The sequence below is a fragment of the Sciurus vulgaris genome, assembly GCF_902686455.1.
Source record: "Sciurus vulgaris genome assembly, chromosome: X".
In the NCBI taxonomy this organism is placed as follows: Eukaryota; Metazoa; Chordata; class Mammalia; order Rodentia; family Sciuridae; genus Sciurus; species Sciurus vulgaris.
In genome coordinates, this window is record NC_136471.1 from 78,815,672 (window position 1) to 78,936,018 (window position 120,347).

The following is a 120,347-nucleotide window of genomic DNA, read 5'->3' on the forward strand; positions in this document are numbered from 1 at the left end:
CATATGACAACCATTAATCTGCTTTCTATGAATTAACCTGTTATGGACTTGATACAAATGGAATTGCACAATATATGATCTTTATGTCCGTCTTTTCACATAGCACAATGTTTTTGAGGTTCATCCATGTTGTCGAATGAATCAGTACTTCACAACATTTTATGATGGAAATCATACTCTACTGTGTGAATATACCACATTTTAAAAAAATCTATTCAGCCGGGCACAGTGGCACATGCCTATAATCCCAGCAGCTCAGGAGAATGTGGCAGGAGGGTTGCAAGTTCAAAATCAGCCTCAGCAACTTAGCGAGGCCCTAAGCAACTCAGTGAGACCCTGTCTCTAAATAAAATACAAAAAAGGGCTGGAGATGTGGCTCCATGGTTAAGTGCCCCTGAGTTCAATACCTGGTACCAAAAATAAGTCTATTCAATAATTGATGTTCATTTGGGTGTTTTTACCTTTCGACTATTGGGAATAGTGGTGCTAAAAATATCTGTAATACAAGTTTTGGGTTGAATACTTGTTTTCAATTATTTTGGGTATAAATCCAAGAGTGGAGCTGCTGGATCATATAGCAATTCTATTTTTAAAAAACTTTTTGAGGAACAGCCAAATTGCTTTCTAGAGTGGTTGCATCATTTTAGACTCCTACCAGCAATGCATGAGGGTTATAATTTCTCCACATCCTCACCAGCATATCCTCACCTCACCTTGGCAGTTGTGAAGTTGATTTATATTTCTCTAATGACCAATGATGTGATTTTTTGGTTTGGTTTTTTAAGATGGGGTCTCAATACAATGCCCAGGCTGGCCTTGAATCCTGGGCCTCAGCAATGCTCCTACCTTAGTCTCCCATGTAGCTGAAATCACAGGTGTATGCCATGTCTGGCTCAGTGTTTTCATGTGCTTGTTGGTCATTTGTATGGACAAATATTTAGTTTAATCCTTTGCCAATTTATTTTAGTAGATTTAATTTTCTGAGTACAGTTTTAGATTTGCATAATAATTGAGCCAATATTACACAGAGTTCAATATATCCCCACCTACCCTCTTCACTCCCCATATACAGTTTCTTCTATAATTAATATCTTGCAATATTGTGGTACATTTCTCATCATTAATCAGTGTTAATACATTGTTAATAGTTTACATTAGGGTTCATTCTTTGTATTGCACATTTTATAGGCTTTGACAAATGTTCAATAACACCTATCCACCATCACAGTATAATACAGACTAGTTCAACTGCCCTAAAAATTCCCTGTGCTCCATCTATTCAGCCTTTCTTCCTACCCCCCAAAACCTCTAGCAACCACTGAACATTTTTACTTTCCCCACAGGTTAACTTTATTCTTAGAACAGTTTTATATTTACAGGAAGAGTGATTAAGATAGTACAGAAAGTCCCCATATACTCCACATTAAATTTCTGTGATTATTAAAATCTTTTATACATACCTACATGATTTTTTTAATGGTACCAGGGATTGAACCCAGGGTGCTTAACCACTGACCCATATCCCCAGCCCTTTTTTAAATATTTTATTTAGAGATAGGGTCTTACTAAGTTGCTTAGGGACTCCCTAAGTTGCTGAGGCTGTCTCTGAACTCCTGAGCCACTGGGATTATAAGCAAGTGCCACTATATCCAGTGGTATGATATATTTGTTATAATAAAGAATTGATGTTTAATTAATCAGTCTATACTTTATTCAGATCTTCTTAGATTTTTACCTAATGTCTTTTTTATGTACCAGGATCCCATCCAGAACATATTACATTTAATTATCATTTCTCCTTAGGCTCTTCTTGCCTGTAAACAGTTTTTCAGACTTTCCTTGTTGTTAATGACCTTCTGGGTAGTTCTAAGGAGTGCTGTTCAGGCATATTGTGGAATATCCCTCAATTGGGATTTTTCTTTTTTATTCTTTTTTTTTCTTGTTACAAGGAATTGAACCCAGGGATACTTTACCACTGAGCTATATCCCAGCCTTTTTATTTTTTTATTTTGAAACAGGGTCTTGCTAAGTTGTTTAGGGCCTCACTAAGTTGCTGAGACTGGCTTAGAACTTGCAATCCTCCTCTCTCAGCCTCCTGAGTTGCTGGGATTACAGGTATGCACCATTGCACCCAGCTACAATTGGGATTTTTCTGACGTTTTTCTCATGATTAGACTGGAATTATGGGTTTGGGAGAGGAATATCATAGAGACAATGTGCTATTTTTATCACATCATAACTAGGATACATACTATCAACATGACTTTTCACCGTTGATATTGACTTTGATCATATGGCTAAGGTAAGGTAAGGTAGTATTAGGTTTTTTCACTGAAAAGTTATTCTTTATTTCCCCTTCCAATACTGTACTCTCTGGAAGAAAGTCACTATGTGGAACCTATGCTTAAGGAAGAAAGAGTAGTATTCCACTTCCTTGAGGGCAGAGCATAATAATAAATTATCTGGAATTCTTCTGCACCAGAGAGTTGTCTCTTTTCCCTCATTTACCAATTTATTCAACCACTTATTTATATTAGATATTTATACCTTGGCCACCTCATTTTTATGCTTTATCATTAAAAAGAATTTTTTTAAGGTGGCAATAAGCCTTGATTTTTTTTTTAATTTATGTGGTGCTGAAAATCGAACCTAGTGCCTTGCACATATTAGGCAAGAGCTCTGCCACTGAGCCACAAACCCAGCCCTATGCTTGATCATTTTTTTACTTTCTTTTTTATGCAATTAACAGCATTCTGGCATCAACTACCCAATAATAGGGTGGTTCCATTGACAACCCTAGCACATTGTTCCTGACATTGGGAAACCCTACCTGGAATATACAAAATGTTTTCCTCTTGTCATATGCAATGACAACTACAGCTCTCTGTAAATACTCAATGAAATAGGTGAACAGATAAAGGAATGCAAAGTTTTGAAGAGTGCTTCCCTGTGCTTGTCTTATCAATGAAATGAGTTCTAAGTCTGAATGGAAAAGTAGTTTGAAGGATCTATCAGCCAAGGTTCAACCAGAGAAGTAGAATCAGTAGAAGATATATATCAGATTCATTGCAAGAAGTGGGCTTACACAGTTTTGGGGTGGGGGTGGCTAGACAAGTTCAAATTCCACAGGGCAGTCCATCAAGAAGCACAGGTATTGAGAAGGGCAGGTTGGAACTCACAGGAGTAAGATAAAGTTGCTGTTCACAGGGAGAATTTCTTTTTCATTAAGAAAACCTCAACTCTACTCTGAAATCCTTTCAACAGATTGAATCAGACCCACCTAGATTATACAGGATAACCTTCCTCACTTAAAGTCAACTGGCTAGGGACTTTAATTACATCTGAAAATATACCTCTAGGGTTGGGGGTATAACTCAGTGGGAGATCACTTGCCTAATATGCAAAAAGCTCTGGGATTAAAACAACAACAACTTTGCTAGGCACAGTGGCACACATCTGTAATCCCAGCAACTGGGGAGACTGAAGCAGGAGATCACAAGTTTGAGGCCAGCCTGTGCAACTTACTGAGACCCTCAGCAAATTAGCAAGACCAAAACAAAAAATAAGAAGGACTGAGGATATAGCTCAGTGGTAAAGCACTACTAGATCCAATCCCTACTACTAAAACAACAACAACAACAAAAACACCTTCACACCAACACCTAGATTAGTTTGATCAAATAACTGGGGACTATAGCCTAGCCAAACTTGTGAGAGTCCTATCACAAAGGAGAAGGAGGGGAGGGAGAGCAAGGAGGAGGAGACAGAGAAAAGGAAGGTAAATGAAGAGGAAGGAGAGGAAAAACAAAAGGGAGGAGAAGGTGAAAGAGATGAAGAAAAAAATGGAAAAGAAGAAGATGTCAGTAAATTGGCAAAGGGCTTCCATAACCAGGGTCATGACAAGTACAAGAATGTGAAAAGAGTAAAAAAAAAAAAGTTGAACCAGCCACATTATATAACTTACAAATCTCTGCGAAGGATTTATACAGACCACTAGACAAAATGTTTTGTCATACATTCCACAGGAAAGGGAGGATTCTGTGGACACAGAAAGTGGAAACAATTACCCTTGACAGTAGTAGCAGAGACTGTGGAAGTGGATGGCTCACTGCTACAGTGTTCAAGAGATCACTGGATAGAGCCATTCTCATGGCCAATCAAAAGGGATAATGCCATATTCTTTAATCTAGAAATTCTGCTTCAAGAAATGTAGTTAGTTAAGCCAGGCACCGTGGTGCATGCCTGTAATCCCAGTGACTGTGGAGGCTGAGGCAGGAGGATTGCAAGTTCAAAGCCAGCCTCAGCAAAAGCAAGGCTCTAAGCAACTCAGTGAGATCCTGTCTCTAAATAAAATACAAAATAGGGCTGAGGATGTGGTTCAGTGGTCAAGTGCCCCTGAGCTCTATCCCTAGTACCCCCCCAAAATGTAGTCAACATTTATTTTGATTTTTTCTATAAATTTATTCTGTCTAATTTATAAATAAGTGTTTGAAATGATACTCATATAAATATATTCACTAAAACACTACAAGAGCAAAACATTGGAAGTAACCTTAAAGTCCACCAGTAGGAAGTTGATTAAATAAAATAAACTATGGTGCAGCTAGCAGGGTAATACTATGCAATTACAAAAACAATGAGCGGTTCTCTATGTAGGCTGACTTCAAAAGATCTCCAGAATATACTCAAAAGTAAGGAAAGGGAGGTGTACATATAATTCTACAACTTATGTTTTCTTAAAAAAGGAATGTATATACATAAATATATATATATATATCATCTCTGGAAGGATATTTGTATATCCTTATATATACTTATGAAACTCATAATTATAGTTGGCCCTAAGAAGGGGAAGTGAACTGAGGGTGGAAAAGAAAGGGAAACTTACTCTTTACTATATACCTTCATGTAGATTTTAATTCTTTTTTTTGTAGTGCTAGGGATCAGATCAGACCCAGTGCTGGGCAAGCAGCGTATCATTGCCCTACATCTTCAGCCCTAGATTTTAATTTTTAATAACATAAATTATGCATAAAAATTAAATACCAGGTGTGGTAGCACACACCTGTAATCCCAGCAACTCTGGAGGCTGAGGCAAGAGGATGGCAAGTTTAAAGCCAGCCTCAGCAACTCCGTGAGATCCTGTCTCAAAATAAAAAATAAAAAAGAGCTGGGGGTTAGCTCAGTGGTAGAGCAACCCTGGGTTCAATCCCCAGTACCACACACAAAAAATTAAATACTGTATGTAAAGTAATATTGAAAGGCGATGAGATGCTGCTTTCCCAAAATGAATCTGAAGTAGGTCACAGAATCTATTGAACTTTCTGACTTCTATTTGCTCCCAATGCCTTACATAGGGTTGAATAGCAGTTCCACAAGTAACTTGCAAAACATTTTTTTTTTTTTAGATGGAGGTTTGGGCAAAAATTGATGACCTTGGGAGCACAAGGGGGCTTTTTCACTTCTTCCCTGAAAACAGGAATTCTGGAAGAGCAGGGGAGATACAGCAATGGTGAATGCAAGCTGTCAGAGAAAATAGTTTTGACCTTTTGGAACATGACTTAAGACAAGGTTTTAGCTAGAGAGAGAGCACATTTCATAAAGGCCATTTACTTGAAGATATTCCAATCTGATCATGTGGATTTTAAATAGAAAGCATGTTCAAGTGAAACTAAAAATGGTTATAAAGGAGCACATTAAGAATGCCATCAAAGAAAGAATGACAAAAGAGGAGGTGCTGGCATTTGCACAAGACCGGAAAAGAGGTCAGAACTAAGATTAGAGCCTTCAAGGCTTTGAATCCTCCACACACATCTGAACCTGTTTTTCCTACTGTTCACTTTTCTCAGAATCCTTTCCACTACACCCTCTGGAATCCTTGTTCTCTGAGAAGCCAACTCCACTAATCCTAGCATTCTTCATGGAACTTTCCCTTCCAGCCCCTATCTGAACTACACTGGAGCTCTAGCCTGGGCTCCTGCTTCCCCACAGCCCTCTTCTGAAGGAGATTGCTGCTTCTCTCACCCTCTGCCTACTACAGAGACAGGCAGTTGAGGGGGTAAGGGAGGCTTTCTCTTAGCTCCCCATTGCCAAATCCACCACTTCTAGGCTTAAAAAAACCAAACTACTCCTTTGAGTCTTATGACATTTGGCTTTATAACCTTCTACACGACCCTAAAACTAGCACTCCAGCCTCCTTACTCAGTAAGAATTTTGTGTGTGCATGTGAATTTGGGAATGGAACCCAGATGCATTTTGCTATATCCCCAGTCCTTTTTATTTCTTATTTTGAGGCAAGGTCTTGCTAATATGCCAAGGCTGGCCTCAAACTTATGATCCTCTCGTCTTAGTCTCCTGAGTTGCTGGGATGACAGGCATGCACCACCACACCTGTCTCAATAAAAATTTTTGGATCAAGTTTTCAGTTTTCCTTTCTACCTACCCCATGTTCTGTCATCAGCTAGAAAGTTCCAGAATTAATTTGGTTGACAAACTGACTCCCTGACCAACAGTTTTTTGACTTTCTCAATTGTCTTTTAAGTAAATATCCAAATTCCTTCCTTTAACAGATGATTCTTCAAATATAGTCACCTATTTCATTTCCTGACAAGTTTGTTCTGTTTTGTGCTGCTAAAACGGAATACCTGAGACTGGGTTTAAAATGAACAGAAATTTATTTCTCATAGTTCTGAAGGCTGGTAAGTCTAAGATCAAGGTGTCGGCAGGTTTGGTTGTTTGGTGAGGGCTTCAGTCTCCTGAGGGGAAGAATACTGGGTCCTCACATGGCTGAAGGTGGAAAAGCAAACAAACCAAATGCTGCAGGAAGCCCCTTTTATAAGGGCCTAAATCCTGTTCACAAGGGAGGGCCTTGTTATGGCCTAATCTCCTCATAAAGTCCTCACCTTTTAATACCATCACTTTGGCCACCGTCTGAATTCTGTGGGTTTGTTCTGCAGTGCTGGGGATCAAATCCAGGGCCTCACACATGCTAGGCAAGCACTCTACTACTGAGCCACAACCCCAACCCAACCACTGCTTATTTATTCCTCCAGGCCCTTTGCCCATCTTCATACCTTTGTCTGCAATGCCAGTTCCATTCCCACTAACTGTACCTATTAAGCATTCACATAAATGACTCTTTTAACAATTTAGCCTTGTATTCTTATTCTGCCTAACACCAGAAACTTTGTTTTCCATTCCATTTTAATCCCCATTCTCACACTCTGCGCTTCTTTATTGCCCAGAATCACCCAACCTCTGAAATCTTAAATCCCAGTCTCACAAAATGGCAGAGCTACTTCTATTTCTGGGTAAGATTTGGTAATTTACCCTACTACCTAAAACAGCAAACAAAAAGGAATAAGCTATATGAAACAATGGGCTTTGGATATTAGACATTCAGAAGCATATGACAATGATCACACAAAGAGGAAAAACAAACAAGATGAGTCTAATGACGGTCCAGCATACTACCTGGAGAAGATTGTTAGGCCACAGTGTAGAAAGGAGGAATACAGGCAGAGCCCAGCAGTCTCTCCAAGTTGGGACAAAGTTAAGACAAAGTTGGGAGTCTAGGGAGGCCATGGTAGCTCAAATTCAAAGTACAGAGTACTAAAGAAAAGCAAGTTACAGAGAGAAATCTATGGAAATTTGCAGGGGATTTGCACTGATAACGGGTCAGTGCATACACATAAAGGAACTGCCTAGGACTAGGGGTGTGACTCAGATGTTAGCATGGAGGAAGCGCTGGGTTTCATCCCCAGCATTGAAAAAAAAAAAAGAAAAATATAAAACCATTTCAAAGTAACTTAACAATTTCCCAGGACAAAGCTTAAACATATTTATAGTAAGTGTTTTTGTTTTGTTTTGTTTTTGTAGTACAGGGGATCAAAACCAGGACCTCACACATGCTAGGCAAGTGCTCTATCACTGAGTTACATCCCCAGCCCTTTTTATTTTTTATTTGGAGACAGGATCTCTCTAAATTGCCAAGGTTGGCTTTGAATTTGTGATCCTCTTGCCTCAGCCCTCTGAGTAGCTGGGATTACAGATGTGTACCACTACACTCAGTTGCATACTTACAATAGTAAAAAATATATCTATCACCCAATAATGTAAAATTAAAAATGTCTGGTATTCAAAAAAATCAACAAGCAGACAAAGAAGCAAGAAAATATGATCTAAAATGAGGAGAAAAATCAATCAATAGAAACAGATCCAGAAATAATACAAGTGATAAAATTAATAGTCAGGAATAGTAAAACAGTTATTATATAACTGTATTCCATATGGTCGAGACAGTAGAGGAAAACTGAGCATATTAAGTACAGACACATTTTAAAAATATCAAACTTCTAGAGATAAAAAGGCAATGTCTACATTTATAAAATTACAGTAAATTGAGCTGGGTGTGGTGGCATATGCCTATAATCCCCATGATTTGGATGGTTGAGGCAGGAGGATTGCTAGTTCAAGACCAGCCTCAGCAACATTGTGAAGCCCTAAGCAACTTAGTGAGACCCTGTCTCAAAATTTTTTAAAAAAGGGCTGGGATTGTAGTTCAGTGGTAAAGTACCCCTAGGTTCAATATCCAGAATCAAAGAAAGAAAGAAAAAAGAACACACACACACACACACACACACACACACACACACACTCACACAATAGGATTAACAGCAGATTAGATACTACAGAAAAAATTATTAATGAACTTGAAGGCAAACGAGACTGAAAAAATGAACAGATCATCAACGAGATATAGGGCAACCCCAAGCAACCTTCTATACGTGTAATTGGAGTCCCTGAAAAAGGGGGAATAAATAGAAACAATAATGGCCAAACTTTCCCCAAATCTAATGAATAATATAAACAGAGAATTAAAATAAATGACAAGAATCAAAATAAATGACAAGCTTAAGAAACATGAAGAGAACTATACCATGAAGAGCAAGCTAGCCAGGGGTGATAGTGCATGCCTATAATTCCAGCTATTCAGGAGGCTGAGGCAGGAGGATCACAAGTTTAAGGCCAGTCTAGGCAACATAGCATGGTCCCACCTCAAAATAAAACCAGAGTGCTTACTTGAGCAGCAGATACACTAAAACTGGAATGATACAGAGAAGATTAGCATGGCCCCTGTGCAAGGATGACATACAAATTCATGAAGCATTCCATATTTTTTTAAAAAGGGCTGGGGTTGTGGCTCAGCTGGCGATGTGGGGTTAGGTGCCCTTGGGTTCAAGCCCCAGTACCAAATAAATAAACAGAAAAGGGATGGTGTGTAGCTTAGTGGTAGAGTGTATACCTGGGTTCAATCCCCGATATCAAAAAATGTGCTAATAAATGAATTAATCAAAGTTGTAATATACAAAATCAATATATAAAAACTTTCCTTTTCCCACGTACCAGCAGTGAAAATTCAGAAAGGAAATTAAGAAAACAATTCGATTCACAATGACATTGAAAAAACAAAATACTTTGGATCAGGGCTGGGGTTGCGGCTCAGTGGTAGAGTGCTTGCCTAGCATGTGTGAGGCATTAGGTTCTATTCTCAGCACCACATATAAATAAATAAAATAAAGGTCCATCAACAACTAAAAAAATATATATAAAAATACTTTGGAACAAATTTAATTAAGAAGGTGCAAAACTTATATACTGAAAACTACAAAATATTGCTGAAAGAAATTATAAAAGAACTAAATAAATGGAAAGATAACGTTCATGGATTGGAGGAATTGTTAACATGACAATACTCAAGCTAGGCATGGTGCTGCATGCCTGTAATCTCAGTTACTTGGAAGTCTAAACCAGGAGGACTGCAAGTTCAAGGCCAGCCTGGACAACTCAGTGAGAGAGAGTCTTTTTAAAGAAAAAAGGGCTGGAAATGTAACTCAGTGCCTCACACGTGTAAGGCCCTGGGTTCAATCCACAGCAAATGAAAAAATGACAATACTCCCTGTGCTAGACAGCATTCTATTACTAAGTAAAATATCTGAAATAATCCACTTAGAGAAAATGTTTTAGCTCAGAGTTTTGGAGTTTCCAGCCCATGATCAATTGGTCCTATTGCTCTTGCCCGTGGCAAAGCAGAAAATCTTGGTGGGAGTGGTTTTTTTTATCTTTTTAAATTTTGTTCTAATTAATTATACATGACAGTAGAATGCATTTTGACACACTGTTCACAAATGGAGCACAACTTCTCATTCCTCTGGCTGTACATGGTGCAGAGTCACACTGGTAATGTAATTATACATGTATATAAGATAATAATGTCTGTCTCATTCCACCACACTTCCCATTCCTACACCCCCTACCCTCCCCTCATTCCCCTCTGCCCAATTCAAAGTTCCTCCACTCTTCCCTACCCCTCCCATTATGGATCAGCATTCACTTATCAGAGAAAACATTCAGCCTTTGGTTTGGGGGGTTTGGCTTATTTCACTTAGTATGATATTCTCCAGCTCCATCCATTTACCTGAAAATGCCATAATTACATTCTTCTTTAAGGCTGAGTAATATTCCATTGTGTATACATACCACATTTTCTTTATCCATTCGTCTGTTGAAGGGCAACTAGGTTGGTTCCATAGTTTATTGTGAATTGAGCAGCTATGAACACTGATGTGGCTCTATCACTGTAGTATGCTGATTTTAAGTCCTTTGGGTATATACCAAGGAGTGGGATAGCTTGGTGAAATGTTGGGTCCATTCCAAGTTTTCTGAGAAATTTCCATACTGCTTTCCAGAGTGGTTGCACCTGTTTTCAGTCATAGTAGGAGTGTTTGGTGGAGCAAAACCACTTGCCTCATGGCCAAAAAGCAAAAGAGAGGAACAAGAGAGGGTCAGAGTCCCAATGGCACACTCCCAAATGACCTAAGGAATTCCTAACAAAGTCCCACTTCTCTAAGGTTTGACCTCCTCCCAATAGTGCAACCCTGGGGAATAAGTCTATTTAGCACATGGACCTTTGGGTCAAGTTTCAAACTATAGCACTCTACAAAGCAATCTATAGATTTAATACAATCTCTATCAAAATAGCACAGTCATTTTCTTTTTGCAGAAATAAAAAAGCCCATCCTAAAACTCACATGGAATTTCATGGAACCTTGAAGAGCCAAGCAATCTTGAAAAAGAAAAATGAAAAACCAGGTGTGGTGGCACATACCTGTAGGCCCAGCTACTCAATAGTCTGAGGTAGAAAGATCTCTTGAGTTTGAAAGTTTGAGACTAGCAGCCTGGGCACCATAGTAATCAATACCCCATCTTAAAATAACAACAAGAAAAAAAAGAAGAAAAATTGAGTAGGAGGGCTTCCACTTTCTGATTTTAAAACTTACCACAAAGTTATAGTAATCAAAACAGTGTGGTACTGGGATAATGACAGATATACGAACTGTGTCAGTCAGCTTTTTGTCACTGTGACAAAATACTTGAGAAAAGCAACTTAAAGGAGAACAGATTTATTCTGGCTCACGGTATCAGAGATTTCAGCCAACACTGGCCCCAAGGTAGAAACATCATGGTGAAAGCGCCTGGTGGAAGAAGGCTGCTCATTTCATAGCAGTAAGAAAGGAGAGAGAGAGGGAGAGAGGGAGAGAGGGAGAGACAGAGAGAGGGAGAGAGAGAGAGAGAGAGAGAGAGAGAGAGAGAGAGAGAGAGACCAGAGACAAGAAAGACAAGAAGTATCCTTCCATGGCATGCCCCCTGGAGACCTATATCCTTCAACTAGGGCTCACCTCCTAAAATTTCCACCACCTCCCAATAATGCCATCAGTGATGAATTCATCAATGGGTTAATCCATTGATGAGGTCAGAGTCCTTATGATATAATCACTTCTCAAGAGCCTTCCGCCCCATCCTATTGAACATTGCTTCATTGAGAACAAAGCTTTTAACACAGGAGTTTTTGGGTGACATTCCATATCTAAACCATAACATAGACTAATGGAATAGAATTGAAATCCCAGAAATAAATCTTCACATATGCAGTCAAATGATTTTTTAAAGAATGCCAAGACCAATTGAATGGGAAGACAGTCTCTTCAACGAATGGTGCTGGGGAACTTGGACATCCACATACAAAAGAATATATATAGTTAGACTCTTACAACATATACAAAAATTAACCCAAAGTGGATTAAAGACCTATTGATAAGATTAAAAATATAAAATTCTTAGAAGAAAGCATAGGGAAAAATCTTCATGACATTAGATTTATCAATAATTTCTTGGCTATGACATCAAAAGCAGAGGCAATGATAGAAAAACAAGTTAGAATTCATCAAAATTCACAACATTTATGCATCAAAGAACAGTATTAACAGAGTAAAAATACAACCCATTGAATGGAAAAAAAATTGGAGATCATATACCTAATAAGGGACTAATGGGCAGACTCTCTAAAGAACTCAACAATTGTACAACAACAAAACCTAATTTAAAAATGGGCAAAAGAGCTGGAAGTGGTAGTGCACATTTGTAATCCCAGCCACTCAGGAGGCTGAGGCAGGAGGATTACAGTTTCAAAGCCAGCCTCAGTAATTTAGTAAGATCCTAAGCAGTTTAGTGAGATCCTATCTCAAAATAAAAAATTAAAAGGACTGAGGATGTGGCTCAGTGGTTAAGCACCTCTGAGTTCAATCCCCAGTACCCACCAAAAAAAATGGGTAAAAGACTTGGATAGACATTTTTCCTCAGAAGACACACAGATAGCCAGCCAATAAGAACATCAAATTGTAATGTAGCTGCTCCCCCGCCCACCAGGTACAGCCATTTGGCCCGCCTCCCAACCACTTGTCAATCTGTGAACATCCTGGCTAGCTATTGGTTCATCAGTCAGCTTGCAAGTGTCCTTCTCGGATATTGGGTCCCCTGTTAGCCCCGCGGAATTCAACTGTTTTACTGTAGCTTCCCCGCCATCTTTTTCCTTTCTTCTGTCTGTCCTACACACTTTTCTCTATCCTCCTGGCTTTCCACTCTCTCTAGCACACGCCCTTTCTTTTCCTTTCTCTTTTCCTCTCATTTTCTCCCTTACCCTGCCGGGAGACACTGTTTGCTTAATAAATTCCTTTATGTGATTTCCCGTGTCCGGTGTGGTTTTCGTGGGATTTCTTACACAAATGATGTTGAACATCATTAGTCATGAGAAAAATATAGATCTAAATCACATTGGTATATCATTGTACATCCATTAGGAAGGTTATTACTATGCTGTGTTTTTTTTTGTTATTATTTATTTATTTATTTTGGTACTGGGGATTGAACCCAGGAGCACTTGATCACTGAATTACCTCTCTAGTCTTTTTATCATTTTATCTTGAGACAACATCCTTCTAAGTTGCTGAGGGTCTCACTAAACTGCTGAGGCTGGCCTCAAATTTGCAATCATCCTGCCTTAGCCTCTCCAGTCATCGGGATTACAGGCATGTGCTACCACGCCCAGCTGTATGCTATTTTTTTTTTTTAAATACAGAAATAACAAGTGTTAATGAGACTGTGGAGAAATACAAACACTTGTGCATTGTTGTTAGGAATATAAAAAGTACAGCTGCTGTGAAAACATTTTGGAAATTCCTCAAAAAGTTAAACCTAGGGCTGGGATGTGGCTCAGTGGTAAAGCATTTGCCTAGCATGCATGAGGCCCTGTGCTCAGTCCCCATTGCAAAAAACAGAAAAAAAAGTTAATCCGAGAATTACTACATGATCCAGCAATTCCCTTCCTACACATAGACTGAAATGAATTGAAAAAAGGGACTGAAACAGATTCTTGTATAGGAAAATCATTTCAGTATGATTCACACAGCCAAAAGGTAGAACGGAGTGTCCCTCAACAGAGGAATAGATGAACAGTATATGGTATACACTTAAAATGGAATATTTTTCATCCATAAAAAGGAATATCATCTTATACATGCTACAAGATGAATGAACTTTGAAAACATCATGTTAAGTAAAATAAGCCAAACACTAAAGGACAAATATTGTGATTCCATTTATATGAGAGAACTGCAATAGGCAAATTCATAGAGATAAAAAACCTATTCACCAGGGACTGGGGAATGTGGCTCAGTGGTAGAGCGCTTGCCTAGCATGCATGAGGCCCAGGGTTCCATCCCCAGCACCATAAATACACACACACACATGCATTTCTCAGGTGCCGGGAGTAAGGGGGTATGGAGGTTATAGCTTAGAAGGTACAAAGTTTCTGTTTGGAATGATAAAGGGTATTAGTGTGAGCCACCTGTAATTAGTAGTGCACACCTGTAATCCCGGCTACTTTGGAGGCTGAGACAGAATGATTGAAAGTTTGAGGTCAACCTGGGCAATTTAGTGAGGCTCTGTCTGAAAATAAAAAAATAGAAAGGGCTAGTGATGTAGTTCAGTGGTAGGAGCACCCCTGGGTTCAAATCCCAGTACAGAGAGAGAGAAAATTATGCAACTTAAATATTTAAAATGGAAAATTTTGTTATATATATATATATATATATATATATTACTACAATTGAATCTCTCCTTCCTTTGATTGATTGATTGATTGACTGATTGAAGTACTAGGGGCCTCAAGTATGCTAGGCAAGTCCTCTATTACTGAGCAATATCCCTAGCATTATTTACTACAATTAAAATGCACACAGAAACAGGGTGCAGTGGCATGTGCTTGTAATCCTAGCTATCTGGGAGGCTATGTTCGAGACCAGCCTGGGCAACATAGCAAGACACACACACATACCACACAGCACATCATAATCATGTTTCTCAACAGCAGTGGTAATCTTACAAGCAGCCAAAGGAAAAAAAGACATGCTAAGTACAGAAGAAAAAAGGTAAAAAAGAAAGCAGATTTCTCATCAGAAATAATGCAAACCCAAAGACAGTGGAGCAACAACTTTAAGTGAGGAGAAAAAAACCCCTGCCATTCTAGAACTGCTCAACATCTTTACTATGGTGGTTGCACTAGTCTATATGTGATAAAATTGCATAGATCTTCACACATACACACACACACAAGTGCACATAAAGTTGGTGAAATCTGAATAAGCTCTGTGGCTTGTATCTGTGTGAATTTCCTTGTTGCATATTATAGTATAGTTATGCAAAATGTTATCATTGAGGGGAACTGGGTGAAAAAAAATGTTAGGATCTCTATACAAGTTCTTTTCAGTACCGGGGGTACTAGACCACTGAACTACATCTTTGGCCCTTTTTTTTTTTTTTTTTTTGGTGCTGGGGATCAAACACCAGGGTCTTGTGCTTGCAAGGCAAGCACTCTACCAACTGAGCTATCTCCCCAGCCCCTCCTTCTTCTGTTTTATTTTGAGACAATGTCTTGCTAAGTTGCCCAGGCTGGCCAGAAACTTGTGATTCTCCTGCCTCAGGCTCTTAAATTGCTGGGATTATGGGTGTGCACCACTGTGATCAGCTTTCTAAATATTTTTGAACTAATAAATGAATGTATGATTTACAGCTCTTAGTGGGCAACTACATAACTAAATAGATACATCTCTGTATCCCAGAGCTCAGCACAATACCAGGTACATAGTTGGTATTGAATAAACAATTGTCGAATGAAGCCTGTAAACATGGTCATATATTGCAAGTTTTTAAAAATCCTACTGGTGATTCCATTTCTCCCTCCAGCTATTACTATTATTCTCCTTTCCTTGATAGCCTAGCTTCTTTCTCACCTTCTAATCACTACTTTCTCAGCTTAGAAACTTTGATGAAATATATCATAAATATAAAAGAATATGCACACACACACACACAGAATAGGCAGACATGCTCCCAATCAGTACACTGTGTTGCTAAAATATGATGTTCTGTAGGTTAGGCATATTACATGCAATTTTTTTTTTGAGATGGGATCTCACTGTTGCCCAGGCTGGCCTCTAATTCCTGGGCTCAAGTTATCCTCTTGCCTCAGCCTCTCCAACTAACTGGGACTACAGGTGTGTACCATTTTTGACTTAAAATACTTTCAAATTAAGATAAATTTATCAGAACATAACCCCATCTTAAGTCAAGGGACATCTATATGTAAATATTTTATACATATATAATTTAAAGAATTATAAAATGAACACGCATGTACTCACCAATCAGTTTAAGGAACAGAATGTCGGCTGAGGATATAGTAGAGTTCTTGCCTACTATGCATGAAGCTCTGGGTTTGATCCCTAGCACCTCCAAAAATGAAAACAAAACCCTAAAACATTACCAGAGCCTCTGAAGTCCTCCGTTTTTGTTTTTAGTACTGGGGTTTGAATTCAGGGGCACTTTACCAATGAGCTACATCCCCAGTCCTTTTTATTTTGAGGCAAGATCTCATTAAGTTGCTGAAGGTCTCACTAAATTGCTGAATCTAGCTTGGAATGTGATCCTCCTGCCTCAGCCTCCAGAATGGCTGTGATTACAGGTATGTGCCACAGCACATGACAAAAGCCCTCTGTAAACCCTTCTAAAATGCATTCCTTTCCTTCTCCACAAGATAAAAGTAGTATCAGGAATTGTGCTTTGCTTTATAGCGTTCCCACCTGTTTTGAACTTTATATACACAATCATACTGTATGACTTTTCTGAACTTGCTTTCCCTCTGTATTGTGTTTACGGTATTCATCCATGTTGATATTCATAGTGGTAGGAATTCATTTTCACCAATGTAATTTTCCATTTTATGATTGTATTACAATTTGTTAAACCATTCTCCATTGAAGGATATCTAAGCTGTTTCCAGATTCCTGCTATTAAGATCAGTGCTGGGGCTGGAGTTGAGGCTCAGTGGTAGAGCACTCACCTGCAATATGTGGGGCACTGGGATTGATCCTCAGTACCACATAAAAATAAAATAAAGGTATTGTGTCCACCTACAACTAAAAATATATATTTTAAAAAATCAGTGCTGCTCTTAACACTCACGAATTATTGTAGTACAAGTCTTCTGGTATATTTGTGCGAGAATTTTTTCTATTTTGTATAGCTAAGGGTAGAATTACTGAGTCATAGGGTATAACCATGTTCAGATTTATTAAATATCAAATTCACCCAAAGTGGGCTGGGGAGATAGCTCAGCTGGTAGAGTGCTTGCCTCGCAACTACCAGGCCCTGAGTTCGATCACCAGTACCGCAAAAAAAAAAATTCACCCAAAGTGATTGTACTAATTTATATATTTTCTAGCTATATATTTCAATAGCTTAATATTTCTAACACTCATACTATCAGACTTTTTAATATTTTTCTGTCTGATGGTATAAAATACATCTCATTGTGGTCACTATTTACATTTCCTTGATTACTGATATGGTAGCTCATCTTATGTTTATTGGCCAGTCCTGTTTCCTCTTCTGCGACATGCTAGTTCATGTCTCTTTTCTGTTATTGATATATAGTAGCTCAAAAATGATATATAGCTAAATATTCATGATAGTTGTCTTGATCAGCTCATATAAATTGCAAATATCTTCTGACTGCCCATGTGGCCTTTTATTTTTTTTATTTTTTGGGTACTGGGGATGAACTCAGGGGCCCTTGACCACTGAGCCACATCCCCAGCCCTAATTTGTATTTTATTTAGAGACAGGGTCTCACTGAGTTGCCTAGCACCTGTCTAAATTGCTGAGGCTGACTTTGAACTCGTGATCCTCCTGCTTCAGCCTCCCAAGCTGCGGCCACTGCATCCCACCCTTGTGGCCTTTTAAAATAACACCTTTTGATTAACAAAATTTTATTTTAAAAATATGGTCAAATGTATCCAACTTTTATTGTATGGTTTGTGCTTTATATTTTTGTCTAAAATTCTTCCCTATGCCAAGATTAGAGTAATACTCTCATGTTTTCTTCTTCTTTTTTTTTTTAGATTATCATCAGTTTATTATAAAAGAGACATGGAAATTATTTACATGATGAAAGATTTCAGAACTTCAGTTGAATAGGCAGCTTCACATGATGCCACTTCAATAGTGATTTGTTTCCGTCTGTATACTTTCCAAGAATGCCACCATCTCTAAATAAGAAATAATCCTTGTCATCTAGAACTACTTTAGTGCCTCCATACTCTGGGAGAAAAACTTTACCTCCAACTTTCATGCTAACTGGCTGAATCTCTCCACCCTTCCCTTTAAAGCCTGATCCCACAGCTACTACTGTTGCTTGCAGTACTTTTCCTTGAGATTTTTTGGGAAGCATAATGCCTCCTTTGGTTACAGTTTCGGCTGCACTTCTTTCAACCAATACTCCGTCAAAGAGTGGAAAAAACTTTCTAAATGCTTGTCTGGCCTTAGTTTATTCCAAGGTCAAATATCTTCCGTCCTCAGGTTTTTCTGGATATTTTCAGTAAATGATAAAGGTCAATCTTTTTGCTTGAGGCCATGCTCTTTCTCCAAGACACCCACGAATGCCCTGCAGAAGCAGGCGGGCAGCCACGCGCCTACTCTCAGGTTTTCTACTAAAAAGTTTTAAATATATGCTTTGCATATCTAAGTTTTTAATTCATCCAAAATTGGTTTTTGTGTGAGGTATGAGATAAGGATTTCATTTCCTTTTTTCCTATATGGATAACTAATTTCCCCAATACCATTTACTGAATAGTCCATCCTTTGCCCACTGATCCATAATTCCACTTCTATATTTTGCCAAGTGTCCAAATATGTTTAGATTTGCTTCTAGGCTATTATGTCCCACTGTTCCATTCTCCTATTCTTGTGTCAATTCTAAATTCTCTTAATTACTGCTTTATAATAAATCTTGATTTCTGAAAGAGGGAGTTCCAGTTCCCTCACTGTATTTGCCTCTTTGGTTGATTTTAATCAGTTCCTCTTCCACTCCACCCATAATTCAGAATCATTTTTGTCAAATGGTATGAAAATCCTATTGGAATTTTGATGGAAATACATTGGAATCCATAGATCAATATAGGACATCTTAGCAATATTGAGTCTTGCCATTCATCAATCTAGAATGTCTTTCCATTTATTAAGGTCTTTAATATTTTTCAGTAGAACTTCATCATTTTCTTCATAAAGGTCTTAAAAACCTTTTATTTAATTTATTCCCAGGTATCTTATTATTTTTATTTCAAAATTTATATAGTGTGTGTGTCTGTGTGCAGTGCTGGGGTTCAAACCTAGGGCCTCTTGCATGCTAGGCAAGTACTGTACCACTGAGCTACATTCCCAGCCCACCATTTTATAAGTTACATTTTTCTGTTTGTCCAATTGTTCAAGTCAGTTCAAATGTATTTCTACTCCTACTACTCCACTGACCTCCAAATTGCCAAATTCAATGGATACATTTCAGTTCTTAGCTTACTTGACCTCTGTTGAATTTTAAATACTAATCATTCCTCATTCCTCACATTCTTTTCTCCCTCTAGTTTCTCAATTACATACTATCTGTGCTATTTTTCAATTACTTTGTTGGTTCACCTACCTTTGCCTAGACATTAAATATTGGGTCTTTTCCCGAGTTCTGACCTTGACCCTGATCTCATCTTTGTATCTTTGACTGTTGTCCATGAGCTAATGACAAAACCACCCAACCTCTCTCCTGAGCTCTGCTATTTCCAACTACTATATCTCCTCTTGGATATCTCAGACATCTCACTAAATTTGACATTACCTTCCCTAACCTAAAGCCTACACTTTCTCTTAGGTTCTTCCACTATTATTCCCCACCGGCTACCTAGGTTCCCAGGACAAAAACTTGAAAGAATTTCTCTCTTTCCTTTGCTCATTACACTCCCAGAAACTCCAGCACCATTTCAGATAGATACACCAACCTCCTTCTTACCTCAGAGACTTTCTTCTTGCTCTTCTTTATGCCTAGAATTAGCTTCTCCTGGCCCATTGCAAGGCTGGCTCTTTTTCATCTTCAAGTCTTGGCTAAAATGTCATCTCCTTAGTAGAGGCTTTCCCTATCTACTCTATCTAAAGTAGGATTCCCTGTACCCCAAACCCAATCACTATTACTAATATATCATCCATCTTTTATTTCTAACATAGTCTGTGTTCACTTGTTAAATGTTTTCCAACAGAATGTAAACTCCATATGAATAAGGAATTATATTCATGTTTTTCACTGCTTTATCACCAGAGGCTAGAATAGTGACAGGCATACTACGAATGTTTATTGACTGGATGACTGAATTCTATATACCTGCTTATTCCTTGCCACCCAATAATAATTAATCATCAAAGGTGGTTGAGTCTACTTCATAAACATCTCCCCAATCTATCCCACATTCTCTAACCCAAATATGATTATTTGAGTTGAATCCTCGTCACCTCATCTGAAATAATGCAAGAATCTTCCAATAGGTGCTTGTTCCTAAAGCCTGACCCCTTCTTTGTACCCTTCGGGACCTGTTGCATGATCTGCTCTGCCTTCCCTACCTTTTCCCTATCTCACCTTCCCTCCCCATATACCCAATGTTCCAATTCCTCTGGATACCTGCACTCCTATAAACATTCCATGCTGGTTCATGGCTGTGGCTTTTGGATATGCACTATCCAGAATATCCTTACTCACCCCAACCCACTTGCCAAGCCCCATTATCCATCCAGGTTTAGCTCAAAAGATTTTTAAAAATATTTTTTAGATGTTGATAGACCTTTATTTATTCAATTACTTATATGTGGTGCTGAGCATCAAACCCAGTGCCTCACACAGGCTGGGCAAGTGCTCTACCACTGAGCCATAACCCCAGCCCCTCAAAAGATATTTTGTATTGTAAAACTTTTCCTTACCCTCACCTGTCCTACCCATACCTTGCAAAGTTGATTACTTCTCAACTCTCTTGCTTCATTTCACATACTTCCATTGCATTGACCAAACTGTACTCTCAGGTTTTCATTTCTTGTGACACTCTGGCTACCTGTGACACCTGGGGTAGAGGCTTGTCTCATTCTTCTTTGTACCCTCAATTGTCACGTATACTAAGTGCTGGAATGTTTATTGGACAAATGAAAATGAGCAAAAAAAAAACCCTTTTAAGTACCATCTGAAGTTGTCAAATTTGTAGAGAAATTAATGCATTGACATATGACCACTGACAAGATAAACAGATACAAAATTTGGAAAACAATTTGACAATATATATCAAAACCCATAAATATCTTCATACCAGATGAAAGTGGTTGCTCCTGGGGAAAGTGAAGGGATGAAACAGAGGACTGGAGGCAATTGTTATTCATTATGAGTTGTTCAGATTTTTAAACTGTGTATTACACAGGTAACAATTTTAAATAATATTTTTTGACCTCTGGCTTAATAATTCTATACTCAAGAACTGATGTTAGAGAAACCATTGTTAATTCTTTCTTGCTGAGCACACACTACCACTGAACTACATCCTCTGTTCTAGAGAAACAATTTTTCTTTTTGTGTGTATGTGGTGCTAGGGATTGAACCCAGAGCCTTGCACAGGTAGGTAAGTGCTGTACTACTGAGTTACATCCCAAGGCCTCTATAGAGAAAATTTGACAGAAGTAAAAGCTATATTTATGAAATGTTGATTACTATATTATCTAAAATTGAAAATCTTGGAAACATAAGGTACACTGTAGTTCTGGAAATGACCTTGAAACAGTAGTGATGGCTTTAGTCTTTCCTTCAGCATACATATTCTGGCATCCTCGGCAGTAGCACTTTTGGGTCCACCTGGAGCCTGGCTTGTATTCACATGGTTTCAGGACATCTGCAACATCTTCTTTTAGCATCCCAAGACTTTATCTCAAGTTCAATTTCCAGCTTGAGCATAAAATTTGATAATATGCCTTTTTTATGTCAACTTTTATTATATGATGTTTATATTTGGAATAGTAAAAAATAACTAGAAGTTATTACATATAAATATTATAATGGATAGTTCATAATGCTTTGCTATATACAGATAAATAATACATAATTTTCCTTATCATGTATTTTTTATAAAACATTGTTTAGTTGTCAATGGACTTTTATTTTTATTTATTTATCTATATGTGGTGATGAGATTCAAGCCCAGCACCTCACATGTTAGGCAAGTGCTCTACCACTCAGCCACAACCCCAGCCCCTTTATCATGTATTTAAAATGTAGGAGAGTATGTGAAAAATTGTTACTTAAAAATAAAAACAGTATGATTAGCAAAAAAAAGAAAAGAAAATTTTGGAAACAATCTAATAACAATAATAAGGAAGTGGTTACAATGTATTAACATACTATAAAATGTTATGTGCAAGTATGATCTAATTTTGAAAAAAATTGTATACTTTATGTGGACAGAAGTTTCTAAGAACCAGCCTGAAAGTTAGGTATACAACAAAATGAGTTAACAGTGATTTTCTCCAGATGGTAGGATTGTATATCACCTTTTTGTTTATATTGTTCAATTTTTATAATGACTAATAATTCTGAAGCAATAATAATTTCTAAAAGTTTAAAGTTAAAAAAAAAATGCCTTGTATATCATGACTCCTATTGGTAAAATTATGCAATTGTGGGAATAGAGACTGGGAGGTGATATGATAAAAGTTAATTGTATTACAGAAATAGGATTATAAGTGACTTCATTATCAAAATTTCCTTTTGACATTTTTATAAAAGTAATACACATTTGTGATAGAAAATTTTTTTATACTGGCCAGGCATGGTGGCACACATCTATAGTCTCAGTGATTCAGTAGGCTGAGGCAGGAGGATTCCAAGTTCAAGGTCAGCAACTTAGTGAGACCCTCAGCAACTTTTAAAATAAAAAATTTTAAGGACCTGCGAGGTGGCTCAGTGGTAAAGTGCCCCTGGGTTCAATCCCCAGTACCAAAAAAATTTTCCTTATTGGCATATTTAAAAGCTAAAACCCACTCTCAGATATAATCACCATTATCATTTTCCAGACTATTTCTAAATTTATTTTTTCTTTAACAAAAAAATGTGGTCATACTTAATTTTGTATACTGCTTGTCTCAATTAATGTTACATATTATGAGCACTTTCTGACATCCCATGTTCATCTTGTGGCCATGCCTTAATTTAATCCCTTAATACTGAAACCTTGTTTCTAATTTTTTTGGGAGAAGGGTACTAAGGATTGATCCCAAAGGTACGCTAACTCTGTGCTACATCCTCAGTCCTTTTAATATTGTTTCAGATAGCGTCTTGCTAAATTGCCCAAGCTGACAACAAACTTGGAATCCACCTGCCTCACATTCCTGAGTCTCTAGGATTACAGGAATGTACCACTGCACCCAGCTCCAAATTGTAATATTAAACTACTTTGGCAAGGCCCTAGGTTCAATTCCCAGCACCACAAATAATGATAATAAAATTATTATTTTATTATTTTATATTTAGATCAACACATTTTACATAAAATCTTCATGCTCATTTCCATTTATTTAATTGGTAAATTTTCAGAAATGACATTACTAGATAAATGCAAAGTATGTTAGTCACCTTTCCCCTACTATATTAAATATCTGAGATAATAAACTTAAGAAAAGGAAAATTTTATTTTGGTTCACGGTTTCAGAAGTTGCAATTCACAGGTAGCCCATTGCTTTGGGGTCTGTTGGCAGGACCATGTGACAGAGGAAGCTGCTCACCTCATTGCAGCCAGGAAGAGAAAGAGGAGGGGCCAGGTACCAATATCTACCTCAAGGGCATACCTCCTATGGCCTAATTATTATTCCCTTCCTAGACCCCATCTCCTAAAGATTCTACCACTTCCTAGTAGTGTCACAGACTGGAGACCAAGTCTTTAACACAGAGACTTTTGGGAGACAATCAAGATCCAAACTATAGCACAGGAGTATAAAAATTCTTAAGGATCTTGATGCACAGTATCATATAAATTTCACTGAAGTATTAAATTATACTTCCAAGCACAGTGTTTCAGTACCTGCTTTACCACATCCTCAACATGACATGTCCTTTTTTTGTTTTATTTATTTATTTTTAAAATTTTTTAGTTGTAGATGGACACAATACCTTTGTTTTATTTATTTTTATGTGGTGCTGAGGATTGAACCCAGTGCCTCATACATGCCAGGCAAGTGCTCTACCACTGAGCCACAATCATAGCCCCTTTTTGTTTTATTTTTAATTGACAAATAATAATTGTACATATTCATGACATAAAACATGAAGTTCCATTACACGTATACACTGTGAGATAATCAAATCAGTCTAATTAACATATCCATTGTCTCAAATACTTATCATTTCTTTGTGGTGAGAACATTTAAAATCGTTTTTTATCTATTGTGAAATATACTTTAACCATACTCAATACGCTGTATAACAAAATAATCTATTCCCTCTGTGTAACTGTAGTTTCGCCTTAATTGTTTTCAGTAAGGTATACACTAGATTCCAAAAATTATCAACATGACATTTTCTTCAAAGGTATTTTGTTTTAAAACATGGGTTTTGGAAACAGACTTGTATTCAAATCCAGGCTCTATCATTTATAAATATGCTACTTTAGGAATGTCACTTAATCTTTCCAATGTTCAGTTTTCTCATCTGTAAAACTGGCATAGTACCACCTAACTCCAAAGCAATTGTGAGGATTAAAGGAGATGATGTATTAGGTTGAACATATTAAATTGCCAACGTTAGTTTTGACCTACAAAAATGTTCATATGGATCAACTGGCATGTTATATGATCAACAAATGATAGCTGCTGAAATTATGATGGAAGTGGAACAATAAAGATAATTGATGGCATCCTTACTCAAGTCCCCAAAACTTAGAAGAAATAAGATAGACTCCTAAAGAAAAACTTCTGGGAGCTAGGAGCACATCTCCTAGGTGAACACTTGCCTAGCATGTACAAGACTCTGGGTTCAATTCCCAGTACACACACACAGACACATACACACACACACACACACACACACACACACACACACACACAGAAAAACTCTAGCCTTTTTTGAAAAGTAGTAGAGATCTCAAGAAAAAAAAAGAAGAAAAGGGAAAGTAGAAACCAAAACTATGGCAAGAGTTGGACACTACCTGGCCTTCCTCATCTGGAAATACCCATTGTAGTTTACATTAAAATGTCCTGACTTTGTGGAAGATGGGAAAGTACAAATTTCCTAAATTTAAAAACAGAAAATAAGAGAACCATAAACTATATAAATCAGGACACTATAAAACAAACTACAAAGTAGTAAGTTTTGTGCTCATGTTGGCTACTGGAAAAGGAGAAGAGGGAAGTGTTATAAACCAATGTTTCTCAAACTTGGTCTAGTAATAAGAATACCTTGGGATGGTGGGGAAGGAGAACTGAAAATGCTTTTAAATCCAGTTTCCAAGCTCATCCCCCAGACAGGCTGAATCAGCTTCTAGGAGACCAGTTGGGAAATCTCTAATTAAACAAGTACCCCGAATGACTATGATAATCAAACATGTTTGAGAAACTGCTGTGCAAATACCTTGTGGCTTTCAAGAAGGAAAAGAAATTCATAATAAGATCATGGATGAAGAAATATGAAGTGATTATAGCACAGGTAACATGTCTAGTGATAATAAAATTAGGAAGAATCAAAATATAAGGAGGCAGGACTGGAGCTGTAGTTCAATGATAAGAGTGCTTGCCTAGCATGCACAAGGATCTGAGTTTAATCCCCACCACTATAAAAAATGTTAAGGAGTCCATCAAACATTTATTAATTATGTTGGGTGTGGTGAAGTATGCCTGTAATCCCAGAAACTCAAGAAGCTGAGGCAGGAAGATCACAAGTTCAAGTCCAGCCTGGGCACTCAGCGACACCCTCTCAAAATAAAAAATAGAAAGGCTTGGGGGCTGGGGTTGTAGCTCAGTGGTAGAGTGCTTGCCTTGCATGCGTTGAGGCCCTGAGTTTGATCCTCAGTGCTACATAAATAAATGAATAATAAAGGTATTGTGTCCATATACAACTAAAAATAAATAAAAAAAGAAAGGCTTGGCAATGTAATTACTGTGGCAACTTTAATGTATGTCCACAACTTCTTGGATATGGCTCTCTCTAGAAGATGGAACTTAATTTTCCCTCAAGTGTGAGCTGGATTTAGTGACTTGCTTCTAAAGAAGAGTAAAGAAAAGGGAAAAAATTGTATTGCAGAAATCTAGCAAGCAGCTCCTTAACCTACTGATCAAGGTTAATAACACCAGTAATAAATTGTCGATGCAATGAGATGCCATAAGAAAGGCACTTCAAGGTGGGCATGGTGGTGCATATCTGTGATTCCAGCACAAGAGGCTGAAGCAGGAGGATTGCAAGTTCGAGGCCAGCCTCAGCAAAAGTGAGGTGCTAAGCAACTCAGTGAGACCTGTTTCTAAATAAAATACAAAATAGGGCTGGGGATGTAGCTCAGTGGTAGAGCACCCTAAATTCAATCCCCAGTACTATCAAAATCAAAGGGGGGGCACTTCAGCTCTATATTCTTTCCAAAATATTGAGGTTATAAAAAACAAGGAAATAGTAGGAAAATTTCAGGGATTGGAGGAGACTAAAGAGACATAATGACTAAATGTAACATGGTATCCTGGATTAGATCCTGAAATAGAAAAATACATTAGTAGAAAAACTAGTACAATTTGAATTAAGTTGGTCAATAGTTTAGCTAAAATAATTGTAGCAATACTAACTTCTAACTTTTTAGTTTTAATAAATGTACCATAGTAAGATGTCAACATTAGGGTAAGAGGTAAGGAGTGTACAGGAACTTTCTACTGTCTTCACAATTCTTCTGTAAATCTGAAATTATGTAAAAATAAAACTACTGAAGAGAATTGTAATTTCTCAAGCCAGGTGGTAGGTGCACATTTTATGGTTTTATTATTCTTTTTTGGAGAGGAGTACCAGGGATTGAACTCAGGTGCACTCAACCACTGAACCACATCCCCAGCCCTATTTTGTATTTTATTTAGAGACAGGGTCTCGCTGAGTTGCTTAGCACCTTGGTTTTGCTGAGGCTGCCTCTGAACTCACAATCCTACTGCCTCAGCCTCCTGAGCTGCTGGGATTACAGGCGTGCACCACCACGTACAGCTCACTCTTTATTTTCTAAGCTCAGTGGAAGAACATGTGTTTAGCATGCATGAGGCCCTGGGTTCAATCACAGAACCAAAAAAAATAATAGAATTATACAAATTTTACTTCCACTAGCACTGTATGAGAGAACCTACTGGGGCTAGGGGTATAGCTTATTGACAGAACAAATGTTTAGCATGCAAAGGCCTTGGGTTCGATACCCAGTGCCAGACATAAATTCTAAACACTTCACAATGTATTATTTCATTCAATTTTTTTTGGCAGTACTGGGAATTGAACCCAGGGGTGCTCTACCACTGAGCTATATCACCAGCCCTTTTTTAAAAAAATATTTTGCCAGGTGTGGTGGCACACAACTGTAGTGACTTGGGAGGCTGAGACACGAGGATCACAAGTTCAAGACCAACCTTAGCAATTTAGTGAGGTCCTAAGCGATTTAGTGACACCTTGTAGTTCAGTGGTAAAGTGCCCTGGGTTCAATCAAAATAAATAAATAGACTAATTAATTAAAATAATTTTGAAAAATTATTTTGAGAGAGAGAGTGCCTAGGCTAGCCTCAAACTTGCAATTCTTCTGACCCAGCCTCACAAATGACTTGCATTGGAGGTCTGTACTACCACACCCAAATTTCTTTTTTACATCCCGTTTTTTTTTTTTTTTTTTTTAAACTCCCATATTGCCCAATCTGGCCTCAGACTCCTGGGCACAAGCAATCCAACCTCAGCCTTCCTAGTAACTGTGACTACAAACAAATGTGTACCACCACACCTGGCCATTCATTTAATCTTTACAATGAACCTATTATTCTAAATTCAGAGATCAGAAACCCATGGGATTTGCCAAAAATATTCAGAGTCTGAGCACAGGAATTTAACTTTAAAGCCATGTTCTTAAATACTAATATTATCTTTATTCTTTGTTTTTATGCAGTGCTGAGGACCAAACCCAGTGCCTCACACGTTAGGCAAGCGCTCTACCACTGAGCTACAGAGAACAGTGGCAGCTGCCATCTAATTTATTTTGTAAATCATGCACAGTAGCATCTTTGAACAGTTTTAAGCTCTAAAGCAATAAATTACTAATGGGCCAAACAAATAAGTTCCTGAATAAATACAGGATAGCATATGCTGGAAGAAAGAAGAGATAATTAAAATTCAGAAACAGAGCACAGGAGAGCATAGCCTGTTTTTATCTATATATTGAGAGACTAACTCTTGATTTATAATCTGTGGTAATATTTGACACTAAGGGATAGCTCCAGGCAATCTCCAACTGACATTAAAAGCAGTCCAATTGCCTGATGCTTGAGTAATTAGAGGTCTGCACAGAAAAACCTAGAATGTATTTATGTATGTATTATATATATATTTTATATATAATATGTAAAATATATATAAAAATGAATTTTTTTGGTACTGGGGATTGAATTCAGGGGCCCTTAACCCCTGAGCTACATCCCCAGCCGCCCACTTTTTTTTGGTTCTTACATTTTTTTAAGTCATTCGTGAACCTTAATTTTATTTATTTATTTATATGTGGTGCTCAGGATTGAACCCAGGGCCTCACACATGCCAGGCAAGCACTCTACCACTGAGCCACAACCCCAGCACACCCAGCCCTTTTAATTTTTTTTTTATTTTGAGACAGGTTCTTGCTAAGTTGCTGCAGGTCTCACTACATTGCTGAGGCTGGCTTTGAATTTGTAATCCTTCTGCTTAATCCTCTCAAGTCTCTGAGATTACAGGTGTGCAACACCACGTCTGGCCAAAATGGGTTGATTTCTTGAACTCAGAAGTCAATTGATACACTGGGATATAAAAATTTACATTAATTAAATGGATACATTTATTGTGAAAGAGCTTACTTATAAATATTAATAAAAAAGTCATGCAGCTGGGTGAGGTGGTGCAAAACATATTCTCAGCTACCGAGGAGGCTGAGGCAGGAGGATCACAAGTTTAAGGCCAGCCTGGGCAAATTAGCAAGACCCTGTCTCAAAAAAAAAAAAAAAAAAAAAAAAAAAAATATATATATATATATATATATATATATATAAATTTATATATAAAGCCGAGAACAGTGACACACACCTGAAATCCCAGTGACTCAGGAGGTTGACGCAGGAGGATCATAAGTTTATGACCAGACTTGGCAATTTAGTGAGGTCAAAATAAAAAATCATGCTGGGATTGAGTTAAAGGGAATACCTTCTGGTTTAATTATAAGAAGTTTCTTCATCTTACCTTTAAACAATTATATTACATTTTCTGATAAATTCTGTACATTCTGACATTCGTTGCTCAAAGTTAGGAGAAATCATACTTAACTTGGTGATATGTTAAATCCATTAGCTCACAATTTGACTCTAAAGTTGAAAGAAAAAAGGAAATAAGAGAAAATGAAATAAGAAGCAAACCATTAAAAACCTTCAGTCTTTATTTTTGAATTACAAGTTACTGGTAAACAAATTCCTATGCCTTTTTCATATCTGCAAGTACTTCACTATATTATAGTACTTGGAACTGTCTAGAGCCTTTGAGTATTTGTGTTTTGCTTTATTTATATCATAAAGAATTTATTTCAAATAGAGGAGAGTATATTGAAAAGTTGTTTTCAACACTTGCCAGAATCAGAGAGTCAGTAAGTGGTTCTGACGTTTTCCCCCTACTTTTATACACTTTCATCTGAAACAGGGGCTCACCAAGGCACTGATAATACAACTCTGGGTCATGGTGGAAGCAAATCTAAATAGGGGAAGATTATTAGGCGAGCGGGAGTTTGAAAGGTCTCAGAAAATTTTTAAAAACTTCTCTTTTCAGGATTTCTACTTAGTCTGCAATACAAGAAGACTCACTGGTGTATGGAAATTAATATTAAGATTTTATGTTAAGGATAGTTAAAATAATTCCAATTGGTCTAAATGTATGAACTATTGCTTATTCAGAAACGTAATAAAAAAAAAAGTAGCTAACATACACTGGGTGTTTACTATGTGCCAGTATATTAGTCTACATTCTGTTGCTATCACAAAATACATGAGGCTGAGTACTTAAAGAAAACAGGTTTATTTAGCTCACAATTTTGGAAGATTATAGTCCAAGATTGGGTCCAAGTCCTCTGGTGAGGGCCTCCTTGGCTGTGCCACATCATGGTGGATGGCATCATGATGAGCTCGTGAGAGGAAGAGATCACATGGCGAGACAGGAAGCCAGAGAACAGGGACCAATCACACTTGCTCTTTTGTAACAATTCCCCCTCTAATGAACTAATGGGAGCCCTGGATAGTATGTAAATGCACTCCTTCCAAGAGTAGCACTCCTAATGACCTAACTGCTTTACACTAAGCTCCACCTCTTAAACGCACTACCATTTCCCAACGTTGCCACACTGAGAACCAAGCTTCCAACACATGAACCACCCTTGAGGGACACACTCAAACCATACCCAAACCATAATAGAAAGGCACTGTGCTAAGCATGTTATATGTACAATATCACTATAACTCTGTCGTATAATTGAAGGAATGGAATCTTGGCAAATTGTTCAAGGTCACATAAGTGAAAGACACTTAAGGATGACACTAAAGCCTGTATTTCAAACTACCACATTGTGATTTTTCTTTGGTACATGGATTGGAAATGTGGAATTTTTTTTAAATGCTTTTCTTCTTGTCCAGAAAGAGATTCTACTGGAATCTGGAGTTCTACCTGGCATTTATAAGGCTGAAGCGGGTGGAATGATTTGTAAACTTGCCTCAAGAGAACAAAATGTGTTCCTCTAACCTTTCCTTCTATTACAAATTGTCAATCCAGCTTGAAATTTATGATTCTTTTTGGGGGGTAACGTACTGAGGATTGAATTTAAGAGTAAAATACATCCATGGCCCTATTTTTTTTTAAATTTTGAGACAGAGTCTTCCTAAGTTGCCCAGGGTGGCCCTGAACTTGTGCTCCTATTGCCTCACCCTTCCAAGTAGTTAGAATTACAGTCATGCACCACCATGCCTGGCTGCCTGATTCTTAATTTTAAAATACAAGATTATTTAAATTGTGTCCCATTGTTTTGAGACTTAAGACTCCTTTGAAGAGAAAATCACTTTGAACCTAAGACTACACCTCTTTTTAACTTAGGTTCTTAAACCAGGTATTGCAAATGCCTGATATGTACAAAACCTTATGTGCAATGTGTATTTTTTCTGGAGGAAGGATCCATAGCTTTTATATTTTATTGTAGCTTTTATATTTTATTATAGCTTTCAAGTTGTCCAAACTTTCCAAAGAGATTAAGATACCTTATTTTAAACCATTGTTTGATAGAGCAGAACAAAAGTAAAAGACTGAGAATTCCTTATTGATAAGCAATCACTTGGCTTTTTTTTGTACCAGGGATTGAACCCAGGGACACTCTGTCACTGAGCCACATCCCCATTTTATTTTGAGATAGAGTCTCACTAAGTTGATAAGGGCCTCGCTAAGTTGCTGAGGCTGGCTTTGAATTCGTGATCCTCCTACCTCAGCCTCCCGAGCTGCTGGAATTACAGGTGTGCGCCACCCCACCTGGCCTGATTGTGAATTTGTGTTAAAATTTAAGACATTTTGCAATACTGGATAAATTTCGTTTTCTGAAGCAGGGATTGGGGTTGAGGGGGAATCTTTCCCTGTCACTTGAAGGTTTTTTTTTTTTTTTAAAATCATCCTCTCACATTCTGATGAGTTCCCCACACCACTAATCTACAAGGTACTCCCCGACACTTTGGGAATCCAGAACCTTTGTTTCCCGTGAAAGTTTACCTTAAACCCCCAGGTGTGTTGGGGGAAAAGAAACAAAAAGTCTAGTTTAGGGCTAGCCCAGTGGTAGAGCATATACTTGGCATGAAAGAGGACCTGAGTTCAATGCTGAATATTACAGGGGTGGAGGGGGGGGGGGATTCTGGATTAAACACTATTGCACACATGGTCATATTATGTGCCCAGTACTATGCTAATGTCATTTTAAAAGACAGGCAAAATGAAAAAACTAGGATTAAAGAATTCAGGAAATGCTTGGTCTAAAATAAGCAGCTTCTGATAAACAGTACTGATATACTTTATAGTTAAAGCAACTGAAGCAAAGTATCTCTGGCACCCCAGCTATCTGTATTTATTTAAAGATTCTTTTTCCTTCCTAAGTATTTAATGATTTCTCTAGTTTTGACCATTTATTTGCTTCCAATTTTATAGTATAGCCTTTTCCTTCCCTTAAGGTAGTCCTGATTTCATAGGAAGAGAGAGTAATTTTGTGATTACTGATATAACATGCCCTCTACCTATTAAAATGTAATTTAATTCTGCCTATTCTGCTGTTTTAAAAGTATTTTTAGTTGTAGATGGACACAATACTTATTTTTATGTGGTGCTGTGCATTGAACCCAGTGCCTCACACGTGCTAGGCAATCATGCTGCCACTGAGCTACAACCCCAGCTCCTTATTCTGCTATTTGAACACTTCTTACATATACATTATAGGGTAACTGAATCAAATTTATTTTGTGGTGCTTAGGATTGAACCCAGGGCTTCACACGTGGTTTTTTTTTTTTTTTTTTTTTGTACTGGGGATTGAACTCAGGGGCACTTAAACACTGAGCCACATCTCAAGCTCTGTTTTGTATTTTATTTAGAGACAGGATCTCACTGAATTGCTTAGAGCTTCACTTTTGCTGAGGCTGGCTTTGAACTCATGGTCCTCCTGCCTCAGCTCCTGAGCCACTGGGATTATAGCCATGTGCCACCATGCCCGGCTATCCCAGCCCTTTTTAAATTTTATTTTGAGACATGGTCTCACTAAGTTGCCATGAACTTGTAATTCTCCTGCTTTGGCCTCCTGAGTAGCTGGGATTACAGGCTTGCACCACTGTGTCTAGCCTAAATCAAATTTTTTATGGAAGATATTTATTTTTATTATATAAGTGATAGAGTCACAAACACAGATATATGCACACACTTTTATTTTAATGTGAATCAAGATGAGTGGATATTTAAATAAGTTGAAAAGCCGTAATATGGAGTTGACTGAAAACACTGGATTCCGAGTCCCCAAAATGTGGAAAATCCAAACCTATCAAGCAAAATTTAAAAGAGATGAACCAACTTGCAGAATTTATAATTTATATGTAATTCTAATAGTTTATACATGACATTTATAAACAAATGAAATATAAAATATTAAGAACAATTCATTATTTAAAATAAAGTTGACTATTATTATGAACCAAAAGGGCTAAATCTGCAATATTACATTACCCAATAAAGTAAAAATTATGGCTCTATATTTCTTCTAAAGTACTTATGCTTACCAAAGATTTATTATTTAATATGTTGCCGTTATTATTATTATTTTTTATTTTGTGTACTACCTGCATCAGAATTACAAGTGGCATATTATAAATGTATATTTCAAGCCCAGGAATTGAGATTTACATTAAGTAATCCATTCCTATCCCATTCTGATGTGCACTAGTTTAAAAACAGCTGATACAAAGAGTAATATTAATTTGGGAAGATTGCTAAATCACTTTCCCAAACTTCTCAGATAAAAATTACTAGGAAGGGTAGGAATGTAGTTCAGTAGTGGAGTGCCTGCCCAGTATGAACAATGCCCTGAGTTCAATCCCAAGAACTGCAAAAGAAAAAAGAAAAAAGAAAAAGGTAGTGGGGAGAATCACTTCGGCTTCTGTAAAATATACATACAACTACTCTTCTCCCCTTATATTTCAACTGAAGAAGGCTTAACTGGGGCCTGGAAATCAGTGTTTTTGAATAAGCACCAATTATTTAACTTTGTGGGGGAAGGGGGAAAATTAGAATTTTGTATTTAGCAATTTTTTTTTTTTATGTTGTTTGTTTCAGATGGAGCCTTGCTATTTAGACTAGGCTGGTCTTGAACTCCTGCCTCATTCTCCTGAGTAGTGGGGACTACAGGTGTACCAGGCTTTTTATTTAGCAAATATTGTACTTCAAGTCCTAAAATCATGAAACTGGCACCAGGGGTGGGGCAGGGAGCCTCAACTAACAGAAAAAAGAATACTTGGTTATTTTCACATTGATTTGCAAATATCAACCTGAGATCACCTTTCCAGGCAAGCACTCTATTACTGAGATACATCCCCAGCACTCTAATAACTCATCTCTCTGACTTTAATAGTAGTCCTTCTCCAGTCCAAGGCTAATACCTCTCCTGGTGTGAATTTCCCCATTTGTAAAATGGAAATAATAAAACCTATCTCATAGATGGTTTAGGGTTAGATGAGGTCAGTTAAGTAGAGCTCTCTGCAGAGACACTGGTACAGTGAATGATAGCAATTATTTTATCAAATCATGCTCCCAGAAACTTTCTACTCCCTCACATTCAATTCTCCAACCCACTTGCCATCTGGTTTCTGCACCCACCATTCTAAAGAAACTGCTTTCACTAGGTTAACCAATTGTCAAATGACAAACTTCAGGCCTTATATGATTGCCCTTTCTTTAAGTTCTAGACACTGGTGACCATCGTGTTCTTTTAAATTCTTGTCCTTTGGTTTTCCTCAACAGTGTAACTCAGTTTCCCCCTACTTCTGAGGTCAGATTTTTAAAGTGTCTTTTATGGTTCTTTCACTGCTTATGTTTTCAAATTTTAAAAAAGTATCTTAATTTTACCAAAGCAATATTTATATGGTAATGGCAGGTAACCAGCAATGGTCCTTTTCTGACCATTAAATTAGAACCCTCATCCCACACACTTTCACATCACTTTTATTTTCGTATTACTTCTCTCATTCTTATTTTTTCTACCTCTCCTAAATTCTAAACTATTTGAGAGATGGGACTATGTTTTACAAAATCACTGCTGCATTTAGCACATCTGGAATGATGTTTGGCCCTTACTAGATTTAATGAATATTTAACTGACTGATGGGAACATCCCATCCCACATCTAATCAGTTATAAAGTCTTGTAGAGTCTACCTCCTAAATTCTCTCAAATCTCTGTCCACTCTTCTTGCCTTAAAACCAACTCATACCTTGCCTAAATGACTGTCACAACCATTTCCAGTCCTATTCTCATAAAATTCACATTCTGAATTGCTGCTAAAGTAATTCAAGTCCATGAATAGGTCCATACTGCTTCTAGGATCAAGTCTAAATTCCTTAGAAAACTATACAAAGCTTTCCAGGGTCTGCACCCTGACCAATTCTAATTTTGGTTTTTACCAGTTTCTTCCATGTGCACCATACTGTAACCATCCCTACTTTTACTGTCAAAATGCTCTGCACACCCTATTTTCTCTGCATGAAATGATATCCATTCCCATCCCCAATGCCGCCTTTGTCTGGCTAACTCTTACTAGTTATCTCTGGAAGATCTCCCTTCGTCCAGGGTTAGTGTTAGATGTCCCCCTCTGTACCTTCGAAGTACACAGCGTATATTTTATCATTTGTCACACTCTTGCATGAACTTGTCCAACACTAAATGGGTACAAAATAGTCAAGAAAAGGTAATTGAAATGAAATCTACCAGTCTCTCTCTCATAACCAGGTCTTCAACTCAGACAATTTTGCTTTTTCTACTTCTATATCCTGATATTTTTGTTGCTAATTAACCCTGGAGAAAAAAAGTCACACAATAATTGGTACCATTTAAAATTAACAGTACCTCACTTGTGCATTAAACACCCAGTAATCCTTTGATGGCTCTCTAGTCAGCTCCAGCTCCCATTTTCCTCAGTGACCATCAAACAAACAAACAAAAAACAAAAACAAACAAACAAAAACGCTTGAATAGAAAGGTTTTAGAGTAAAGTAAGCCCCCCCATTCCACCTCACCCCTAGAGGTGTCAAGTTTGAAGTGCATCTTGCCCAATCTTTTTGTATATTCTGTTAATATGCAAACATAGACTTAATATTTGTCCCCTAAATGAAATCAAACCCCACCTATTCTATAACTTATTTTTTCAAGAACATTTTTCCATGGGCTGGGGTTGTGGCTCAGTGGTAGAGCGCTTGCCTAGCACACGAGACCCTGGGTTCAATCCCCAGTACCATATAAAAAAAACCAAATAAACAAAATAAAGGTGTTGTGTCCATCTACAAATAAAGAAAGAATATCTTTCCATGCCAGCACATATAGACACTCATTAACAGCTACATATTTTTTCACTGAATTGACAAACTACCATGTAATCCCCTCTGCTGCTGACATTCTGCTTGTTTCCACCTTTTGCTATCTCCCCTCAGTAATTCAATACATTATTCAAGGCCCCATCCCAGTTTCACTTTTGTCACAAAGATGATCTTATGTATTTCACAGAGGAAACTGAAGCTATGGAGCGTGAACTCCTCCAACCTCCTGTCTTATCTACACACTGAACTATGACAGCATCCATTCTCTTCTCGATTGATCGCAGGGGAAGAGATCTCTCTCATAAGGTAAATTTCTCTACCTACGTTACATAACATCCCTTCCTGATTTCACAGATCCTTCCAACAATTATTCTCTTGATTCTTCTAATTCCTCCTACATTGCTCTCCTCCCATCAGCCTATGTAAACATAGGCCTATTTTATCTTCCATCTTAAGATTCCCTTTTATTCTTCAAAGTCTGGCTTCCTAAAAGAGTAGTCTATGATTTCTCTCGTCACCATTTCCTCACCTCCCATCTGTTCCTCACCCTGCCTCTGGCTGCATTTCAATCTCACTACTCTGCTCAACTGCTTTTGTTAGCTCCGGTCACCAGGGACCTTCTCATTGCCAAGTACAAAGACTCTCTCAGGACTGATTTTACTTTACATCTCCGATATGTATGTTGTCTTTTTTTCTTTACTAAAACTCCTTCCTTGATTTGAGAAATACTACTCTTCAGTTTTTCTATTTCTGATGGCCCATTAAATATTGGTCTTCACCAAGGTTCAGTCCTCCATGCTTTCTGGGTGATCTCACCTACTCCCAAGGTTGCACAAATCCTAAGCTTTATAGCTGGCCATAATTCAAATTCATACTTCCAATCAAACACAGCAATTTCCCCTACCTTCCAAAGGCCCTCAACTTTTTCAGGGAATGACATCACCATTTACTGTTACCTAAAATCAGAAACCTAGGTTAGGTTCCACTATCTTAGTTTTCATTATCTAGTCTCTAAGACATACTTCTCATTCCATCCCTACTGTCATTGCCTCAGTTACAGTTTAGGTCTCTATCACCTCTCATCTTTCATCACTCCTCTCTACTCTATCCACATTCATACTGCTGCCAGAGTGATTGCTCTAAAATAAGCATTTGATTCCAAGGCTTGGAATCACTATATTATACGTGTTCCATACATTCCAGCTATCCAGAGCTACCTGTAGTTCCATGGATATATTTCATACTTACTCCTAAACATTCTGTTCCCTCTGTCTAGATTAAACTCACACCCCAACCTCTTAAAACTGTCTGATAAACTCCCTATTCTTCCTGATCTATCACTTGAGGGTCTCCTTACTGCACAAGCGGGGTTCAGAACTCATTCTTCTTACCAAGAAATCTTGTAAATAACCATATACTGCAATGATCACTTTTTATTATCTACTTACATCTCATTCTAGACCTTAAGTTCCTTGCTATGTCTTACTTCTGCATTAGCATGTAGTGAACTGCTTGATAAAAACAGATGGTTTGATGGATGTTGAATGAATATCATGTACCCATCCAATTTCCCAAACCAAAATTCTAGATGCCACTTTCCATTCTTCCTTCTTCATCCCCAAAAGCCAATAGGTCACTAAGTCTTGTTGATTCTACCCCTTCTAAAGACTACTCAAATCCATTCCCCCTCCTCCCAACCCCAATGCCATGGCTCCATTCCCCCTTACTTGAACTAGATTTGCTCCCATCCAAACCATTCTCCACACTATTGCTGGAATTTTTAAAATTTTTATTATGAAAATAATACATAACTGTAAAAAAAATTCAAACAATACAGAAATAAAAACACAATACCCACCCAGTATACATACAGCCACATAAATTCCCTCCCCTCCATTCCCATTCGGCAGAGGTTACCACCGTGAACAATTTAGCATATATCCTTTCAGACCTTTTCCTTTGCATATACAAGTACATATAAACACATATAAATATACACACATGGTTTTGTCTTTTACAAAAATGGGATCATACATGTCTGTTACATATGATTCTTCAATTTCTTTCTTCATTCGGTATACAGAATATTTCCAAAACATAAATCTGATTATATCACTCCTCTAGCTTTCAGTTTCCATAATATAAAATTCATTAATTAGTATCAAATGCAAAGCTCTTGATATGCTTCCTGCCCATCTTTCAGTCTCATCACTAGCCATTCCAGCACTGAAAAGACTGGAACATAAATTACCTAAATCCTTTCTGAAACAAGGCAGGTACAAACAAACAAACAAACAAACTAGGAACACACTCTGCCATTTCTAGATTTTGGCCTTTTCACTTCATGTTATACTCTGCCTGGACTTTTCCATCTGGCAAGCTCCTACTAATTTGTTCTTCAATAATCAGCTTAAAAATTACCTCCAGGAAGACTTCCCTGACTTTTTTCAAACATGATCATTCCTCTATTTTTCCCTATACTTTATAGCTAGCTTCTTAATTGCACTTGTCTCACAGTACTATAATGATTTATTAACATGTTTTGAATTCCCCTCCCCCTCCCCCAGCTTTATCCCTTTGAGTAAAAGGGATGTGCCTTATTTATCTTTGCATCCCAAGGATCTGATAGAGTGCCTATCATAGAGCAGACACTCAGTAACACATCTGTTGAGGATTCAGTGATTCTAGGAACATTACTGAGCACCTACTTTGCACAGAACCATATCCTAAGCATGAAAAGAAACAGAAGACACAGTCTTTGCCCTAAGAAACTTACCATTTGCCTACCATTTCCCCTGGGAGGTGGGGGGAGGAACAGAACACATTTACATGGCAACATATCATTTCTGACATACAGGCTGTTTCAAAGGACTTAAGTCATTTGCCTCAAATCCTTTAGGAACAAGGCTTAGTATAATCAAATAAATAATAAATTAATGGACAGTACGTCCAATAGGTTTGCTTTTAAAATGTGGTACAGAGCCCGCCAGAACCCAATTCTCTCTTCCAGCAGGGGTGTTCTCATCTATGCCAGCCTGCAAATTAGAAAATTGAAATAATACCATGCTTGGAAAATTCTAATATACCAAGAGGACATAAAGTTATTAGTCCTTTCATAATTTCTCCTCCTTCCCCAGGGAAAAAGTATACCAACAGCAATAAATGGAGTTAAATGAGGGCACTAGAAGAGTGAGCTTGCTCTCTCCTTTTGGTAGTGGTAGGGGAGGAAGCAGGGTGCTTTGTTTCAAATCAAAGGGTGACATTGCCCCAAAATCAGGAGCAGTGATTTAGTATCATTTACCTATTATTAAAGGCTAAGGTTTTAGTTAATCTGGTGATTTCAGGATCAGACACTGTACAAATATAAACAAATTGGGCAAAGGTGAACCACCTAGGCTGGAGAACAGGGAAAGCTGACCAAAGAGGCCCAAAGGAAGCCTCATTCATCAGAGTCCAAGTCACTGTCCCCAGCAATGGAGTGGAAATCCTCACTGTCCTCCTCGTCCTCTGACAGGTGGACCTGGCTTAGTACACTCGGCCCAGAGCGCTGCTCTTCCTCCTCATCTTCTTCCTCCTCTGATACCTCATACCCACCGATGCTGCTGAAGCTTGTGTCTTGGGTGTTCGACTTGGGATCAGGCTCCTCATAGCTCCCATAACTGAGAAGAGAAACATGTCATCTCTCAAGCTCGGGCATTGTCCTCTAGCTGACCATTCATTCCCATTCTCAGTGCCACCAAGGGATCAGCCCGTCTCATCTCCCTTGGACACTAAAGTGACTAGTTCTCTACTGTTCCACATGCCCCTGAGAGAAAAATGATCCTGTTCAAAAACCAACTTGCCAACTTCATATACACAAGAACAAAACTCCCCTACACCTGAACAACACACACTGCCAACTAACATGACCACAAATGCTCTGACAACCTCAAGATTCCATCTGCCACTTATAGTTTGGCTCACCTATGTATCCAAATTTAGTCAATAGTCTTAAAGATTCTCTCTTTAGGTCTCTATTCCTCTTTCACATCCCTACACTGCTTGCCTTGGCTCAGTCCTTTGTTATCTCTGGCCTGTACTACTGAAATAAGTCTTCATTCCTCTAGCCTTGCTCTCCTCCAATTAAATCTTCATACTTCTGCCAGAGTGCTCTTTATTTTTTGTTTGTTTGTTTATTCTGAATTTTACTTTTAAAAAAAAAAAATCACACAAGCAATGCACGTTCACTGTTTTTAAAAAAAATTAGAACATACACCAGAAAAAAGGAAAAAAAATCACCAATAACTTCACCATCCAGAAATAATCTTTTGGTATATGACCTTCCAACTTTTTTCTATGCACTTTAGATGCTTAAACATTTGTTTAAAATTTACAAGTGAGATACTCTACATGTTCTGCAGGAATCTGCTTTTTTTCCCCCACTAATTATAATGAACATCTTTCTGTGTCAATAAACATGTCTGTAGCATAATTTTAATAGCTGCATGGTATTCTGCTGTATAAGGCTGTAACATGATTTATTTAATACTCACTAGGACATTTAAGCTGTCTCCAATTTTGTCACTATTAGAAACAATACTGTGATAAACATCCTTGTACAAACATCTTAATGAAGGTGTTTTATTATTCCAACAGAATAATTTCCTAGATATGGAATTTTGGGGCCAAAAAGGAATGCACATTATAAAAATTATTTATAGTGATAAATTGTTATACTTCTCTCCCATTCACTATATTTTATCAATTTACATTATCACCAGGAGTTTGAGAATGTCTTTTTCCTCATACTCTTTCCAACACTGGGCATTATCATTCATTTTAATCTTCACCACTATGATACGTAAAAAACTGCAATTCAATTGTTTTACTGCATTTCTTTGATTATTAGGTAAGTCATTTTTTTTCATTTATTTATTGGTCATTGGCATTTCTTTTGTGATTTATTAATTCATGTCTTTTGCCCATTTTCTTTTGGAGAACAAAGGAATCTTTCTAAACTGTAAACCAAATCATACTATTCATATTCAATGCCTAACCAAAACTTTTTAGGTTCTGTAAAATTTGGTCCTTATCTAGCTCTAACTCATTTTAAGATATGTATTTATTTAGCATTGCTGGAGATCAAACCCAGTATACCTCATACATGCTAGACAAGTACTCTACCACTTAGTTACATCACTAGCCCATTAAATCATTTCTATTACATGGATCATGGATCTTACATGCATCAATCAAAAGCTCCAGCCACACTTAACTATTTATATTCTCTAAAAGTATTTTATGCTCTGGGTCCTCACAAATTTCCTGGTCTTTGGAATGCTCTATGCTTTCTCCTTCATGTAGCCAGTTAATAGTCATATTTGGCTCAGTTCACTTCTCTAACCAGTTCTCTTCCCCAAATCCCAGAAAAACTCCATAATTGCCTACCACAGCACTTTTTTACATTACACTGTGATTGCCTGTTTACCTGTGTTAAATTTCCTGTAAACTAAACTTGTTAAAGGAAGGAACTACATCTCAGTTGTTTTTGTATTTATGATAATTACTTGCTAAATGAATAAATATGACTCCTAACTGCTTGCTGGCCAGATATATCATATGTACATTAAAACCAACATGCCCAAGGCCAAATTCCTTTTTCCTTCCTTCCTTACCTCACCTTATACCCATTCTTCCTTTTTCCTATCTTGGTAAAATTCCCATTTGTTATTTACCTGACCTCCATACCTCCTAAACCCACTTATCTACCTTTTAACTAACTCTTAAATAAATATGCCCATTCATTTTCCTTTCCTTCTAATAGAACTCTGTTGATACCCATCATCTACCCTACATTTCCCTATGAGTTATTTAACATATAAACCTGATGCTAATTCCTTTTCCTTAAAGTGATGATTCCTAATACCCATAGAACCAATCCCAAATATTTTAGCATGTTTAAGGTCCTCCACTAACCTCATGTTACTTCTGGAACTACTCCCCAACAACCTCCCTTTGCTTTGGAACATATTTTATATTTTTTTGCCTTTGAATATATTGTTTTGTTTGCATAAAGACCTACCCACCTACAGACACAAAATCTGCTTAGTAGACTCCTATTCATTCCTTAAGACCCAGTTCAAATGCTCCCTTGTCTGTGAAACTCTCCCTGATAACTCCAGGCAGAATGAGATGTTCCTTACTCAATAGTGCCTTGACACTTTGTACCTACTTATGCTTTAGCACTTATTACATTGTATTTGTAATGATCTGTTTGTGTCAGTCTCTTCTAGAAGAGCTCCTCAATGACAGGATATATCTTGCTCCTCTGGGTATACCCAGGGCCTAGCACAGTGCCTGGCCTTAGTAGGTACTCAGGAAATGTTTGCTGGATGAAAGCAATCTGATGCTAGACCCTCTGACATCCTAGCTGGGCACTGATGCCACAGCCCTGTAGCATATTACTGCCCATTACCTGATGTTGCTATCCTCCAAACCATGGGAAGCCTCCCCACCGTCTCCCTCATAGGACATCATGCTTTCTTCATTTTCCATGCCCATCCTTGTGTTCTCCTGAAGCAGGCGGGGCTGTTTGGGTCTTATACCACCAGATGCCACATCAGAGTCACTTCCACTTTCACTCAACTGAATAGCTGTAAAAAGAGACAGATTCTGGCTCATTAAAAGATAAACTTGACTGGATATAGTGGCACATGCCTGTAATCCCAGCAGCTCAGGAGGCTGAGGCCACAGAACTCCAAGTTCAAGCCCAGACTCAGTAATTTATCGAGGCTCTAAGGAACTTAAAGAGACCCTGTCTCAAAATAAAACATAAAAAGAGCTAAGGATGTTACTCAGTGGTAAAGCACCCCTGGACTCAATCACACGTATTTAAAAAAAAAAAAAAAAAGATAAGCTTGGCAGAATTAACACCTTTAGTTGGTCTTCCAATATCAGTTCCTTTCATATATCTACATAGATATCTTATCTGTATTCTTTACCTCAGAGGCCGCTCTTGCCAAAATGCCTAGGGTCAACAGTGGCAAGATCTAGTTGAAATCAAAATAGTAACTTCCTTTCTTCATTTCAGTCTGACCTGTTTCCTATCATCCCCTCCAATACTTTCCCCCTACCACTGACATTAATCCAGAACACATGCCCAAACAGGATCTTTTTTCTTAATTTTCCTTCCTGTTGCCACATTTAACACTTCATTCTCATCTTCAGCAAATATCCAAATTCAAGTTGCCACTCAGGCATTGTTTTTTCCACTGTTGTCTACCATAACTCCTGTGTTGTGTTTCTCAGTTCCTCCAAGGCTAATGGACATGATCATCTTGTGAATGAGTACTCAGTACCTCTTATGTTTATTAACAGAACTTCAATAAAAAAGGCAGCTTCTGGATAATAACAAATGTGGCCAGGAGCTTATAGGAGTAGATGCAAAGGATCATGACTTACCAGAGAAAGGATTATCTCCTTCTTCATCACTCCCAGCATCTTCTTCATCATCTTCTCCTTCAGACATAAGCAAATCCTCATATAGGACACTGGCTTGAGGCTGTTGCACAGTTCCTTCCTCTTCATCTGCAAGATCACCATCTCCATCTTCACCTTCCTGAATGAGACCAGGGAGGGTCAAAGCCCCATCAACTGACCAAGTAAGAGATCAGAAGCCACCTCTAGTCCCATACCACCCCCGCTTGCTGCCTCACAAGAAGTTAAACAATTTTGGTGGATAGACTTATTTAGCTGGTTCCAAGGATTAAAGTTGGATTGGGACTCACTATGGAGACCCTCTGATTATCACCTTGGGATTTGGCCTGCCCTGTACTGTTGGGGCTCCTATCGTGTAAGGGTATAAAGTAACCATAAGCTTTCTGTAAGTATACTCACTGGGGCTGGAGTCTTAGGTTTCCCATCCTCCTCCTCATCATCATACCCTTCAATATCTACATCAGAGTCTTCCTCGCCCAGCCTACCTCGGCCCTGGCGCATCTGAGTAAGGAACACAAATAGCACACCATTGAGGGACGTGCGTGTAGGGGGAGTTAACCCAGGGCTCTTCACCTAGGACAGATGCTCCTCCCTGATATCCCAGCCAAGCCCACTGCTAGTGGGGGCTGTTTACACACCTCAAGGCATGTGCATTTTCCCCAATCATTCTATGGAAATCACAGCCAGGGTAAGAAAACCAAAGAACAGGAAAGTCCTTGGTCTATTCTTACTGTATCATCACAAAGAGATGTTTCCTTTCTAACCCAAGGTTTTGTTAGAGCTTGTGTTAGACTACTAGAAAAACCCTTGTGGAATTCATACTCTCCAGTGGAACCCTGACTGAGAATAGCTATAGGATTTCTGGCTTCACACTAGGAGTATCTTCTGATACTTCTTGAAAAGGTCAATTTTAAAAATTTAATTTTATAAATAGTCTTAATTTGGATTATAACATACATAAAGTAGCAGGCCAATTATTTTGAACTCTTGTTTCCATCACCTGTTAGGTTGCTCTGACACCTCGTAAACTTTTATACACTTGGACATTCCCTGAAATTCTGCTGTGCTTTGACTCTGCCCGTGAGAACAGACAGAAGACAATGCCAGTCATGTGACCTGCTCCCTAACCCCACCCATCCCCCAAATCACATTTCTAAGCCTTCATTCACAGGGCCAAGGGGCCCAGTCATTCATGATGTATGTCACATCCCTTCCACACTCCTCCACCCCTCACCCTCCAGGCATACTACCAACCTCACAAAGAGAATAAACAGAAACAAAAACACCCTACCTGTGTTACCTGCTTTTCCGGAGTAGCAGTGGGAATATCCAGAACAGACATATTGCTCTCATCTTGAAATACAGATGCATCTCGAGACATACTGAGGGACGTGTTGGTATCATACAAATCAGGAGGCTGCAGCACAAAACATATAATTTAGCTTCTACCAAGGGAAGGGAAAGGAAGTACAGAGAATTTCCCTTTAGAGCATTCACTGCAGAAAAAGGTCATGCAAAGCAATACAGTTAAAGAGAAAACATAGTTTGGCATTACTTTATGGACAAATTTTTTGTAACCTTAAAAACGTTGTCTTTGCTAGCAGATAGACATCAGATGTATATGATCAGAAATATATCAAAGCTAAGGGACAATTTTATGTTCTGATAGCTTCTCTACTCAATACCTACTTTTTTCTAAGTCTCCCTGTATTGCTTTTAGGCCTAGGGCTTCATACCAGTGCTATTTTGATTGTTTGATTTAGAGAAATCTAAGAGGAAACAGAATAAAGAATTTCAATTCTAATAAGAGCATGGAATGGTTTGACAGTTTATGAGCTTGACAGAGGAAGCCACAAAACAAAACAGTGTGGTGAAAAACCATGGGCTTTGGAGTAAACTGCCCTGGGTTTGAGTCTTGGCTCCACCACTTGCAAGCTAAGTAACTTTAACAAATTATTGATTCTCTCTAACCCTTGGTCTCCTCAACTGTAAAAAATGGATGATAATGTCTACCTCATAGAGTTGCTGTGAGAATTAAGAGATATAGGTACCCAATGGTGGTACTCAGTAAATTATAGATCCTTTCCCTCTTTTCTCCCCTAAAAAGAACAGGGATTTAACAAATAGACTATTCAATGTCAGCAGGGACTAGATAAAAATGTTCATAATATAACGTAAAGTGATAAAAATAGAACACAAAGCTATATTGATCAATTTCATTTTAAAAGTGTCTATGAACACACATGCACATCACAGATATGCAAAAAACATACTCCAATATGTTAAATGGTGGATGCTCCTTCTGAGTGGTGGAAATGATATCCGGCAACTTATTTCTCGTATTTTCCAATTTTCCCAGCAAATATGTTACTTTTATTAACAGAAATCCACATATGTGTTACTTTGTGTTTTGAAAAGAAAGTAAGCAAGACTGATTAAAAAGAGAGTTTGGGAGGAAAAGAAGCAAAAGAGTTTAAAGCATAAAGCAGATAAAACCATGATGGAACAGAAGAAGTGAAAATGAGGAAAAGAAACTTCAGCAAAACCTTAAAGCCCGTTGGGGAAAGTAAGAAGGATCGTGTAGGAAAATGCAAAGCAAATAGTTTTAAAGTAGAAAATTGAATGTATGATGTAATGCAAACTAGGTGGAAAGAATGGAGTAAAAATACATTGACTATAACCATTTAGATGTTGAAAAGAAGATGTGATTAGTGCCATGTTTCTATACAACCAAAATTGTACTATGACAGGTTAAGTTTACACAAAAACTTTCTAATTACATTTGGGTTTGAGAGTAGTAATGGGTAAGAGAAGTCACTCATGTGCATCTTCCACAGGTTAAGAGGCAATGTATTGAGCTGACTACCTTAAATGTATATATATGAGTGAAAGGAATGATGAGAGGGCAAATTAAACAGTATTATTTATACCCTACTTCTCATAGGAAACTCTCCAGCTATACCAAATAATAGATAATGCTCAAGAAAAAGAGAATAGTTAACATGTTTTCTTCAGTCATTTGAGGTAGTGTGGAGGGGTAGGGAAAAAAGAAAAATGACTTTTGGGATTGAGGCTTTGATTCACTAAAGGATTAAGTTTAGACTATCCTACCTCTGAGCAAACCATACGTGCTGCTCAGTGGCTGGACTCCTCTGTAGAACAGTGGCTAATACCCAGGCTTTAACTTACCAGAAAATACCTTGTGGAAGGTGTGGGCCTATTAGCAAATAGGGCCTTCCTGGGCAACATCACTCACCCAAGCCCCCTTGACCCAATCTGCCCACACACTCCAAGAGCCTTGCCTTGTCTTGGGCCTTGAAGAAGTATTTGAGGGTTCTTTATACCTGGACCCTCAGTAACCTAGGTTTTGGGATGAGAGAGAGAGTAAAAGAGATAGGGAGAGTGCACGAATGAGACACAGACACAGCAATAATCTAACAGAAGTGACACAGGTTGTATTATAAGTTCAGAGTGAAACTTGGGCAGAATGAAAAAGTTTCTTGTGGGAGTTGGGAAAATTCTGCATTAAAATATTTGGTTAAAGGTGAAATAGCCTCTGAGGACCATGACACGCTTTCATACAGAGAAGGAAACAAATATTTACTAAATGTCCACTATGTGTGAGGCAAAGTGACTCATTTGATTTTTACAATGATTCTGAAAAGTAGATTTTAGAGAAAAGGAAACTGAGAAAGGTAGCTTCCCAAGATCACAAAGCTAGACAGTAGCAGAGCTAAGACTCAAGCCCAGAACTGTTTTATGTCAAACCTCATGTTTCCCATTCTACCAGTGTCTCCAAAACAGAAACCAAGCACCAGTTACATCCTGTTATTTTCTATTCTTCAACTATGACAAACCTCTTAGAGTATATTCAATGATTTAGTCAGACCAGAAAGACTGTCTTATTCACCCTACTCTCTAATTTTTTGATATATAAATTTAAGACATTATAAGTATCACCTATCTTTATTTACTAGGAGAGAGAGTCAGGAAAATGGAAAATGAGTGACATCTCAGCTATACTGAGGTATCTCTAAGGGAACAAGTAATTAGGCATCTATCCATGAGGCACATAAACAATGTGGCCCATGTCCATAACTGAGCAGCCTGTATTCTAGGGGATGTCCTAGGACCCTAAAATTTATGGACAAAAGAACTAGAGTTACTCAGAAAGGACCTTGTATTCCCAAATGCTGTCTAAACAATTAAGACCCCATCCATTCATTCATCCCACAGCTGCCTCTTCTGGATTTAACAAGGCCACCAAGACCCATGGCCCTCACTCACCTTAGCCTTTGAGAAGACAAGAAAGCACACGAAAGGCATATGAAGAGGAAGGACAGAGAAGAACGGTATCTCAGTAATACATCTATTAACATGCTCCCAATTTCCCAAACCAATAAGAAAATTATTAGAGAAAGTCACCAGTTCTCAGACTCACCTGAGGTGTGTAGGGCCCTGGGGTCATTGGGTCTAGGCTTTCTAATTCCGCTTCCTCCAAAGCTGCTTCTTTAGCTGTACAAATATCCTTCTCAAGTTGAGTCAAATGCTCATCATACTGAGAAATAAAGACAATTAATGAATTTGTTCAACATGTTTTAGGCACTAGGAATAAAAAAGTAACTAGAATAAGATAAAAATACCCCAGTCTTTATGGAACTTTTATTCTAGTGGCAGAAAATAAATGATTTTAAAAAATGCAAGAAAGGAAATAGGGGATGTGCAATAAGAGTAGAGGGTGGGATGTTGCATTTTAAAATAGGATGGTTAGGGAAGGCTCCTCACTCAAGTAAACAAAAGACTTTAGGGAGCTAGATCAAATGGATACTCCTTCTTACCACCTACCTCAGTCAAAGTCTGGTAACAGACATTCACAATCTCCTGAGCAGTCTTAGTATACTGACTCTCAGGCCCTATAAATGAAATAAGAAAATGTCATTAATTTTGCAAACTTTAGTTTCAGAGTTTTATATTCTGTCATCAGCAGTGTGTCCAGGTATCCTAGACTCAGTAAAAAATTATGTTTTATCTTTAACTTGAACTTTGGCTCTACTAATGAAGAATTTCAAACATACAAAAATAGACTAATACGGCTAGGGGTGGTGGTGCACACCTATAATCCCAGAGGCTTGGGAGGCTAAGGCAGGGGGAATCACAAGTTCAAAACCAACTTCAGCTACTTAGTGAGACCCTGTCTCAAAATAAAAAAATAAAAAGAGCTGGGGATGTGGCTCAGTGGTTAAGTGGCCCTGGGTTCAATCCCTGGTACCAAAAAAAAAAAAAAAATCTAATATAACATACCTATTAACCAGCTTTGACAATTATTAACACATGGCCGATCTTCTTTCACTTATAATTCAACTTTCCAGACTCCTCCCCAAATTATTTTGAAGCAAATTTCAGCTTCATATCATTACATACACTAATTATTCAGTATGTGTCACTAAGGTACTTTAAATATGCCACATTATAATGATGGATACAGGTCACGATTCATTTGCCAAAAAACATAGAATATACAACACTAAGAACTGTGAACTTTGTATGATAACGATGTGTCGACACAGGCTCTTCAATTCATGGGACTAATATACCACTAGATCTAGTGTGAGATGTTGGCAGTGGGGGAGACTGTGTCTATGTGGGGGCAGGAAAGTATTGAAACTCTGTAACTTCCACCTGATTTTGCCACAAACCTAAAACTGCTCTAAAAATAAGTCTATATGAAAAAGACAATAGAACCTATCTTAAAAACCCAACTGAAGCCAGGGCAGGTGCACACATGCCTATAACCCCAACAACTTGAGGCAGGAAGATTTCAAGTTTGAAGCCAGCTTGAGCAATGGAGACCCTGTCTCAAAATAAAAATCAAAAGGGGCAAGGGATATAGTTCATGACAGTCCCTAGGTTCAACCCCCAGTACAACACCCCCAACCAAAACGCAACTATATCAAATCTAAAATAATTTAAAATTCCTTTTTTTTTTTTTTTTTTTTTTAAATACCGGGGATTAAACTCAGGGACACTCGACCACTGAGTCACATTCTCGGCCCTTTTCATATTTCATTTAGAGACAGGGTCTCACTGAATTGCTTAGCACCTTGCTAAGTTGCTGAGGCTGACTTTGAACTCAGGAATCCCATCTCAGCCTCCTGGGATTACAGGCGTGTGCCACAGTGCCTAGCTAAAATTTTTTAATATTATCATGCAGTCAGTCCAGATTCAAATTTACCAAATTATTTCAAATATTTCACTTCTTTTGTATTTGTTATCTTTGAATCACAACCCAAACAATGTCCAAACATTGCATTTTGCTAATGTTATCTCCTCAGAGGCACTTTACCTATAAGTTCTTTTTTTAAAAAATATTTTTAGTTGTAGATGGATATAATACCTTTATTTATTTTTATGTCATGCTGAAGATCGAAGCCAGTGTTTCACATGTACTAGGCAAGTGCTCCACCATTGAGCCACAACCCTATCCCAAGTTAATTCTTAACTAAACCATACAGTTCTCCGATAACCTTAGCTTACAAGTCAACCCAGTCCATTTGGCCCATATAAAAAATTAATTCAGTTTGTAAATATGGATTGAGTTGTATACCTATAATATATATATGTTTCTATATGTAAGTTATAGCTCAATGAAAAGCTTTAAAAATTACTTGGGTAACAACTGGGAGATTTCACATAAAACCCCAGGTGTCTTTTTACAAATGATGTGCCAACATATAGAGAAAACATTTGACAAAATATAGCACCCATTCATGTCTAAAACACTAGAAAAACCAGATAGAAGAAACATAGCATAGTAAAAGCTATATACAACAAACCCAAGGGCAATATCATTCTAAATGGAGAAAAACTGGAAGCATTCCCTCTAAAAACTGGAATAATATGGGGATGTCCTCTTTTGCCACTTCTGTTCAACATGGTCTTTGAAACTCTAGCCAGAGCAATTAGGGAAAAGAAAGATATTGAAGGGATACAAACAGTAAAAGAAAAGATCGAACTATCTCTGCTTGCCAATGACACTGATTCTATATTTAGAAGGCCCCAAAAAACTCCACCAGAAAACTTCTAGAACTCAAATGAATTCAATGAAGTAGCATGATACAAAATTAACACCTGTCAATCAATTGTGTTCCTATACACCAATGATGAATCAGCTGAAAGAAATTAGGGAAACTATCCCATTCACAGTAGCCTCAAAACAAACAAACAAACAAACCAAACAAACTTGGGAATCAGTCTAACAAAAGAGGTTGAAAGACCTCTACAACGAAAACTATAGATTACTAAGGAAAGAAACTGAAGAAACCTTAGAAGATGGAAAGATCTCCCATGTTCTTGGATAGACAGAATTAATATTGTCAAAATGGTCATACTTACCAAAAGTGCTATTCAGATTTAATGCAATTCCTATTCATAGAAATAGAAAGAGCAGTCATGAAATTCATTTGGAAAAATAAGAGGCCCAGAATAGAGAAAGCAATCCTTAGTGAGAAAAGCAGAACAGGAGGCATCACAATATCAGACCTTAAATTATACTACAGAACTACAATAACAAAAACAGCATGGTACTGGCCCCCAAACAGGTGAGAAGACTGATGGAATAGAACAGAATGCACAGAGGCAAACCCACATAAATACAGTTACCTCAAAGGCACCATAAACATACACTGGAGAAAAGATAGCCTCTTCAACAAATGGTGCTAGGAAAACTGGAAATCCATATGTAGTAAAATAAAATTTATTCCCTATCTCTTACCCAACACAAAACTAAACTCAAAGTAGATCCAAGACTTAAGTATTAGACCAGAAACCCTGCACCTAATTTGAAGAAAATGTAGGACCAACAGTCTAACATGTCAGCTCAGGAACTGACTTCCTTAACAAGATTCCTAAAGCACAAGAAGTAAGACTCAAAATCAATAAATGGGATGGTTTCAAACTAAAAGGCTTCTTCACAGCAAAGGAAACAATTAAGAATGTGAAGAGAGAGTCTATGGAAGGGTAGAAAATCTTTGCCAACTCTGCCTGAGATAAGGTGTTAACTTCTAAGATATACAAAGAACTCAAAAAGCTTAACACCAAATAAGAACAACAACAAAAAACAACCCCCAAACCAAAAACCTAATGAATAAATGGGCAAAGGAAATAAACAGAAGGAATGGGATCCTAATTAGTTATACTCCATGTATGTATGATATTTCAAAATACAATCTACTGTCATGTATACCTAAAAAGAGCAAATATAAAATCAAATTTTATATACTTTGTCTACTAAAAAACTTCTAACCAACTTAGTCTGTTCTTGTGTGAGATAACAGTTTACTTCTCTAACATTAAAAAAAGGAAATCGGTCAACAAATATATGAAAAAATGTTCAACATCTCTCACAATTAGAGAAATGCAAATTAAAACTACACTGAGATTTCACCTCACTCCAAACAGAATAGCATTAATCAAGAATACAAGTGCCAGGTGCAATGGCACATGCCTATAATCCCAGTGGCTCGGGAAGCTGAAGCATGAGGATTGTGAGTTCAAAGCCAGTCTCAGCAACTTAGGGAGTCCCTAAGCAACACAGTGAGACCCTGTTGCCATATAAAATATTTTTAAAAAGGGTTTGGGTTGTGGCTTAGTGGTTAAGCGCCTCTGGGTTCAATCCCCGGTACCAAAAATAAACAAAAGAATACAAGTAACAATAAATATTGGTGAGGGTGTGGGGAAAAGGGTATGTTCATACACTGTTGGTAGGACAGCAAATTAGTGCAATCATCCTGGAATGCAGTATGGAGAGTCCTCAAAAAACTAGGAATGGAACCACCATTTGACTCAGTTATCCCACTCCTCAGTATATATCCAGAGGAGTTAAAAATCAGCATACTACAATGACAGAGCTACATCAATGTTTATAGCAGCATAATTCACAACAGTTAAGCTATGGAACCAACCTAGATGCCCATCAACGGATGAATGGATAAAGAAAATACCCCCACACACACATATTACTAAACCATAAAGAACAACTTTATGACATTCACCTGTAAATGGATGAAGTTGGAGACTATCATGCTATGTGAAATAAGTCAATCCCCAAAAAACAAAGGTTGAATGTTTTCTCTGATGTGTGGATGTTCACCCACAACAATGGCAGGGAGGGAAAGGATAGAAATTTGGTGGATTAGACAAAGGAAAAAGAAGGTAAAGGAGGGGGATAGGAATAGGAAAGACAGTGGAATGAACCTGAAATAACGTTCCCATGCACATACATGAATACACCACAGGGAATCTCCACCGTATATATCCACAAGATTGGAATCTTAAATTAGAATAAAATATATTCCATGCTTGTATAAATATATCAAAATAGATTCTACTGTCATATATAACTCAAAAGAACAAATGAAAAAAAAAAAAAGCTGTGCCCACACAGGATCAGCATTCCCATAAAGTACCACTAATGCAGCTGAGTAGCAGCTGTTCCCTTGATAAGGCATGTGTTCTCCAGGTTACCAGTCCCCTAGGTCTGCTTAACCCATTCATGCCTGGACCCTAAAGGCATAAGTTTTCAATCCATGCCTTAATTGCTCTACAATATTCTTTAATATATTATTCATTCACTTTTTTATAAGAAAAATTCTCAGTGTCTTCTATGTGCCAGGCATTGCCAATTACAAAACCAAGTAAGATACAGGTCATATTCTCATGAAGTTTATAGTTTAACTACAGTGAGATATACTATAAATAAACAGAGCCAGATAACAGGAAAAAATACAGAAGCAAAAAGGGGAAAGTGGTCAATTTGGGGAGGTAAGAGGGAAAGAATTAGGAAAGGCTCCACAAGGGAGGTGATCCTTGAATTAAACCTCTGTTTATCAGGATATAAAGCAAAAAATAGACCATATATACATGTGAAGCTTTCAGGCCATACCTACTATGATTAGTACAAGCTATTATATGAACACAAAAGTCCCTTTCAAGTAAAATCTCTCGCAAATATAGACTGTATATCCTTGATAAGACATAAGATAAACCTGTGTCCGAACTCCAGTTGCCTATGCAAGATGCACACGTACGTACTCATACACAAACCAGAAATAAATCTACCTTGATCATCCAGATATTTAGGACACATAAAAAGACAGCCAGAGATAGCTCAGAATTTAAAAAACAAAACAAAACAAAACAAAACAAAAAACTTGAATGGTAAGATGACGCCAGCTCAGGTTTCTAGAGTTTTCATTACCTGGGGCCAACAGTAGGTTGGTCCTCAAAACACTGAGACACGAGATTGCAAAAGTCATTGAACAAGCTTTCAAGCTGATGGTTATGCATGATGCCAGAGAAAACAGAAAGACTACATACGGGTTACAGGCTTCCTTAACTGACCAGTACAGTATCAGTTTCTGTACACTGACTCTTCTACCTACAATGGACCTACATCATGGCTAAATGACAACCTATACATTAGGAAATTCAGCCATTATTGTACTTCAGTTTTGAAGCCTAAGCATAAATTTACCTCTCAACCTCTCAATTCCCTTGTTTTATAATACAATGAAAAATTAGTTTTGTACACTTGCTTAGTTTCTCTTACTTTAAACCATTTTGAAGATAGGATCTCTTTCTTCCCCATTTTCTTTGTGACACGCAATTAAAATACTACCCACTAATAATACCTTTAGAGTATTAAAAAAATGTATTCACATAGCTGATACTTTGTCTATGCATTTTGATTACTATTAAAACTGTAACCAGTTTTAAACAGACCATGGTCTCAATAACAAAAACAGTTTCAGCTATTAACTAAATTATACTATTAAATGCAAAGTAGCACTGAAGACTTTTTCATGAAACATAGTGTTAAGAGTTAGTAAACCAAAGTTAACACAGTGGATAGAAATATCCAGATGTTTTCTTCTTCCTATCTATACCAGGAGTTCTTAAATGAAGTGGTAATGAAACAAGAAATTTATAAAACCCCACCCCAAAATTATAAACAAAATTCTGTATATGAAGTAATTTTTCTGGATAGAAGATCCACATTTTTAAAATCAGACTCTCAAAAGGGTCCATAACCACCTCCATAAGGCTAAAAATGCTGCTCTATATTCTTTAGCAATCAGTAGCTTACTAAAATTAGGGTGATCAGTTTTAGGCTTTACAGCTTAGGAAGAAATGAGAAGTCTGGTGAAGAAACATACAAAAGTAAATGGGCCACTATAGGAATAATAAAGGTGCTAGGGCTATTATGGGGGCAAAAAGATAAAACAGAAACTAAGTTCCAGTTTTCCAGTACCTAAGGGGTTGCTGTACAGCAAGTCAGAATTAAGTTATATAAAAAAAAAGCTTCCAGAATGGAATCAAAGTGACTATGAAAGATAGGGTATAAATTATCAGCATACCCAAGAGATTACCTACTGACAAAAAGAAATGTTTTTCTCCTGGAATGGAACCACCACTTGACCCAATTATCTCACTGCTTGATTTATACCTAAAGGAATTAAAATCAGCATACTACAGTGATGCAGCCACATTAATGGTATAGCAGCTCAATAAACAGTAGCTAAGCTATGGAACCAACCTAGGTGCCCTTCAACAGATGAATAAAGAAAATGTGGTATATGTACACAATGGAATATTAATCAGTCATAAAGAATGAAATCATTACATTTGCCAGTAAACGGATGCAACTGTAGACTATCATGCTAAGTGAAATATGCCAATCCCCCAAATCCAAAGGCAGAATGTTCTCTCTGGTATGTGGATGCTAACACATAACAAGGGAGATGGAAGGAAGAATATTAGACAAAGGAGAATGAAGGAAAGGGATGGGAGGATGGGAATAGGAAAGAGAGTAGAATGAATCAAACGTAACTTTTCTATGTTTATGTGTGAATACACAACCAGTGAAACTTCACATCACATACAACCACAAGTATGGGATCCTAATTAGAATAAATTATACTCCATGTATATATAACGTCAAAAAATACTGTCATGTGTATCTAAAAAGAACAAAATAAAGATTTTTAAAAAGGAATGTTTTTTTGAGTATATTTCACCTTCTTCTTATTAAAATCATGGCTAAAGCAACTGCAAATGTCTTATTGAAGAAATATATTTATTTAGACTTTGCCTCAGAACAAAGATTAGCAGAGTCTACATAATCACTGGGATTACAATAGTTTTTCCTTAAATAGTAGTAATTCCAGTGACAAATTTGAGAAGTTAGTATATCACCCAAAACAAGAAAATTCCTCGTTTTCTATTCCCCTTGGTACTGGAGATTGAACCCAGAGGTGCTTAAATGCTGAGCCACGTGCCCAGCACCCCTTTTTAAATTTTGAGGCACGGAAGGGTCTTGCTAAGTTACTGAGACTGGCTTTGAACTTGCGATCCTCCTGCCTCAACTCATGAGTCGCTGGGACTACAGGCATGCACCACCAGGCCTGGCTCCTTTTCTTGTTCTGAAGTTAATTTCCCTTTTTATACTGATGTGAGAAGAAAGGAAAGTTACAAGCTTTATAATCCTAGTTGGAGGGGGAAAGTAAGCATTATTGCTGCTAGCAATTTGGAAGTTTCAGAGAAAAACACCAGTTGAGTAGATGAGCAGTTGTCAGCAAGCAAGGAGACAAGGAGGTTTGTGATTACTCCAAGACTAACATTCCCATTGAGAGCTCTTCTACAATAGTAAAAATAAATCCCTCCTAAAAAAAACAACTACTGAGCCAAAACAAGCATAAATTGTTATCTTGACAGTGAATGGTGTGGGGATATGCAGTTGTTCCAATGTAAATCATTAAAATTAAAAAATAAGATAAAATCTTAGTAGCAGTATAAACATTTTAAAAAACTCAGTACCAGGTTTAAAGAAAAAAGAATAAACAATCAGCATAGCTAATTCCTAATAAAATTAGAATTACAAAACTCTATTGTATCTAGCCCACCTAGCTCAAAAAGATGAGCACTGTTTTCCCAATTCTTATCTCACATAAATCCAGAACAGACAAAAGTAAACAGAAGTGAGCCTCATCTTTCAAACTGTAGCTAGATTCTTTATGTAGAATGAAGATCAAATACCATTTAAGATCCTTAGGGTCCAAGATAAGAGGTTCAGTCTCTTAAACCCAAGCATCAGAACCTCATTTGAAATCTGGACTGGAAATTCTAGAAGGTAGAAATTACTTAGAGGGGAACTGGAGTAATAAATTTTACTAGTTAAAAGTAGGATTTACATTTAGGGTCTTTCTGATGAAAAGTCCCAAAGAAATTTAAAAATGCCTCCTTTTTCTTAAATGAACCATCTTATCACTTCAAATAGAAAAATACTACTACAGATACCTTTAACAGCTTTTATTATAGAATAAAATTTAAAATACGACTTGACTCTTCCTTCTGTATGTGTGTGTGTGTGTGTATGCGTGCGTGCGCACATGCATGCAGGGTACTGGGGAGGGATTAAACCCAGGGGACCTCTACCACTGAGCTACACCCCAACCCTTTTTAGTTTTTGCTTTGAAACAGGTCTCTAGGAAAACTGCTGAAGCTGGTATCAAACTTGCAATCCTCCTGCTTCAGCCTCCTGCATCACTGGGATTACAGGAGTATGCCACTGCACCCAGAATTTTTTTTTTTTGAGATAAGTTCTCACTATGTTGCCCAGGATGGCCCCCATTTCTTGGGCCCAAGTGATCCTCCTGCCTCAGCCTCCTCATGAATAATAACAGGCTCTGGTGATTAAAAAAGTGAGATGAGACTCAGGTCCTCAACCGTGGTAACATTGAAGGCATCATGGAAAATACATACTTATAAACTCAATTTCAATAAAGTTGAAAGTAGTAAGGAACGGTAGGGAAAGAGCAACTATCAGAATAAGTCAATGTTATAGATTAATGAAATTGTTTTTGCCCAGTCAAAAATGATATATTAACTGCCAACTTCCAGTGAACATTTTCCAGACTTGACCTTAGTAGCAGCTTCTGTTACATATGAAACTGATACACTTTCTAGGTAACTATTTCAATGACTTCTACAGTACCTCTCTCCTACTGTTGTTCCTTGTACTGTACCTTTATATCTTTGGCCTTCTATCATTCAACAGGTATTTGCTACTATGTGTTACATATTATCATAAGAAACCATGGTATATATGACAGTCCTGGTCCCTGCCTTCATGCAGATTACAGCTATTAAGCTCTTACTAGATTTAATCCATTAAATCTACCTATGCCCATCTTTTCTACACTGCCCAACTCCATATACCAACTATAATAACTTAACACAATATGAACATAAATAACATTGTCTTATATCCCTCATGGAAAAGTTGTTTTACAGCTCCTGGTACCAGAGTTGACTTGAAAACACATTATAGAAACTTCAGCACTGACACGAAATCTGTTTTCCTCAGTGTCTTTTTCCTATAACAAATATCATCTTTATTTTTCCAAACTGGTGTTTTTTAAAAAGATGAACTTTGGCAAAGACTTAGTATGTTCTTGTGCATATTTTGCACTGATATAGTATACTATCTCATTACAAGCATAGGACATTAGAGAGATGCTGCCTTATAACAGATAGCTGTATCACTATTAACACAGAGCATAAGAGAGCTAGTGAGTTATGGATATTCTATGTCTATTCCCAAATTTAAGCAGAAATTGAAATTATGAGCAAAGCAATATTTTCATAGAAATGAAATGCAAAATGACAGCTACCCTGGGCAACTGCCCTTTATTTCAGCTATAATTATTGTAAGACACAGTGGAAATTCAATTTTTTTTCAGAAATATTCATAATGACATCCTTTGCCATTTTGAGTCCTATATGATGAATCTGAACAGGCATGTACTATTTTTCTAACAAATAAATTTTAAACAAATCACACATGTACATGAATGAAGAATTATCCATACCATATTGTCTAATGAAAAATGCAAATTGTAAAACAGAATGTAAATACAGGATTTAATGCATCAAAAAAAAAGAATGAGCAACCAGTATGCATAGAACAAGTTCAGAATACTTCATATTAAACCTAATGCTGGCTACTATAGAGAATGGGATGGGAGAATATTAAACCTAATGCTGGCTACTATAGAGAATGGGATGGGAGAAGAGGAAGGACCTAGGTGTTGTTTTTTTTTTCCTGTTCATTTTATGCGAATCTACAGTTTCTTTCTCTCTTTTTGGTCAATGAACACATACATACATTTTGTGATGAAAAATTGCTTTAAATTACATACTTGCATTTTATATACTTCTATTTTTCAGAATATCATTTCATTATTTTAAAGATTTTATAGCAGTGATAAATCTCATTGTTAGGTTTTAAGGAAAGAGGCATTCTTAACTACTTTTTTCATAATACACAGGTACAACCTTTTGGGAACACAATTTCAGAATATTTATCAGATTTTCCTACAGATATTTTCTCACATCTACACATTATCAATGAATATAAAAAGTGAAAAACTGAAATCTGTCATTACAGAAATACTATAAACGCCTATCAAGTAAATAAATTACAATCCATATAAACCATGAAATATGTTAAAAAGAACATATACACATACTAACATGGAAAGATGATCAGTGAAGATATCAATTCTCCTCAAATTGAACTATGAGTTTAATTCAATGCTTATCAAAAGCCCAGTAAGACTTTTGTACATACAATCTCCTAAAAATTTATGTGGAAAAGCAAAATAACTAGACTATATATAGAACAGTTTTAAAAAAGAGAAAAATCACTCTACCTGATGACAAGTCTTCCTATATAGCTATAGTAATCAAGGCAGCAAGCAGAGAGACACACAGATCAATGGATCAACATACTCAACAGATTTTTTAAAAAGTACTACAAAGCAATTCAACAGAGAAAGGCTAGACCTTTCAATGAATGCTGGGACTGGACATCCACAGGGAAAAGTACTTCAACCTGAACTTCATACCATATATAAAAATTAATATTCAGAACAGATCATGGATTTAAATGTAAAATGCTTAAACTGTCAGCTTCTAGAAGAAAACACAAGAAAAATCCTTTGTGACCTTAGATGAGGCAATGAGTTCTTAAGAGATGCAACACCAAAATCACAATCCATAAAAGAAAAAATTAATTAGATTTTAACAAAATTAAACATTTCTACTCTCTGAAAGATTAGGAATGTGAAAGGGCAAAGTATAGACTCATATCTTTGCAAATCATGTACCTAATAAAAGTCTTATACCTAGAATAAAGAACCCTCGAAACTCAATAATAAAACTGAACCAAAAAAAAAACACTGAGCCAAATATACTTCACAAAAGAAACTATATAAATGGAAAATAGGCACCTGAAAAGATAGTCAACATTATAAGCCATTAGGGAAATGTAAAGCTACAATGATAGAACTAAAATTTTAAAAGTAGTATTGCTAACAAATGCTACAGAGAAAATGGATCACTGATACACTGCTAGTGAGGTATGTAAAATGGTGATGCCATCACAATGAACATAGCATCTTCTTACTAAACTAAACATGCTATTCTTTGGTATTTATCCAGAGAAATGAAAATATATTCACACAAAGCCCTGTACATGAATGTTCACAGCAGGTTTATTCTTGGTAACAAAATACTAGAAACTTGAACATCCTTCAATGAGTGAATGATTGAACAAACCCTGACCTAACACATCCATACAGTAGACTACTACTCCAAAAAATTTTAAAAGCGAACTATTGCTACATGTAAAAATTTGGATATCAAGGAATTATGCTTTGTGATAAAAATCAAATAGTTACACATATTATTTCATTTATATAACACACTCAAATACCAAAACTATAGAGATGGAGAATAGATAAGTAGGAAAGGGATAGTGGGTGCATATGTGTGGGGTGCAAATACAAAGAACAGGGAGTTCTTTTGTACAGTTCTAAATCTTGACTGTGGTGGTGGTTACAAGAACCTATAAATGGCATAAAATTGCACAGAAGTATATACACACATATGCACAAATGAATGCAGAGTTTTAAAAAGGCAAAAACTGAATTTTAGGTCTGTAATCTAGTTAACATTAATGCATGAATATTAATTTCCTGGTTTTGATTAGAGAAAGTTGAGTGAAGGGTGCACAGGACACTTTGTACTGGTTTTTATAATTTCCTAAATCTACAATTAACTCAAAATTAAAAGTTAAAAGAAAGAGAAATCAGAGTGTTGAGTATGATAGTGTAAAACCTATAATCCTGATGATCTGGGAGGCTGAGACAGGAGAATAGAAAGTTCAAGGTCAGCCTCAGCAACTCAGCAGGAACCTTTGTCAAAATAAAAAGGGCTGGGGGCAGTAGAGTGACTCTGGGTTCAATCACCATACTAAAAAAATACAGAATAATAATGTATAAAATGGCAATAGCAATTTTTATAAAATAAAATTTCTAAAAAATATGCATACCTATTAAACGTGTTTTATACAAGCACAGAAAATGTATATTAAGGATAGATACCAAACTGTTATATCTTGGGAATGAAATTATGGGAGCCAGGAGTGGTAGTTAGAGGTTTCTTGAACTTCAAATTTTATATATTTCTCGACTGTTTGAGATTTTAATAAGAAGCACAATTTTTTTAAAGGGTCTGAGTAACATGGGTGATAGATTAAAACCAAGTAAGTCTAAACCCTAGGACATTTGCCAGGTGACTTAATTTTAATTTATAAGTTGACTTATTTTAATAGCTGAGGCTTAATAGTCTAGGCAAAATATGAGCGCTTTAGTGATAGTTCAGATTCTGGGGACTTATTTTAGGACAAGAATTAATAATAACTCTGAGGCTTCTGGATATACCTTGTGACTAATATTAATGCTCCATTAAACCCAGACTGGAAATAGCAAACAAGTGAGTCAAGTAAGGGAGAGAGGGAGAAAGTTGGAAAAGAGAAAGATAAAAGGAAGATGAGATAATACATTCAGTTTGAGGTATGCTTGAGGTTCCATTGGAAAATCCATGAGGTTTAGAAGGTGAACGGGCATATAGATCTTTGCCTAGCATAGGGTTGAGACTCATTAAGAAAGAGTTGGTAGTTGAAGTTAGTGGAACAGGCAAAACACTCAGCAAAGGAGACTGGAAAGAAATGGTTTAAGAAGTAAGAATAAAATAGGAATTGAATGTCGTTGCATAAGCCAATCACAATAGGGCTTCAAGAAAGGAATGCTCAGGTTGGGAGATAGTTCAGTTGGTAGAGTGCTTGCCTTGCAAGCCAAGGCCCTGGGTTCAATCCCCAGCACTGCAAAAAAAAAAAAAAAAAAAAGGAAGGAAGGAATGGTCAATGATGTGAAATAGCAGAGTAAGGTCAAGATAAGGATCAAGTAGGTACTACCTACTATATCTGGCAATTTTGTGATCCTGTTTACCTGGTAGACTTGGCAGGATAGAAGCCTGATTAAAGCTAAGTAAAGCATGAATGGTGAACAGAGGAAGATGTTACATACTCATAAAACCTGGCTATTAGAAAAAGAGAATGAAATTTCGATACATTCCATAGTACCAATGAACCTTGAAAACATTACATGAAATAAGCCAGACACAATGACCAAATATCACATGTACTGTGATACCTAGAATAGGTAAAATCACAGAGACCAAAGGGAGAAGTTACCAGAAGCTGGGGGACTGGGTAAATGAAGAATTATTGATTAATGGGTACAGAGTTCCTGTTTGAATAAAAATTCTGGAGGTGAAGAGTGGTAACGGTTGCACAACATTGTGAATGTACATAATGATAAAGATTTTGGTTAAAATGACAAATTTTTATGTATATCTTAACCAGAATAGAAACAAAAGAAGTCTGGCTGTAATGAGAAAGATAAAAAATTGCACCAAGGCTAAAGCAGGACTGGAGGAGTTTTATTCTCTTTAATGATGTGAAAGACTTTACCTTTATATGGTAACATTTGTATCTTAGCCCAGATTGACAGAAAAAAAGAGCCTTATTATTTATTAGTGGCCAAACTGACAGAGTAGTGGCCTCATAGCTGACTTAGAAACTTGTTTTATGGAAATACTTAATTTAAGCATTATATTGACCTATGAACAATATTGAATCACCTATCATCTTCTTTAAACTTACTGAAATACTTTGACTTAATAACCAGTTGGGGGGTGGGGGGAAGGAGAACAAGTAAATTAGCAGTAAAACTTTTCAATTACCTAACAATAAACTCAACAACAATACAAATGTTCAGTAGGAAAAAAAACATAAAACATATAGGAATAAATTAAACAAAAGATGTCTAGGAACTGTAAGAAGAAAATTAGAAGTCTTTATTGAGGGATGTAAAATAAAATGTGAATAAATGAAGGAAACTTAATTTCCCAGATGGTAAAATTCAATATCCAATATTATAAAGACATACGTGCTCTACAAATTAATACATAAATTAAATGAGCTTATAATACTATTTATTTAAAGACAAGTTAGAATCGAACAAATAAGCCTAGAGTTTACTTAATCAGGTGGAGACCGTTAATAAATTTAAAATTATGAAGTTTTAGTGATAAAAAGTAGTATCATCTATTGATAATAGCATCAGACTAGACAAATAGATGAATGAAGCAAATAGAGAGCCTCCAAATAAGTTAAAGAACACAACAATTTACACATAAAAGTAGTTTTTTAATGAGTAGGATAGACTGTTCCATAAGTAAGACTTAAACACTTTGACTAGTCATTTGGGAAAGAAAACTGAGATATTTACCTTATATTTTAGATATTTTAAAAAATGGTCATTTAAAATACCCAGGAATAAATCTAACCAAAGAAATGAAATACATCTACAATGAAAACTAGAGAGCACTGAAGAAATTGAAGACTACACTAGAAAACAAAGACCTCTCATGATCATGCACAGGCAGAATTAATATTGCCAAAATGATCATATTACCAAAAGTAAGATACAAATTCAATGCGATCTCCATCAAAATATCATTGACATGGGGCTGGAATTACAGCTCAGTGGTAGAGAACTTGCCTAGGATGCATGAGGCACTGGATTTGATTCTCAGCACCACATACAAATAAATAAATAAAGGTTCATCAACAACTAATAAAAATACTTTAAAAACTATCATTTACATTCTTCACAGAAGTAGGAAAAACAGGGGTGGGGGGAAGGGAAAAAAATAACAGAATGAATCAAACAACATTACTGTATGTAAATTTATGATTACACAAATGGTATGCCTTTACGCCATGTACAAACAGAGAAACAACATAAAAAAAATTAAAAAAAAGAAGTAGGAAAAACAATAGTAAAGTTCATTTGGAAGAATAAAAGAATAAAAGGCCCAGGACAGAAAGTAATATCTGACTTCAAATTATATTACAGAGCTATAGTAACAAAAACTGCATGGCACAGGCATACAGTTCATAGACCAAATGGAACAGAAGACCCAGAGACAAACACACACAAATACAGTCATCTGGTTCCTTGACAATGACACCAAAAACATACAGTGGAGAAAAGACAGCCTTTTATAAATTTTTTTACACCTTTATTTTTTATTTACTTATTTTTATGTGGTGCTAAGGATTGAACCCAGTGCCTCAAACATGCTAGGCAAGTGCACTACCACTGAGCTACAACCCCAGCCCAAGACAGCCTTTTTAACAAATGGTATTGGGAAAACTGGTCATCCTTATGTAGAAGAATGAAACTAGATCCCTCTTAACCTGCACAAAAATCTACTCAAAATGGACCAAAAACCTAGTAATTATACCAGAAACTTCGCAACTCCTAGGAGAAAATATAGGGCCAACATTCCCAACGTACTTGGATAGGCAACAACTTGCTCAATAGGACTCTTAAAGCTCTCAAAATAATATCAATAATTAAGAAATGGGATGACATATTAAAATGCTTCAATACAGCAAAAGAAACAATTAAGAATGTGAAGAAAGAACCTGTAGAATGGGACAAAATCTTTGCTACTCTTCTAACAGAAGATTAATATCCAAAATATAAAAAAACCTCAAATAACACCAAAAACCAAATAACTCAATTAATAAATGGGCAAATGAACTAAACAGACACTTCTCAAAAGAAATATAAATGACCAACAAGTATATGAAAAAAATACTGCACATCTTTAGCAATTTGAGAAATGCAAATAAAAGCTACACTGAGAATTCATCGCACTCCAGTTAGAATGGCAACCATCAAGAATAAAAGCAATAATAAACTTTCAAGTGGAGGTGGGAAAAGGACCACTTTCACACTGTTAAGATTGCAAACTAACAGAACCACTGTGGAAATTGGTATGGAGGTTCCACAAGACTAGGAATTGAACCATCACATGACCCAGCTATACTATGCCTTAGAATTAACCCTAAGGAATTGGTCAACATACTATAGCAATATACACATACACCTATGTTTACAGCAGCACAATTCATAACAGCCAAATTATAGTACCTGTCTAGGTGTCCCATCAGTGGATGAATGAAGAAAATGTGGTATATACACAGAATGACGTTTTGCTCATCCACAAAGAATGGAACTATGTCATTTTCAGGAAAATGGAAAATGAGAGCACTGAATTAAGCAAAATAAGTCACACTCGAAAAGACAAGAGTTGTATGTTTTCTCTCATATGTGGAAGCTAGAGAGGAAAAAGGAAAAGAAAAGGGTTATCCCATGAAAACAGAAGGGAGACCAGTAGAGCAGAGGAAAGGGATCAAGCGAAGGGAAGGAAAGGGAAAATACTGGGGAATGATACTGGCCAAATTATATTGTCATACTGTGTACATGTAGAAATTTAACCAACAAATCTCACTATTATGTATAATCATAATATACCAAGAAAATATGAAAGAATGAAAAGGAAAAGAGTATAAAATTAAAATGGATCAGTATTTTTTTTTAGTTGTGGATAAACCTTTATTTACTTAATATGCAGTGCTGAGAATGGAACCCAGTGCCTCATGCAGGCTAGGCAAGTGCTCTTATTACTGAGCTACAACCCCAGCCCTGGATGAATATTTTAACAGTTAAAAATTACATTCATTAGAAAAAATACAGGCACTTTTAGGGTTGGGAAAGTCTTTTGAACAATCATACCAAAGACAAAAATACCATAAATAAAATTAAGACCTATGCATGACAAAGTAACTACTAAGATTAGTCTTACCACTGTAATCAGAAACCTGGGGTGAGGTGATGGGGGGGAACACAAATAAAACAAGTATTTTCAGAAAATTTAGTGCAAGTGATCCCTGAGAGAAGAGAAATTCCTGAAAGCCCCTGGCTTTCTACTGTGGGTTTCCGCTCAACCTGGGCCAAGTAGAGACAGATATTAAAGAGTATGAGGCGGTTAACATAACGAAGACAGCTTGAAAATGCAGGGCAGACTGGTGAGGAGGGACCTCCACAGAAAAATAACTTAAAATCCTCAGAGGCTACATAGACACAGTCATCTAATATGCAACAAAGGAGCCAAAAGCATGTCAGAGAAAAAAAGATGTCCTTTTTAACAAATGATGCTGAGAAAACTGGATATCCGTATGTGCAAGAATGAAACTAGATCCCTTTCATTCTGCACAAAAGTCAACTCAAAGTGGATCAAATACCTAGGAATTAGACCAGAAACTTTACAATTTGCTAAAAGCACAAGCTCAACACTCCATCATACTGATGCAGATATTGACTTTATCAACTTCCTTAAGGACTCTTAAAGCTCAAGAAACAAAACCAAGAATCAACAAGTAGGATGGCATCAAATTAAGCAGCTTTTGAATAGCAACGGGAAAAAAAGAATGTGAAAAGAAAGCCTACAGAATGGAAGATCTGTGCCAGCTGCTTCACTGACAGGGGATTAATATCCAGGATATATGAAAACTCAGAAAACTTAACACCCAAAACACAAAAACCCCCCAAAGGGCAAAAGAGCTACACAGACACTTCTTGAGAAGAAACACAAAATGGCTAGCAAAAATGTGAAAACAACATTCAACATTGATTTGTAATCAGGGAAATGCAAATCAAAAATACGTTGAGATTTCAGCTCACTCCAGTTAGAATAGCAATCATCATGAATAAAAATAATAAAAAATGCTGGTGAGGAAGTGGGGGAAAAGGTACACTTATACACTGTTGGTGGAACTGCAAATTAGTACGACGACTTTGGAAAGCTGTATTGGAGATTCCTCAAAGACTAAGAATGGAACAGCTATAAGACCCAGTGATCCCACTCCTGGTATTTATCCAAAAGAACTAAAATTGGCATACTCCAGTGATATGAGCACATTAATGTTTATACTGATGCAATTCACAACAGACAAGTTATGGAACCAGCCCAGGTACCTGTCAACAGATGGATAAAGAAAATGTGGCATGTATGCACAATGGAGTTTGACTGGGGCAAAAAGAATGAAAACTGTGGTGTTTACTTGTAAATGGATGGAACTGGAGAATATCATGCTATCTGGATTAAGACAAACTCAGTCAAGGGTTGAATGGTTTCAAAATCAGTAAGTCAGAGCAAAATAAAACAGGAATGTGTGTGTGTGTGGGGGGGATTCCATGAAAATAGAAGGGAGACCAATAAAGAAAGGGGATACAGAGGAGGAGGGAGAAAGGATGGAAAAAGGGAAGAACTATATAATTGACCAAATTATGCTATGTACATTTATGAATATACCACAGTGAATTTCATCTTTATGGATAGCTATAAAGTGCCAATTAAAAAAAAGAAAAACTATAAATAAATAGAAGACCAGCAGGGTAGAGGAAGGGGAACAGGGGTAAGGAAGTGGAGCAAATTACATTCCATACATATATGATTACATAAAAATGAACCCCAATATTATGGAGGTTCTCTTTAGTCTTTGGCTGAATGGTAAGGTGCACATATGTAGGATAAGACTCCACAAAGTCAGACAAAGGATCCTATAAACTTAACAAGTATCAGAATCCACAGAATGTTTGGAATTATTCAAAAGTGGGAAAAATACCCTCTCAGAGCTGGGCATGGTGGCACATGCCTGTATTCCATGACTCAGAGGCCAAGGCAGGAGGATTTCAAGGGCCAGGCCAGTCTCATTAACTTAGCAAGACCCTTTCTCAAAATCAAAAATTAAAAAGAGCTTGGGATATGGCTCAGTGGAACACCCATGGGTTCAATCCCCAATATTTGCTGCTACCCCCACCCTGCAAAAACAGGAAAAAAAAAAAAAACCTCTAAGGTCAGGAGTTTCTTACTTTGTGCAAATTCATTTTCTATCTAGATTAGGGGGTCCTACTGAGCATTCTAAAATATCTAACTCAGGTTTTATGGCACATGCCCCACCTATCTGAGGGTCCATCCTGAAGATAGATGACTTCTTAATTGAAGTTTAGTTTTAAGAGCACTGGAGAAGGGCTGAGGATGTATCTCAAGAGGTAGAGCTCTTATCATGCCTAGGACCCTGGGTTCAATCCCCTGTAAGGTAAAAGAATAACCACAATGGAAGAGGACCTTGCCCTGAAATCTTTGGGAAAAGAGATCTCACCATTACTAGCTTAGAATCACCTATTGGTACAGACTATGCAGCTTATTCCAATTTAATCAAACATTAAATAGTGAGGCCTCTACCAAACGTTTTTTATGGCTTTGCTGAATCTGGCAAAAAAGAAAATAAATTGATGTTTTCCAGAAGGGATTTATGTGTATAAATCTTTCCTTTAACCAACATGGAATATTTTGTCCTTTTCTGGACTATAGTAAGCAACTCTACCCACTTAACATTTTGGGTTTCTCTGAATATGTTCTTTTCAAATGCTATTTGAACATGAACAAAGGTTCTGATACTGATCTAATACCTATGTGGTAGCTGGAAAGCATAAGGGCTTGAATTCTACAGTGTTCAGTCTGTTATCGCTAAATACAAGACTGAGTCCTGGTATAAGTTCTGCATACTTCCAGTTGCTGTTAAAAGTACAATTGCTTACCTTCCATTTTTTTCTAATGAACCCTAATTTTAGCATTAAGCATTCTGGCTATATACATTATAGCTCATAGTCTAAATATGTTGACTAGTGAAGGATAAGTCAATGTAAAGTACTATGGAAACATGCTTCTATGCAATATTATATGGAAGGATTTGAATGTAAAGTCAAAATAAGAGCCAGGCATGATTATGGGTGCCTGTAGTACCAGCTACTCAGGAAGCTGAGGCAGAATAGCTGGAACCTAGAATTTCAGACTAGCCTTGGAAAATAGTGAGACTTGCCAATCTCAATATATAAATACATACTAAAAATATGGGCTGGATATGTAGCATAGTAGTATAGTGCATGACTAGCATGGGAGAGGCCCTGGAATTGATCCCCAATACTGAAAGAAAATAAAAACCTTGCAGATCTTCATGGCATAATGGTTTGTTACCTCCACTCCAGCCAAACATATTCTAGACTATATCCAGAATGTTATCTATACTGAAAACTGCTTCACCTCTGAAAGTTTCAACTCCAACATACTTTATCACAGCCTTGTATCTGGTTCAGTTATGAAGGTATCAATTTCTACCTCCATAAGATCTCCACAATCTGTCTCCCTCTTTCTATTCTTATTGCCACTTACCTTACTTCAGGACCTTAGTATTTTTAACTTGGACTGTTATCAATAGTTTATCGGTCTCCATATCTCATCCATCTCCAATTCATTCTTTTAATAGCTTCTGGAATTATCTCAGTATAACACTTAATATGTCCCCCTCTCCTCCTAATGACTTAGTGTGATGTAATAGGCCTTTCGTGATTTGGCCATTGGCTACCTTTAATATCACATCTCTTAACTACCAAACCCAGCTACCTCCAACTCTGCACTCTAGCCAAACTTAACTATTTGCACTTCCATCTACTTTTGCATCTGTGTTGTCTCTCTCTGGAACTTCTTCCCTATTCTCCTCCACTTGACTATTTGCTTGACACAGTAGTTGCTCAATAATGAGCTATTATGATCATCATCCTTCAACATTCAGCTCAGAAGTTACTTCCTCTAGGAGAATCTTCCTGACTCCTATACTAATACAAAATACACAGAAGATAAAATTAAAAAAAAAAAAAAAAAAAACCTAGGGGCTGGGGATATAGCTCAGTTGGTAGAGTGCTTACCTCACATGCACAAGGCCCTGGGTTCAATCGCCAGCACCAAAAATCCCAAACAAACAAACAAAAAACCCTTTATTTCAGAAATAACCACTATTATTACTTTGGTGTATTTCCCCCAAACTTTTTTTCTCTATACGTACATCTATATTTTTAAAACATGTAACTGAAATAAAGAGCTTTGTGTGAAATAAGAGCTTAAGTAAGCTCTTCTTATTTAACATTGTGAGAATTTTTTGGTTATTTTAAAAACGAGCTTTCAATTAAATACCTAACACTATAATCATTCCTTTACATTAACCATTTAGGTTCTGAATGACCATTAATAGGTCACTAAAGTTTGTATTTATTTTCTACTGAGAATACGTGAATGCTTAACCATCATCTTAATTTTTATTTCGATACATGCTTACGTGCCTATAAAGTCTGTTGGCTTAACCATTTCTAAGTCTCAGCTACCAAATAGCTTTCCAAATGTCTCACCATTTTATACTGCCAACATCAATAATGTGAGAGCGTCAGTCTTACCAGTATTGAGTACTTCCATTAAATATTGAGCTTGTTCAACAGGTGAATAAATGTTTATAGTCCACTAAAAAGTTTGTAATTTCTTTTCCACCAAGAAGCACATGAATGCTTAGCATCTTTCTTTCTTTACCTTCTATCCATGTATGTTTACCTGACTATAAAGTTTGTTGGCTTAACTATTTTTAAGTCCCTTGGCTACCAAATTGCTTTCCAAATGTCTCACAATTTTATACTTCCAACACCAACATGTGAGAACACCAGCCTTACCATTATTGAGTACTTCCATTAAATACTGAGCTTATCCAATAGGTGAAAAGTGGTATCTCTTCGTTTCAATTTGCATTTTTTGATTACTTGTGCAATGGAATGTTTATTCATATTGACTAGTTATTATTTTTGTCTTCTGTGATTCATCCATCCACCCTCTGAGGCTTCTACTATTAGCATCTTCTGGGTTTTTTCTTATTGCTTTATTCCTCAAAAGTCTGCCCTATGTCTTAAGTCAGGCATCACTAAGTCAACCAGACTTTCTGTAACATTTTTATTTATCATTTGCTTTATTGTCTTTTCGTTAAGACATCTGTGAAGCCACCAACATTTCCATCACCAGATTTTTAGATGATAAGCTTTAGGTGTTTTCAGGAAATAACAACAGAGAAATCACTGACCTGACAAGAGGCATTTTCACCCTCTAATTTCTAATAAGAAGAGTACAAGGGAGAAAGCAGATTCTTTCAACCCAACCCAGAAGGAACAAAAATGGAAGACTCATCTCCTACCACTTCCTTTAATGAAATAAATATGATATAGTCAAGTATTTCCCTGAACTTGCCCTGTTCTTTTATTCTTCCATGGAACTGAATATTATGATCTCTACCCAGAATGTGCCATTTCCTTGATCCTCTCCTTTTCCTCCTCCCTTCAATTCTCTGTCCCTTCTATTTGTCAGAATTAGAGCCACCATAGGTAAACTACTAAATATTATAGGGGAAAGTCATAAAATGATGTGGATTCTTAATTGAGACTTCAGAACGTTAAGCAATTCTCTCAAAACCCTAGCTCCCTCTTCAATTTTGCTTAACGAATTATGTGGGATTGTTTCCCACATAATTAATTCCTTCAATGTTTTCCAATTTAGGATAAAGTAAAATTATTTAGTATGCACAATGCCTTCTGATTAAACTCCTGTCTCTCTCTAAACACATAACTTGTTAGTGAGATACTAACATGTTCTTTTTTCTTTGATGGTAACTAGAGACTGAACCCAGGGATGCTCTACCACCAGGTCATACCCCCAGCACTTTTTTTCTATTTTTTTTTTTTTAATTTTGAGGTGGGGTCTTGCTAAGTTGCCAAGGCTAGCTTCAAACTTGTGACCCTTCGGCCTCAGCCTCCCAAATTGCTGAGATGACAGACATGCACTACCACACCCAGCCAATATGTACATTTAATTGCATCCACAATTTGTTTCTTAAACCTATTATGCAATTTCAGGTCTCTGTGTCTACATATAGCTATTCTTACCATCTAGAACATTTTCTCCTCCACAGTCTCTGCCTAGCAAACTATACAGATCCTTTAGAACTCAGCTCAAGAAAAACTCCCTCCCAGAAAGCTGCTTCTACATCGTACTCTCATTTAGACTGTACTTGATACTTTGTGCATGCTTCTAACATAATATTTAAGTATTATAACTTTTCTTTTGTTTCTCCCACTAAGCCATAACCAATTTTGGGGAAGGAACTATATCTAATTTGATTTTGTATTTGCAATATCTATTAGTGCTAGCACACATAAGGTATTCAGTTCAATGTTTGCTTAACAAGTGAGTTACTTAAAACTGAACTTCGTTAACTTGTTTATGAAGCCCTCTACTCCTTTCTCTCCTCTCTCCTCCTTACTTTCCTCTATAGCACTTTGTACATCCTTCCATTATACCCTTATCGAGTTGCATTTTAACTCCATCAACTGAATTGTGAATTATTTGAGAACAGTGACCATCTTCACTATCAGCAGATTAAGTAGTGAGCACAGAGCCTAGCATGTATAATTTAAATAGTTCATTTACTAAACACAATTCCATGCACCAAGGAAGCTCACCATGTTCTAAAAGTCACACATTTCCCTAAGCTCCATCTAAGGGCCTCGGGCACAGATAAGTTTTCATATCTTGTGGAAACGCAGTGATGACTCAAAGCCCAAAGTAATATCCATTTGATTTTTATTCACACCTCATTTTTCTGTGCTTTACAGGAATTTCAAAAGTAAGCATCAACTACTTTTTCACCATTATAAGTTTAATAGCAAATTTACAGAACACTAACATGTGTGCCTGTTTTTTTTTTTTGTTGTTTGTTTTTTTACAACAAAGCAGACTAAATCACTTGACTGATTCAGCTGACTATCACTTCCAAGGCTGCTGCATATACTTTGACTAATGTTAGATGGATGGAGGATGGATAGATTGATGGAAAGAGAAAAAAAGAGAAATACCCACCATTGTACTTAACACTGTTGGCCAGAATAAGGTTTACATCATCTAGAAAGCTCTCCCGACTCTGGTACTTGTGCTTGGAGATATTCTACAATAAAAAGAATCAAGAACTTAGATACAAGTATAAAAAGATATCAATTACAAAAAAAGCATTTTAAATCGTCACTCACCTTACGTATAGTCTCTAAGTCCATTGGATTAACAATCACTTTGTAATAATCTGGAACGAATTTCTTATTAACAGGGTGATGAAATGGCCAGGACTAGTGAAAACAAAGAAAGCAGGGGAAAGTAAATGCTTTTTTAGATTTTCTTGCAGTACTGGGGATTAAATCTAGGGCACTCCCACTAATGTACATCCTAGACCTTTTTCAAAATTTATTTGAGAGAGGATCTTTCTAAGCTGCACAGGCTGGCCTCTTAACTTGCAATCTCCCTGCCTTGGTTTCCCAAGTCATATGACAGAGAGTACAAAGTGTGTGTCACCATGCCTAGCTGGAAACCATTCTTTATACCAGAGATTCTCAGTATTTGTTGGGTCACAAATATTTCCCCAGAAAAACACAAAATCATACAAACCTTTGGGTATTATTTAAGGAGTCCAGGGACCCCTTTGATAAGAGTTTCTATGCCCATTAATAATTAAAATTCCTTAAAGTTCAATTCCTAGCACCACACACATGAAAAAATAATAAATTTCCTAGGTCCCATCCAGAAATTTTGTAGTATTACACATCTAGAACATATGCCTACAATGCATAAGAAAACTCAGTTCAGAATTTCTGGGAAGACTCTTCACAACAAAATAGTATATATCATCAATAAAATGGATTCAAGGATAGCCCTGCCAAAAAATTGCAAATGGCAAACCCCACCTCCCCCCAAAAGACAAGAAACACAGGGTAATCATCACAGTATTTATAGAGAAGACCTCTAAATCAACAGCTATTTATTAGCTGGCATCCTTTCTCTACAGAGCTATTCAGGAGCACTCAAATACTGAATATGAAACAAAAGGAAATCATGGGGTCTTTTTGGGGGAGGTGGGGGGAGTTACTGGGGATTGAACTCAGGGGAACTTAACAACTGAGTCACATCCCCAGTCCTCTTTATTTTTTATTTTGAGACAACGTCTTATTATTCAGGGCACTGCTAAGTTGCTGAGGCTAGCCTCAACTTGCAATCTTCCTGCCTCAGCCTCCAGAGTTGCTGGGATTATAGGTGTGTTCCACTTGCTCCTGGCTTTGGCCTCTTTGATTTTAATGATGGTGAATTCATACAGCAAAAATGTGACATTTAAAATTACAAACCAGTTTCTATAATCTGACATACACAATTGTTAAGAATCTAACAGACATATGCATATGCTGTATCTTTTTCCTTTCCCCTCACAATATTTAGCATGAGACCACACTTACATCTGGAACTGCCATCATTTTTTGGGTGACAATGTTGTCTAGAATGAAGGAAAATGCCACTTGATCATCATCATCAAGCAACGGATTGATAGCTTTCTCTAAACGAGCCAATTTATCTTCTTTCTGAAATAAAACAAAGCCTCGATAGAAGTTTCCAAGATGTTTCCCTGAGATGCAATCTCCACAGAAAAATTAAGGAAAATTTAAGGTTCAGCAAGCTTTTTTATGACCCTTGCCCCAAACAAGTTGAACGCTGAAATATCAACTGTTCAGTTCTAGGTGAAAAGTGTAGATATATACCCTAGAACACAAGGGTCAAAAAAGGATGTTTCAACAACTTCCTTAGATATTTGACACTAGAACACTAAAAATACACATCTCTGCACATCAATAGCTTGCTTTTACTAATAATGTTAGGATTTTTTTCCTGCAGAACTACTACTAAACATACTGAACACCAATTAACCACCATTGATTAGCAATTTTATGTAAGGGACCTTAACCCAAAAAAATTCATTTCAGCCTCTGTACTACTAACGTGTTCCCACTGTTCCACATTCACCTCAATAGTTTTGTCAGTTGTTTTTTTAAATTTTAGCCTTTCTATTCATCACGTTGGCTTAGGACCAAACTTCCTTAACAAGACCCTATAGCGCAAGAAATAAAAGCAAGAATCAACAAAAAAAATCAACTAAAAAGCTTTTTTCTCAACAAAGGAAACATTCAATAATGTGAAAAGAGAACCTACAGAGTGGGAGAAAATCTTTTCCACACACACATCAGACAGAGCACTAATCTCCAAAATTTATCAAGAATTTATAAAACTTTACATCAAAAATACAAAGAACCCAATCAATAAATGGGCTAAGGAACTGGGTAGATACTTCACAGAAGATATACAGGTGATCAACAAATATATGAAAAAGTGCTCATCATCCCTAGTAATTAGAGGAATACAAATTAAAACCACCCTAAGATTTTATCTAACTCCAATTAGAATGGCTATTAACAAGAACACAAGCAATAATAAGTGTTGTCATGGATGTGGGGGAAAAGGCACACTCATACATCGCTGATGGAGTTTTTTTTTTTTTTTTTGGCAGTGCTGGGGATTGAACCCAGGGCCTTGTGCTTGCGAGGCAAGTACTTTACCAACTGAGCTATATCCCCAGCCCTCGCTGATGGGAGTTGCAAATCAGTGCAGCCATTATGGAAAGCAGTATAGAGATTCATCAGAAAACTTGGAATGGACCCACCTATATACCACTCCTCGGTTTATACCCAAAGGACTTAAAATCAGCATAGTACAGTGATGCAGCCACATCAATGTTCACAGCTGTTCGATTCACAATAGCTAGATGGTGGAACCAACCTAGATGCCTTTCAACTGATGAATGGATAAAGAAACTGTGGTATATATACACAATGGAATATTACTCAGCCATAAAGAATATAATTATGGCATTTTCTGGTAAATGGATGAAGTTGAAAAATTATCATGTTAAGTGAAACAGACCAAGCCCAAAAAACCAAAGCCCGAATGTTTTCTCTGATAAGTGGATGACGATATATAACGGGGTGGGAGAGAGAAAAGAATGAAGGAACTTTGGATGGTGTAGAGGGGTGGGTGTGGGTGGGGAATGGAAATAGTAGAATAAAACAGACAGTATTACCCAGTATTACCCTATGTATATATATATGAATGGTGTGAATCTACATTGTGTACAACCATAGAAATGAAGAGTTGTACCCCATTTGTGTACAATGAATCAAAATGCAGTCTGCAAAAATAAAAAATAAAAAAATTAGCCTTTCTAATAGGTACACAGTAGTACCCTGTGGCTTAAATATGCATCTCTCCAATGCTTGATCAAGTTAAGAATCTGTTTATGTTTATTGTCCATTTAATTATCCTCTGATAAAATCTCTACTTCAATAATAACATTATCATCACACTTGTGTTTTTGTAAGCTTGTAGTGCCACTATTATATTTGGTAAGATGGTATATAGACAGATTATATTTGAAAAATTAAAATTCTTCTCTGTGAAAACATTAACTAGTTTCTTAGTGACAGGGAACTTCCTACGAAGTCACTTTCCTTCCTCCTTTCTAAGGAGTTAAATAAGATTCCATATCTTAATGTTAACTTTACTATTTAATAACCATGATGCCCAAAACAAGTTAATTTTCCCCCTATGGATTTAGTTTTCCCATCTACAAAAAGGATTGGTCTATAAAATTTCTAGGCTCACATGTATTAAAGCTTTACCACTCTTTCTCCTATTAAATTTATATACTCTTTCTCCTGTTAAATTCTGTACTTCCTAAATTCCGTTAATCCCCATCTTTATATCCCACTGCCTCTTACCTCTTTGAGTTTTTCATCACAGAGATCCAGCATGGATTGAGAGATCTGGGTCAGTGAATGCTTTGGACCTACAGAAGGAACAGTAAGAGATGGAACCACTAAATGTTTCCAATGCCTTTAAAAAAAAATACATGTGTGTGTGTGTGTGTGTGTGTGTGTGTGTGTATATATTTGTGTGTGTGTGTGTATATATATATATATACGTATATATACACATATACATAAATACACGTATTTTTTTTTTTACTTGTAGGTGGACACAATACCTTTATTTTATTTTTATATGGTGCTGAGGATTGAAACCAGGGCCTCACGCATGCTAGGCGAGTGCTCCACTGAGTCACAACACCAGCCTCTCCAATGCATTTTAACATATTAAGTTAAGAATCTAATATCCCTGGTACTTGCTTTGGCAGCACATATACTAAAAATTGAAATGATGCAGAGACAATTCGCAGGTTGCTGTGCAAGGAAAACTTCATGAAGCATTCCATATTAAAAATAATAATAGCTGGGCACAGTGGTGCTTGCCTGTAATCCAGTAGCTCATGAGGCAGGAAGAAGCGCTGCAAGTTCAAATCCAGCCTCAGCAACTCAGTGAGGCCCTAAGCAACTCAGTGATATCCTGTCTCTAAATATTATACAAAAAGGGCTGAGGAATGTGGCTCAGTGGTTGAGTTCCCCTGCGTTCAATCCCCGGTACCAAAAAATAAAGAAAATAAAAATAAAAAAACAATAGGTGATTGAGGCAAGTGGATCTTTTTTTTTAAGGTTTTAATTATTTTAGTTGCAGATGGACATAATACCTTTATTTTATTTATTTATTTTTATGTGGTGATGAGGATCGAACCAAGTATGCCATATGATATGCACTAGGCAAGCACTCCACCACTGAGCCACAACCCTAGCCCGAGTCAAGTGGATCATAAGTTCAAGGCCAGCCTCAGCAACTTAGTGAGACACTGTTGCAAAATAAAAAGGACTGGAGATGTAGCTCAGTGGTACAAGTACATGAGCTCAATCCCCGATACCAAAACAATAAATTGATTAAAAGGGCTGGGGTGTAGTTCAGTAGTAGAGCACTTGCCTAACATGCAAGGCCTTGAGTTCAATTCCCAGCACTGCAAAAATAGAGAAGAAAGATGACAATTGGGAAAATAATGAACTATAGATGTAGATCAGTGGTAAAGTACCCCTGGGCTCAATCCCCAGTACTGTGCACATGCACACACACACAAAGGCATAGAAGTATACAAATCATGGTAATTAAGAGCCCAGGCTGTAGAATTAGATATACCTAGATGAATATCTATCGTCTGAAAAAAAAAATCTGTATTTAGTCACATTTTAGCTCTATGATTGTCTTGGTCAAGTTTTTTAAATGCTACTGGCCTGTATGTTTATCTGGAAAATGAAAAATAGTACCCATTTCAAAGTTTCCTTACAACAGAAGAAAAAATGCAAGTAAAGCACTTGGTGCTACTGGTGGTATTAATACTATTATCATCATCATTTGGTATGAAGAAAAACAAAGAGTGATCTAGAGGGGGATATTAGGCTGTGAGAATTGTAATTGTGTGTGTGTGTGTATGTATGTGTGTGTGTGTGTGTGTGTGGTGCTAGGGACTGAATCCAGGGACACTCTACTTATGAGCTACATCCTGAAGCCCTTTAAATTTTTTATTTGGAGACAGGGTCTCACTAATGTGCTGAAACTGACCCCACACTTGTGATTCTCCTGCCTCAGCCTCCCCAATTACTGAGATTATAACTGTACATTACTGCACCCAGCTGAGAAATCACCAATTTTTTAAACTAACATCTTCACTTCAGTGACCCATAGGCATCTCAAATTCTAGATTCTCAGTCAACTTTTACCTTTCTGTCCCTCTTAAAAACTGATTTTTAAGTTTTTATCCTTGCAATGTAAATGACAACTGAACCTAACAAATTTATTCTTCCCTTGTAAATGACTGCATGGCCCTGAGAATATAAACATAGTTTCCACTGTAAGTCACAAAGTGTTCAGATATATAAATAATTATGATATACTAAGGCTAGGAAAGTTGATTTAATTGTGCTAGGGGCACAAAAAATAGAAAAAATGAGTCTTTTGAGTAATTTGAGTAAGTCATTTTAAAGAAAGAATATGAGTTGTTCTGGAAATATAAATGGAAATTCACCACTGAAGGGAAGAAAAGGCATGTCAGAGGGTAGACTATAAAGGCATGAAGAGAACAGAAAGGAATATTTAGTGAAATATAAGGGGTGTCACAGGAGTCTATATAGTAGATATGGAAGCTGATCATGAGCGATGAGAGTAGGTTGGGTTGGCTTGTGAAAGGTTCTAAAATCTAGATACTACTATTATTCCATGCATACAGATGAGAAAACGGAGGAAGCTACAAGAGGTTAAATAACCTATCTACAGTAACTCAATTAGTAAACAATAAGGCCATGATTTATATTCTGTCTATACTTTGAATCAGTGCTCAATGATTCAACTGAAAACCAGAATATATTATCCTTTATATGCAGAAGCTGTATCATTCCTTCCTTTTAAGTATCAGAAACACATTTCTTCCTCCTTGCCTTTTCCATTTTGTGAGCAAAGTGGACACATAACAGCCCCTATAACAAATTTACAGACCAAGGCAAAGATTCACACACAGCAAATATGGTCACAAATCCATACTTCACACAAATTCCATCCTCACTAAATGCCTCACTCTACTACTTACCTAGGACTACTTCTTCTTCCCACCACTCCCCAAGCAACTGTTTCATTTCAACAGAGACTCCAAATTCTCCAGAGATTACATTAAGATTAAATAGTGGAAAAGGAAAGGGGGGGTAGGAATAGGAAAAACAGTAGAATGAATCTGACATAACATTCCTATGTTCAGATATGAATATACCACCAGAGAACCTCTATATGTTACACCACGAGAATGGGATCCTAATTAGAGTAAGTTATACTCTATTTTTGTATAATATGTTAAAAATACACTCTACTGTCATGTGTACCTAAAAAGAACAAATAAAAAAGATTGACAATAAAAAAGATTAAATAGTGAGAATAAAAAGTAATATTTATTAAGTGACAGAAAATATTCACTGCCTGATTTTCATACCTGCAAATGCATTAATACACTGTAGCTCTTTCAATTGTTCCAGTCTAGTCTGATTTTAGGCCCAATAAGTGATAACAACAATCTGAACAGTGACCTAGGCAGTCAAAGAACATGTGATTCTTACCATTATAGGTTGCACTATTTTTTACGATTAGCTCCAAATGTTCTCTGAACTCTTCCCGAGATGGATAGAGGCGCTTGCGCACATTTTCACGGAGTGTTTGTAGGTCCATTGGTCGAGTGATGATTTTGTAGTAGTCCTTTACAACTTTTGCATTAACTGGAGTGTGGAAAGGGTACGTCTGTGGAAACGACAGCCCACATCATTCTTGAGCACAGCCAACACCATTCCTAACAAAGAACACTTGCCAGAACCAATACCTGAAGGCGCCCACATCTTACCTGTCTCCCTGTCCATCGACTCTTAAAGGAATGTTTCTAAATGAAGTAGGTCTATTTAATAAACTATTAAAAAAATACATAAAAACTACATCCTAAACAATTAGGAGATCCAGGAACTATGTCTACACGCTACTGCCCTCTATCTGAAATCACAGATAAAACAAAGGGCCTTGTTATTCCTACTTTAGAAATCCAATGTAATGAACTCACGTTTGGAAGATCTCTCATGTCATTGATGATAGACTCCAAGATAGATGACAGGGTCACCATAGGGTCTGTCCGGCGCCGGTGGATGGACTTATGAGGTCTCTTAAGGAGAAACAATAAGTCAGAATGCTTTATACAAAAAAAAAAAAAAAAAACTTTCTCAGTAGATACAGTTTAGAAATCATGTAATGAACAGCATAAATAATCCTCAGGGAAAGACCAGAGAGAGAATCTAAAGCTATCAAAGCCAGGTTGCAGACTAGGAAATCAATGAGAACCCATCTGATAAAAGCAGGCAATATAGATACTCACATTCAAATAGTCACAGTGAACAGTGGTTCCAACTCGTCGTTTCTTTTTGGGAGGAAGTTGCTGTTTAGGGAACTTGAGAACCAGAGATTTTCTGCGAACCTCATCTGCACTGCAATCAATAAAACTTTTATAGCATGCAGACCCCTATATCTAGTTCCCCCCAAAATAAAGTAACTACAACAAAAAGTCCAAAGTACCTAAGCATGAGCCTGGGGAAGAAAAAGCCAAACTAAAGGCCAGACATCCACCTTCTAAGGCTCAGATCAAGGCAAGGCTTCACAATATCTCCAAGTTAGTAAAGAAAGAAAGTCACAACTTCATCTCAGTTTCTATTTGGAAGATAAGGGAACTAGGCTAAAGGAATTTTAAGAATCCTCTAGTTCTAACCTTCTGTTCTGGAGTTAAAAAGGTTAGAAAAGTTGACTCAGTAAGAACAGAAAAAATGAAGAAATTAAATAAGAACTTGAAAAAAAGAAAAAACTACTTAGGGTTTCCCTTAATCATTAAAGTCTATCCACCTTCTTCCTTTCATTGTAAGCGATCAAGATATCACATTTTCCTTTTCTAATGTGCTTTAAAACACAACAACCTATTATAGATATTGGTAAATTAATAAGGATGGAAGAAAGAACCTAAAACAATATAAATATCAAAACTGATTTTAAAATTTACACACAAAAATAAATTAAAACATATTTTGAAGATAATACCCTTGATTGTATTACTTCAGCAGCACACAGTTCAAGGATTAACTCCAAAACACATCTCGAATAGATTTTATAGCTTTGTTTAAGTAATAGTAAGTAATAGTATTGATATAGTAATTCTGAAACTATTTTATACTTATAAGAGCAAATGAATTAATATATTAGTACTGGTAATCAGGGAAAAGATACAAATAAACAGAGGAGGGGACTGGAGCTGTACAGCTCAGTGGTAGAGAGCTTGCCTAGCACGTCTGAGGCACTGGATTCAATCCTCAGCACCACATAAAAATAAATTAAAGGTACTGTGTCCATCTAAGACCAAAAAGAAAAAAAAAAAACAGTAGGATGAGGAAGAAGAATCCGTCTATAGGTACAATTTGAATTGAAAGTATCAGTTATGAAGTAGTGATTTAAAATACATGTACATTTCCCACTTTTGTTCACTAAAAATGCCTAGAAACAAAGATATCTCAAAGATAATAAACATATCTAACATCCAGATCTTGCTTTCTAAAATACCATTCCCCAATAAATGGAACCTGGGCTCCTTGGAGTAATGGTCAAGTCTAGGTGTGGGATAAGGAGAATTCAAAGAGGGCCTATAACATCTTATGCTAGAAAGCAAAAAAGTTCTCAGAAAAAAAGTACAGGGTCATTTCAAGAGATGGCAGAATGTGGCTTAAGGAAGTAAAATTTAGGCCATTTAGCACTGAATTTAATGATGTCAATTATAATACATTGAATTTTAAAAGGAGAGGAGAAAACTTTTTTTTCTTAATACCAGGGATTGAACACAGGGCCGCTTATCCACTGAGCAATGTCCCCATTTCTTTTTAAAAAAAAAAAAAAAAAAAAATTTTGTTTTAGTTGTAGGTGAACACAATACCTTTATTTGATTTTTTATGTGGTGCTGAGGATCGAACCCAGGGCCTCAAACATGCTAGGTGAGTATTCTACCACTGAGTCACAAACCCAGCCTCCCAGCTCATTTTTTGAGACAGGGTCTCATGAAATTGAGGAGGCAGGCTCTGAACTTGCCATCATCCTGCCTCAGCCTCCTGTGCAACTGAGATTACAGGCATGCGTCATTGCATCCAGCAAGAGAACACTATAGAAAAATTCCAACTATTGTAGAGGGATGTTAGAATTAGAAAAATCACCCTTTTGTAACCTACAATGAAGTAACTGAGCCAGGCGATGATAATCAATGAGTGCTAAAACCAGTGAGATTATTAGGGAACAGGTTATTCACCCACATTAATTATAAAGAGAAAAAAATTATTTACCTTCATTAAAATATCAGGGAATCACTACATTAACAAAATGACCAAACTAGCAATGACCAAATTACAGGCTTTCTGATATGGTAAAGTATAGAATACCACCCCTATGTAATGACATTAAATGACTGGCAAAAAACATTTAATCTGAATCTAATCAATTACAAAACAATCAGATAAATCCAGAAAGTGGGATATTTTATGAGGCAACTGGTCTGGACTCTAAAAACTTCGATGTCACAAAAAAAACATAAAAGGTAGGGAAGAGAGTTCTAGATTAAAACGAGACCCAAAATTTATTCAATGCCTGAACTGGGATTGGATCCAGAATGGGGGTCAATAAAGGACACTGGGACAATGGTGAAATTGAAATAAGGTCCAAATAGTACATATTACTGAATTAATATTAACTTCATGAGATGTGACAATAGTACCATGTTATTATATACCTATTCTTAGATGTGTGAAGAATTTAGGAATAAATGTTATGGTTCCTGTAACTTACTACCAAGTGGTTCAGAAAAAAAGTTTTAGGTATACAAGGATAAAGCAAATGAAGCAAAATGTGAACAATTCAGGGCTGGGGTTGTGGCTCAGTGGTAGAGTGCATGCCTAGCATGTGTGAGTCACTGGGTTTAATCCTCAGCATCACATAAAAATAAACAAAATAAAGGTCTATCAACAAGTAAAAAATGTGAACAACTGCTGAATTAAGATGAGTAAATTGAAATTTTTCAACTTTGTTTATATAACTTGGGTTTGAACCCATGGGCATTTTAACATTGAGCTATATCCGTAGCCCTTTTTACTTTTAAGACAGATCTCACTAAGCTGCCAAGGCTGGCCATGAACTTGTCATCCTCCTGCCTCAGTCTTCTAAGTAGATGGAATATAGGCATGTGCTTCGTACAGCTGAATTCTTTGAACTTTTCTATAGGTTTTGAAGTTTCAAACTAACAAATTGGAAAAAACAATTTCAGAACAACATTTTATTATCTACTAAACTCTCTGAGGACCAGAGACAAACAAAAGCATAGTTCATGTCTCCTCAAAGTCTTTGGATCATCTATTATCAAAACACCATTGATTAAAAAAAACACACACACACACACACCATTGAGATCATGGACCTTACAAATATAAGTGCCTACTACTTCCACCTGTTATAATACACCAGGTACCATACATACTATATGCTTTACAGTCACTCATTTTAATTTTTTTTTCCTGCTTCTAGGTATTGAACTCAGAGAGGCTCTACCCTTGAGCTATGTCTCCAGTCCTTTTTTATATTTTTAATTTTTAAACAAGGTCTCATTTAGTTGCCCTGGCCTCTTAAATTGCTGGGATTATAGGCTTATCCTCTTAACTACCTGTTAAGGTGGTTTTATTTTGCAAAATGAAACTAAGAAAAGTTAGGAAGCAGCTGGGCATGCAGTGGCGCATGCCTGTGACCTACAGATTAAGGAAGCAGGAGAATGACACGTTTGAGGCTAGCCTCAAACTCAGGGAGACCCTCACAACTTTGTGAGACCCTGTGTCAAAAAAAAATGGTAATTTAACTCAGTGGTAAAGCACTCCTGGGTTCAATAACAATACAAAAAAAAAAAAAAGGGAAGAAAGAAAAGAATGCCCAAGGGCAAGAACCGAAGAATAATATATGCAATAATTTTCATGACTGGCAACAATTTCTGAGGAAAATCCATTAAAGTTCCTATACCCTTAATTCCACTTTAGAGAACACCAATGCATCTACCACCCCTGCCACCCACCAAGACCATCAATTTCCAGCAGGTCTCTCATGCATCACTCCCTGTCAGGTATCACTTACCTTTCAATTAATTGTTTCCCCAAGACAATCTTGGTACCTTCCACTTTGATAAGTTCTTCATTATCATTATGAATGACTGTCTTTTCCAACTCCTCTTCCTGCTCCTCTGTCATGGCAACAGGGTTGGAAGGTGGAGCATTTGTTTGATAATAAAGGGGGCAGAATTTATTTGTCCTCATGTGCCCAATGGCACCACATGCTCCACATTTCAGCTGCAAAAGAAAAATATCAACATGTTAGAGTTAAACACTTAATAATCAGAGGTAAACAAGTAAGAAACATATATAAGGTAGGAAAGAAACAAGGACCATTTCAGAACTTTTACTTGAATAGAACTATTATGTACCTATCAACAGCAGCCACTGGAAAAAAGTGCATGTATACAAGTAACGCATGAAAAATAAAGTGAAATCTGGAGGCTGAGCATTTCTTTTAAAAAAAAATTAAGGCAGACATCAATGTTTATTGCAGCTCAATTCACAACAGCTAAGCTATGGAACCAACCTAGGTACCCTTCAACAGATGAATAGAAAGAAATTGTGGTATATATACACAATGGAATATTACTCAGCCTTAAAGAAGAAGGATTTCATGACATTTCCTGGTAAACGGATGGATCTCGAGACTATCATACTAAGTAAAATAAGCCAATCCCCCCAAAATAAAATGCCAAATGTACTCTGATATGTGGAGGTTAATACACAATAAAGGGGAAAGAGAAGAAGTTCAGTGGATTAGACAAAGGGGTGTGAAGGGAAGGGAAGGGGGAAAGGAATAGGAAAAAGAGCAGAATGAATTGGTCATAACTGTCCTAAGTTCATATATGAATATACCACCAGTGAAAACCCACATCATGTACAACTGCAAGAATGGGATCCTAATTATAATGTTATATTTTATGTACATATGTCAAAATACACTCTACTGTCATGCATATCTAAAAACAGCCAATTTTTTAAAATGTAAAAAAAAAATCAAGGTAGGACAAAGACTGTTGGAAGCTCAAGTACAGTACACTAGCTGGGTAAACACCTGGGCCCAGGTCAAAATAAGAAAAGTGCCAATAGTATCAGGCATCCATCTCAGTTTTGCAACTGAGTGTGGCTCTGGGACCCTAGACTTCATTTTCATCTGTAAAATGGGACCAGCACTATGTCCCACTTATCTAATATCCTGTATAAGAAGACTATTAAATATTTAATGACTTCAAGCAGTTACTAACAGAACTTTACAGTTACCCAATATTTTGCATCCCATAATTTGCATCACTTAATACAACACTGTGAGAGTTACCATTTTATAGAAGAGAAAATTGGTTTGGAGAAGTTAAGATCACAGAGCTATTAAATGGCAGAACCAGAATTTGAATCCAGATCTTCTGTTTCCAAGATCATAGCTCTATCCACTGTACCACAGTTACCTCATCTTATGGTGCACATTACAGTCACACTGGACAGTAGTACCTGGCATCCTACCTAGGATACGCAAAACAACCTGTATGATATGTATGCTTTATCTTTGTTACTTTTAAAAATATGCCCAATATTTTTGGTAGGGGGTTATCAGGGATTTAATCCAGGGGTGTTTTGTCACTAAGCTACAATCCCAGCCCTTTTTATTTTTTAATTTGACACAGGGTCTAAGTTGCTAAAGGCCTTGCTAAATTGCTGATACTGGCCTTGGATTCGTAATACTTCTGTCTCAGCCTCCCAAGCTGCTGGGATTACAGGTGTGTGCCACCATACTCAGGTGTATATACATAACTGATTGACTGGTACCAGGAATTGAACTCAGGGGCACTCAGTCACCAAGCCACATCCCCAGTTCTATTTTGTATTTTATTTAGAGACAGGGTCTCACTGAGTTGTTTAGTGCCTCACTATTGATGATGGTGACTTTATAAACTTGTGATTCTCCTGCCTCAGCCTCCCAAGCTGCTGGCATTACAGGTATGTGCCACAACGCCCAGCTAATATCCACAATTTTAAAAACAGAATAGGGGTAGGGATGTAGTTCAGTGGTAGAGTGCTTGCCTTTACATGCACAAGGCAGTAAGTTGGATGCCCAACACTAAAGGAAAAAAAATAAAAGTATGCATCTGTGTACACATACACACATATATATTTACATATATGTGCATTCAAGTTCATATCAAACAATCCAGCAAATGTATACCAACTCCTAGAAATATTTCAAGTGAAGTATAAATGATACCCAAAGACAACAATAGCATCAGATTTGGTCTGGTGTCACATTATTACTGATAACACCCAAATAACCAAATCAATTCCAACTATCTTTCCACAATACTACTCTCATTCCCAGCAAGGGAGAACAACAAAATTTAAGTGAAAAGGGATGCTTTCTTCCTTTGCTTCATTAGTTTTGATCACATCACACTACACTTACTTTTAGGTCAGGACGCTCCTTCATCTTTTTGGGCTTCTTCTCAGGAGGTCCCTTAAGCTTCTCCTTTTCTTGGTTCCGCTTAAGCCTTCTCAGTTGCTCTTGAATTCTCCGCCGTTCTTTTCGCATCTCTTCTCGATGCTGTTCATCAAAAAGGGCAAATTTTCGACTGAACAACAGGGGGGAGAAATCATAGGACCATAAGCACACCCAAACCAAGAAGATTGCCCTGATAGCTAATATCTCAGAACAAAAATAATCCATCTGGACCAAGATAAAAGGGGAAACACGCCATTCCTTTTTCCCTTGCCAGTCCTCCATCTGCAGATAAGCACCTTACTCAGAGAATAATCCCTGAATAATCCCCAAGATTTTTGTAAACCAATCAATCAAAATGCAAAGAACCCTGGTAGAACCTGACATGCCTTTATTTTACAGCAGAAATAGAATGTTCTCAATGATTTGGCTCTGTTCAAACTCGAATATCTAAAGGAAAGATGGTTCTCAATTCAGCTGGCTTTCAGGGACAACTGTGCCAAAACCCTTCACTAAAATTCAAGCATCTACCTTATCCCCACCATTTTTCTCCCTATCACACTTGAAAGTGATAAATCAAACTCACATGAATTCCTCATCTTTTGTGGTCCGTATGCGCACATAGGCATCAATGACAGCTGGTTTTCGGACTGTCTCACAGCGAACATACTCTTTCCCCTCTTCATCTCGAAATGTGCGATAAATCTTGAGACAGCGGCCAGTGGCAGAAGAGTTAAGACTAGTCACAGAAGCAGTGTCATCATCTCTGTGATTGTTTCCTGATGCTGCTGAGCCTGCTGCTGTAAGGTAGAAAAAGATTTCCAAACATTCCCCCTACCACCCAAATGGCCATTTTCTTGGGGCTGAATGGAGACATGGTACTTCAACATGCCATAAAGCTATGCTTCTACAGAAAGCATCGACATCACCACCAGCTCCAAGAGTACACTGATTTGTCCTTTCCTGGCTTTATTTTACCACTGCCAATTTTGGTTTTTACAAGTACAAAAGGTTCTGAAAAGACCTCAAAGAACAATGTGTTAGCTATAGGAGACGGAGAAGTAACTACATTCTGATTGTCTGAATAACAGGGCAATAGAAAAGTACAAGCAGGCAGTAGTTGATGAAAACACCCAAGCAAGCACTCAGGAGGAAAAATGACACCAAAGAAATAAGCCCAGAGTCTTAAGGCCTAGTGTATACTTCTCAAACTTTAATAAAAATAGGAATCACGTGGGGATCTTATAAAAACGTAGATTATAATTCAGTCAGTCTAGAGAAAGGCCTGAGACTCCACCAACTTTCCAACAAATTTCCATTTGCTATAGGTACTGTGGTTCAGGACCACACTAGCAAAGACCTAGAAGACCACATTGGTGGAAGGGCTATATCACATCTTTACAAAGCCAGAACAATGAAATTACATAAAATTTTTTACAGGGTGGGGGGAACAAAGGGAAGACTAGTATAAATCTTCATTTTTAGCTTTTATCATTTAAGTACTACATCCAAGTTTTCATTTGGTTTCGTTTGTGGTACTGGGGATTGAACCCAAGGCTTCATGTATGCTAGGCAAGTACCCAAGTTTTCAACTACTTGCTTGACGTCTAACACTCGGAAGTAACATGGGAACCTCAAACTCCACACATTACACATTCTCTTCCAATGCCTGCTTCTTTCTCTGAAATCAATGGTACAAACATCTTTCTAGTAAGTAAGAATGAAATCTTTAAGGTGGCCTTAATTTTTTCCCTCTTCATTCCCACTGCCCATATCCCAAACCCACTTCTGGTAATTATCATCATCCTCACCCTCTGCAAATGGCTGGTTATTTTTTTAACTCTTTTTAGCATCTAAGACTCCTCTGATAATCTTCTGAAAGCCATGACTCTTCTCAGAAAATGCACATTTGCAAAGAATTTTACATATAATTTCAGAGGGTTCAAGGACAGCCCCCCAAATCCATCCAAAGGTTTTGTATTAGTAACTGTTACCCTCTAGGATAAATGCCCAGAAATCTCACTTTAAGTACAGAACTGATAACCCCGGCTTGGCCAGGTACTTGATACAGAGGCAACAGTGGATTGGCCGCATCTCTTCAATTTGTCCCCCAATGACAAACCTAGAATCCAGTTTGCAGAAAACTTTCTACCTCATCTACAGGCTTTTTCACACTTATCCCCTACTTCTTATGCCTCCAGCTTTGCCTCAGTTATATAGTCTGCAGTTATTTATACTCCTCTTTTGATCCTTTTCTTTCTTGTCTGTCTGTGAAGCCACTACCCTCACCCAGTAGCATCCGCTGTAGTTCCTTCCGCTCCTGCTCCTCCCGCTCACGTGACAGTTGAGAGCTGGTTTTCTTGTTCTGTAACATGTTCTCTATATTCTTTCCCATTTCTTCAAAGTCACTGTCTTCAGCTGAGCTACTGTCTGTGTCAGTTGATAAGATTTCAGTTGATGACAAAACCCTAAAAAAAAGAGAAGAAAAAAACACATTAAGACCAGGGAAATATGAAAGTACACAAAGAGCTAAAGAGACAGGGATGTAGACAAGAATAGAAAATTGGGAATTCAACTTTCAAAGAACATACTCAAATTCACTAAAACATGAGCCCCTTAATAAAACAACTTTACAATTTTCCTAGACATAGAAAAGCTGAGGAACAAAGCAACACTTGCGTATTTTATTTTTCCAATACTGGGGACTGAAGCCAGGAGCCCTCTATTCCTAAGCTACATCCCTAGCACCCCTGCTTTTTAAAAAAAATTTTGCAATAGGGAGGTGTGGTGATGCATGCCTGTAATCCCAGCAACTCAGGAGACTGAGGCAGGAGTATCACAATTTCAAAGCCAGTCTCAGCAACTGAGTGAGACCCTAGCTAACTTAGCAAGACTGTCTTTCAAAAATAAAAGGGCTAGGGATGTGGCTCAGGGGTAAGCAGCCCTGATTCACCAGGCCAAAAAGAAAAAAGTTTTTGAGATAGGGTCTCACTAAGTCGCTCAGAGTGGCCTCAAACCCACGATTCTCCTGCCTCAGGAGTAGCTGGGATTATAGGTGTGCTCCACCACACCTTGCACTTGGGTCACTTTTAATAGCACACTACCATTCTCTCACAATTAAGCCTTCAGAGAAAACCCTTGTATAACCACCAGGATCAAGTAGGCCTTCAGAGCTGCCATGGAACCTACAGCAAAAACCTAGCACTGCCTGACATTCAAAACCTTTAACAAATTGAAGAGAGCAGGTATTATTACAACCAGATATTATGTTAATATCTCAGATATCTGACCACATAGGTTAAGTAACCTCTTTTTCATTATAAGAATGTCTGGGGGCTGGGGATGTAGTTCAATAGTAAAACACTTGCCTACATGGTGAGGTCCTTGGTTTAATCCCTAGCACCTCAAAAAAACAAAACAAAACAGAGACAATCCCTCCCCTTCTTCCAGCTTGAGTTTTCTGCAGCAATGAAACAGCATACTTGTTCTGTAGGTCAAAGATGCGCTGACATTCCTCTTTGTAACGTTCTTGATGCTCAGCCACAGAAAACCTTGATCCACGGGCAAATTTACTCATGGGCCCCTCTCCAGAGCGGGCCTGTTCTGTTGACATTGTGCGTACCACGTCGATCACTTCCCAGCGGGATAACTTCTTAATCTACAAAACGGATGCACAAATACACACAGATTTCAAAGGACAAACCAAAGCACATTAATTATAGAGACAGACCCTCCCCCCCAAAAAATCATTCCAAAGCAGATTAAACAGAATGCTCTTGGAAAGCTAACTTCTGAAAAAGTACAGAAGACCTACTATAACCTACACTACAAAGTTCCTCAACAATTCTTCCTATCTGCTTCCTACCTTTTCTCTGTGTACAAAGTCTCTAGGAGTCACCAAGTTTTAGTTTTCCTCTTTTATACACTCACCTCTTCTTCAGGCACACCAAATTTACGTAGAAGTTGCTTGGCATTTTTCAGAGAAAGGCGACGAAGGTCTGCATCTGTTCCTGTCACTGTCTTCTTCACTGGCTGAGGCTCCTTATCATCCTACCTCAAACAAAAACAAGTGAGAATCCTAAGATGAACTCTTTATAATACGTATGTAAGTCATTCTGCCAAGTGAACTACTCTTCAAGCCCTCTACTCCATTCATCTCTACTCCATAATCCTTGTTTCTTCCTCCTCTGATTTTTTCCTCCTATAAATCCTATCTCACCTTCTGCTGTGTTGGTTTGTTTGGAATCTTCACGTAAGAGAATCCTTCACCACAACCTGTGGGATCAGCCACCCCAGTCACCTCCAGGAGACATTTGCCCTTCATGGCAGCAATGAATGCTCTTGTGGTATTCCAAGGAGCAGTGCGAACCTAAGGTAAAGAAAAAGATTCTCAGAGCTGTGGGAAACATTTGCTCTATGTCCAGCCCTTACCTAGAAAGGCAGAATAATTATAATGAGCTTTCTTAAATAGTCCACAAAGATCAATAGGCAAATAAGACTGCCTAATATTCAGCTCTCTACATTCTTATGGCATTTAAATCATATTAAAGAGGTCAAAAATATTCACTATGATAAAGAATACAAGAAACAGTGGTATCCTTCTGACCATCACTGAGCATTCTCAAAGACAGTGTTAACCCCACCTTGTGATACATTTCACTGTCCAATTGCTCAAACAGCTTCTTTAAGAATGTCCTAAATTATAATAAATCACATCGTTATGTACAACTATAATGCATCAATAAAAAACGTGGAAAAATGACCTATATTATGCTGGGCCTGGTAGTACATACCCATAATCACAGTTACTCAGGAAATTGAGGCAGGGGGATGGCAAATTCAAGGCCAATCTCTGCAACTTTTTGAGATGCTATCTCAAAATAATAAATAAAAAGGGCCGGGAATTAACTCAGTAGAAAAGCAACGCTGGCTTCAATCCCTACTACTGAAAAAAAAAAAAAAAGAATGACCTGTATTATGAAAACAGGACGTTATGTTTGCTTTAAAGCAGTGGCTACAACCATAGTAGCACTAAACCAAAGTCCATTCAGTCCCTGCTAGTGGTTTGATCAAAAAGCATCTACTGAGCCCATAAAATAGAGAATTAAGACAAGCAGTAAGTGTGCTTACCCACAAAGACCAGAAAAGAGTATATAAAACCAGATAGAAAATGGCTAATTCTCTATTCAAAATTCAATCTTGAAGGCTAATCACATAATTCTTAACTTCTGAAATTCTTAGACATCCACTCATTTTTCATTCCAACCTTAGATTCAGTACAATGCTTGTTTTTAACTGATACATAAAAACATAAAAATTATACTCAAATGGGGTACCATGTTATGTTTAGATATATGTATATATTATGTAATATTTAAATCTGGTTAGATAAGTATTTCCTCAAATATCTACCATTTTTATGGTGAAAACATCCAAAACCCTACCTTCTAGTTTTCATTGTGACCTCATTTTCTGCTACTTTTTATAGTCATTCACTCAGTTAACAAATACATATTAAATACCTACCACATGACAGGTACTACTTTCCTCATGTTAGTGAGGGAAAAGCGAATAGCCAATCCAGTTCACTACAATCAGTGCCATAATAAAGTAAAAGGTGCAATATGTACATAAAGAAGAAAGGATCACCCAATATGAACCCAGAGAGAAAATGAGTTCAAGATTCAAGGAAAGTATCTTAATATAACTTCTAGATGAAGGTCAGATAGTAGAGAATGATAAATTATTCTGGGCAGAGAGAATACATTTGAAAAATTCTGAAAGGCAACAGAAAGAAATTTAGATAAATGAATTAACTTCATTATGTTTGGAGCTTAAAGTATAAAACAGGCACTGCCAGGAAATGAAAGGAGATTATCAGCATTAAATGCAGGACTCGAACCATTTAGTCTTAAGAATTATAAACAATTTCTTTCTTTAAAAAATGAGGTGCTGGGCTGGGGATATAGCTCAGTTTGTAGAGTGCTTATCTGTCAAGCACAAGGCCCTGGGTTCAATCCCCAACACGGCAAAAAAAAAGAAAAAAAAACCACACACGCACAAAAAAAAAAATGAGGTGCCTTGGGGCTGGAGTTGTGGCTCAGCGGCAGAGCACTTGCCTACCATGCATGAGGACCTGGGTTCAATCTGCCACACCACAAAAAAATAAAATAAAGGTATTGTGTCCACCTACAACTAAAAAATATATTAAAAAAAAATAATGTGCCTTGCAGGTGCAATCGCCCATGCCTGTAATCCCAGCAACGTGGGAGGCTGAGGTAGCTGGATCACAAGTTTAAAGCCAGCCTCAGCAGCTTGGCAAGGCCCTAAGTAACTCAGTGACACCCTGACTCAAAAAAAAAAGGGGGGGGGAAGGGGGGGCTGGAGATATAGCTCAGTGGTAAAGTGCCTCAGGGTTCAGTTCTCAGTATCAAAGAAAAAACAAAAAAGTGAGATGCCTGAGAAAGTTTCTGGGAGTTCTGGGCAGGTGAGTGATATGATCAAATTCCTGTTGTAAAAGATCATTCAACTCCTTAACATATGGTACTGTAGTAACTTGACATTCAGTTGCAAAAAAATGAACCCTAATTCTTACTTTGTGCCCAATATAAAATGAACTTAAAAATAGAACTATATGTAAGATCTAAAGCAATGAAACTTTAGTAGAAAACAAAGGTCTTCCAAACTTGGGTTAGAAAAAAATTTCTTAGATATAACAGAAAAATCACAAGTGACAAAAGAAAATAATGACAAGTTCAACTTCTGCTCTTCCTACAGAAAACAAGCCAGACTGGGAGAGAATCTCTGCTAATCGTATACCTGATAAAGGACTCATTTGGAGAATAAAAAACAAATCAATAAGAAAACAATTAAAAATAAAAATAGAAGAAATGACAGACACGTCAACCAAAGATGATATCTAGATGGTAATAAGCACATAAAAAGATGCTTGATATTCTTAGCCATTATGAAAATACAAAAATAAAAAAGAATTTTTTTTGAGATGGGATCTTCTATATTGCCCAGGCTGGCCTTAAACTCCTGGGCTCAAGTAATCCTCCTGATATGGCCTCCTATGTAACTGGTACTACAAGCACATACCCCATTCCTGCTTCAGAAAATGAAACATAAAACCAGAATGAGAGACCACACCTACAAGGAAAGCAATAATAGTAATAAAAAAAGAGAAATAAGTTTTGGTGAGAACACAGAATAACTGGAAACCTCCTACATTGCTGTTGGGAATGTTAAATTGCATAGTCCCCTTCGAGAAAAAATACAATAATTTTACAAAAGGTTACATATAAAATTATTATGTCTCACAGCAATTCCATTTTTAGGTATTTGTCCAAAAGAAAAAAATAAGTATAAAATAGCTTTATTCATAATAGCCAAAACTGCTGGGCATGATGGTTCACGCTTATAATTCCAACTACTCAGGAGGCTGAGGCAGGAGCATTGCAAGTTCTAGGACAGAGTGGGAAACTTAGCAAGATCCTCAGCAGCTTAGTGAGACCCAATCTCAAAATAAAAACTAAAAAGGGATAACAATGTAGCTCATGAGGTGGAGTTGTGGTTCAGGCTGGGGTTGTGGCTCAGTGGTAGTGTACCTGCATGGCATGTGTGAGGCTCTGAGTTCTATACTCAGTACCACATATAAATAAAATAAATTCATTGACAACTAAAAAATATTAAAACAAAAATTGTACAAAAAAGAAAAACAAAAAAGAACATAGCTCAGGGGCAAAAGCATCCCTGGGTTCCATTCCCAGTGCCAAGAAAGAAGAAAAAAAATACCAAAAAACTGGGAACGATGGGCTGGGGTTGTATCTCAGTGGTAGAGCACTTGCCTAGCCTGTGTGAGGCACTGGGTTCAATTCTCAGCACCATATATAAATAAATGAATAAAATAAAGGTCGATCAACATCTAAAAAAATATATTAAAAAAAAACTGGAGGTGCTGGGGAGATAGCTCAGTTGGTAGAGTGCTTGCCTCACAAGCACAAGGCCCTGGGGGTTCAATCCCCAGCACCGCAAAAAAAAAAAAAAAAAAAAAAAAAAAAAAAAAAAAACTGGGAATGATTAAAATATTCCTCCAATAGTGATTCAACAAACTGGTAGTTCATACAGAGGAAAACTTTATGGAACAATAAAAGAAACAAACTATTGATATACACAACAAACTTCACCAAATGGTGCTTGGAGAACTGGATATCCACATACCAAAGGATGAGATTAGTTAGACTACTCTTACAATATATGTAACAATTAACTCAAGACAAATCAAAGACCTCAAAATTAAAACTAACACCCTTAGAAGAAAATACAGGAGAAAAGTTTCATGAGATTGAATTTGATGATTTTTTTGGATAAAACAAAAACATGAACAATAAAAGTAAAAATATAAAATTGAACTACTTTAGAATGTGGATCAAAGGACACAATCAGTGAAATCAAAAGGCAACCCACTTGAAATGGATGAAGGTATTTGCAAATCGGTTAATATCCAGAATAAAGAATTTCTACAAATGAATTATAAAATATACCAAACAACCTAATTAGAAAATTGGGAAAGGACCTTAATAGATATTTCTCCCAAGAAGATATACATATGGCCAAAGGATACATGAAAAGATGCTCAATTTCAGTCATTAGGAAAGTATAAATCAAAGTCACAATGAGATATCACTTTACATTCACTAGGATGGTTATTTTGGGGAAGTTAAGGCAGGAGGATCACAAGTTTGAGAACAGCCTCTGCAACCTGATGTCAAGTACTATCTCAAAAAAAAAATAAGAAAGTGCTGGGGATATAGCTTAGCAAAGATATGAAAAATATCAGAACCTTTGCACAATGCTGGTGGAAATGTAACATGGTGCAGCAGCTATGGCAAACAGTATGGACAAATTTTTTAAAAACTTTAAAAAACACAAGTACTATAATCATAATTAGTACATTATCCATCAATCTTATTTCCCAAAGAACTGAAAGCAGAAATATCCGTATACATGTTCACAGCGGCACTATTCACAATATCCAAATACAGAAGCTACTGGAATGTCCATCAATGGATAATGAACATACAAAATGTGCCATTCGTATACAATGGAATATTATTCAACCTTACAAAAGAAGGAAATTCTGGGGCAGGGGTGTAACTCAGTGATAGAGTATTTGCCTAGCATGAGTGAGGACTTAGATTTCATCTCTGGCACCACAAAAAAAAAAAAAAAAAAAAAAAAACAAAAAAACAATGAAACAAACAAAACCTTTGAGGTATCTAAAGAAGTCAAAAATCACAGAAATAAAAAGTAGAATGTTGGTTGCCAGTGGTTGCAGGGAAGTAAAAATGGAGTAGTTTATTGGGTGCAGAATTTCAGTTTTGCAAGATGTAAACAATTCTGGAGACTGATTATAAAATAATGTAAATGTACTTAACAATAATGAACTGTTTGCTTAAAGACTAAGATGCTAAATTTAATATTATGTATGTTTTAAACATAGTAAATAATTTCACTGACCTAAAATTGTAGAAAATGCAAAGCAATCTATATTGACAGCATGCAGATCAGTGGTTACCAGGATACAAAGAGGAGAGAAGGAAAGGAAGAGGCATAACAAAGTGACTTGGAAGAGGGACAAAGAAACTTGCAGGTTAGAGTTAACACTCATCTTTGTAGTGAGAATTTCAGAGGTATGTCAAAATAGATCAGATAGTACACTTTAAATATGTGCAGTTTATCATATGTCAATTGTATCGCAATTAAGATGTTTCTTTAAAAAGATAAATGAAATGTTCTAATAAAAGTAAGCATGAAGTCTTACTTCATCATCAATCTTCATCTGGAAATCTTCCTCATTTTCTTCTTCTGGTGCAAAAAAGGACTTCTCGCCATAGCCAGCATCCTGGAAGAGAACAATTTCATGCAATTGCAAAAATTCTATTGAATACTAAGTAGAGAATATCAAAGCATATCTTGCATAGAGAGCAAATTCTACAAAGTCTTCAGTTATATATATATAGGATATATACTTTATATATATAGTATATATATATATATGTATAGAATATATACTTTAGTATATATATACTTTAGTATATATCCTAAGGCTATCAGAAGATACATTATACTGCCCACTTCAATGAATTTACTAGCTGATATAGGGATAGTTAGGACCCCCCAAAAAAAAAAACCACTAAACAGAGAATCTCACTTTCCCTGCTTATATGCTCATCCTACAGAGACTAAACTAACCACCCAAATGGATAAATGATTTTCAAAACAAAACAATAAGCCTAGTCAGGCATGGTGGCACACACCTGTAATCCCAGCAACTTGGAAGGCTGAAGCAAGAGGATCACAAGTTCAAAGCCAGCCCCAGCAACTTAGTGAGATCCAGTCTCAAAAAAATGAAAAGGGCTAGGGATGTGAATCAATGGTTAAGAGCCCCTAGGCTTGATCCCTGGTACCAAAAACAAGCCCCAAGTCATTCCTTAAGTCTTCCCACTGATGTTGTAGATATATTCTAGTTTCCCCCAGAATTGATATATACAGAAAGCACCTCATGCAGTTTGAATTTCTAAGTAATTGTTAATAACCTAGTAACTATCATTCCTAAGTCACAGGCCTAACCAGTGCCAATAAGAAAGTTGCTCACCTTCAGTCGCTGCTCTGCAGCTATCATGCTATAATAAGCGCAGCACTGCTCTGGTGATACCATGGCTCTGATCTCCTCTTCAGTTGGTAAACGAAAATCAGACTTCAGTACCCACCAGTTTGAATCCATCCCTAGAAAAAGATACAAAAAACCATTTTGAATTCTGAAGGTTCTGACATTCATTGACAATAAAAGTAGAGCAACCTAAGACTGAAACAGGCAAAGCCCTAAATGGTAACAGACCTCACCAGACTTAACATGATTATCTGACCAAGAAGTCCTGTTAAATTTCCAGAATCTCATTTAAAACATCCAACAATCACACTGAATTCCCTAGTGATCAAATGTCATAAAAGCAATCAAAAGCTGGGTACATGCCTGTAATCCCAGGGACTTGGGATGCTAAGGCAGGAGGATCTCAAGTTCAAGACCAGCTTCAGCAGTTTAGTGAGGCCCTAAGCAATTTAGCAAGACCCTTACTCAAAATAAAAAATAGAAAGTGCTCAGGATGTAACTCACTGGTAAAGTATCCCTGGGTTATTCAATCGCATAAAAAAAAGCCACGAGAAAAGCAGTGTAAGCCTCCATAGTTAGATGATTTGCTGCTACCTTCTCCCTTTAAGGGCCATCAATCTATTTTATCAGTTGTATGCTTATCCTTTAACTCAAAGTCATCACAATTCTTTGAAATTATGAGAGAATTACAAGAAGAAAAAAAGTCACGCTGATGACCTGTGCGTTTGAAGTCAGCACAGAGCTTTAATCTCTTCCGGATGCTGCTTTCTGAATGGGAAGGAAAGGCTTTTTTTATATCTTCCATTCGGATCCTCCGAGGCCGATCTTTACTCTTCCAAAAGAGGCGGTAAATAAAAACCTGCCCAACAAACCAAATATATCTTATTAGGTAAAGGATAGAAATCCTCACAAGGATCCCTTTCTCTGCTGAGCTTAGATGTTTTCACTTTCCTGTGCCCCCAAATCCACATACCCCTTTCACGTGCATCCTGACCCCCGCCCCATACTCCCATTTTTACCTGTAGAAAGTCTCGAATATGCGTATTGGCCCTTTTGGAGTTAGGCCCAGGAACTTCAAACAAGGGACACTGCTGGCCAACCACAAAAATATCTACTAATTCCCGAATATAGTAACCCTGTCTTGTCCGAATGATCAGGAAGTCAGTTTCTGGCATCTTATGAAGATAAATTGGAGCACGAAAAAGGTTGTTCTCAAATGCCTAACAAAAGTAAACACAAAAATCAGACAGATAATTCCTAGGAAATTCAGTCAACTAATGACATAGGAAAATCAAATTTGCTCCTCTTCATTAGTCTAAGGTCTATCCAATAAAATAAATGAATTATCATATGGATTACCAAACAAGGTCAGACTTTAACTCACTGTCTTTTAGAGTCAGAAAGGAGAAAATACAGGATTTGGATGCAGATGAGGCTGGCTCTGCCATTCGTTTTATGAAGCCAGATAAGTTATTTAATTTCTCTGAGCTTAATTTTCTACAAAATATATTTAAAATGCCTACACCTCACAGGATTGCTATGAAGATTAGATGTAAAAATCACTTTGTAATAATCTAACAAGTATCATGCTATTGCTCTTAATTACACCTAACACACAACAGGTGAGATCAAAATATTTACTGAGGCTGGGCATGGTAACACACATCTGTAATCCCAGCAACTTGGGAGGATGAGATAGGAGGATCCCAAGTTCAAGGCCAGTCTTAGCAACTTAGGAAGACCCTAAACAATTTAATGAGACCCTGTCACAAAATAAAAATTAAAAAGGGATGGAGATGTAACTCAGTGGTAAAAAGCACCCATGGGGTTCAATCCCTAGTACTGCCCCCCAAAAAATACCAACCAACCAAACGACAAAAGAACACAATTTATAGAATTAGTACATTAGTTTAAAAAAGAACAACTAATGAAATAGTATACTGGAGAGGACAGTTAAACACAGGAAAAGAGCAGGACAGGGGACAAGAAAACAGAAATGAGAAAAGTAAGTTTAAGTAGAAGTCAGATGGGGATCAACAGAAGAAATCTATGAGTCTAAGAAAAATCTTGCCAGAAAATTCTAGGAGCTGACAGAGGAATGATCTTCATTATATGGATGTGGAAAGAAATATCTGAATGTGAAATGTAAACAGAAAAAATATTACAGAAAAACATAAAAGGATCTTTAAAAGATTATAAAAGAGCAGGTGTTGTGGAAAAACCCTGCAATTCCAGCAATTCCAACAAGGCTAAAGCAGAAGGATTCCAAATTTAAGGGAACTCAGACCCTGCCTCAAAACAAAACTTTAAAAATGGGCTATTGTCAGGCCATTATTCCACCAGTTTGGGACGCTGAGGCAGGAGGATCGCAAGTTCAATGCCAACCTCAGCAACTGAGCAAGACCCTGTCTCTAAATAAAATATACAAGAAGGGCTAGGGATGTGGCTTAATGGTTAAGCACCCCAGGTACAATTCCAAGTACCAACAAAAATGAGTCTTCAAAAGTCACAAAAGAAGAGCATGGAGGGACAGGGCACAGTGGCACATGCCTGCAACCCCAGCAGCTTGGGAGGCTGAGACAGGAGGATCACAAGTTCAAAGACAGCCTCAGCAATTTAGTGAGGCCCTAAGCAAGTAAGCAAAGCCCTGTCTCTAAATAAAAAGTAAAAAATGGCAGGGATGAGGCTCAGTGGTTAAGTGTCCCTGGGTTTAATCCCCAGTACCCAAAAAATAAGAGGGGGGAACCAGGCATGGTGACACATGCCAGTAATACTAACTACTTGGAAGGCTGAGACAGGATTATAGGTTCAAGACCAGTCTGAACAGGTTAGTGAGAGACCTTGTTTTGAAAATAAAATTTGAAAAGGGCTGGAGATATAGCTCAGTGGTCCTGCGCTTGCCTAGCCTGTGTAACCCATTAGGTTCAATCCTAGTACTGCAAAAGAGGCAAGCAGGGAGGTGGGCAGAGGAGGATGATGGATTGATTAAAAACCTCAACAGAAGGTTGTAGGGAGAAGAATGTTAAAAACAATATAATTTTCAAAATCTGGTCTAAGGGGGTAGAGAGTGTAGCCCGCTAGTAAAGCACAAGCTTTCTAAGACCCTAGGTTCTATCATCAGCAACACACACACATACCTAAAGAGAAATGGAATATAAATGTGAAGGATAAATAAAAAACTGGAGAATAGGCAATAACAGTAGTGGAATATATTAGGTAAACGAGTAAGGAAAGGCTGGGATTGTGACTCAGTGGTAGAGCACTTGCTTCGAATGCATGGGCACTGGGTTCGATCCTCAGCATAAATAATAAAATAAAGACACTGTGTCTACAGCTAAAAAAATTTTAAAGAAAGCGTAAGGAAAATGGTAAGGATTGGCAAAAGAAATGAGTTAGGGCTGGGGTTGTGGCTCAGTGGCAGAGCAATTGCTTAGCATGTGTAAGACACTGGGTTTGATTCTCAGCACTGCATATAAATAAATAAATAAATAAATAAATAAATAAATTAAAGGTCCACTGCCAACTAAAAAATATTTGAAAAGTGAAAAAAAAAAAAAAAAGAAATAAGACAAAAATCAAGGTAGAACAATGCTAGAGATTTCCTCACATCATTTGTGGACCTCCATACTTTCCCATAAATTTGCAAAAGTGCTTATCAGAAGGCCTGTCTGTACCCATTCCAACAAAAATGAAAAAAAATCATGTTTCACTATCACAGAACTATAGATGGTCCCAACTGTGATCCAATACTCACAAGGACCACAATTTGTTATCAAAATATACCAATTTTACACATAAGATTTACACATTCATAAATTACATTGTTATTAATCCTACGTTAACTTCCCTATGTCACACAAACATTACTGGGTTTATCAGTGTATACTTATAGAAAACTTCTTTATTTAGCTTCAGAATAATGCAGTTAGGGTTTGGGAGTGTGTAGTTCAGTGGTAGAGTACTGTTCAATTCAAAGAGACCCTGGGCTCAATCATCAGCACCACAAAAAAGATAGATAAAATCAAAAACCCCACTCGATTAAGGGCCAGTTTTAAGAAAAACATTATTTAAAAAAAATTTTCAGATTATACAGATCTTTCCTATACTTGACACACATTATAGTATCTCAATCAATTAGAATTGGTTATTTCTGGGCTAACTAGCTCCTCATCTATCAATTTCCTTAGCAAAAGAGAAATAGGAAGAATTCTTCACCTGTAGTAACTGGCCAGGATGAAGAGAACCCAGAAAAGGAGATGTATGGCAGTAAACAGTTTCCCCATATTTACAATCTGGGGCTCCAGGATCTTTTCCAGGTTTCTACAAGAAACAGCAAACTCAAATTACTGACACAGAATATAATCAACAAACCTATACATAATATTCCATGAACTTACTAATATTAACTACAAAAAGATACTGCAGCTCCCAAGAAATTTATAATATAAAAATATTCACAGACCATTGATATATAATTATAACTATTCTGATAAGATTTTTAAAAAAATTTTTTAGCAGAGACTCACCCGTTTATAATAGTTTTTTATCTTGGTTGCCATGCCAACTTGCATCATTAAAGGCCCATTTTCCTCACTGTATTCTGCAAGAATAAGATCTCCATCTTTGCCTGTGAGGTCCTGAGGTGTGCGCATAAAAAACATCTCTCCACCACCTGAAGCTTGCCTCTCTTGTTCTCTCATCTGTCCAGAACAAAGAAAATACAGTCCAGCTCCTGACAGGACAATAGCTAAACACACTGATGTCATTCAATCTGAGACAAAATAAAAAAAGATTTTACCTTGCTATATTTTCAATTCCATTGTGAAAAATTTTCAAACGTATTAGTTAAATTGTAAAAACAGTATTATGAACATTTATCCCACTATCTTGATATAACTTTATATTTTTCCGTATTTGTCTGTAACTCTCTCTAGAGTCTATTGAGCCATTTTTGAAGGCTGCAGTCACCATGATGTTTTACCTTGAAATATTTTTATATCTCCCAAGAATTAGGATGTTTTCCTAAATAACCAAAATAACATTCCATCACATCTAAGAAAATAAATAATAATTCCTTCGTATAATATTTAATACATCCCAATTTACATCACAATTCTTTTATAACTTCTTTTTTCTAACCACGATTCAGATATACCTTGGCCTTCTTTTTGATGTGTTTTAGCAAAGGCTGGACTGAGTGGGGACCTGGCTGAGATAATGCCCCAAAGGAATACTTTTTCAGAGGAGGGCGATGAAACTGCCGAAGCTTGATAGGGCCCATGTGGGTGGGAAAGAATGGCTGCCGTAATTCCACAGCAGGAATTGAGTGCTAAAACAGGAAATAGAAGATGTAAAATTAAGTACTAATTTAGTAAATTAGCCAAGGCAGGATCTACCCACATCCTCCATCAGAACAAAGCTTTGGATTCCCCTCCACCACTGAAAAGATGCTATTTGTACCTGAATAATATTCCCTCCGAAAGTACCTCGAAGACCCTGTTGCTTGGGGTAATAGTACTCATCATTGGAGAGATTCCACGGATCTTTCACTTCTGGCTGAGACATGTTCTAATGAAAGACCATAAAATAAACCTTAGTCAGACTACTCTTCTCCATTTCCTTTCTTTGTTCTTCTAAACCCCAACTACCTTTTTTTCTCTTAACAGACCTGCTGTGGTTCTTCCTTGATGACTCCTGTTTTCCCTAAGAGAATTCGACTCTTCTTTAGAGATGACTCTTTCTTACTCTCCTTAGAAGGAGAATTAGAAGTAGCCTCTTCTTTCTCATCAGGAATCTCTGGGGATAAAACAAAAATGACTCTGGAATTGATAGCCCACTGACATCTTTGCAGTTCTTAAAGGTATCTCATCCCATCCCATTCACTCTCATTAAATTATATGCCAGACATCTTTTTTCTCCATATTTTTGTTAAGCCACAGTAGTTGTAGATAATGGTGGAATTTGTTGTTACATATTTGTACATGCACAAAAAATAACAATATAATTTGGTTAATATCATTCCCCACATGCCTGACATATTAAAGGAGTTACTTTCTCATTATTTCTACATGAATTTTCCCTAAACAATACACAAATACTAGAAAGAGAGCCGTAACTCTGCTCTCTCAAACTGTTTCCTAAAAATTTATAGTTTTGACCTTCTCCAACCCTTCTGATTTCCTCTTGTCCCTTGACTTTAGCAGCAAGCTATCAATGATAGAGAAAGTACACTGGCCTCTGTCAGTAACATACCCAAAATTAGGTTTTCATCATTGGGATCAAGTGTCAAAACAGGAGGCTCCAACAGCCGGGGCATGGCCTGAGCATCCCAAATGATATTGTCCTCCCAGCGTCCATACACCAGATCCTCATTATCAATGGGGAAAATGGAATACCAAGGTTTGTCATCATCCAGAGTAGCTGTAAAACCTAGTCCAAACAGGAAGAAAAAACAGCAATAGACAAAACTTTTATGCTCCTTTCAATCATCACGCTAGCAAAGAGAAAGCAAATGTTAATCACTCCTGTAGCTACTAAAAAGGAACCTATTAAATGTATTTCTCAATTTTTACAAATTGTTGCTGCCAAAATGTTCATTGCAATATTGTTTGTAATAGTCAGCCTAAATGTTTAACAAAGAACTGGCAAAGTATATTATGGTAACAAATGATATGGTAAAACATGCTAACAGTTGGTAATCCCAGTGGTTTAGGAGACTGAGTGAGGAGGATTCACAAGCCAGCCACAGTAACTTAGCAAGGTATTGTCTCAAAAAACAAAAAGGGGGCTGGGGAGATAGTCGGTAGAGTGCTTGCCTTGTAAGCACAAGGCCCTGGGTTCGATCTCCAGCACCCAAAAACAAAAAAAAAAAAAACAAAAAACAAAAAAAAAGGGCTGGGGATGTAGCTCAGTGGATAAGCGCACCTAGGCTCAATCCCCAGTACCAAAAAAAAAAATGCTAACAGTCAATGACAGTAAAATATATTGACAAATACAACTGGAAAACAATAAGTCATGTAACAATACTACATAACCAATGTCATTATTTAAATAGAACTTAACTGAAAAGGAGAAAAATCTACCTCCTAAACTACATTAAATACAAGTATTGGCAAACCATAAAATATTCATAAGAATACTATGTAACCAATGACTTTAAGTAGAATTGAAACAAGGGAAAAACCTATTTCCTAAAAAATTTAGATTTTTTTTCCAAATTATAAAGGTAATCCAAGTTAATAAAAACAACTTGGGCCTGGCATGATGGTGCACACCTTTAATCCCAGCAGCTTTGGAGGCTAAGGCAGGAGAATCTCAAGTTCAAGGCCAGCCTCAGCAATTTAATGAGGTCCTAAGGAACTCAGCAAGACCCTGTCTCTAAAACTTAAAAAGGGCTGGGGATGTGACTCAGTGGTAAAGTGCCCCTGGGTTCAATCCCCATAAGAGATTGGTGGGGGGACCCCAATAACAAAACTTGGAAACTTTAGAAAAATATAAAAAAAACAAAAGTTGTCCGTAATCCTCCAAACCAGAAGTAACCACAGTGAACCCTTTAGTAAATTTCCTTTTGGTAAGTTTTCTGGTTATACAGCCTGCTTCTTTTTTCATTTTTATAAACAGGATATCAGACACACTGATTCATACTTTTTCATTTAAAACGTCTCCCATGTCATTAAACACTTTTTACAAAGAACTATGAAATGATATAGAAAAATATGCTGAGAAAAGTACAATATACAAAACCGTACATACAGAAATGAGCTCAAACATATAACCGGTGATTTTCTTTTTGACACTGTACTGTATTTTCAATGTGCTCTACATTAAGCATTTTTAAACCTATTTGAGAGAAAAAGAAAATTCTAGAATTACAAAGACAAAGGGGCTTCAGGGGCTGGGGTTGTGGCTCAGTGGTAGAGCACTTGCTTAGCATGTGTAAGGCACTGGGTTTGATTCTCAGCACCACATAAAGAAATAAAGTTAAAAAAAGATTTATACATTAAAACAATCTTTAAAAACAAACAAAGGGGCTTTAGAAACGAAAGTATATTATAAAGATAAAGCTTTGTTAACTTCAAAATGGCTGTTGCATTTTTCTAGTAAGAAATCAGTGAGTTGGGGATGTGGCTGAATGGTAGAGTGCTTGCCTGGCATGTGTGAGGCCCTGAGTTCGATCCCCAATGCCAAGGGGGGGGGGGAAAAGAAGCAAAAAAGAAAAATAATTGTTAGTGACTAGAATCAGAGCTCAGACCCAAAACATTTCACCATCCCTCAGCAGCCCAAAAGATCACAGCTAAAGCTACTTAGGATGATTGAGATGAAGGGCAGTTCTCAACAGAGCCATCACAGAAACACACCTTGCTGAACATTGTAAGCCATGGCATTCCTAGTCATACTGGAAGGAAGCCAGCCTGCCAGGCTTGCACGCTGAGGTTTTGTCCCTTTGTGTTTGACATCCTCCCCATCCCAGATGATATCATCCTCCCAATGCAGCTGTGTCACCATGAGGAAGTTTTCATCAGCCAGAAGATCAGTGCCATTGCTTTCCTCAAGTTTCCTAAATTCCTGTAAAAGTAGGAAAAGAACAAGCCCTTGATTGGTCACCGGTGAAAGTTCCCACTCCAAATTCCACACCAGAGGTACATGAGACATATCAAAAGTGGGGCTTTACTTGAGAGAACCACCTGATAACAGAAGAATATCTTCTTCCTCTCCCATTCCTAGTCTGGAACACCTTACTGCACAAACAGAATCCTTGGAATGGGGCCTAGTTACCAGAAATAACATACCATACCAAACCAAGCAAAAGCCTTAAACACCTAAATCGCCTACCAAGTATCTCCCTGTCTAAAAAGTTGTAATAAAATGAGGATAATAGTACTAGGCACACAGATTCCTTTCCTACATATCAGTGTTTCTCACCTCCATCATTCTACATTTTATCACAGGTTCATGTTCAGTCTTTCTCAACTTGAAGCCATAGTCAAATCCACTGCCATCTTCAGGGACACTCAGCATATCATACCACAGCCGGGCGGGCCCATAACGCCACTCAGCCACTCTTGGTTTGGTATCTGTCACTTTATCTATATCTCCAGTTGACTGGGAGAACTTGGACTCCACAGGAGCCATCATTGTGATCTGTAACAGAGAAAGGTAGTAGAAAGGGGAGAATTTTCCTATTCCAGATATCCTAAGTCTATAAGGAATTAACAATCAAAAAAACTTAGAGAAGCCATGAGGATGATTCTTGACCAGGAATCTTTATCTGCAGTTTGAATGTTAAAATAAAAATGGAGGTATATCATGGCACATTCTGCCTGCTATTCAAACCTTTTTATTAAGCAGTGTATCACCATCTGCACCATCTTACCTGGGACGGCTACTCCCACCCAAATCAAATACTTTTCTATTACAACAGGGAAGGGACAGTCACTGGACTTGACTCATGATTGATTAATCATTGATAATTAGCACAAAACCCTGTCTGTTGAGGTGTTATTTCCAATTTTGACACAAGCTAGGTAGGGAGAACTCTTATCTTTTCCCCTTAATAGGCCTTAACCCAGTTTTCTATGTTGCCTACTTCATCATCAGAGAGACACTGCTCTGGAGGTGGTGGTGGAGCATAGTCATAGTTCCACAAAGACCTCTGGATGACTTCTGATTCTACTGAACACTCCACTTCCTGGATCTGTTCTTCTTGTATCAGTTCCCGATGCTTCTTTTTTCTCTTTCTCCGAGCACTCCGCCAAACTGATGGGACGTTCTTCCCTGGTCCAAAAAGACGTAAGAAGCGTAACACCTAAAACACAAGACACATTACTATGTCAGAGACTCAATGTCAGATAGGAAATAGCGGCTTTTGTGTTTGAAAACTCTCAAGGTCTATTCTACTATAAAGAAGAAATGGAGGAGTGCTACATTCAGATTTATAACATACACCACAAAAGCAGTGTTCTCAATAATTTTAAACAGCTTTTATACAGATAATTGTATGTTACTAAATAAGGAAACCATTAAATCTTATTCATTCTATACTCAGCATCTGAACAACAGAACTCAGTATCTGGAAAAGGTCAGTGGTTTGCACTGTGGACGTTCTCCACAGAAAGTACCTTTCCAGGCCGAAACTCTGGAAAAAGTTCTGTGACACTTGGCAACAGCTTGGTGGCATCATGCTGCATAATCCCAGCCAATGGTAAGGTCAGCTTTCCATCCTCACACTCTGCCTGTGTTGCTTCCTGAGGTCCCATCTCAGATTCTGAGTCAGAGGAACTACTGAAGTCCACTTTCTCTGAGGCCAAAGAGGAAGGGGCAATGATGGAGGGCAAGATGATGCCTTCTCCATCTTCAGACACTGCAACGAGGAAGAAAAACCCCTTTGGCATATAACTGTTAGCATAATTCCTCAAATTTAGCCAACACCCACTCTAGCCTAAATGCATGGCTTAATAGCAGGGGATAGAGTCCCAAGCACCCAGATTACTAGTATGCAACCCAGAAAACTTATCCAACTCATTTCTTCCCACCATTCCCAACTCACCTTGTACCTGGTACCCTAGGGTTGTGATGAGAGAAAACAAACACTATTACTACATTTACTACTTTCCATAAGTGACCAATACTGTGCCCAATGTTGCAACTATCAGCAAAATAATGTAATACTTATGATATCAATCAGGTCCTATAGTGTCCACTTTAGGAATCCATACAATGGAGAATTTTAAGCCCATAAGATAATGATGAGACTCTTTGGCATAAAATAAGATCTACACACCAAGTTAACAGTGGTATTTCAGTGATATTTAGCCTCTAGATTAAAAAAGAAATGACTCAAAACTCCAATAGGAAAAATTTAGGTTAACATGGCACCAAAATACAGGAGACCAAAGGTACTGTTGTTTCCAATCAAGCCTAGGACACAGTTATTACTCTTACATTCTATAGTCTTTTTTGAACAGGTAGTTTCTAAATATCAATATGCAAATTAGTTGCATCAGAAATTCTTGGCAGTCTTCCCCCTCCTGGGGAAAGTCTTTAAAAATTCCTGGGTTCTACCACAGATTCTCTTAATCAGACATTCTAGGAATGAGAATCAGCTGTCAATCTTAAAGACTTGAAATCATTCTAATAAGCAGTCAGATTTGAGAGTCCCTGACTTAAACTACTACTTCTTGAGTACAGATCAAAATACTGTTAACTAATGTTTTAAAGGTAAAGTTACCCTTTAATACTAAAACCTGAGATTGTATGAATCATTTCTAGGAGCATCATCCTTTCCTAGCAGCTTAATTTAATAGTCTCTCACATGTGTAACGAAAGCCTGGACTTATGAATGTAAATTGTTCCTTGAACGAAAACAGAGTCTTTACTTACCACCGCTAATAGCGTCCTGGTCCTTATCTTTCTTCACTGGTCCTGGGGGTGGAGGTGGAGGAGGCATCAACTTGCAATCAATGTCTTCACAATCAGCATCATAGTCATCTTCATCATAATCTAAAAAAAACAAAGTAGTCATCTCCTCAACATCCAGAATGCTATACAATAGCCTTGAGTTTCCCTGCCACTCAATAATTTAAAGCATCACAGGAAGCACTATGTATATCCTTTAATTGGTTTCTTTTTTTTGTTTGGAATTTCCGCAATCTGCCAGTGTTGGGGATTCGAACCTGGGTCTCGAGCTTGAGAGGCAGGCACTCTACATGATGGGCTATATCGCCAGCACTGTATATCCTTTAAGAATACACAAAAGATGTAGCTTCTGCCTTCAAAAAGATATTACTTCATGTATTAGCCAAATGCTTACTACTTCATACAGAAGATGAGAAAGCTTCAAGAGCTATTTGAAATCTTTTGCTCCTTTTCCTCATCATACTGTTTATTTCTTTACCCTCTGCTTTATTTTTACCCTGCTTAATCTCATAACTGAAAATAATCATCTTTCTCTGTCAGTTTCTCCTAAGATCAGATTTCCTTCTCACCTCCCATGTCTTAGAAAGTTTTTTTCTGTATGCCTTCTGCAGTTTATTCTTTTCACTACTCTTTTACCACTGGCAACACTTAATATTTGGTCCTGAATGCTCTTTTGTTCTCCTACACACTCCCAAATTCCTTTCCTCAATAATCACCCTTACCAGTCTTAAACCCAAATCTCTATTATTTTGCCCTGACTTGGCATCTCTATAATTCCACCACATCTGTTACTGCCTATAGAACCTTTCTACTCAGATATTCCTTTTTATTACAATCAATATCACATCCATCCTCATACTCCCACCTTATGACTTTAGTCTACTGTCTCCTTTATCAGTCTGTTAACCCTCTATGTATGTTTTCCAATCAATCATTAATGCAGTAATTACAATTTCCATTCATTAAGCTCCCATTATGTGCTGGGAATTTCTAGCTATTTTATATATAATCCTTTTGTGTGTGTGTGTGTGTTGCTGTGGATTGAACCCAGGGCCTTGTGCATGCGAGTAAAGCACTCTATCAGTTGAGCTATATCCCCAGCCCATATATAATCCTAATAATGATACAAAATAGGAATTATTCTGACATACAGAAGTGGCTTACTCAGATTCATTCAGTTGTAAATAATAAAGTAAGAATTCATGTCTAACTGACCAACAAAGCTTGTACTCTTTCCATCACATTTCCTCACACACCAAGTCATACTGATGCGGTATCAGTAATGCTCAAGCTCAACCCTGGCTATCATATTCTACAACTGTCACCCTATTCCATTCCTTGAAAACTTTACATCTAGCCTGCAAGAACAGTCTCCAAGTTAGTGAATCACTTTGCTCTTTAATAAATAAACCTGAGAGCAACAAATAACACTTTTCTAAAGTATCACAAAGGAAGAAAGGCCACTTAACATTTACAGAGCATCTATCATGATAATGAACCTACATTTTCACATGGTATTTTAATGAGATAAATATTATCACCTTTAATACAGACAAGAAAACTGAGGGATTATTACAAATGAGAAAGCCAAGCCTCAGAGACCTCGTAACTTGCCCACAGTGACACTGAATGGAGTTGTAATTCGAACCTATGACATTCTGACTCCAAAGTCCATTTCCCTTTTGTTATACCACCTGCTTCTTACTTAACAATCTATGCTGCTTTACAATTCTTTACAGTATTAAATTCCAAGTATTGTACACATAAAGGTGCTACACAATTGCTCTATACTTGGTTCTTGCTACTTGGCAGTTTTCCATTCCTTTTAAGAAAACCTGCTCTTCAATTTCCCCCATATTACTTACTTACCATCCCTAGTAAAGACAACAAAATTGAACCTGAAAATCAGAGCTGCTGCCACCTCCCCATTAGCCTAAGCCAAGGTGTTCAAAGTAGAAATGTAACACTCTATACCAAACACAAGCTAAGAGTTGGCTTGTTTTTGTACTATGAAAATTTGTTTTACATTTGTTTATTTAATCTTCCCCAAAATAACAGTATCCCTGAAGGCACAGTCTACAACTATTTCCCATGGGTTACTTCTTATGTTTGTGGTGCCATTAATTCCCTTTATAAATAGTGCTCAAATCCATTCACTAGAACTCAAAAAAACCTAAAGTCAAGCATTTTTAAAGGTTTTATCTATAGTTCTCAGGATCCCAAAATCTAATTTGGAGACGGACAAAAAATAAATACAGAAAAATTTCATATAAAAGTCCAAAGCAGTGAGAGGTAGCATAGGGCACTATGAAGAATAAACTAGGACCAACAGCTTTAAATTCAAGATCGCGAAACTGAGCTCCACAAGGTAAAACAATGGATTTTATAACCTTTGCATCATATTGCCTAGCAAAGTTCACATCACAAAATAGGTGCTCTATGGCTAATGAAACTGAGTTCTTAAATTTTAGGATCTGCCACTAGCTAAATGCAGAACTTTTCAGTTTCACATTTTATTCAAATTTTCTTCAAGTCGTCCTTGCCCATTAGAAAGCCAAGAATCAATAATTACTAAGTCATCTTCCAGCTCTGATATTTTTCTTCTTCTCATTTTTTTTTTGTAGTAATAGAGACTATACCCATGGTTACTTTACCACTGAGGTACATCCCAAGCCTTTTTTTTTTTTTAATTTTGAGACAAGGTCTTACTGTTTTTCAGGCTGGTCTCAAACCTTTGATCCTTCTGCCTCAGCCTCCAGAGTCACTGTGGCTACAGGTGTGAGCAAACATGCCCACATTGAAATTCTGATTCTGTAATGCAGCACCATAGAAGTGGGGAGAAAAATCTTACATTGTGAGCAAGCATACTGGTGATGAGTGATTTCAAGGGCTCATTTGTATATGAAACTGAATACTTAATCTTTTTATACTAACAAATTCTTTGAGGGCAAAGACTGAGCTTGTTTCATAGACTCCAACTTTGAAGAACATTGGAAAACAGTGCCATGAACCCTATATGTACTCAAATACCAGACATCAAGAAAGAAAGCATTATCACCCTTATCATTAACTGAAAATTTCAGACTGAACAGTATGAGGAATAGAAGCTTGAGTACAGCAAAACTGTCTGAAAACACAAAAAAATGATAGCAGCTATTTGGAATTGGCAAAGGGCAAACACATAGAGAAAGAACAATGACAGCAAGCAGAGAAACCAAAGCCCAAACCATGGTAGTATACACCTGTAATCTGAGTGACTCAGGAGGATACCAAGTTTGAGGTCAGGCTCAGCAACTTAGCAAGACCCTATCCCAAAATAAAATAAAAAGACTGGGGATGTAGCTCCAGCACCCCTGGGTTCAATCCCCAGTACCAAACAAACAAACAAAAAAAACCATGAAATGAAATGCACTGGAATACTATATTCAAGACACCAAACAATCACCTGAGTGGCAAAGGGGCTGCAAGCTCCCCATTGTCTGCTGATACCTTCGGCTTTCATCTTCTGCCACCTCATTGATGTCTGAATAATCCACGGCATCTTCTGTACTCCTAATCCAACCTATAAATAAAAAAGAGGGAAATCTCAAGAAACAGCCAATGAATTCTCACTCCTTCAAATACTTCCCTTTAAAAGTACATGTACAAAAAGTGACTAGCCTCCTCCCCCACCTTACTCCCCAAAACCCAAACTTCACCTTCATCATTTACCAAGGCACCGTCAGTCCCAGTCAATTCTTCATTTGCAGTGAGTTCAGTGATCAGGTTGCCCAGACCCAAAGCCCCCAAGCCTGCCAGGTGCTTCTTACACTCCTGCAAAAGGAACAGCACCAGAGTCAAAAGTAACTAAACCTGAGTGTCCCACACGAGACTTATCTCCCTGGATGACAACCACCATATATCCACATGAAAAATGGTTCTACATTGTGCTTGCTAAATTCAAGAACTGTACAGTAAATCCACTAAACTCCACACTGATCAGATATTAAGGTACCATGTCCAATTCCATGGCCACACTTTAACAGGACTATTCGAAGAACCACCACTGGACCAAACGAATGGAACAGTAGTTCTCCAAATAAAGGCCAAAGCAACTGAGGTCATCTGGATTAGACCTGGTCTTTTATGCTCTATACTGTGGAGGTGTTGCAGGGGAAGGGGAACACTGGTCAACGTCTTTTTTCCATTAAAAAAAAAATGAAGGGAAATCAAACCACCTAGTTTCACTTGGGCACAGGTAACAATGTTATGAATGTCAGTGAACACACTGGGACCAAAAGCGGTCTCCCCTTCCCCTCACCCCGATAGTATGAACATTCACTGTTGTTCTGCCTGCAGCTGGAACCCGAGGACTGTTGCAGGTTCTGTCCAGTCCCTCAGGCTCGAGAGCCATCCCGGTCAGCGATGTTAAAATACAGTTTCAAAATTCTCCAAGAAGGTTCTCATTATAAGGTTTGAAATCAACTTCACTAGGTTCCCTAATTATTTTTCCTACTGTCGGTCAAGGAAAATAATCTCCAAAGCCACCACCTCCGCACCCCAGACCTCCGAACTTGTCCGCTGTTTTCCCTGTTTACTCCCCAGCCTTGGCCCATAACTGCACCCCCTCGCTCTACAATTCTCGTCAAATCTATGAAGACAGTTCTATTCGCTTAATTAGTAACGTCCCCTATTCTCGTTTCCTAAGCAGCCTCTACTCTGCTTGCTCGTCCTCCTTTCCTTAGCCACACCACCCCCAGCCCGATTCCCACGCCAACCCCCTCACATCATCCAAGACGCTTTCCCCCTCCAGCTGCCCAGCTCCATTGATGTTGCCGAAAAGGAAACCGGTTAAAGAAAATGGGCCGCCTCCAGCAGAATCTTCGTCGCTATCCGTGTCGGACATGATGGCGGCAGTACTGCCGGCAGCGACTGCGGACAGCAGCAAATCCAAGCCAGGTCCCATGGACCGGAAATAAAAACATTAGTCGCACAGAAGTGACTTACAGGGCTCCTTGACCCTACAGGCCCCTACCGGAAGTTGAATAAGGGAAAAAGCAACCGGAAAGACCGGCTGTCCTACAGCGAAATAGAATAGGTGCTACTACTTTACTAGCCCTTTTTGATTCGACCATGCGAGATCACGAGGCTGGGTAGGTGGGAAGCGGTTGGTCAAAGAAAATGTTTGGTCCCGCCCCCTCAGTTCCGTGCGTGCGTTCGCTTTGCGCCGGATAAGGGCATAGCATCTTCGTCCAATCAGAGGAATTTCCGGAGTCATGGGACCTGTGTCGTGGAAAACTGCCGGTTACCACGCTACAATACGAGGAAGTAAGGGTTAGGACCCGTTCGCCTCTTTGGTGATTTCTGCGACTTCTTCGCTCCTTCCCAAAGGGAAATTTGCCGTAAATTGTACAGGCAGACCCCAACTGTGCCAGAGGTACCTTTGCAAGTTATTTGTTTTGAATTTGCATTTTCCCATAGATTGCCCCCCAACGTTTTACTTTAGGAAATGTGACAGATTAGTAAAATTAACACCTAGCTCTTCACCAAGAGTCACAACTTTTTTCCCCTGAACCATTTGAAAGTGGGTTACTGGGTTGGGAGTGTAACTTGGTGGTTACGAAAGCACAGTCCCTGAGTTTTACTACCGGCACCGCAAAAAAAAATTTCTTAAATTTTAGAAACACTAAAAAGCGTAAGTTCCTCTTAAAAATAGTTATCTTACTACGTAACCACAGAACCATTATCTCACCTTTTTAAAAAAAATTATATATATTATTAGTTGTTGAGGCACCTTTATTTTATTCATTTATTTATATATAGTGCTGAGAATCGAACCCAGGCCCTCATACATTCTAGGCAAGTGCACCACTGAGCCACAACCCCAGCCCCATTATCTCACCTTTAAAAAATAAGTCAATCTATATTTAACATATACAGTATATTTACTGCTTTGTCCTAATTGGGGCATATTACGTATTTTCCAGTGCAGGAGCCATTCAATGTTAATGCATTGCATTCGATCATCTCCCTTTAGGCCAAATCCACTTGCCTTTTTTCTTTCATTTTTATGAGACTAGATTTTTGGAAGAACCCAGGTAATTTTCTTGAAGATGTTACATATTCTTCAATTTGATTCTATTCAGATATTGTACCAGCCATCAGAAGACACGATTTCAGGTTGTCCCAATATTGGTGATACTAAATTTGATCACTTCCATAAAGTGGTGATTGCCAGATCTCTCCATGTTGAAGGTATATTTCCACTTCTGTAGTAAGTAAGCAATCTCTGAGTGACATTTTGAGATCCTGTGAATATTCGATTGCTAATGCCCCTATACCCAATGATTTTGATTGCCTGAATCAGTTTTATCGAGAGAATGCAAAAGGGAGATTTTTCAAATTCTTAAATTTTTTCCACATTTATTAACTGGACTTATTCAGTAAAGAACCTGTTTTAGCTCCTTTCTGTATTTCTATTTATTTATTTATTGCTACTGGGGATTGAACACAGGGGCACTTTATCACTGAGCTACATTTCCAGTCTTTTTTATTTTTTTTATTTTGAGACAGGGTCTTGCTAAGTTGCTGAATGTAGCCTCAAATTTTGAGATCCTCCTGCCTCAGCCTCCTGAGTACCTGAGGTTACAGGCCTGCACCACTGCACCTGAATGTATTTTTATTTTTCTTTTTTATTACTGGGAATTGAGCTCAGGGGCACTTAAGCACTGAGCCACATCTCCAGCTCTTTTTTTGTATTTTATTTAGAGACAGGGTCTCACTGAGTTGCTTCAGGCCTCTCCGTTGCTGAGGCTGGCTTTGAACTTGGAATCCTCCTGCTGCAGCCTTCTAAACTGCTGGAATTACAGGCATGTGCTACCACATCCACTTGTATTTTTCTTTAATGCTTTATAACATAACACTATCATTTGTTTTGATGCTCCAGTTGCCACTCATTTGTCCAGTGGGAAACACTTCACTCCTTTCACTCTTTTTGAAATGACCATTAGTCTTTGAGTACTTTCTTGCTTCATAACACAGTATATATATCAGGTTATCTCTGTGTATTCCCTGTCCTGGAGCTAATAGCCATTTCTTCAAGGAGCCCTGGTGGGTTGGTCAGTTTGTTTTTTCTTGTCTTCAGTACCAGAGATTGAACTCAGGGGCACTCAACCACTGAGCCACATCCCCAATCCTATTTTGTTTAGAGACAGGTTCTCACTGAGTTGCTGAGTGCCTCTCTGTTGCTGAGGCTGGCTTTGAACTCGAGATTCTCCTGCCTCAGCCTCCCAAGCCACTGGGATTATACTAGTAATAGTTTATACTAGTAATAGTTCCAACACCATAGGTTTTTCCTCACCTTTATCCACTTGCTATTTGTATCTTGCTTCACTTACCATGTCAACATTGATTCCCAACGCCAGTATATTTACTGGTCAGAACTATTACCACCCCAACAATATACCTAAGAAAATTTCAAGAGTTCTTTGCATTTTTTTGTCCTTAAAACATAACCCATTAAGTATATATAAAGTACTATGTTCAATTTTCAAGCATGTCTTAGAGTGTTAGTTTTCAGTTTAGTTAATATGTATCGGAGGTCAAATCTACATAAAAAGTTATTCCCATGCAGGCATGGGGGTGCACACCAGTAATCCCAGCTATGCAGAAAGGTGAGGCAGGAGGATCACAAGTGTGAGGTCAGCTTTGACAACTTAGCAAGACTGCCTCAAAATTTAAAAAAAAAATTGGAAAGGGTTGGGGATGTGACTTAGTGGCAGAGCACCCCAGTGTTAAATCCCTGCTACCAAAAAGTAAAAAGGTGTTCCCACAGAAGTCTTGCTCCCATGCTTATAACCTCTGTCCCATTCCCATCCATTATAAATAACCATTTGCTATAGTTTTTGGTTGTCCTATAGTTTCTGTTTTTCTAACATAAGAACAATGGGCCTGGGGTTGTGGCTCAATGGTAGAGCGCTCACCTAGTACATGTGAGGCCCTGGGTTCAATCCTCAGCACCACATAAAAAATTAAAATGAAGATATTGTGTCCACCTAAAACTAATAAATGTATATGTTAAAATAAGCACACGACTGGGTGTGGTGATTCTCACCTGTAATCCCAGGAGCTTGGGAGACTGAGGCAAATTCAAAGACAGCCTCAGCAACCTAGTGAGGCCTTAAGCAATTTAGTGAGACTGTCTCAAAATAAGACAAAAAGGGCTGGGGATGTGGTTCAGTGGTCAAGCACCCCTAGGATCACTTCCTGGTACAAAAATTAATAAGCACGTGTATGTCTGTCTAAATCCTTAGGTCCTCTTTTTCCTTAAAGAAAAGGTAGCATGCTATGTGTACTTTTTCACCTTACCTTTTTTCACTTAATATAAAGTGGGAATCATACTGTACTACTTCATAGTGCTCATCCTTGCATGGGCAATGTTTTAACAGTAGTTAGACCAGGCACAGTGGCACACACCTAGAATCCTAATAACTCAGCTGAGGCAGGAGAATCGAAAATTTGAAGCCAATCTGGGTAACTTAGACCATGTCTCAACATTTTTTTTAACATTTTTTTAAAAGGCTGGGGATGTAGCTCAGTGGTAGAGTAGTTCTGGGTTCAATCCCCAGTACTGCAAAAACAGCAAAATTGACTTTTGACAGCACTAGGGATCAAACCCAGGGCCTCATGCATGTACATTACCACTGAGCAACACCCCCAGACCCTGGAATATGTTTTTAATGTATCTTTTATTAGCTATTCAATATACTATATTGCTTCTTAGATGCTTGTGCTTGCAGAAAAGCAGATTCAATGAGAGGTAGATGGAAGCTTGTAGGATGTGAAATAGGACTTCAAGTATATCAGAGTTACAGGTTCCAGTCTTGACTCAAAACATGGTTTTAGGGTTTGGGGTGTAGCTTAGTGGTAGCACGGGCTTAACCTGTTCAAGGCCCTGGGTTCAGTCCCCAACACCAAAAAGAAAATGGCTTTACATAAATATACCACATGACCCAGAAATTTCACTCCTCCTTTTTCTACCTGAGAATTAAAACTATATGTCCACAAGAAACCTTGTACATAGATATTAGTGATAATAAAAAGTGAAAACCCAAATCATCTGATGAATTGGGAAATGAAATATACTCATACAGTGGAATATTAAAAGGAAATGAAGTACTGATACATGATATAAAATGGACTTTGAAAACTATGCTAGATGAATGAAGAGAGTTATGAAAGACTGTATATTGTAGGTTGTATATACTATCTGGAAAAGAAAAATCTATAAAGACTAGAATGACAGTGGGCTAGAAACGGATTAACTGCATGAGGCATTGCTAGAGTGATAGAAATGTTCTAAAACTGCATTTTGGTGATGTTTGCACAACTAATTTTACTTAAATTATACACTTGAAATGGGTGCAGCCAAACTACACCTCAGTAAACCTGAGGGGGTGTTTTGTTTTTATGATGCAGGGGATCAAACCCAGGGTCTTGTACATGCTAAGCACATGCTACATCCCCAGCTTTAAAACTTAAAAAAAAAAAAAAGCATCAGCCTCAGAAACTTAGTGAGATCTCCTCTAAAATAAAAAATAAAAATACTAGGGATGTAACTTAGTAATAGAATGCACCTGGGTTCAATTCATAGTACCAAAAAAAAAATGGTTTTGCTCTTCCTTACTAGTACACTACATCATACACCATTACCAGTCAGAATTAGTCACACTTTTTTAAAATACAGGATATTTTGCTGGGATAAAGAGTCAAAAGACATTATATGATGTGTCTTGTCTTTACACACTTAGTCCATAATGTAGTAGTGCTTGTAACATATAAGACCAAAATTATTTACTAAGTGTAGTTTGAGGGGAAAAAAATGCCTGCACAGAACTGACCGTGTTATTAGTGAGAACCTGGAAGTGAAGATAAATCCTGGGGATAAATACGTGTGGGGCAGGAATGAAAATTAATATTAGAACACAGTTCCCTACCCTGATAACCTGGACAGAAAAACAAGTACAGTTACATGTATGTACCCTGTGCAATATGACAATTTTAGTTTTTTCATCCTTTGTAAGTTGAAGAGAATTTGGAAGCTACTCAAATGAGAGGGAGAATTGCTTTGATTTTTTTTTTTTGAAAGCAACAGACCTGGCAAAATCAGAAAAGTTTGTTAACCATTTGTTATGAATAATTTCAGCAAGGTGATCTTCATACAGATTCCTTTTAAATATAAAAATCAAGTTGTCAGTGTGTGCTCAAGACCATCAAATCAGTCCAGTATAAAAAGGACTTAGAATCAAGACTTGGGGATTACACCTCCATTTATTAGAAGAAAACAGTTTGCCCACATACAACCCAGGCCTGTTTGGCAACTTGCTAGGCAAAAAGGGAGTAGGCACTGTTAAGTTAAAAGTCACTTAAAAAGATGACAGTAAGGTGGACAGGGTGGCACACACCTGTAATCCCAGTGGCTTGGGAGGCTGAGGCAGGAGGATTCCAAGTTCAAAGCCATCCTCAGCAACTTAGTGAGGCCCTAAGGAACTCAGGCTGGGGATGCAGCTCTGTGGTAGAACACTTGCCTAACATATGAGGCCCTGGCTCAATCCCCAGTACCACAAAAATTAAATAAAGTTAATTCTCAGAGACAGCCCCACAGGTGGCAGCCATGTTTCTAGCCTCTTTCAGTCTTGACATTTTATGAGCATCCCAGGTGGCATCACTGAAAATAACCCAAGCAAATGCTTTACCCACTGCAGGGGTAGGTACAGATCTTATGACCTTCATTTCTCAATCCCCAAAAACCCAGTGCTGTTTGGCATGGTGGAAGGGTGTATGCACAATGTAATTGTCAACCATTATTTGCCATATGAATAAGTATTCTTTCCATATCAAATGAAGAAGGTAAAAAAGACAAAGAGGAGAGGAGAAGCAGGCACACTGGAAGATGGCAAGCTGAGCAACTCCGGCAAAGCCTGAAATCCTATATAACCACAAGGGGGACAGCCTCAGGGTCTAGAGATACAGAGCCAGCATACTCTAACTCTTGGGAACAGTTAAAAGAAATGGAGCAAGCTAGGCATGTAATCTCAGGTACTCGGAAAGCTAAGACAGGAAGATTACAAGTTCAAGGCCAGCTTCAGCAACTTTGTGAGACCCTGTCTCAAATTTAAGAAATTAAAAAGGGTTGGGGATATAGCTCAGTGGTAAAGTACTTGCCTGGCATACACCAAGCCCTGGGTTCCATTCCCAGCACCACACACACACACACACACACACACACACACACAAAAATTGGGCTGGGCATGATAGTACACACCAGTAATTCCAACAGTTTGGGAGTTTGACAGCTGAGGCAGGAGAATCACAAATTCA

General features: G+C 37.4%; 2 protein-coding genes across 9 annotated transcripts; both read right to left on the bottom strand.

Moving 5' to 3' along the window:
• Nucleotides 1-17,814: 17,814 nt before the first annotated feature.
• Nucleotides 17,815-20,548, bottom strand: LOC306651119 (10 kDa heat shock protein, mitochondrial-like; the record flags this gene model as incomplete). The annotated part of the gene is made up of 2 exons (XM_079123634.1): nt 17,815-18,274; nt 20,447-20,548. 2 exons carry the CDS (start codon nt 20,546-20,548, stop codon nt 17,912-17,914), a joined length of 465 nt encoding a protein of 154 aa, XP_078979760.1. The 3' UTR covers nt 17,815-17,911.
• A 12,427-nt stretch (nt 20,549-32,975) lies between these two features.
• TAF1 (TATA-box binding protein associated factor 1) lies at nt 32,976-113,975 on the bottom strand. 8 transcript variants are annotated; one of them, XM_079124893.1, is made up of 39 exons: nt 113,755-113,975; nt 112,688-112,802; nt 112,435-112,551; nt 108,954-109,073; nt 107,693-107,934; nt 107,161-107,379; nt 106,497-106,715; nt 105,932-106,139; nt 103,827-104,003; nt 103,243-103,370; nt 103,035-103,142; nt 102,730-102,903; nt 102,101-102,274; nt 101,790-101,894; nt 98,594-98,794; nt 98,292-98,433; nt 97,560-97,690; nt 96,726-96,806; nt 91,119-91,268; nt 90,830-90,949; nt 90,382-90,557; nt 89,189-89,367; nt 87,486-87,699; nt 86,867-87,032; nt 84,458-84,669; nt 80,640-80,748; nt 80,331-80,429; nt 79,843-80,020; nt 76,585-76,652; nt 74,215-74,337; nt 72,967-73,059; nt 72,800-72,884; nt 48,479-48,546; nt 48,075-48,191; nt 44,925-45,050; nt 44,033-44,134; nt 43,598-43,754; nt 42,612-42,789; nt 32,976-33,114 (listed from the first exon to the last, which is right to left on the bottom strand). In XM_079124893.1, the coding sequence occupies exons 1-39, from the start codon at nt 113,932-113,934 to the stop codon at nt 33,018-33,020; spliced, it is 5,658 nt and encodes a 1,885-aa protein (XP_078981019.1). In that variant the 5' UTR covers nt 113,935-113,975; the 3' UTR covers nt 32,976-33,017. The 8 variants fall into 8 exon arrangements, with proteins under 8 accessions (XP_078981019.1, XP_078981014.1, XP_078981015.1 ...); XM_079124888.1 differs by lacking the exon at nt 32,976-33,114 and adding an exon at nt 37,930-39,816 and having other exon boundaries at nt 87,486-87,696; XM_079124889.1 differs by lacking the exon at nt 32,976-33,114 and adding an exon at nt 37,930-39,816 and having other exon boundaries at nt 44,934-45,050.
• Between the last annotated feature and the right edge of the window lie 6,372 nt (nt 113,976-120,347).

Excerpts from the sequence above, each read along its gene's own strand:
- TAF1 (XM_079124887.1), bottom strand. The coding sequence starts at position 113,934 with ATGGGACCTGGCTTGGATTTGCTGCTGTCCGCAGTCGCTGCCGGCAGT. Across the intron at positions 106,716-107,160 it reads AGTGTCTCTCTGATGATGAA|ATCACAATGATGGCTCCTGT; the intron begins GTAGGCAACATA and ends TCTCTGTTACAG. Across the intron at positions 104,004-105,931 it reads GGCTTACAATGTTCAGCAAG|GTTTTACAGCTACTCTGGAT; the intron begins GTGTGTTTCTGT and ends TGTTTGGACTAG.